This window comes from Mobula birostris, chromosome 5 (genome assembly GCF_030028105.1).
Source record: "Mobula birostris isolate sMobBir1 chromosome 5, sMobBir1.hap1, whole genome shotgun sequence".
Classification (NCBI taxonomy): Eukaryota; Metazoa; Chordata; class Chondrichthyes; order Myliobatiformes; family Myliobatidae; genus Mobula; species Mobula birostris.
The window spans coordinates 6,809,494-6,953,672 of NC_092374.1; the positions used below are offsets into that span (position 1 = coordinate 6,809,494).

Here is a 144,179-nt window from a genome sequence, read left to right on the forward strand (position 1 = left end):
GGTTGAGATTCAGACAGTATTCATACCTCAATAATAAATGTAACATCAGGGTCTGATGGAGCTGCAACATTCGCTCACAGCTCTTGAATTCAGAGTAGTGCAGGGGGCTAAACACACCTCAGGCTTGACGATGGGGTAGGGTATACTGTACTTTATACTTTATACTTTATTGTCACCAAACAATTGTTACTAGAACGTAAAATCATCACAGCGATATTTGATTCTGCGCTTCACACTCCCTAGATTACAAATATTAAATATTAAAAATATTAAAAAATAGTTAAAATTAGCAAATATTAAGAATTTAAATTATAAATCATAAATAGAAAATAGAAAAATGGGAAGTAAGGTAGTGCAAAAAAACCAAGAGGCAGGTCCGGATATTTGGAGGGTACGGTCCAGATCCGGGTCAGGATCCGTTCAGCAGTCTTACCACAGTTGGAAAGAAGCTGTTCCCAAATCTGGCCGTATGAGTCTTCAAGCTCCTGAATCTTCTCCCGGAGGGAAGAGGGTCAAAAAGGGTGTTGGCTGGGTGGGTCGTGTCCTTGATTATCCTGGCAGCACTGCTCCGACAGCATGCGGTGTAAAGTGAGTCCACAGATGGAAGATTGGTTTGCGTGATGTGCTGCGCAGTGTTCACGATCTTCTGCAGCTTCTTTTGGTCTTGGACAGGACAACTTCCATACCAGGTTGTAATGCACCCTAGAAAAATGCTTTCTACTGTGCATCTATAAAAATTAGTGAGAGTTTTAAGGGACAGGCCAAATTTCTTTAGTTTCCTCAGGAAGTAAAGGCGCTGGTGGGCCTTCTTGGCAGTAACTCTGCTTGGTTGGACCAAAGCAGGTCATTTGTGATATTGACCCTGAGGAACTTAAAGCTTTAAACACACCTCAGGGTTGACGATGGGGTAGGGTATACTGTATTTAAAGTGGAAGTTGATAGGTTCTTAAACACTGGAGATTCTGCAGATGCTGGAAATCCAGAGCAACACACTCAAAATGCTGGAGGAACTCAGCAGCTCAGGCAGCGTCTATGGAGAGGAATAAACAGTTGACGTTTTGGGCTGAGACCCTTCATCAGGACTGGAAAGGAAGGGGGGAGGAGTCAAAGTAAGAAGGTGGGAGGAAGGGAAGAAGTCCAAGCTGGAAGGTGATAGGTGAAGCCAGGTGAGTGGGAGAGGGACGATGAAGTAAGAAGCTGAGAAGTGATTGGTGGAAATGGCAAAGGCTGGAGGAGAACGAATCTGATAGGAGGGGAGAGTGGACCATGATAAGTTCTTGATTGGTAGGGGCATCAAAGATTCAGGGGAGACAGCAGGAGATCGGGATTGAGAGAGAAAATAAATCACCCACGATCAAATGGCAGAGAGACTCGATGGGCCGATTGGCCTAACTCTGCTCCAATGTTTTATGGTCTTGTGTCTCTCAGCTTGGTTTTCGTTCTCAGCTTGGTTTTCGTTCTCACCTCTTACGGAACATCTATGAGCCAACTCAGCATCGCCCCCTGCCGGCTTTGCGGGGGAGTCGCAGCCCGTCCGATCTCCGCTGAATGGACTTGACTCTCCGCTGTACGAATGGGATCTTCCCCGGGAGGCGTCGCGATCCTGTATTCAGTGCGGGATTGGCGGGGGCCGAGATGCAGCCAATGAATTATTCTGTGGTGCGCTGCTGAGGGAGGGGATAAGCTCTCCGGCACTTGGTGCAGAGAGCGAGAGAGAGCGAAGCGTAACCCCAGTTCGCAGTTGGAGAGAGAGGTGTCAGCCGAAACATCTCGCAGTCCGCTCAAATCCACTGACAGCGGCGGGAGAGGGAGTTTACACTGGGGCAGAATCTGGCCTCTGCTTGCGCTATCTCTCCATCGGCTGTGCGAGTTATTGAGTCATATTGGAACAGCAGCCTCATCCTATCCGGAGGAGGGAGAGAGAGACCCACCGCTGAATGATCCTGACACGCTGCAACGAGATCACAGTGAGTCCAGTTTTAATTTAATATCAACTAAATAAGTCCCAAGAAATCCCGGGTCTCCGAGGTGGTCGCGGGAGGACGAGGCTCTCCCTGTGGTGGGGGCTAATAGACAAGGTTACTACCAACTTGCGGAAGGTCGAGGGAGAGGGTCTCCGGCCGCGATCTCAGCGTACAGGGCTGGGTTAGAGAGTTGGAAAGTGGAGAGGTGGATGTGTGGACAATTGTAACACACGTAAACACAGAGACGCACACACATTCACACATTGCTGGAGGAACTCAGCAGGTCAGGCAGCATCTATGGAGATGATAAACAGTCGACGTTTCGAGTCGCGACCCTCAATTTCGCCTGAGGCCATCAAATCACTGGTTCCGCGCTGACCGAAACCGCTTGCAAATTGCCCGAAGACTTTCTCGGGCGGGGGTTTTCTCCTGAGGAAGGTCAAGTTTTGGTGTAATGGAGGTGAGGGTTAATCCCAGTGAGGCGGGTCCGGGGATTGGGGATTTGACAGTGAGGTGTAATTCTGACCACGAGATGTGGAGGGGGTAGAATGTGAGTGAGGAGGGAAGAGGAGATGGGGCGGTGAGGATGGTGGGAGAGAAAATGAGGGAGAGAATCAAGGGAGCACATAACATGCTGGACGAACTTGGTAGGTCAGGCAACATCTATGGAAATGAATAAAGAGTCGATGTTTCAGGCTGAGACCCTACATCAGAACAGTATGACAGTTAATCCAGTCCAGACAATGGGTCTCGACCAACCCTCTCTCACCTCCACAGATACGGCTCAACCTGCCGAGTTTCTTCTCCATCTGGTTTATTTATTTAGAGATACAGTAACCCACTGATTTAACTCTAGCCTAATCACAGGACAATTTGCAATGACCAATTAATTTATAACCAGTACGCCTTTGGACTGTGAGAGGAAACCAGAGCACCCGGAGGAAACCCACATGGTCACGGGGAGAACATACAAACTCCTTGCAGTTGGTGCCAGGGGTGAACTGTAATCTTCTGAACCACCCAAAGCTGTTTGAGTGTCAGGCTGAGCATTACACTGTCTTCCGTGCTGCTCTGGACCCCAGCATCTGGTGCCTCTGAACGGGACAGACTGATGGAGTTGGGTGCAGATATGTCAGTCCTCATTGACGAGAGTTTTTGCTTCTGGGCTGTGAAGTGATGCCGAGACAGAGGGAGTTGTCATGAAGGCACTGGTGAATGGTGGGACTCCAATTTGTCTCATGTACTCTGAAATGTGAAATGTGTCGTTTGCATCAAATCAAATCAGTGAGCATAAGCTGGGGGCAGCCCACAAGTGTTGCCACTCTTCTGATGCCAACGTAACATGCTCACGGCTTACTAACCCTCATAGTTCCCCCCCATACATCACAGTGGGGATTCTCAGATCCACCCCTCACCAGTCCCTCCATTCAGTGAGTTCCCATCTCATCCTCTACCCCGAATTCAACTATCCATCTGATCCCTGTAGCTTCCAGCTTCCCAAATGTACTGGTTGCATTCTTGAATATGATAAAGGATAGAACGGAGAACAGAGAACAGTAACAGCTCAGGAACAGGACCTTCGGCCCACAATGTTGTACTGAACCAATTAAGCTAGCAATCAAATGGCTGACTAGTCCCCTCTGCCTACACAATGCCCATTTCCCTCACATCCCTGTGCCTATCTAAATGTGTCTTAAAAGGCTCTAATGTGTCTGCCTCTACTGCCACCCTGGCGGTGCATTCCAGGCACCCACTACTCTCTTTGTTCAAAAAAATCTCCTTTCAAGTTACCCCCTCTCATCTTAAACCAATACCTCCTGGTGTTAGACATCTTAGCCTTTGGTAGAGATATTGTCTGTCTGCTCTCTCTGTCTCTCATAGTGTTATAAACCTCTATCAAATCTCCCCTCAGTCTTTGCCACCCTAGAGAAAACAACCTCTCATTATAACACACGCCCTCTAATCCAGGCAGCACCCTGGTGAACCCCTTCTGCACCCTCTCCAAAGCCTCAACATCCTTCCTGTAATGGGGTGACCAGAACTGTACGCAATACTCCCTGACCTGCTGGGTGTTTCCAGAATTTTCTGTTTCAGATTCAAGTTCAAGGTTATTGTCATTCAACTGTATAAATGTATACGGCCAAACGAGAGAATGTTCCTCCTGACCAATGGGCACAACACAGAACATATAACTCACACCAAAACACAAAGTCATATTACCACAAATAAATTAACAAATAATAAGGTGCATTTAAAAAGTAAACAGTCTAACACTAATGGCGCTTCATACGTGATGAGACCAGGGTTGTGACAGGGGGTTTCAGTAGTCTCTCAGCCTGGGGAAGAAGCTGTTTCCCATCCTAACAGTCCTTGTCCTAATGCTGCAGTACCTCCTGACTCATGATAGGGGGCCAAAGAGACTGTTGGATGGATGGGAGGGGTCATTGACAATGCTAAGGTCTCTGTGTACACAGTGCTTCTGATAAATATCTCGGAGGAGTGGAAGAGAAACCCTGATGATCCTCTCAGCTGTCTTCATGATCCTTTGTTGGGATTTGCAGCCAGGTGCCTTGCAACTCCCGTACCAGATGGAGATGCAGCTGGTCAGGACACTCTCCATGGCGCTCCTGCAAAAGTTGGTCAGAATTCGGGAGGGGAGTGGTGGAGCTTCACTCACCTCGATCTCCTCAGGACGTGAAGACACTGCTGTGCTTTCTTGACTAAAGAAGTGGTGTTGAGGGAGCAGGTGAGATCGTCTGTGATGTGCACTCTGAGAATCTGCGGCATTTTGATCTTTAGGCCAGAACATTCTTGGCTGGAATTCTTGGTAGGGATAGAGAATTCCAAACTCTGAATAAAGATGTTTCACCTCAGATTTAATTTTATTGTTGTGGGCATACGTAGCCAGTGTGTAAAAGCCTTGAAAACTGGCTCTTTGCAGGAGCAGCACTGTACATTACAGACTCCACTGCATTGGTGGGACCTGACGTAGACTGGTGGGGAAGGGTGCTTTGTCAAGCACCTTCACTCCATTGGCCACAAAGGTGAGTTTTCTCAGTGGCCACCCATTTTAATTCCAATCCCCATTCCCATTCCAATATGTTGGTCCATGGCCTCCTCTACTACCACAAGGAGACCACACTCTGGTTGGAGGAGCAACACCTCATATCCTGAACACAAGAGATTCTGCAGGTGCTGGGAATCCAGAGCAACACACACAAAATGCTGGTGGATCTCAGCAGGTCAGGCAGCATCTATGGAGGGGAATAAACAGTTGACATTGGGGCTGTGACCCTCCATCAGGACTGGAGAGGAAGGGCAAAGAGGCCAGAATAAGAAGAGGGTGTTGGGGGGGAAGGAGGACAAGCTAGAAAGTGATAAGTGATGCTACATGAGTGAGGAGGGTGATAAAGTGAGAAGTTGGAAAAGGTAAAGGACTGTAGAAGAACCTCATATCTTGACTGGGTAGCTTCCAACCTGATGGCATGAACCTCACTTTTTCTAACTTCCAGTAATTTCTGCCCTCCTCCCTCTTTCTTTCTTTCTCCATTCCCCATTCTGTTTCTTCCCTTACCCATCGTCTTCTCCTCTGTGCCTATCGTCCTTCCCTTTCTCCCATGGTCCACTGTCCCCTCCCAACAGATTCCTTCTTCTGCCCTTCACCTCTTCTACCTATCCCCTGCCAGCTTCTCGCTTCATCCTCTCATCTCTCACCCATCTTTCCCCCTCACCTACCAGCTTATACTCCTCCCCCTCCACCACCACCTTATTCTGGTTTCTAACCCCCTCCTTTCCATGGAAGCTCTTGACCCAAAATATCAACAGTTCATTCCTCTCCGTAGATGCTGTCTGATCTGCTGAGTTCCTCCAGCATTTTGTAGGTGTTGCTCTGGATTTCCAACAGCTACGGACTTTATTCCATTGACCTCAACATGAACTTTAACACCTTTTGTTGTATCTCCCCTTAATGTTACCTCAGATAAAGAAAAGCAGCCTCATCTTTTCCCGTCATTACATTTTACTATGGTTCCATTTGAATAATTCTGTGAAGGTTGGTGGAGTTGTGGATAGGGTGGAGGGTTGTTATAGGTTGCAACGGGTTGATGATAGGATGCAGAGCTGAACTGAAAGTGGCAGATGGAATTTAACTCAAAAAAGTGTGAACTGATTCACTTTGGAACGTCAAATTTGATGGCAAAAAACGGGGTTAATGGCAGGATTCTTAGCAGTGTGGAGGAACAGAGGTGATCCACGTCCATAGATCCTTCAGAGTTGTTTTTGCATGTTGATAGGGTGGTTAAGGAGGTGTATGGTGTGTTGGCCATTAATGGAGGGATTGAGTTCAAGGGTGCCAGGTAATGTTGCATTTCTATAAAACCATATTTAGATGACACCTGGATTATTGAGTTCAACTCTGGTGACCTCATTATAGGAAAGATGTAGAAGAGGGTGCAGAAGAGATTTACCAGGATTAGAGAGCACGTCTTTTGAGGAGAGGTTGAGCAACTTAGTTAGGGCTTTTCCCTTTGGAGTGAATGAGATGAGAGATGACTTGACAGAGGTGTTCGAGATGATAAGAGGCATAGATCGAGTGGACAATCAGAGACTTTTTCCCAGGGTGAAAATAGCTGATATGAAATGATATTTTTTAAGGTGATTGGAGTAAAGTATAGGTGAGGATGTTAGAGATGTTAGATATGGCAGTAGAGGGAGATATATTAGGGACCTACAGTGAGGTCAATCTTACCCTTCCCTCTTACGTAGCTCGCCATTTTTCTATCATCCATGTGCCTATCTAAGAGCTTTTTAAATGTCCCTAATGTCTCTCTACCTCCATCTCTGGCAGCATGTTCCACACACCCACCATTCTCTGTGTGAAGGAAAAAACTACCTCTGACATCCTCCTTACACTTTTCTGCAATCACCTTAAAATTATGTCCCCTACAGTCTGGGGTTGTGATAGGATTGTTCAGGTGAGCTTGGAAGAATATTTTGCTGAACCATGAGGTCTTCAGGTTTCTGCACATCTTGGCTAATGGCAGTATCAAGAAGAGGGCACGTCATGGATGGTGAGGGTCTTTGATAATGGATGTCGTGTTGTGGATGGTGGGGGTCTTTGATAATGGATGTCGTGTTGTGGATGGTGGGGGTCTTTGATAATGGATGTTGTGTTGTGGATGGTGGGGGTCTTTGATAATTGATGTGGTGTTGTGGGTGGTGGGGGTCTTTGATAATTGATGTTGTGTTGTGGATGGTGGGGGTCTTTGATAATTGATGTGGTGTTGTGGATGGTGGGGGTCTTTGATAATTGATGTTGTGTTGTGGATAGTGGGGGTCTTTGATAATTGATGTGGTGTTGTGGATGGTGGGGGTCTTTGATAATGGATGTGGTGTTGTGGATGGTGGGGGTCTTTGATCATGGATGTCGTGTTGTGGATGGTGGGGGTCTTTGATCATGAATGTCACCTTCCTGAGACATTGCCCCTTGAAGATAACTTCATAGGGGAGACAGAGTCATAACAAGTGGATCATTTTCAGGCTGGGAGGATGTAACTAGTGGACATCCCCAAGGATCTGTCCTTGGCCTTCAATTAATGGCCTACAGGAAGGGACAGTAGGTAAGGTCTCCAAGTTCATCATCAAAGGTCCCCACATCTGGGCCATTGCCATCTTCTCCCAGCTCCCATCGTCCAGGAGGTTACAGAAGCCTGAAGTCCCACACCCCCAGGTTCAGGAACAGTAACTTCCCTTCAGCTATTCAGTTGTTGACCAACCAGCACGACCTTAACCCCTGCAGTTTAGCAACACAGATTAGCTTTATTAATCACTGCCTCACAACAGCTGCACTTTGATCACTTCGCACTAAAATGGATTATTCTTTTGTCATAATTTTGTTCTTCATTGTAAAATTTGTGCATAATTTACATTTAATTGACACTCAGTGGCCGCTTTATTAGGTACACTTGTACACCTGCTCGTTAATGCAAATATCTAATCAGCCAATCATGTGGCAGCATCTCAATGCAAAAAAACATGCAGACATGGTTAAGAGATTCAGTCATTGTTCAGATCAAACAACAGAATGGGGAAGAAGTGTGATCTAACATGGACTGACTGAAGGTACCAGGCTAGGTGGTTTGAGTATCTCAGAAACTGCTGATCTCCTGGGATTTTACAGAGTTTATGAGGAGTCTCGAGAGTTTACAGAGAGTGGTTCGAGAAACAAAAAAGAAACCAGGCAATGAGCAGCAGCTCTGTGGGGAAAATCCCTTTGTAAATGAGAGAGGTCAGAGGAGAATGGTCAGACGGATTCACGCTGACAGGAAGGTGACAGTAACTCAATAACCACATGTCACAACAGTGGGGTGCAGAAGGACGTCTCTGAGCGCACAACATGTCGAACCTTGACGTGGACGGGCTCCAGCAGCCAAAGACCATGAACACACACCGAGTGGCCACTTGATTAGGTGGCGGTGGGGGCCGGGGGGTAAAGTGACCACTGTATGTTTTTCCTCAGAATGCTGCTTACCTGATGGGATGAACTGGGGTTGCGTGTGACTCGTGAGGTTGCCCTGGTGGGAGCCAGTGTGGACTTGAGGAGGGAATAGCCTCCTGTGTAAGTTAAGGTTCTCCAGGCTTCAGGGGTCAGTCGAATGTAGCAGTGGTTCTGCTGCAGTGCTGCAGCAAGTTAACCTTGTGTGCATTAACATCGAATGGCAAAAGGAAGGCCGTTTGGTGATTCTCACTTTGTCAACAAGAGCTGAGTGCTGACTGCAGGGAAATGGTTGCAGCGGATCTGCAGTGTAGCTGAGCTCAGGGTCTGTCACTGCCTGCCACACTCTTGCTGTCTTGACCCTCCCAGCCACCACACTCTTCCACACAGAGCTGGTAACGTGCCGCTCACCCCACTGAGCGCACTGCCATGGCGCGCTGCCACAAGAAAGCAGCCCCTGTCACCGAGGACCCTCACCATCGGGGGTTCCCAACCTCTCTCATACCATTAACTGAGAGGCCCGTGGACCCCAGCTTGGGAACCGTTGCCCACCATCCAGCCCATGCTCTCTTCTCACTGCTGCCTCAGGACCCACACCACCAGGCTCAGGGACAGTTATTACCCTGCAGTCATCAGGCTCCTGAAGCAGAGGGGAAGACTTCACTCACCTCAACGTTGAACTGATTCCACAACCTACTGATGCACTTTCAACCTCTGCAGTTCATGTTGTCAGTGGTTTTTGTGATCTGCACAATTTGTCTTCTTTACTACATCGTTGTTTGCCATGCTTTGTCTATGTTTAGATTTTCATAAATTCTTTTGTATATTTTTATTTCCCTATAAATGCCTGCAAGAATATGAACCTTGGTGTAGTACTGTATGTGGTGACATATACAGTACTGTCTTAGGCACATATATATAGCTAGGGTGCCTAAGGCTTTTGCACAGTTCTGAATTTGTCAACGTGGAGCGGAGAGCGAGTTTGTAAATCTGGTGGGAGCAAAGACTGTTGGGAATGGTGAGGGTGGAGCGCCGCAGGAGGGGTGTGGGACAGGTGGCAGAGAGGAGTGCCAGGGGCAAGGAGTGGCAGAGAAGGAGTGCCAGGGGTGAGGGGTGGCAGAGAAGGAGTGCCAGAGGCAAGGGGTGGCAGAGAAAAGGTGCCAGGGGTGAGGGATGGCATGCACTCAACCCTGAGACACCAGGCAAGATCATTTGATTCCAAACAATTAACTTATTGATCATTACAGAATGTCTCTCTGGTGCTTCCCACTCCCTCCCCTCTCCCTTTTCCCAACCATGATTCCCCTCTCCCTGCCCCCTTCCCAGTCTCAGTCTACAAAAGAGACCCGTATCAGAATCAGGTTTGACATCACTCACATATGCCTTTAAATGTGTTTTTTTTTATGCGGCAGCAGTACAGAGCAACACATAAAATTACTGCAGTACTGTGCAAGTCTCAGGTCCCCTGGCTGTACCCTGTATATGAACCCAAGACCCTGGCACAGTACTGCGTGTACTTTGATAATGAACTTTACTGTGACTTTGATCACATTTATACCCAATTCCCTATCTTCCTTTCATTTTCCTTTCAGAATTGAAGTTGAAAGTAAATTTATTATTGAAGTACATATATGTCACCATATACCACCCTGACATTCATTTTCTCACAGTGGAAAAGAGAAGTACAATAGACTTAATGAAAAACTGCACACAAAGGCCGACAAACAGCCAATGAGCAAAAGAAGACAAACTGAGCAAACACTGAAAAGAATAAGTAGATAGATAGAAAGCTATGACTGAGAATATGTAGTCCTTGAAAGTGGATCAGCAGGCTGTGGAATCAGTTCATTGATGGGTGAGTGAAGTTATCCCCTCTGGTTCAGGAGCCTGATAGTTGAGGGGTAATAACTGCTCCTGAACCTGGTGGTGTGGATCCTGAGGCTCCTGTACCTCCTGACTGATGGTCGAGGGATAATAACTGTTCCTGAACCTGGTGGTGTGGGTCCTGAGGCTCCTGTACCTCCTGCCTGATGGTTGAGGGGTAATAACGGTTCCTGAACCTGATGGTGTGGGTCCTGAGGCTCCTGTACCTCCTGCCTGATGGTTGAGGGTAATAACTGTTCCTGAACCTGGTGGTGTGGGTCCTGAGGCTCCTGTACCTCCTGTCTGATGGTTGAGGGGTAATAACGGTTCCTGAACCTGATGGTGTGGGTCCTGAGGCTCCTGTACCTCCTGCCTGATGGTTGAGGGGTAATAACGGTTCCTGAACCTGATGGTGTGGGTCCTGAGGCTCCTGTACCTCCTGACTGATGGCGGCAGTGAGAAGAGAGTGTGGCCTGGGTGGTGGGGTCCCAGATGATGGATGCTGGTTTCCCACGACAGTACTGTGTGTAGATGTGCCAAGTGGTTGGGAGGGCTTTCCCGTGATGGATGTTTCACGGATCTGACCCCAGCACACCCTCAGTTGTGCTGGTCAGAGACACAAACGATGTATTTCCCTGTAAGTTTCGATGTATGTGTGACACTAACTGAATCTCGCATTGTGATGCAACGTGGATTACACTGCCCCGACAGGTTTTCATTTCATTCATAGGATCTGTGTCACAGCAGCAATGCCAGCACTGACGGCCCGCCCCTAACTGCCCGCGGGGAGGTGGCAGAGCGGGGGTGAGCTGCCCACATCAGTCACCGCGGGACTACCAGGTTCAAAGACAGTCTTCATCCCGTCGTTTGCAGACTCTTGATCAGCTGAGAACGTCTGCCTGTGATGCTGTCGTGCACGGCAGTGTAGCAGTGAGCATAGCCCTTGGCAGTGCCAGCACTAATTCTGTAAGAGTTTGTATGTTCTCCCCGTGACCTGCGGACTTCCTCCGGGTGCTCCTCCTTCGCCCAAAGATGTCCAGGTTAGAGTGAGTGAGTTGTGGGCATTCTGTGTTGGCATCAGAAGTGTGGCCACATTGCGGGCTGCTCCCAGCCCGTCCTCGGACGACGTTGGCCAGTGATGCAAACAACACATTTCACTATATGTTTTGGTGAACATGTGACAAATAAAGGTAATCTTTAAACTTTATCTAACAGCAGAGGGGTAGGTGTCTGGTAGGGAGAGGCCATGGCACAGGATTATAAAAAGCTGCAGCAAGCTGTAAACTCAGCCAGTCCAGCGTGGGCACGGGCCTCCCCAGCAACAAGGATGTCTTCTAAAGGCAATGCCTCAGAAAGGTGGCATCCATCATTGAGGACCCCCAGCACCCAGGACGTGCCCTCTTCTCATTGCTACCCTCAGGGCGGAGGCACAGGAGCCTGAAGACTCACACTCAACGATTCAGGATCAGCTTCTTCCCCTCCACCATCAGATTTGTGAATGGACAATGAACCATGAACACTGCCTCATTTTTCCTCCCTTTGTGCACTACCTATTGAATTTAATTTTCCTTCTTTTTATATGTACTGATTGTATTCTATAATTTTTATTATTATGTACAGCAACACATCGAGGAAATGGAAGTCATCCAAAAATTGAAGGATAGATCTATATGGAAAAGCATGGTCACCAAATCCCGCACCGGACATGGTGCCCAGACAGACTGACGTGTATTGCAAATTACTGCTGCTGCAAAACAACAAATCTCACCGCAGATCCCAGCGATGCTAGACCCAATGTTGAAGCATCTCAGGCCTGTAGGTTAGCTGGTTAGTTTAGCGGCCGTTGAGCACGCACTGGATTGAAGCGTCCGTTTCCATGTTCACAGAGTCACGGCGGTGTAGTGGTTAGCTGGTTAGTTTAGCGGCCGTTGAGCACGCACTGGATTGAAACATCCGTTTCCATGTTCACAGTCACGGCGGTGTAGTGGTTAGCTGGTTAGTTTAGCGGCCGTTGAGCACGCACTGGATTGAAGCGTCCGTTTCCATGTTCACAGAGTCACGGCGGTGTAGTGGTTAGCTGGTTAGTTTAGCGGCCGTTGAGCACGCACTGGATTGAAGCGTCCGTTTCCATGTTCACAGAGTCACGGCGGTGTAGTGGTTAGCTGGTTAGTTTAGCGGCCGTTGAGCACGCACTGGATTGAAGCGTCCGTTTCCATGTTCACAGTCACGGCGGTGTAGTGGTTAGCTGGTTAGTTTAGTGGCCGTTGAGCACGCACTGGATTGAAGCGTCCGTTTCCATGTTCACAGAGTCACGGCGGTGTAGTGGTTAGCGCGACGCTGTTACAGCTCGGGCCGTCAGAGTTCAGAGTTCAATTCTTGCACCGTCTGTAAGGAGTCTGTACGTTCTCCCTGTGACCGCGTGGGTCTCCCCCAATAATCCAAGGAAGTTCTGGTCAGTAGTTAAAAGGTTATTTAAGCTGTCCTGTGATTAGGCTAGAGTTCAATATGTGTGTTGCTAGGCGATGCGGCTCGTTGGGCTCGAAGGTCACGTGAGTAAATAAGATACGGGCCGGTTTGTGTAACGATAATAAACTTACCAATTTACCAATTTGCATTTACCAAGATACAGGAAAAAAAACTTTGTTTTACATGCCGTCCATACAGGTCACTTCACTACAACAGTACAGGGGAAAACACCAAGAGAAGGCAGAATAAAGTGTCCCAGCTACAGAGAGAGTGCTGTGCAGCTACACAGTGAGGTGCCAGGTCACAATGAGGTAGATTGTGCGGTAAAGTGCCCATCCTATCATACCAAAGGACTGTTTAATAGCTGTCCTTGTGGACATACTTCTAGGCTTTGGTATCTTCTCTTGCCGCGAAGGGGAGAAGGCTGGCTGCTTTACTGGGACGGTGAGGAGTGTGGGCAGACACCACAGATTAGCGGCTGGGTTCTGTGATGTGCTGAGCTGTGTTCACAACTCACTGCAGTTCCTTTCGTTCATGAGCAGGGCAGTGGCCACACCAGATGGTGGTGTATTCGGTCAGGATACTTTCCGTGGGGCATCGATGAGAACTGGCGAGGGTCAAAGGTTACATGCCGAATTCCTTTAGCCTCCTGAGGAAGAGGAGCTGCTGCTGGGATTTCTCAGCGACCTGCTGGAGGAACTCCACGGGCCGGGCAGCATCTGTGGGGAGGGAATGAACTGTCGACGTTTCGGAACGGAAACCCTGCATCAGGGCTAGGAGTGGAGAGGGGGAGACGGATGGTTCTGAGAGGAGAGAGGGAGATGTGAGACAGAATCCTGAGCTGATTGGTGGACTGGGGAGAGGTGTAAGTGTGTGAGTTGATGCTTTTCCCCCCCCACTATCCATTTATTAAAGGCCTGTCCAAGAGGTTCACGAGAATGATCCCGGGAATGAAAGGGTTAACGTATGAGGAGCATTTGACGGTTCTGCAGTTGGTGGAGTGCAGGAAAATGAAGGGAGAGTCTCATTGAAACATATCCGGAATTGAAAGCCTCAATAGGGTGGATGTGAAGAGGATGTTTCCGACAGTGCGGAAGTCTTAAGACCAGAGGGCACAGACTCAAAATAGAGGGACGTCCCTTGAGGAGAAATTATCTAGAGAGGGTGGTGAATCTGTGGAATTCGTTGCCACAAAGTGCGGTGAGGCCAAAGCATTGGATAGACAGTATTTAAAGTGGAGGTTGATAGGTTCTTGATTGGTAAGGGTGTCAGAGGTTATGGGGAGAAGGCAGGAGAGGGGTTGAGAGGGATAATAAGTCAGCCATGATGGAATGGTGGAGCAGACTTGATGGGCCGAATGGCCTAATTCTGCTGCCTCATGCGTTTGTGTGGATGGGTGGGAGGAAGGGAAAGGGGCTCGTTTTCCTGTTGTCATTGTGGTTGCTTGAGTTGTTCTCTGAACGTTGTGAACATGCTGTGTCGGCACCAGAATCTGGGCCGTCCCCAACACATCCTTAGGTTGTGTTGGTGACGCAGATGGTGCATTGCACTGTGTGCTTCAATGTACTTGTGACAAATAAAGCTACAGCGGTGCTGGAAACTTTGTGAACCCTGTAGAATTTTCTCTATTACTGCATAAATATCACCTAAAATGTGATCAGATCTTCATGTAAGTCCTAAAACTAGATAAAGAGAACCCAATTAAATAAATAACACAAAAACATTATACTAGTTCATTTACTTATTGAGAAAAGTGATCTAATATTACATGTATTTGTTGGAAAAAGTATGTGAACTTCTGGGGTAATGCCTTCTACAAAAGCTATTTGGAGTCGGGTGTTCCAATCTATGAGATGAGATTGGAGGTGTGGGGTGTAGAGGTGCCCTGCCCTATAAAAAAGGCACACAAAGTCAGGCACACAGCCTGCTCTCCTCAAGAAAGATCTGTTTATGTGCACCATGCCTCGATCAAAACAGTTTTCAGAGGACCTTAGAAGAAGAATTGTAGAGATGCACGAAGCTGAAGAAAGCTACAAAGGCATTCCTAAAGACCTGAGTGTTCATCAGTCCACAGTAAGAGAAATGTTCTACAAATGTGGGAAACCCAGTAATGTTGCCACTCTCCTTAGGAGTAGGCGTCTTGCAAAGATCTCACCAAGAACACCAAAGTGCAGTGCTGAAGGAGGTGAAAAGGAACCCAAGGGTAACAGCAAAAGATTCAGAGCAAGAAGGCTGCGAGTGAACGGCTGATTTTCAGAGCCAAGGCAGTTTTTACCACTCGGGATAAAAGAGAGGCAAGACTGCGCAGGCGCGTGACGTCAGCCAGTAGAGCGTGAAAGGTTTAAAAATAAGACCGCCATATCCAGCGGGCAGCGGAGTGAGAGGCAGCAGAGTGATAGGGCTTTGGCGGTAATGGGATGAGGCGAGGTAGGTTTACCGGTGTTACTTGTGGAAAGGAGGAAGTATGTGTGTGAGGCCAGTTTTCTGTGCTCGGTGTCAGGTGTGGGAGGTCCTGGTGTCTCCCAGCCTCCCGGATGGCCATATCTGCACCAGGTGCGTTGAGCTGCAGCTCTTAAGGGACTGAGCTAGGGAACTGAAGATGCAGTTCGATGACCTTCGTCTGGTCAGGGAGAGCGAGGAGGTGACAGAGAGGAGTCATAGGCACAGGGGCCACGGGAGACAGACAAGTGGGTCACAGTCAGGAGGGGGAAGGGGAATAGTCAGGTACTAGAGAGTACCCCAGTGGCTGTGCCCTTTGATAATAAGTACTCCTGTTTGAGTACTGTTGGGGGGGACAGCCTACCTGGGGGAAGCAACAGTGGCCGTGCCTCTAGCACAGAGTCCGGCCCTCTTGCTCAGAAGGGTAGAGAAAGGAAGAGGAAGTCAGCAGTGATAGGGGACTCTATTGTTAGGGGGTCAGGCAGTCGATTCTGTGGATGCAGGAAAGAAAGTCAGATGGTAGTTTGCCTCCCAGGTGCCAGGGTCCGAGATGTTTCAGATCACGTCCAAGATATCCTGCAGTGGGAGGGAGAACAGCCAGAGGTCGTGGTACATAGTGGTACCAATGACATAGGTAGGAAAAGGGAAGAGGTCCTGAAAAAAGACTACAGGGAGTTGGGAAGGAAGTTGAGAAGCAGGATCAAGGGTAGTAATCTCAGGATTACTGCCTGTGCCACGTGACAGTGAGTATAGGAATAGAATGAGGTGGGGGATAAATGCGTGGCTGAGGGATTGGAGCAGGGGGCAGGGATTCAGATTTCTGGATCATTGGGATCTCTTTTGGGGCAGGTGTGACCTGTACAAAAAGGACGGGTTGCACTTGAATCCCAGGGGGACCAATATCCTGGCGGGGAGGTTTGCTAAGGCTACAGGGGAGAGTTTAAACTAGAATTGTTGGGGGGGGTGGGAACCGAACTGAAGAGACTGGGGAAGAGGAGGCTGGCTCACAAATAGAGAAAGCTTGTTAACGATGTGAAAGAGAGGAGAGGCAGGTGATAGAGAAGGGACGTGCCCAGACTGAAGGTTTGAGATGCGTGTATTTTAACGCAAGGAGTGTTGTGAACAAAGCGGATGAGCTTAGAGCGTGGATCAGTACTTGGAGCTTAGATGTGGTGGCCATTACAGAGACTTGGATGGCTCAGGGACAGGAATGGTTACTTCAAGTGCCAGGTTTTAGATTGTTTCAGAAAGGACAGGGAGGGAGGAAAAGAGGTGGGGGCGTGGCACTGTTGATCAGAGATAGTGTCACGGCTGCAGAAATGGTGGATGCCATGGAGGGATTGTCTACGGAGTCTCTGTGGGTGGAGGTTAGGAACAGGAAGGGGTCAGTAACTTTACTGGGTGTTTTTTATAGGCCACCCAATAGTAACAGGAGTAGATAAGGAGACAGATCCTGGAAAGGTGTAATAATAACAGAGTTGTAGTGATGGGAGATTTTAATTTCCCAAATATCGATTGGCATCTCCCTAGAGCAAGGGATTTAGATCGGGTGGAGTTTGTTAGGTGTGTTCAGGAAGGTTTCTTGACACAATATGCAGATAAGCCAACAAGAGGAGAGGCTGTATTTGATCTGGTATTGGGAAATGAACCTGGTCAGGTGTCGGATCTCTCAGTGGGAGAGCATTTTGGAGATAGTGATCATAATTCTATCTCCTTTACAATAGCATTGGAGAGAGATAGGAACAGACAAGTTAGGAAAGCATTTGATTGGAGTCAGGGGAATTATGAGGCTATCGGGCAGGAAATTGGAAGCTTAAATTGGAAACAGATGTTCTCAGGGAAAAGTGGAAGAAATGTAGCAAATGTTCAGGGGATATTTGTGTGGAGTTCTACATAGGTACGTTCAAATGAGACAGGGACGTTATGGTAGGGTACAGGAACCGTGGTGTACAAAGGCTGTAATAAATCTAATCAAGAAGAAAAGAAAAGCTTACAAAAGGTTCAGAGAGCTAGGTAATGATAGAGATCTGGAAGATTATAAGGCTAATAGGAAGGAGCTTAAGAAGGAAATTAGGAGAGCCAGAAGCGGCCACGAGAAGGCCTTGGCAGGCAGGATTAAGGAAAACCCCAAGGCATTTGACAAGTATGTGAAGAGCAAGAGGATAAGACGTGAAAGAATAGGACCTATCAAGTGTGACAGTGGGAAAGTATGTATGGAACTGGAGGAAATAGCAGAGGTGCTTAATGAATACTTTACTTCAGTATTCACTATGGAAAAGGACCTTGGCAATTATAGGGATGACTTGCAGCAGACTGAAAAGTTTGAGCATGTAGATATTAAGAAAGAGGATATGCTGGAGCTTTTGGAAAGCATCAAGTTGGATAAGTCTCCAGGACCAGATGAGATGTACCCCAGGCTACTGTGGGAGGCGAGAGAGGAGAATGCTGAGCCTCTGGCAATGATCTTTGCATCAATGAGGACGGGAGAGGTTCCGGAGGATTGGAGGGTTGCGAATGTTGTTCCCTTATTCAAGAAAGGGAGTAGAGATAGCCCAGGAAATTATAGACCAGTGAGTCTTACCTCAGTGGTTGGTAAGTTTTTGGAGAAGATCCTGAGAGGCAGGATTTATGAACATTTGGAGAGGCATAATATGATTAGGAATAGTCAACATGGCTTTGTCAAGGGCAGGTCGTGCCTTACGAGCCTGATTGAATTTTTTGAGGATGTGACTAAACACATTGATGAAGGTAGAGCTGTAGATGTAGTATATATGGATTTCAGCAAGGCATTTGATAAGGTACCCTATGCAAGGCTTATTGAGAAAGTACGGAGGCATGGGATCCAAGGGGACATTGCTTTGTGGATCCAGAACTGGCTTGCCCACAGAAGGCAAAGAGTGGTTGTAGACAGGTCATATTCTGCATGGAGGTCAGTCACCAGTGGTGTGCCTCAGGGATCTGTTCTGTGACCCTGACTCTTTGTGATTTTTATAAATAACTTGGATGAAGAAGTGGAGGGATGGGTTAGTAAATTTGCTGATGACACAAAGGTTGGGGGTGTTGTGGATAGTGTGGAGGGCTGTCAGAGGTTACGGCGGGACATTGATAGGATGCAAAACTGGACTGAGAAGTGGCAGATGGAGTTCAACCCTGATAAGTGTGAAGTGGTTCATTTTGGTAGGTCAAATACAATGGCAGAATATAGCATTAATGGTAAGACTCTTGGCAGTGTGGAGGACCAGAGGGATTTTGGGGTCTGAGTCCATAGGACGCTCAAAGTAGCTGCACAGGTTGACTCTGTGGTTCAGAAGGAATACAATGCATTGGCCTTCATCAATCGCGGAACTGAATTTAGGAGCCGAGAGATAATGTTGCAGCTATATAGGACCCTGGTCAGACCCTACTTGGAGTACTGTGCTCAGTTCTGGTCACCTCACTATAGGAAGGATGTGGAAGCCATAGAAAGGGTGCAGAGGAGATTTACAAGGATGTTGCCTGGATTGGGGAGCATGCCTTATGAAAACAGGTTGAGTGAACTCGTCCTTTTCTCCTTGGAGTGACGGAGGATGAGAGGTGACCTGATAGGGGTGTATAAGATGATGAGAGGCATTGATCATGTGGATAGTCGGAGGCTTTTTTCCAGGGCTGAAATGGTTGTCACAAGAGGACTCAGGTTTAAGGTGCTGGGGAGTAGGTACAGAGGAGATGTCAGGGGTAAGTTTTTTACTCAGAGAGTGGTGAGTGCGTGGAATAGGCTGCCGGCGATGGTGGTGGAGGCGGATACAATAGGGTCTTTTAAGAGACTTTTGGATAGGCACACGGAGCTTAGTAAAATAGAGGGCTATAGGCAGGTCTAATAATTTCAAAGGTAGAGACATGTTCGGCACAACTTTGTGCTGTAGGTTTTCTATGTTTCTAGACCTGCAGAAATCTCTAGAACCTGCTAAAGTCTCTGTTCATGTGTCGAACACTGAACAAGAATTTTGTTCATGGAAGGACACCATGGAGGAAACCACTGCTCTCTAAAAAAGCATTGCTGCACATCTCAAGTTTGCAGAAGACCACCTGGATGTTCCACAACACTTCTGGGACAATGTTCTGTGGACAGATGAGACAGAAGTTGAACTTTATGGCAGAAATGAACATTGCTATGTTTGAAGAAAAAAACGGCACTGCACACCAACATCAAAACCTCATCCCAACTGTGAAGCATGGTGGAAGGAACATCATAGTTTGGGGCTATTTTGTTGCACCAGGGCCTGGACAGCTTGCAATCATTGAGGGAACAATGAATTCAAAATTGTATCAAGACGTTTTACAGAGAAGGTCAGAGTAGCAGTCCATCAACTGAAGCTCAATAGAAAATGTATAATGCAGCAACAGAATGGTTTAAAAAGAAGAAATTTGGTGTTTTGGATTGGCTGAGTCAAAGTCCTGATCTTAATCCTATAGAAGTGTTGTGGAAGAACCTGAAGCAATCAGCTCATGCAGGGAAGCCCACCAACATCCCAGAGATGAAGCAGTTTTGTGAGGAGAAATGACCTAAAATTGCTCCAAACCGATGTGCAGGTCTGATTAACAGTTACTGGAAATGTCTGGTTGAAGTTATTGCTGTATAGAGGGGTCACACCAGTTACTGAAAGCAAAGGTTCACATACTTTTTTCAGCAAATACGTGGCACTCCAGTAATTGATTAAGATGTTGGTGAGGACGCATTTACGTTATGTTTTGGTGTACATGTGTTAAATAAATCTGAATCTGAATCTAATTGTGTTATATTCCCAGTTGCCGTTGAGTGGACCGTATTATAACTGAACCTACATTGTCCCAAGAACGCTGTCGGACAAAGGGCGAACTCCGTACTGAATTCCAGAGGCCTGGCTTCGAGCAGGACACGATGGGCGTTCTGATGTCCAAGAAGCAGACGGTGGAGCAGGTACAGAAAGCCAGCGTGGTGGTGTCGGCCTTCAAGGACGGGCTGCGGGACAAGCGGGTGAGCCGGAGCAGGGCCGAGCCTCCTCCGGGCAAGGTGCTGGAGGTGGAGGAGACCGGCCAAGGCCAGGACAAGGAGACAGCCGGAGCCAGCCCCAGCCTACCCAGCAGCGAGGAGGCGAAGAGGAACCAAGAGGCTTGGGAGAGGCTGAGGGATGGCAAGGGCATTGAGCCCGAGGAGCTGGAGTGGAGTAACCTCGGCACCCCACCATCATACATCAGGCCCAAGAGGCAACTGGGAGATGACCAATCACTTGATATCAAACTGCAGGAGCGTGAGGAGGTAGGATTTATTACTGATTATCCCCAGATTAGTGTAAAGGAGTCAGATTCCAATCTCCAATGGATCAAACTCTTTCCCCTTAATTCCTTTTGTGACACATCCCAAAGAACCACAGTTCTTAGAGTCATACAGCTGAGAAAATTACTTCAGCCTGACTGGTCCATAACGGCAGTCTAAGGTAGTCCCAAATTTAAAGACAAAGATTAAATATCAACCTTTTGTCATAAGTACATGAAAACATACATCAAAATGCATTGATTGCGTCAAATCAAATCAGCAAGGATAGTGCAGGTCTCTATTGCCAGGCAAGCATCGCCATGCTTCTGGCTCCAAAATAATGTGTCCACTAATCTGCCAACCTGTATGCCCTTGGACTGTGGGAGGAAACCAGAGCACCCGGAGGAAACCCACACAGTCACAGGGAGAACGTACAAACTCCTTACAGACAGTGGGAGAGAATTGAACCCTTACATTCTGATTGCTGGTGCTGTAAAGCGTTATGCTGACTGCTACACTACAGTGTTGCCCCTGATAGGGTAATATAGAACAGGAGACCAGGCTGACCGAATGGACGGCTGGAGAGTCTGTGAGTGGGTGGAGTTTCTGACCGAATGGACGGCTGGAGAGTTTGTGAGTGGGTGGAGTTTCTGACCGAATGGACGGCTGGAGAGTTTGTGAGTGGGTGGAGTTTCTGACCGAATGAACGGCTGGAGAGTTTGTGAGTGGGTGGAGTTTCTGTGGGTGGGTGAAGTGGAAAAGACCAGCAAACCAAGGTTACGTTCCTAAACACAGAAGATTGTGCAGAAGCATGCTGACACTTGTGAGTTTCCCCCAGCACATCCTCGGACTGTGTTGGTCATTGACACAGACATCCCACCTCTCCCGGAAGTTCCGGGAGTCTCCCGGATTTTAATAGTGGCTCCCTGATGCCTGCAAATTATATACAATGTCACGGAAATCAATTTTTTTGAGAGCGAGTGAGAGAGCGCGGGAGAGAAAGCACGAGAGAGAGCGAGAGCAAGCAAGCAAGAGAGAGAGAGAGAGAGAGTGCGAGAGCGAACATGAGAGAGAGCGAGCGAGAGAGAGCGCGCGCGAGAGCAAGCAAGCGAGAGTGCGTGGGTGTGAGAGAAAGCAAGCGAGAGCACGCGAGCGAGAGAGAGGGAGAGAGAAAGCGCGAGAGCAACCACGAGAGTGAGCGAGAGAGAGAGAGAGAGCGAGCGAGCGCGTGCCATGGCAGAGTGTTCCAAAAAAATCAAATATAAAACGTACGTCACCCCAGACTACACTAAAGTCTACCCCTGCCTAATAGGGGTCAAAAATAATGACATTGTTGCTCGCTGCACTGTTTGCAACAGTGACTTTTCTATTGGCCGTGATGGGTTAAGACTGTAAACGACATGTTGAGGTGAGTTTAACAGGTGTCATTCATTCATTAGCATAGCTAACGTTATTTAAACTAGCTGGCTAGCTGCTAAGGAGCTACTCTATTGCAGACATCTCACCTCTCCCGGAAGTCTCCCTCAAATTGATGGTGCTACCTTCTTGAAATGAGTTTTTGCAGGGTGGGATGTCTGTTGACACAAACAACACATTTCACTGCAGGCTTTGATGTTTTGATGTGCAGGTAACAAATAACACTAATTTTTAAATCTTTACCTTTAATTTTTACCAACTTCTTGGTCCTCTTTCATTGAGTTAAAATGGTACCAGGCCTCGGGACTATTGCTATTTCTGGCAACTTATACAAGCCTCTTCCTTAGAATTAATGATATCTTTATTTTCTGTTTTCATCCATGAATGAATCAGTTTTCCTGTTGGTTTTCTTTGTCCCTTAGGAAAATTTGTGCATTATTTTGTTAAAAGCTAACTGTTTCCTGTCCATCCCCAAGCCTTTCCATTTATTTTTACTGATAGCCACAGCCAGTACTCTCTCATATCTGCATACCTTCCTTATCTAGTTTTAAGTCTCATATTAAATTGCATCAGATTCAGATTGTACATTGAAACATAGAGTGAAATGGGTCCAACTTAACCTAGGGATTTGCTGGGGGCAGCCGGTAAGTGTATCGCCACGTGGTCTGGTACTAAAATAAGCGTGCTAACCACGTTCAGTGGAACAATATGAGCTTTCTATAGTGCCACCAGAACGCGCGGCCGGAACAACAAACCAAGACAACAGCAGCAAAACAAACCAATATCCTACTCGCCCCCCCCACCCCGACACGGACAGTCCTCCAACACGAGGACAGGCTGCCCTGCAGAACTCCAACCACCAGATACCAAGGTCCAAAAGGAGAATCCTGCTCTAAGTTTCATCTCGGTTAAACATTCAAGGTTCAGGTTTATTTATCTCATGTAAATTGAAGACAGACTCTCAGCGAGTCAGGAACAGCTTCTGCTATCTGATTTATGAATGGGCATTGAAGCCATGAACACTTCTGTATTTATCATCTACTGCATTGTACTGCTGCTGCTAAGTTAACAAACTCCGTGGTATATGCCGGTGATATTAAATCTGATTCTGATTCTGAACATACAATGTTGTGCTGGGGGGCAGCCCACAAGTGGTGCCACGCACTCGAGCGCCAATGTAACGGGCCCTACAAACTTGGAAGAACAGCACAGAACACAAGCCATTGAAATCCTTAGCCACCCTATCAACCTGCGTGTCAATGGACGTGGATCCCAAGCTCCCCCTGTTCCTCCGCATGGCTAAGCACCACGCCGTTATCTGAAAGACGGCAGAGCCGGTGAGTCTTAATTGAAGAGTCTCAGCCCAAAATGCCGACTGTTGGTTGATTTCCACAGATGCTGCCTGACCTGCTGGGTTTATCCAGCATTGTGTGTGTGTTACTCTGGATTTCCAGCATCTGCAGAATCCCTTGTGTTTAAGGTTAGCTTTGTTTGCCACATGATCATCGAAAATTCAGAACATAAAGTGAAGTGCATCTTTTGTGTTAACAACCAACACACTCAAGGATGTGCCAGGGACAGCACAAGTGTTGTAGCCATTACTTTCTACCACGTTATGGTTACTTTTCCCCAAAGGCCCTTTGACAAAACCTTATCAGTGACACCATCTCATTACGGAGAGCGAGATCTAGGCAGTCCAATAAAAAGCCCAGCCTTGATCCAGTCCTGACAACATCCTCATGAACCTCATCTGCAGTCTTTCCAGCTTAATGGTATCTTTGCTACTGCAGGGTGTCCAAAACTGAACACAATATTCCAAATGCAGCCTCATCAACAGCTAATTCTGTAAATAATGTTACAATTTCAATGCCCTGTCAGGTGAAAGCCACCATACCGAAAGTCTTCTTCACCACCCTGTCTACCAGTGATAGAAAACCTACAGCACCATACAGGCCCTTTGGCCCACAAAGTTGTACTGAACATGTCCTTACCTGAGAAATTACTTAGGGTTACCCACAGCCCTCTATTTTTCTAAGCTCCATGTACATATCCAGGAGTCTCTTAAAAGACCCTATCGTATCCACCTCCACCACTGTCGCCGGCAGCCCATTCCATCCATACACCCACCATTCTCTGCGTAAAAAAACTCACCCCTGATTTCAAGGAACCTTGTATTTGTGCTCCAAGGTGCCTCTATTCTACAACTTTCATGAGGTTCCACCATATTAGGATCACTCTTCCCCAATGGCCCTTTGACAAAAGCTTTTCGGTTAACCCTTTCCCATTGCAGAAAACCAAATCTAAGTGGTCTTTCACATGTGGGTTTCTTGGCATACTGATTCAGAAAGGCACTTCATACATGTTCCACAAATTTTAGCCTCTTTATAGTTCAATTGTCATTCAACCATATATGAATACAGCCAAAAAAAACAGTGTTACTCTGGGGCCAATGAGCAAAACACAGTACCAACAGTCATACACAGCACAAGGCACATAAGACACAGATAGGATATCAGTAAAATACAGTCACACAGAAGATATAGTCTAGACTCTAAGATGCTGAGTTCAAGAGTGTTGCAAAAGGCTCTTGTCAGCCTTAATACAACAACACGCACAACATGCTGGTGGACGCAGCAGGCCAGGCAGCATCTATTGGAAGAAGTACAGTTGACGTTTCAGGTCGAGACCTTTCGTCAGGACTAACGGACAAAAGAGATAGTAAGAGATTTGAAAGTGGGAGTGGGAGGGGGAGATCCAAAATGACAGGAGAAGACAGGAGGGGGAGGGAACCTTAATACAGCTTGTCTTCTGTCAAGCGAACACTGGGGGGCAGCACTGACTCCAGCTTGGAAATTGTACCACACTGTCTCCGGTGGGACACACTGACTCCAATGCCTCTCTCCTGGGAGGCTGTAAGCAGGCAAAACTGAGGTTTGAGGCCTAGTCCTTGCTGAGACCAAAGCCACGCATCTCCCCCGCTATCTGTCCCTGCCATCTGCTGATAAATCAGTAAATAAACTTGGAGTATTCCACATTAATTTATGGTAAATTTAATTTGTTCCTTTTGCAGCCAGTCTAAAATCCCACGTGTTATTATGTCATAGAGTCATAGAATGACAGAGCACTATAGCACAGAAAGAAGGGCTTTCAGCCCATCATTCCATGCTGAACTGTTATTCTGCCTCGTCCCATTGACCCAATCGTGGACCTTGCTCTCCATACCCCTCACATCCAAGTACTCATCCAAACTTCTCTTACATGTCGCAGCTGAACCCATATCCACCACTTCCACTGGCAGCTCATTCCACACTCTCACCACCCTCTGAGTGAAAAAGCTGCCCCTCACATTTCCCTTAAACATTTCACCTTTCACCCTTAGCCCATGGCCTGAGTGGAAAAAGCCTGCTTGCATTTACCCTGTCTCTACCCCTCATAATTTTGTATACCTCTATCAAATCTCCTAAGCTGCAGGAAATAAAGTCCTAACCTATTCAACCTTTCCCTATAACTCAGGTCCTCAAGTCCTGGCAAAATTTTAGTAAATTTGCTCCGTTCTCATTCAATCTTATTGGTATCTTCCCTGCAGGTTGGTGACCAAAACTGCACATTATACTCCAGATGTCCTCACTAATGTCTTGTACAACTTCAACATAACATGCCAAGTTATGTACTCAATACATTGCTTTATGAAGGCCCATGTGCCAAAGCTGTCTTTACAACCCTATCTACCTGTGATGCTACTTTCAAGGAATTATGGACCTGTATTCCCAGATCCCTCTCATCTACCACACACTTCGGTGCCCTAACACACTGCGTAAGTCCTACCCTGGTTTGTCCTCCCAAAGTGTAACACATTACACATCTCTACATCAAATTCCATCTGCCATATTTCAGTCCATTTTTTTTATATATAGGCATCCGTTAGTCTCGGGAGACCATGGATTTGCACCTTGGAAGATTTCCAGGACGTAGGCCTGGGCAAGGTTGTATGGAAGACCAGCAGTTGCCCATGCTGCAAGTTTCCCCTCTCCATGCCACCGATGTTGTCCAAGGGAAGGGCACTAGGGCCGATACGGCTTGGCACTGGTGTTGTCGCAGGGCAATGTGTGATTAAGTGCCTTGCTCAAGGACACAACACGCTGCCTCAGCTGAGACTCGAACTAGCGACCTTCAGATCACTAGACCGATGCCTTAACAACTTGGCCACGCGCCAACACTGGCCACTTTTACATCTCTAATATTTCATGCCATGCCCAGTTTTATAACTAGTATTTGGTGACCTCAGGATGATTTCTCTCAATGCTGGACTTGACGGAAACATCGACATCCCTCTCCACAGCTACTGCTTGACCTGCTAGTTTGTTTGTTGCTCCAGATTCCAGCGTCTGCTATCTCTTGTATTTCCCGAATTTTTTCTAGTTCTTTTACTTAGCCAAAATCATCTCTCCCCGCCGATCTCCTCTGCTTACTAATAGCCCTTAAGAAAAAAGCCTCGCTTGCCTTTTGCCTGTCCTTCTGAAATGTCAAATAACACTCCCAGGTTTGATTAGTCATTCGCATTTTTCTGTAATGGTGATAAGATCATGTCGTTAACTTGCTGTACCATGGTACATAGATTCCAAATGGACCATTACAGTTCTTATATATTTCCGTCAGAAAGACTCCCAGTAGACCACTCCAATTCCATTCAGAAAACAGTACAGCACAGGAACAGGCCCTTCAGCCCACAATGTTGTGCTGACCCAATTCAATTAGTAACCAAATGTCTAAACCCATCCCCTCTGCCTACACAATGTCCATTTCCTTCCATTTTCCTCACATCCATGTGCTGATCTAAACGTCTTTTAAAAGTCTCTAATGTATCTGCCTCTGCCACCTCCCCAGGCACACACCACTCTCTGTGTAAAATAAAACCTGCCCCTCACATCTCTTTTGAAATTAACCCCTCTCACCTCAAATGCATGCCCTCTGTTATTAGACATTTCCTCCCTGGGAAACAGATACTCTCAGTCCACTCTAGCTATGCCTCTCATAAACTTACAAATCTCGATCAGATCTCCCCTCAGCCTCTGAAGCTCCAGCAGAAACACCCTAAGTTTGTCCAATATGCACAAAATGCTGGAGGAACTCAGTCAGTCAGCCAGTATCAATGGGGGGAATAAACAGTCAACACTGCAGGCCAAGACCTTCCATCGGGACTGGAAAGGAAGGAAACGGAAGAAGCTGGCAGGGGATAGTTGAGGGGGAAGGTGGTGGGGGGCTGGGGGGTGGAAATAAGAAGCTGGAAGAGATGGGTTGAAGAGATTAAGTGTTGAAGTAGAATTCCAGTCTCTCTGGTAGAACATCCTCTCTAATCCAGGCAGCATCCCGGTGAACGTCCTTAAAGCCTCCTCATCCTTGCTATAATAGAGCGACCAGAACTGAATGCAAAACCCCAGATGTGGCCTAACCCGAGTTTTATAAAGCTCAACCGATTCCAAGTCAATTCAATGGGAAAGGATGGAATATTATCCCACTCAATGCCTTTGGGTCAAGTCATTTTCATAATTATCTTTGTTGAGCAGTTAATTGGAAGCTTTCTGTTTGAGTGCATGCGTATTTTAATGTAATTACAACTTCTATCGGCTATTTTCCAAACGTTGTTTGAGACATTATGACGAACATAGACAAAGTGATTGTTCTCAGATTGCTTCCCAAGGGCAGGGCATCAAGAAGCAAAGGGCATAGCATTAAGGTCCTCTTGGGGGCAGCCTTTCATTAAATCTATTGTGTTTCTTGTATTTCTGGGATTCACCATCATCATTGTTATGGACCGTGTCGTATGACGTGTGCGATCAGGTCCATCCATGACCATGATGGTTCTTGGCAAATTTTTCTACAGATGTGGTTTGCCATTGCCTTCTTCGGGGCAGAGTCCTTACAAGACGGGTGACCCCAGCCATCATCATTTCTCTACAGAGATTGCCTGGTGCCAGTGGTCGCATAACCAGGATGTGATACGACCATTCACCACAGGATCCCGCAGCTTTGTGTGACCCTGATTGTGGGGGGCTAAGCAGGTGCTACACCTCACCCAAGGGTGAACTACAGGCTAACCGAGGGAAGGAGCACCTTACAGCTCCTTTGGTAGAGACGTATCTGCACCTGCCACTCTCAAGAAAATGAATCTCAGGTTGTAAATGATGATATACTGTATATGTACTGGGATAAATTTACTTTGAACTTTGAAACTGAGAGGGGAGGGATTGAAGAGGAACCTTCGGGACAATTTTTTCACTCTGAGCTGCCAGAGAAAGTGACTGAGGCAGGTAGCATAGTGGTTAGTGCGATGCGATTACAACTTGGGGCATTGGTGTTTGGTGTTCAATTCTGGTGTTCTCTGTAAGAAAGTTAGTTTGTTAGTGTGGGTTTCCTCTCACCGTCCAGAGACCATAAGATATAGTAGTAGAATTAGGCCATTTGGCCCATCGAGTCTGCCGTGCCATTTCATTATGGCTGGTCCAATTTTCCTCTCAGCACCAGTCTCCTGCCTTCTCCCCATATCCCTTCATGCCCTGTCCAACCAAGTATCTATCAACCTCTGCATTAAATGTACAAAATGCTTGGCCTCCACAGCTGCTTGTGGTAAAGAATTCCATAGATTCACCGTATTCTGGCTAAAGAAATTCCTCCTCATTTCCATTCTAAAAGGAAGCCCCTCTATACTGAGGCTGTGTCCTCTGGTCTTAGACTCTCCCAACATAGGAAACATCCTCTCCACATTCACCCTATCAAGCCTTTCACCAACTGATAGGTTTCAATGAGGTCACCCCTCATTCTTCTGAATTATAGTGAGCACAGGCCCAGAGCCATCAAACACTCTTCTTATGGCAAGCCATTCAATCCTGCAATCATTTTTGTGAACCTCCTTTGAACCCTCTCCAGTGTCAGCACATCCTTTCTAAGATAAGGGGCCCAAAACTGCTCACAATACTTCAAGTGAGGCCTCACCAGTGCTTTATAAAGTTTCAACATTGTATCCTTGCTTTTACATTCTAGTCCTCTTGAAATGGATGCTAACATCCCATTTGCCTTCTTCATCACAGACTCAACCCACAAATTTACCTTCAGGGAATCCTGCACAAGGACTCCCAAATCCCTTTGTGCCTCAGTTTTTTGAATTTTCTCTCCATTTAGAAAATAGTCAACCCTTTCATTTCTTCTACCAAAGAGCATGACCATACATTTTCTGACACTGTATTCCATCTGCCATTTCTTTGCCCATTCTCCTAATCTGTCTAAGTCCTTCTGTAGCCTCTCTACTTCCTCAAAACTACCTGCCCCTCCACCTATCTTCATATCATCTGAAAACTTTGCAACAAAGCAGTCAATTACATATAACATAAAAGGAATTGGTGCCAACACAGACTCCTGTGGAACACCACTAGTCACCAGCAGCCAACCAGAAAAGGTTCCCCTTATTCCCACTCTTTGCCTTCTGCCAATCAGCCCCTGCTTTATCCATGCTAGAATCTTTCCAGTAATACCATGTCCTCGTAGCTTGTTAAGCTGTCTCAGTTGTGGCCTTCTGAAAGTTCAAGTACACAACATCAACTGATTCTCCTTTGTCTATCCTGCTTGTTATTTCTTCAAAGAATTCCAACAGATTTGTCAGGCAACACACACAAGAAATGCTGGTGAATGCAGCAGGCCAGGCAGCATCTATAGGAAGAAGCACAGTCGACCCTTCGGGCCAAGAGTTGCCAGGCAAAATTTTCCCTTGAGGAAACCATGCTAACTAGGGCTCTTTTAACATGTGCCTCCAAGTATCCTGAGACCTCATTTTCAATAATTGAATCCAACATTTCCTAACCACTGAGGTCAGACTAACTGGCCTAAAGTTTCCTTTCTTCTGCCTCTCTCTCTTCTTGAAGAGAGGAGTGACATTTACAATTCTCCAGTCTTCCAGAACCATTCCAGAATCTAGTGATTCTTGAAAGATCATTACTAATGCCTCCATTATCTCTTCAGCCACCTCCTTCAGAACCCATCTGGTCCAGGTGACTTACCTACCTTCAAACTTTTCAGTTTCCCAAGAATCTTCTCTCTAGTTATGGTAACTTCACATACTTCATGACCTCTGCCACCTGGAACTTCTACCATACAGCTCGTGTCCTCCACAGTGAAGACTGATGCAAAATACTTATTTATTTTGTCCACCATTTCGTTGTCCCCCTTGACTACCTCTCCAACATCATTTCCCAGCAGTCCGATATCCACTCTCTCCTCTCATTCACACTTTGTATCTGCAGAAACTTTTGATATCTTCTTTAATATTAGTGACTAGCTTACTTTTATCTTCCATCTTTATCCTCTTAATGAATTCTTTAGTTGCCTTCTGATGGTTTTTTAAAAGCTTCCCAATCCTCTTAACTTCCCACTAATTTTTGCTCTATTATATGCCCACATTTTGGCTATTATGTTGGCTTTGACTTTTCTTGTTAGCTATGGTTGTGTCATCTTGCCTTTAGAATACTTCTTCCTCTTTGGGATGCATATACGCTGTGCCTTCCGAATTGCTACCAGAAATTCCACCCATTGCTGCTCTGCCATCATCCCTGCCAGTGTTCTTTTCCAATCAATTCTGGCCAACTCCTGTCTCATACCTCTATAATTTCCTTTACTGCACTGTAAAACATACCGGTTGTTGGGTTAATCGGTCATTGTAAATTGTCCTGTGATTAAGCTAGTGTTAAGTTGGTGAGTTGCTGAGTGGTGTGGTTCATTGGACCAGAAAGGCCTGTTTGGTCTTTGTCTCTAAATAAAAAAAAAGAGACTTGGACAGGTTTATGGACAGGAAATGTTTAGAGCAAGGATTCCCAACCTTTTTTATGCCATGGACCCCCACTATTAATTGAGTGGTGTGCGGAACCGAGGTTGGGAACTCCTGGTTTAGAGGGGTGTGGTCCAAAGTGAGGCTAGTTTAGATGGGAATCTCACTCAACATCGATCAGATGGACCCAAGGGACTGTCTCTGGGGTTGCCTGAATCCATAACTCTAAATATCAGAAATACAGTGACAATTAACTTCAACCCCAGTAAATAATCAAACATCTCCATCTCTCCAAACCATTCAATTCCTGATCCCTGCATCACAGCTGACTGTCCAAAATGTAATTTATTGGGCAGATGAAAACCCTGTGTCAGCATGAAGCTCTGGTCTGTGAAACCCAAAACCCTATGACAATTCTTCTGGTTACTATGTGACAAGCTTTGCCATTTCGATTCTTCAAAGTACATTTATTATCAAAGTGCGTACAGTTTACCTTGAGATTCACCTTCTTGCAGGCAGCCACAAAATAAAGAAACAATAGAATTTATGAAAAAGAACAGATGTTGCCTGACCTGCTGAGTTCCTCCAGCATTTTGTGAATTTTGTCAAGATAGTAATGTTAATGCACTACCTTGATAATAAATTTACTTTGAATTTATGACCTAGTCTCATTTGCCTCCATTTGGGCCACATCTCCCTGAACACTTTTTTTTAGATTAGATTAGATTAAGAGGACACGTAGTCCTCTTTTATTCTCATTTAGTAATGCATGCATTAAGAAATGATACAATGTTTTTCCAGAATGATATCACAGAAACACCTGACAAACCGACTGAAAAACTGACAAAAACCACATAATTATAACATATAGATACAACAGTGCAAAGCAATACCGTAATTTGATAAAGAACAGACCATGGGCACAGTAAAAGTCTCAAAGTCTCTCGAAAGTCCCATCATCTCACGCAGACGGTGAACCTCCAGCACCGCCAACTTGCCGATGCAGCACCCTGGAAGTATCCGACCACAGTCCGACTCCGAGCCCGTCTGAAAACTCCGAGCCTCCAACCAGCTCTCCGACACCGAGCACCGAGCACCATCTCTGCCGAGCGCTTCAACCCTGGCCCCGGAAACAGGCAATAGGCAAAGCCGAGGACTTGGGGCCCTCCCCTCCAGAGATTTTCGATCGCACAGTAGCAGCGGCAGCGAAGCAGGCATTTCAGAAGTTTCTCCAGGTGTTCCTCTGTGCTTCTCACGGCTGTCCCCATCAAATCAGGATTGTGCACGGCCCCCTAGTTAACACATAGGATATCATTCGGAACGGCCGCGCGCGCTGCGTCGCGCTGCCATCTTCTCCTCCCTCCCCTTTTTTTTATCCATATCCATAGCTAAATCTGTTTTAAACACTTTAATTGTTCACACCTCTTCCACTTCTTCTGGCAGCTCGTAACAAATACTCACCACTCTCCATGTGAAAAATTTGCCCTTCAGGTCCCCTGTAAATCTTTACCCTCTCTTCTTAAACCTCTACGTTCTAGATTTAGACTCCACTCTCTAGAAAAATAGACTTTGACCATCGAGCTTATCTGTGCCCCTTACGATTTCTGAATGGAGAATTCTTAGCAGTGTGGAGGAACAGAAGGATCTTGGGGTCCAAGTCTATAGGTCCCTCAAAATTGCCATGCAAGTTGTTAGGGATGTTAAGAAAGCGAATGGTGCATTGGCCTTCATTAGTTGGGGGATTGAGTTCAAGAACCATGAGATAGTGTTACAGCTCTGTAAAGGCCTGGTTAATCCACACTTGGAATATTGTGTTCAGTTCTGGTCACCTCATCAAAGGAATGATGTGGAAGCTGTAGAGGGGATGCAGAGGAGATTTACTAGGTTGCTGCCTGAATTAGAGGACATGCCTTATGAGGGGTTGTGCGAGCTGAGGTTTTTCTCTTTGGAAGGAGAATAAGAAGTGACGATAGGAGTGTGCAAGACGATAGGAGTGTGCAAGACGATAAGAGGCTATGGACAGCCAGAGACTTCTTTCTCTGACGGAAATGGCTAATATGATAGGGCATAATTTTAAGGTGATTGGAGGAAAGTATGGGGGGATATAAGGGGTAAGTTTTTTACGCAGAGTGATGGGTGCTGCCTGGGACGGTGATAGAAGCAGATATATTAGGCACATTTAAGAAACTCTTAGATAGGTAGATGGACGATAGAAAAGTTGAGGGTTGTGTACGAGGGAAGGGTTAGATTGATTGTCGAGTAGGTTAAAAGGTCAGCATAGCATCATGGGCTGAAAGACCTGCAGTGTGATGTAATAATCTGCGTTGGATTATGTCATCTGCCAGGCTCCTAGGTTCCAGGAGGAAAAGACCTATTTTCTCCTTATAGCTGAAGTGCTCCAGTCATGGTACCGTCCTTGTGAATCCTTTCTGAACCCTCTCCAGTTTAACGCTATCCTTCCTGTTGCTGGGCAAGCTGAACTGCACACAATACTCCACGTAGGGTCCCACTAATGACTTGAACAGTTGTAACGTGTCTTCCCAATGCCTGTATTCAATGACCTGACCCATGAAGGCCAGCGTGCCAACACCTTCTTACCCACCCTATCCAGTGTGTCCTCCCTTTCAGGGAGCTGGGTAGACTTATACCTTCCAGCTCCACCGGGCACTCCAGTTTCCTCACACATTCCAAAGATGGACAGGCTAGTAAATCAATTATAAACACAAAAGATTCTGCAGATGCTGGAAAACCAGAGCAATACACGCAATATGCTGGAGGAATTCAGTAGATCAGGCAACGTCTATGGAAATGAGTAAACAGTCAAAATTTTGGGCTGAGACCAGTCATTGGGACTGGAGAGAAAGGAGAAAGGTGCCAGAATAACAGGGTGGGGGGAAGAGAGGAAGAGGAGGATACCTAGTAGGTGATCGGTGAAGTCAGCTGGGCCATAGGAGAAAGGGAAGGAGGAGGGGACCCAGGGGGAGGTGATAAGCAGGTAGGGCCGAGGTAAGAGGCCAGAGTGGGGAATGGAAAAAGAGGGAAAATTGTTTTACCAGAAGAAGAAATCAATGTTCCTGCCATCATGTTGGAGGCTACCCGGATGGAATGCAAAGTGTTTCTCCTTCATTGTGGCGCACGAGGAGGCCATGGACCAAACGTCAGACTGGGAATGGGAATTGGAATTAAAGTGTTTGGCCACTTATGGTGGATGGTGCGGGGGTGCTCAGTGAAGTAGTCCCCCAATTTATGAAGGGTCTCACCAACGTAGAGGAGACCGCTTCGGGAGCACTGGTCACAATATACGACCCCAGCAGATTTGCGGGTGAAGTGTTCCCTCACCTGGAAGAACTGTTAATTGCCCGCTGTAAATTGCCCCTAGGGGTGGAATCTGGGGCAAAGTAATGGGAATGTGAGAATAAAGTGGGATTAGTATCAGCTCAGTGAAAATGGGTTGTTGCTGGTCAGCACGGACGCAATGGGCCGAGGGGCTATGACTGAATTTGCAGTGTTATGAACAGTCTTGGGCCCAAAATCTAAGGAAAGATGTTCTAGAATTGGGTAGAGAGCAGAAGAGGTTATGAGTATTATCCAGGAATGAAAGAGTTATGATTGAGCAACACACACAAAATGTTGGAGGAACTCAGCAGGCCAGGCAGCATCTGTGGAAACATCGACTGTACTTTTTTCCATAGATGCTGCCTGGCCTGCTGAGTTCTTCCAACATTTTGTGTGTGTTGCTTGGATTTCGAGCATCTGCAGATTTTCTCTTGTTTGGGGTTAATGATTGAGGAGCTTTTGACGTCTCTGTGCTTGTACTTGCTGGAGTTTGGAAGGATGGTGGGGGGGAATCTCATTGAAACTTATCGAATATTGGAAAGGCCTAGATAGTGTGGATGTCGAGAGGATGTTTCTAATAGTGGGGGAGTCTAGGGCCAGAGGGCACAGCCTCAGAATAGAGGGATGTCCATTTGGAACAGAAATGAAGAAGTATTTCTTTAGCCATAGGATGTTAAGTCTGTGGAATGCGTTGCCACAGACGGCTGTAGAGACCAAGAGGTTGATAGCTTCTTGATTAGTCAGGGTGTCGAAGGTTATAGGGAGAAGGCAGGAGAATGGGGTTGAGAAGGAGAATAAGTCAGATTCAGAATTAGATTTATTATCACCGGCATGTTACATGAAATTTGATAGCAATTGCAGCAGTTGAATGCAATACGTAATCTAGCAGAGAGAGAAAAAAAATAATAAATAAAATAAAACATAATAATAATAAATAAACAAGTAAATCAATTACACATATTGAATAGATTTAAAAAAGTGCAAAAACGGGAATACCGTATATTAAAATAAAAGTGAGGTAGTGTCCAAAGCTTCAATGTCCATTTAGGAATTGGATGGTAGAGGGGAAGAAGCTGTTCCTGAATCACTGAGTGTGTGCCTTCAGGCTTCTGTATCTCCTACCTGATGGTAACAGTGAGAAAAGGGCATGCCCTGGGTGCTGGAGGTCTTTAATAATGGACGCTGCCTTTCTGACACACCGCTCCCTGAAGATGTCCTGGGTTCTTTGTAGGCTAGTACCCAAGATGGAGCTGACTAGATTTACAACCTTCTGCAGCTTCTTTTGGTCCTGTGCAGTAGCCCCTCCATACCAGACAGTGATGCAGCCTGTCAGAATGCCCTCCACTGTACAACTATAGAAGTTTCTGAATGTGTTTGTTGACATGCCAAATTTCTTCAAACTCCTTAATGAAGTATAGCCTCTGTCTTGCTTTCTTTATAACTACATTGATATGTTGGGACCAGGTTAGATCCTCAGAGATCTTGAAACCCAGGAACTTGAAGCTGCTCACTCTCTCTACTTCTGATCCCTCTATGAGGATTGGTATGTGGTCCTTTGACTTACCCTTCCTGAATTCCACAATCAGCTCTTTTGTCTTACTGACGTTGAGTGCCGGGTTGTTGCTGCGGCACCACTCCACTAGTTGGCATATTTCAGTCCTGCACGCCCTCTCGTCACCACCTGAGATTCTACCAACAATGATTGTATCATCAACAAATTTATAGATGGTATTTGAGCTATGCCTAGCCACACAGTCATGGGTATATAGAGAATAGAGCAGTGGGCTAAGCACACACCCCTGAGGTGCACCAGTGTTGATCGTAAATGCTTGGACTGAACTGCCTGAGGAAGTGGTTGGAGTGGATACGTTAAGTGGTATCTAGATAGGTGCATGAAGGAGAAAGGTTATTGTCCATGCACAACCAACCAGGATTAGCAGAGAGAGTGTGGTGGCTGGCAGCAATCAGATGGCTGGTGGCCTTGACTCTGTGCTGTGTTACTATGGTAATTCAGCCATGACTGAATGGTTGATATCTGTTCCTGTCTTACGGTTTTATGAATATGGACAGATGTCTTGTTCTAAAGCATTTTTCAGAGTGAAAGCTTCATTTAGCACGGACTGTTAATCTCTTCCCTGCAGCGTGTTCAGGATGTGAAAGGGAATCTGGTGTCCTAATTAGCAAACAATTTAAACTATCGTAGCAGTGATGAGTGGTGATGAGTCAAGCAGTTCATATGTTTGCAAGTATTACAGGGTGTTGATGTAATCCTGCCACTTTACAAACGGTTGTCGATGATTTAGCAGTGCTCTGGGCAGGGTATGAAAAGGAAAGGATCTGGGTGACTGGTGGCTCTTTTCAGGAAGTAAAGGTTTCTCTCACTGGCCCAGTGCTTATTGCTCCCTGTCAGCTGTTCCTGAACTTGGTGCTTGCAGGGCTGAGTTGATTTTCCTCAGTCAAACACCATGGAAAAATTATAGGTGCCAGCCAGTCAGCACCTATCCACTGCAAACCCATCTCTCAGCACTGAGCCTCCCGCACCCGGGGAATTCAGAGTCTGACTCTTAAACCTGACAGGTTCACGTCCAGCTTCAGATTGGGGTTTGGATTCAGATTTAGATCGGGGTTTGGATTCAGATTCAGATTTAGATTGGGGTTTAGATTCAGATTTAGATTGGGGTTTAGATTCAGGTTTAGATTTTGATTCAGATTCAGATTCAGATTTATGTATTTATTTGAGATGCCGTGTGGAACAGGCCCCGCCCAGAAACCCCCCCCGCTTAACCCCAGCCTAATTGCTGCAGAGTTTACAATGACCAATTAACCTACTAACTGGTCTGCCTTTGGAATGTGGGAGGAAACCGGAGCGCCCGGAGGAACCTGTGCACCCGCGGGAAGAACATGCAAACTTTCTTACAGAGGACGCCAGAACTGAACTCCAAACTCGGATGTCCCAGGGTGTAATAGCGTCACGCTAACTGCTAAGCTACCTTGGTACCGTTACACTACAGTCACCACATCCACATCAGTGAAATGTGTCACTCGTGTCAATAACCTACACTTCAACGGCATGCCCACAATGTTCAGCGGAATATCACAGATAGCAGCAACAGCGGCAGGAGACTCAGTTACCAGGGTAGTGTTGTGTATTTGAGTAATATTGTTTGGGTAAGCATTCGTTACTTGTTTCAATAAGTTGTTGTGGGTTTTATGTAAAAATACGTGAATTTCATATGTTGTGATGCTGCCATGTGGTACGTACACGCCTCACTAAAAGTAAAAACCGAGTTAGACTGGCATGCCTGACTCCCTCTCTCTTTTCGTCTTAATGAGTTTAATGTTTTTGGGTTATAAAACATACAGGCAGTTTGGTGGAGTTTAAGAGCTTTGAAACAGACATGAATATGAAGGGAATGGAAGGATGTGGGTGATACACAGCAGGACATTTAGTATAAATTGGCATCAAGGTCATCACAACACTGTGGGCTGAATGGCCTGCCCCTAGCTGTACTGTTCTACGTTCTATGCACTTGTATTCTGCTTGCCGAGACCCCAACATTCATGGTGCAAGGTCCAGCCTCATTTGTGGTGAGCTCCTCCTTGACCTGGTGTCTCTCTCTCTAGGAGGAGGGTGACCACCGCACTGGTCACTGGCCGGTAACACTCTGTTGGGCAGTGAGCCAGGCCACCAGACACAGAGTTTACAGCACAGAAACAGGCCCTTCAGCCCATCTAGTCCATGCCAAACTTATTCTACCTCGACTCATTGATTCGCACTTGGACCAGAGATCTCCATATCTCTCCCAAATTTCTTTTAAATGTTGCAATCAAACCCACATCCGCCACTTCCACATTCTCACCACCCTCTGAGTGAAGAAGTTCCCCCTCATGGTCCCCTTAAACATTTCACCTTTCACCCTTAACCCATGACCTCTAGTTCTAGTCTCACCCAACTCAGCGGAAAAGGCTTTGATTTGATAGAGGTGTAATTTCTCATATCTCTATCAAATCTCTCCCCATTCCCCTGCGCCTCAGGGAATAAAGTTCTTGCCTATTCAACCTTTTTCTATAACTCAGTCCCAGCAAAATTCTTGTAATTTTTCTCTGCACTCTTTCAATCTTATTGAGATATTTCCTGTTGGTGAATGACCAGAGCTAAACTCCTGGGAATAAACTCCTAATCTTTTCCTATAACAGGGTTTAACGCCTTTCATTTCATGAAAGCTGTGCTGGGCTTTGATTTATATTTACAGTAGCAAACAGAGGGCCATTATAATTTGAAAAACTTCAATTAGCAGTTGTTGCATGTTGTATTTATGAGTGAAATTCAGAACTGAGAATTAATTTTTGATTATTATGCAACAGTGACTCACCCCAAGCGTGAGAAAAACAGTGAGAGAATTATCCAGCACTCCAACGCACTCGACTAAGTGTTATTACCTTTGCGTGCAAGAGATTTCAGTACATTAGATCAGACTTTCTCTCAGCCCTTGCAGTATCAAACTCACCGAATCAAGTTGAGTTTATTGGCATCTGCACAAGTAGACGTATGCACAAGGTGCATCAGAAACTCACTTGCAGCAGCAGCATAGACACAGATCCACAGATCATCAGACAATCAGCACTCACAAAGCATACATTAGACGTAAATGCTTAGACGAACAACAAATATAATGACAACAAAAATGCCCATTGTCGTGCAAAGTGATCGAAGTGTTGCTGTACTAGGTTAGTGATCAGGGTTGTGCCAGCTGGTTCAAGAGTAAATGGTGGAAGGGAAGGAGCTGTTCCCGAACCTGGTGGTGTGGGACTTCAGGGTTCTGTAATCTCCTGCCCGATGGGGGCTGTGAAAAGATGGCATGGCCCTGGATGGTGGGGGTCTTTGATGGATGTCCCCAGGGTCAGATATAGGGTGAAGTTCCATCTACGCCAGCCCGTCACAGACTCCCAGGGTCAGACACAGAGTGAAGCTCCCTCCACACCATCCCATCACACACTCCTGGGGTCAGACACAGAGTGAAGCTCCCTCTACACTGTTCCATCACACACTCCCAGGGTCAGACACAGAGTGAAGCTCCCTCTACACCGTCCCATCACACACTCCCGGGGTCAGACACAGAGTGAAGCTCCCTCCACACCATCCCATCACACACTCCCAGGGTCAGACACAGAGTGAAGCTCCCTCTACACTGTCCCATCACACACTCCCAGGGTCAGACACAGAGTGAAGCTCCCTCTACACTGTTCCATCACACACTCCCAGGGTCAGACACAGAGTGAAGCTCCCTCTACACCGTCCCATCACACACTCCCGGGGTCAGACACAGAGTGAAGCTCCCTCCACACCATCCCATCACACACTCCCAGGGTCAGACACAGAGTGAAGCTCCCTCTACACTGTCCCATCACACACTCCCAGGGTCAGACACAGAGTGAAGCTCCCTCCACACCATCCCATCACACACTCCCGGGGTCAGACACAGAGTGAAGCTCCCTCTACACTGTCCCATCACACACTCCTGGTGTCAGACATAGAGTGGAGCTCCCTCTACACTGTCCCATCACACACTCCCGGGGTCAGACACAGAGTGAAACTCTCTCTACACTGTCCCATCACACACTCCCGGGGTCAGACACAGAGTGAAGCTCCCTCTACACCGTCCCATCACACACTCCCGGGGTCAGACACAGAGTGAAGCTCCCTCCACACCATCCCATCACACACTCCCAGGGTCAGACACAGAGTGAAGCTCCCTCTACACTGTCCCATCACACACTCCTGGTGTCAGACATAGAGTGGAGCTCCCTCTACACTGTCCCATCACACACTCCCAGGGTCAGACACAGAGTGAAACTCTCTCTACACTGTCCCATCACACACTCCCAGGGTCAGACACAGAGTGAAGCTCCCTCTACACTGTCCCATCACACAGTCCCGGGGTCAGACACAGAGTGAAACTCCCTCTACACCATCTCTAATATGTTTGTCTATATTACCAGGTATACCATAATTTAATTTGCTTGCAGGTATTTACAGGAAAAAATGAAATACTGTAGAATTTATTGAGAAAGTGCATAAACAGGCAAAGACCGACAAACAGCCAAGGTACAAAAGGAGTCAAACTGCAATTAGAAGTAATAATGAGAGCATGAGTTGTGAAGAGTCCTTCTGAGTGAGTGTGTAGGTGAAGGAATGGGCTTAGAGTTGTGAGTGAAGTTACCGATGCTGGTTCAGGAGACTGATGGTTGGAGGGCAAGAACTGTCCCTAAACCTGGTGGTGTGGGATTGCTGGCACTATATCCCAGCTACCCACCACTCTCTATAAATCTGGTGGTGTGGGATCCCTGGCACTGTATCCCAGCTACCCACCACTCTCTATATAAAAAAAATGCCCCACTCATCTTTTAACTCACACTGTCTCGCCCCCTCTTCTCTTGAATGCATGCCCTCTAGACATTCAAGCTGGGGAGGAGGATAGCTGCTGTTCTCTCTGTGGATGGACTGTCGATATTTTGGGTAGAGATCTTTCATCTGTCCTGTTACAGATGAAGGATCTCCACCACAAATATTGATCATAAGCATAAGAAGTTCTTCAGTTGCTGGAAATCCAGAGTAACACACACATTGGGTGGCACAATGGCGTAGTGGTTAGCACATTGCGTTGCAGCGCCACTGACCTGGCTTCAATTCCCGCGACTGCCTGTAAGGAGTTTGTGCGTTCTCCCTGTGACCGCGTGGGTTTCCTCTGGGTGCTCTGGTTTCCTCCCACGCTCCAAAGGTGTGCAGGTTAGTAGGTTAATTGGGTGGTTTGGGCTCGTTAGTTACCGTGCCATAACTTTAAAGTAAGATTTTTAAACACCCAATATGTTGACCATAAACATGGGAGATTCTGCAGATGCTGGAAATCCAGAGCATCACGCACAAAATGCTGCAGGAAGTCAGCGGGTCAGGAATAAGCAGTTGACATTTCGGGTGCTGATGAAGGGTCTTGGCCTGAAACATCGACTGTTTATTCCCCTCCACAGATACTGCTTGACCTACTGAGTTCCTCCAGCACTTTATGTTTTTTTTTGTTTTCTTTTTGTTAACAAACTCATTGGCCTGTGTTTAAAATAGCTGACAGTTAGAAGACACAGACAATATCTGTGATACAACCATGAGATATAGGACCAGAGTGAGGACATTTGGCCTGTCGCATCTGCTCTGCTATCCCATCATGGTTGATTTGTTTATCCATCTCAACTCCATTCTCCTGCCTTCTTCCTGTAACATTGGACACCTGACCTGCCAAGAACCTACCAACCTCAGCTTTGTGAACAGCAATGTGAAATCATTGTACCAGCATACTGATTCAAACCACATTTTCTTCAATATTAATAATTAAATAACAAGAGTGATATCATTCAGCAGACGGTTCAGAACCAGAATCAAGTTTAATATCACTGGCCTATGTTGTGAAATTAATTATTATGTGGCTGCAGCTCACAGCAATACATAATAATAACAGCTGTAAATTGCAGAGTGTATACATATAAACCTCCCCCCACCCCATACCAGATGGTGGTGCAGCCAGTTACAATGCTTTCCATGGTATACCTGTAGAAATTTTCACGTCTTTCATCCTCTCAGACTCAACGGTTCAAAGTACATTTGTTAGCAAAGTATGAATGCAGTATACAACCCTGAGATTTGTCTTCCCATGGACAGCCACGAAACAAAGAAACAGTATGAAACCTGCTCCTAGTGAAGTCTAGCCGCTGTTGTGCTTTCTTTGTAACTGCATCGATATGCTGGGTGCAGGATAGACCCTCAGAGATCTTCACACCCAAGAACTAAGTCCCTTGAACAGAAGGGCAGGTTCTTGAGTGGGAGAGGTTTAGAATGCTATGGGCCAAACACAGGCAAATGGGATGTCTTGGACAGCATGGTCCGATTGGGCCGATTGGCCTGTTTCTGTGCTGTATAACTCTGTGATTCTGTCTGCAGTCCCTTGTCTCTGCAGTGTGATAACAGCCCAGACACTCACCCCGGCACCTGACACACTGAGCATTATTTAATATTATTTATTTAGAGAGACAGTGTAGAACAGGCCCTTCCGGCCCAACAAGCTGCACCACCCAGCAGCCCACTGATTTAACCCCAGCCTAATTTACAATGATGTGTTACTAAACTTCTCAGTCAGTCCCAGGGCTGACACTCCCTCTCTGTGTGAACTGCAGGGTGAAGCAGAGGTGGTTCTCTGTAGGCAGCAGCGACCTGCTGTGCTGGTGTCTGTCAAATGATGTCTCAGCGTTCTAATTAACCAGGGCCTCACGCAGTTCCATGTTTACAGATGCACGATCAGCAAGTCTCTAATTACCCGAGGAAGTGGGAAACATCGATCTATCTCTCTCTCTCTCTGGGGTTCTTTCGCTGCATCCCACCCCACACAAACCTCAGGCTCACTCACTCACCAACGCAGGCTGTCCCATCCAAAGAGACTTTTGTCCCTCAGGTACACAGAAAGGTGCTGTTAGAGGGCCAGTAACATCATGAAGGATCCCACCCACCCTGCTCATGGGCTGTTTGTCCCACTCCCGTCAGGGAGGAGGCTACGTAGCATCCACTCCAGAAACACCAGACTCGAAAATAGTCACTTTCCCCAAGCAGTAAGGCTGATCAACACCTCCACCCACTAACCCACCCCTCCACACCCCCAACCACCACTACTTTATCATTTCCTGTCAGTCACCTTATGTACAGACACTCCTGTGCCTAGCGTCACTTTATGGATATACAAACAATCTGTGTATATTAATGATTTTATGTATTTATATTTATTGTGTTTTATTATTATTGTGTTCTTTATCTTATTGTGTTTTTTTTTGCTGCATCGGATCTGGGGAAAGAATTATTTCATTCTCCTTTACGCGTATGTACTGGAAATGACATTAAACAATGTTGAACCTTGACATTTAATAAGAGGCTGTTAGGCACAAGAATGGTGAGGAAATGTGGGATATGGATCGTGGGAGCCAGATGGGATCAGTTTGGATTGAGATCATGTGGATTACGTGCAATTTGGATGTGTTTCATTTGACATTGTGATCGGCATGGACGTTGTGGGTAATTGGGGAGTTTGGGTAGTCACCAAAGACACTCGCAAATTTCTACAGATGTACTGTGGAGAGTATTCTAACTGGCTGCATCACCGTCTGGTATGGAGGGTGGAGGGGAGTGTTACTGCACAGGACCGAAAGAAGCTGCAGAGAGCTGTAAACAGTCCGTTCCTTCTCATGGGCACTAGCCTCCGTAGTATGCAGGACATCTTCAAGGAGCAATGCCTCAAAAGGGCAGCTTCCATCATTAAGGACCCCCTTCACCCAGGTCATCCCCTCTTCTCATTATTACCATCAGGTAGGAGGTACAGAAGCCTGAAGACACACACCCAGTGATTCAGGAACAGCTTCTTCCCCTCTGCCATCCGATTTATGAATGGACATTGAACCCATGAATACTACCTCACTACTTTTTTCATTTCTATTTTGCACTACTTACTTAATTTAACATTTTTATACATGTATGTACACTTACTGTGATTCACAGTTTTTCCCTATTATTATGTATTGCATTGTACTGCTGCTGCAAAGACAACAAATTTCCTGACATACGCCGGTGATACTAAACGTGATTCTGTGCTGTGCAATTTTTTTCTCAGTGACAACAACATGTGCGCACTGATAGTTTAAGTTGAAGCAAACATGAAGCTATTCTAAGGAGAATAAGCCATTCCACTTCAAATTAACAAGCAGTTTTTTTGCACTCCATGCCCTTTGCTTCTTTGGAATTCGACAAAGTGAATCAATAATTTCTTCAATAACAACAGTATATAGGCATCTGCTGGTCTCGTGAGACCATGGATTTGCGCCTTGGAAGGTTTCCAGGGCGCAGGTCTGGGCAAGGTTGCATGGAAGACCGGCAGTTGCCCATGCTGCAAGTCTCCCCTCTCCACGACACCGATGTTGACCAAGGGAAGGGCACGAGGGCCGATGCTGGCACCAGTGTTGTCGCAGAGCAACGTGTGGTTAAGTGCCTTGCTCAAGGTCACAACACGCTGCCTCAGCTGAGGCTCAAACTAGCGACCTTCAGATCACTAGATGAACACCTTAACCACCTGGCCACGCGCCAACACAACAGTATAAATAAGCCAGTTCTAAAATCCGCAGACAAATCATTGCAAACTGCACATTGTCAACTCTGTCTGCATCAGAAACCAGAAAAGGAAATGTGTTTCTGTACAATCGTGAAATATACTTAACTTGCCAGCGAGGTAAAGGGTGACAACCTCTTGTGAGCAGCTTAAATTCCCTTGTGAGCTGGTAGCAAAAGACGTGTGCGCGTCCACACAGCTTAGAGGGAACATTGTGTTTGGAGGGATGTTGGAGGTATGTTTTCTACAGAGAGTAGTGGGTGTGTGGAACGTGCTGCCAGGGGTGGTGGTAGAGGCAGATACACTAGGGACATTTAAGAGACTTGTGGATAGACACAAGGATGAAAGAAGAATGGAAGGCTAGTCAAAGTCAAAGTAAATTTATTATCAAGCTATGTCTATGTCACCATATACCACCAGGAGATTCATTTCCTTGCAGGCCTTTACAGGAAAATAAAGAAATGTAATAGAATTTATGGAAATCTACATAAGTTGAGACCAACAAACTGACAAACAACTAATGTGCAAAAAAATGCATTAAAAATAATAATGCTTGCCACCCACTACCCTTCCCCCCATCTCCCAACCTCACCACCACCACTTCTCACTCCCCCCTGCCCATTTGCCCTTCCCCCACCCTTCACCCCCCTCGCCGACTCACCCCCTTCCCCCTCCTCTCACTCCCATCCCCATCCCCCCTCCCTTCTCCCTCCCCACCTCCCCACCTCCCCCCACCTCCCTGTCGCAACGCAGGTGACCAGCGACGAGATGTGTGAGATCTGCGAGGTGTGGACGGCCGATGAGCTGTACCCCTGCCGGACCTGCACCCGGGTCTTCCATGACGGCTGCCTGAAGCGGGTGGCCCAGCTCTGCCCCGGCGGCATCGAGGAGCTGAAGGAGACGGCGCACACGGCCGTGGGCTGGAGTTGCCAGTACTGTGTGAGTAGTAATGTGATCTCTCGCGTAGAATACGATGCTCCCCTGAGGGGTTCTCTACTGCTGGGTCCTCAGGAATATACCCGGTGACTTGGCCCCCACAGCCATCTGTGGCAATGAATTCACTACACTCTGGCTAAAAACAATTTCTCCTCACCTCTATACTAACTGGATGTCCCTCTGTTCTGAGGCTCTGGTCCCAGACTCCCCCAATACAGAAAACATCCTCTCCACATCCACTCTATCTATTCCTTTCAATACTCAATTGGTTTCAATGAGAACCCATCGCATTCTTCTCACTCCAGTGAGTCAGGCCCAGAGCCATCAAATGATCCTCATTCATTAACCCTTTCATTCCTGGAATCACACTCGTGAACCTTCTCTGTGCTGCCCAGTTAGAGGTGACCTTCAAGGACCCCAGCACAACTTTGGACGGGGCAGGTAAGATCTCTCCTCTTGTCCAGCCAAGGTCAATGGGTCCCTCCAGCAGTGGTGCCAAGGTACCCAGCTGGTCCTGAGGTTGGTACCCACTGGCTACCGGCTGGTGGAAGTTGGGGTACCAGACTGATTTTAGGGATGAATCAGCATAGGTGACGTTACAGAAGTGTGCTCGAGAGGCCAAATGTCTCCTATCAATGTGCCTGTGGAGGCCAAGTCTCCTTGTTATGTCTGCACACTGGGCTCTTTGTGGGGTCTGTCTTCCTGGCACTGTGCCTAGCAAGGGGAGGCAACACTGGCATCCTCAATGCCAGCCATATCTTAACTCTCTCTCTCTTTCTCCATCTCTCCCCCTTTCTGACCCCTCTCTCCATCCCCCTTCCCCCTTCTCTCTCCTTCCTCTCTTTAACCCTCCCTCCTTCCACCTCTCTTCCCCACAACCTCTCCCCTCGTACTCTCTCCTCCTGCACCCTCCCTACTCAATCCCTCTTGCCCTCTTCCTCCCACACTTGCTCACTTCTCCCCCTCTCTCCCAATCTCCCTCCTCCCCCCACTCCCTCCGTCCCTCTCTCTCTCCCGCCCTATCCCTGCCAGGATAACGTGAACCTGCTGTTGACCGAGGAGGAAATGTTCAGCCTGAAGGAAGTCTTCCGTCAGTGCAGGGTAATCCCAGGTCCGTCCATGTCCTGAGCCCTGACCCCTTCTCCCACCCCACCCCTGCCGGGCTTAACGTGTTCCCCATCGGGGGGCAGAACGGAGAGAAATTCAGAACCCTCAAACCCCACGTCAAAGTGGAGTTTGAAATAGGGTCCAGTGCTTCCCCAGCTTATCTGATGAATCAACTCTTCTCGGGCTTCCAGCTGGGTGCAGGTATTGATTTTAACCGACGTTTCCATGTTAAACTCTGCCATTTTCATCAGGGATCCTGAGAAGAGTTTGTTTGTCAAAGTCGATCACTGTCACCTGCATGAGTCCGCGTGTGCACAGGTGCAATGTCAAACTTCCTACGGCAGCGCCACAGGCTCAGAGCGTCAGGGAAACAGCATTCACAGGAAAACATCAACTCGGCACAATATTTACAAGAAAGAACACAATTAGAACAAAAGAAATATGCGAAGTGATCAGAATGGTGATAGTGCTGCTGTACTGAGGTTGTGATTAGGGTTTTTGCTGTCAGTTCAACAACTGAATGGTTGGAGGGAAGTTGCTGTTCCTGAACCTGGTGGTGTGGGACTACAGGATTCAGTACCTCCTGCCCGATGGGAGCTGTGAGAGATGGCGTGGCCGGGTGGTGGTGTGGGACTACAGGATTCAGTACCTCCTGCCCGATGGGAGCTGTGAGAGATGGTGTGGCCGGGTGGTGGTGTGGGACTACAGGGTTCAGTACCTCCTGCCCGATGGGAGTGTGAGAGATGGCGTGGCCGGGCGGTGGTGTGGGACTACAGGATTCAGTACCTCCTGCCCGATGGGAGTGTGAGAGATGGCGTGGCCGGGTGGTGGTGTGGGACTACAGGATTCAGTACCTCCCGCCCGATGGGAGTGTGAGAGATGGCGTGGCCGGGCGGTGGTGTGGGACTACAGGATTCAGTACCTCCCGCCCGATGGGAGTGTGAGAGATGGCGTGGCCGGGTGGTGGTGTGGGACTACAGGATTCAGTACCTCCTGCCCGATGGGAGTGTGAGAGATGGCGTGGCCGGGCGGTGGTGTGGGACTACAGGATTCAGTACCTCCCGCCCGATGGGAATGTGAAAAATGGCGTGGCCGGGTGGTGGTGTGGGACTACAGGATTCAGTACCTCCTGCCCGATGGGAGTGTGAGAGATGGCGTGGCCGGGTGGTGGTGGTGTGGGACTACAGGATTCAGTACCTCCTGCCCGATGGGAGTGTGAGAGATGACGTGGCCGGGTGGTGGTGGTGTGGGACTACAGGATTCAGTACCTCCTGCCCGATGGGAGTGTGAGAGATGGCGTGGTCGGGTGGTGGTGGTGTGGGACTACAGGATTCAGTACCTCCTGCCCGATGGGAGTGTGAGAGATGGCGTGGCCGGGTGGTGGTGTGGGACTACAGGATTCAGTACCTCCTGCCCGATGGGAGTGTGAGAGATGGCGTGGCCGGGCGGTGGTGTGGGACTACAGGATTCAGTACCTCCTGCCCGATGGGAGTGTGAGAGAATGCGTGGTCGGGTGGTGGTGGTGTGGGACTACAGGATTCAGTACCTCCTGCCCGATGGGAGTGTGAGAGATGGCGTGGCCGGGCGGTGGTGTGGGACTACAGGATTCAGTACCTCCTGCCCGATGGGAGTGTGAGAGATGGCGTGGCCGGGCGGTGGTGTGGGACTACAGGATTCAGTACCTCCTGCCCGATGGGAGTGTGAGAGATGACGTGGCCGGGTGGTGGTGTGGGACTACAGGATTCAGTACCTCCTGCCCGATGGGAGTGTGAGAGATGGCGTGGCCGGGTGGTGGTGTGGGACTACAGGATTCAGTACCTCCTGCCCGATGGGAATGTGAAAGATGGCATGGCCAGGTGGTGGTGTGGGACTACAGGATTCAGTACCTCCTGCCCGATGGGAGTGTGAGAGATGGCGTGGCCGGGCGGTGGTGTGGGACTACAGGATTCAGTACCTCCTGCCCAATGGGAGTGTGAGAGATGGCGTGGCCGGGCGGTGGTGTGGGACTACAGGATTCAGTACCTCCTGCCCGATGGGAGTGTGAGAGATGGCATGGCCGGGTGGTGGGGATCTTTGATGATGGACGTGGCCTTCTTGGTGCAGCGTCTCCTGCAGATACGACCGATGGTGGGGAGGGACATGACCGATGCGGGGGAGGGATGTGACCGATGGTGGGGAGGGATGGGACCGTGAAGTATTGGGTGGAGTCCACTGCTCTCTGCACCTTCTTACACTCCTGCACATTTGCATTTCTGTACCAGACCATGATTAGCCGCCCGGTGGTGTGGTGACATCAGCACCGGATTTTGACCTGAGTTCGAATCTGGCCGGCCCTTTGTGCGCTTTCTGTCCGCGCTGGGTCGAGTGTTGAGCTAGCAACTCGGCCTCGTAAAAAACCGTCAGATGCTACAGAAATGGCAAAAAAAAAGCTGCCAGAAGGCGTGAAAAGGAACAGCAACCAGTCAGGATACTTTACATCTTGGTCACCCAATCAACCTTAACCATGGCAGCGTAGCGGTTGTCAGAGTTCAGAGTTCAATTCCAAATCCATATGCAAGGAGTTTGTGTGTTTTCCCTGTGTCCATGAGGATTTCCTCCAGGTGCTCCGGTTTCCTCCCACAAAGACGTTCCGGTTAGTAGGTTAATTGGTCATTGTCAATTGTCCAGTGATTAGACTAGGGTTAAACAGGTGGGTTGCTGGCAGCATAGCTCGAGGGCCTGTTCTGCACTGTCAAAATAACTAAATTACAGCACTGGGAGGCACCTTCGCCAGAAGGACTGTGGTGGTTCAAGGGGGCATATTATTCCCCCACCCCCACCCCCCCTCCCCCTTCCCCAGGGTCAGCTGGGGATGTGTGATAGCTGCCGGCCTTGCCATCTACCCTCAGATGGTGAAACTGAAAAGGGACGGAGACTGGTCCGTCCACACAAGGACTGATGTTGCTGGCTGTGTGTCCCTGCCACATTCCCCCCCCCCCACTGCGTTTATTTATCCTCTCCCCCCTTACCTGCTCAGACTCACCGGGGCCGGCAGGGTAACAGAGCCGTTAGCATGATGCTGATACAGCGTCGGCTATGAGATCGGGCTCAATCACCCTACAATCTCCCCGAGACCGTGTGGGTTTCCTCCTTGTCCCAAAGATGTGTGGGTGGGTTGTTGAGCTGTGGGCGTGGTGCTGTGTTGGAGCCAGAAGTGTGACACAGTACAATCCTCACTGATCTGATTTGGCATAAACGATGCATTTCACTGTATGTTGTGATGTTTTGACGTACGTGTGACAAATAAAGCTCACCTTTGTCTCTTTACCAGCACTTCCCACTCTCCGGGGCTGATCCCGAATTCCCAATCGGATTTTCGGGAGGAGAGTGTGATTATCTGTGACCACACCCAGCAGTGTCTCCTTCCATACAGTCTGTCCCTGTGGAATCAAGTGTCCGATGATCGGACTCCTGGGTGGGGTCAGATACCTGCCTCTCTGTAGGAGATCAGATACCCTCCTCATGAGGACCTGCATCTTGTGAGGCGAGGAGCCTCCCATTTTAGCTCCCAGTGGCCTCATCCATGTCCGAGAAGATCTCTCTCCCTCCCTCATCCGAGGATATCTCCCGTCCTCCATCTCTCATTCCCTGCCTTGCCAGGGTCTCCCTCCCACCATCCCTAATGTCCAAGGGTATCTCCCAATCTCTCTTCCCTCTCTTCCCTCCCTCCATCCCCCGCAGGCGTCTGCGGAGATCTCCCTACCGCATTCATGCCGGAACGCCTCCTGCTTTTTCAGAGTCCTGCCTCACCTCGGACGATTTCCTCCATTTCAAGCACTTTGTCCACAAGCAGCTCTTTGACGAGCAGATGAACGAGGAGGCAGAGGAACTGGTTGTGGCCCAGTTCACCGCCCTGGACGGCGACAAGAAGGGCCAGATGGAGTGGACGGACTTCCTGTACCATGAGTCCCTGCTGCTGCTCCAGAGAACCCGCTCACAGGTAGGTGGGCCAGGCCCAAGGCTTGGGATATACGACAAGAAGATCCCCTCAGATCAACTTGATCATTCGTCTCTCGCCACTAATCTCCCTCCCATCCCTTAACCCTGTGAGTGGAACAAGTGCTACACCAGCCCACCCACCTCCTCCCTCACCTCCACTCAGGGCCTCAAACATTTCTGTCTGGTGAGGCAACGCTTCACCTGTGAATCTGTTCGGGTCGTCGACTGTATCTGCCGTTCCCGATGTGGCTTCCTCTACTTTGGTGAGACCCAACATAGATTGGGGGACAGCTTTGTCAAGCATCTCTGCTCCATCAACCAAAAGAAGGTTTTTCCGTTGGCTGAGCATTTTAATTCCTGTCGCCATTGTCATTCCGACATGTCGGTCCACAGCCTCTTCTTCTGCCACGTTGAGGGCAATCACAGGGTGGAGGAGCAACACATCACATTCCGTCTGGCTAGCTCCAACTTGATAGCAATTGAAGAAGAGGGAAGGGGAGGGGCAAACGCTCCAGACAATTTTTCCCCTACCCTTCCCTCTTCTTCAATTCTCCACTCTGGCTCCTTTCTTACCTCTTCTCATCTCCTCCTTCTGGTGTCCCTCCTCCTTCCCTTTCTCCCATGGTCCACTCTGCTTTCCAATCAGATTCTTTCTTCATCAGCCCTTTACATTTTCCACCTATCAGCTCCCAGCTTCTTGTTTCATTGCCCTTCCCCCACCCACCCACCTTCCCCCTCACCAGGTTTGTTCTTCCTCTCCCCCTACCTTGTTATTCTGGCTTATTCCCCTTCCTTTCCAATTCTGAAGAAGGGTCTCAGCCCAAAATATTGCCTGTTTATCCCTCTCCATACTTGCTGCCTGGCCTGCTGAGTTCCTCCAGTATTTTGTGTGTGTTGCTCTGCATTTCCAGCATCTGCAGGATCTCTTGTGTTTATGGTTTGCTAATCCAGGCAGGATCCCGGTAAATCTCTGCTGCACCATGCTAATGCTTCCATGTCCTATAACGTGACCAGAACTGAACACTATATTCCAAGTGACAAAGTGGGCTGAGAAGTGGCAGATGGAGTTCAACCCGGAGAAGTGTGAGGTGGTACACTGTGGAAGGACAAACTCCAAGGCAGAGTACAAATTAAATGGCAGGATACTTGGTAGTGTGGCGGAGCAGAGGGATCTCGGGGCACATGTCCACAGATCCCTGAAAGTTGCCTCACAGGTGGATAGGGTAGTTAAGAAAGCTTATGGGGTGTTAGCTTTCATAAGTTGAGGGATAGAGTTTAAGAGTCGCGATGTAATGATGCAGCTCTATAAAACTCTGGTTAGGCCACACTTGGAGTACTGTGTCCAGTTCTGGTCACCTCACTATAGGAAGGATGTGGAAGCATTGGAAAGGGTACAGAGGAGATTTACCAGGATGCTGCCTGGTTTAGAGAGTATGCATTATGATCAGAGATTAAGGGAGCTAGGGCTTTACTCTTTGGAGAGAAGGAGGATGAGAGGAGACATGATAAAGGTGTACAAGATATTAAGAGGAATAGATAGAGTGGATAGCCAGCGCCTCTTCCCCTGGGCACCACTGCTCAATACAAGAGGACATGGCTTTAAGGTAAGGGGTGGGAAGTTCAAGGGGGATATTAGAGGAAGGTTTTTTACTCAGAGAGTGGTTGGTGCGTAAAATGCACTGCCTGAGTCAGTGGTGGAGGCAGATACACTAGTGAAGTTTAAGAGGCTACTAGACAGGTATATGGAGGAATTTAAGGTGGGGGGTTATATGGGAGGCAGGGTTTGAGGGTTGGCACAACATTGTGAGCTGAAGGGCCTGTACTGTGCTGTACTATTCTATGTTCTATGTTCTATGAACGTGTGTTGAGGTGATCCACGCTGGTTCAGGAACCTGGTGGTTGATGGAGTAACTGTCCCTGAGCCCGGTGATGTGGGGCCTGAGGCTCCTGTAGCTCCTGCCTGATGTCAGCAGTGAGAAGAGACCATGGCCTGGATGATGGGGTTCCTTGATGAAGGTTGAAGCTTTCGTGTGGCAGCACTCAGTGGTGGGGTGGGCTTTACCCATGCTGGCTGGGCCGTATCCACCACTTCTTGTACACATTTCTGTTCTGAAGCATTGGTATACCAGGCCTTGATGCAACCAGTAAGGATATTCTCCACTGTACATCTTTAGAAGTTTGTCAAAGTTTTTGGTGACATGCTGAACCTGTGCAAACTTGTAAGAAAGTAGAGGTACTGTTCTGCTTTCTTTGTGAGGGAGCTTAGGGGCTGGTCCAGGTTAAGATTAAGATGGGAGGTGTGGGAGGAGATATGAGGAGGGATGAAGGGGATCATCATTTGCGAAACCATTTCCACACCCGCCCTAACTCATCGTGGTCTGGACACCTGCCTTACGAACTCGAACCCTGTAGACTCCAGGGTTTCAAACCCAGCACGTCACTGCCATTTGTTTTTCTAGAACTCTCTCCTGCGCCTCCTGACTGCCAAGGAACGCGAGAGGGCTCGCAGCATCTTCCGGAGCCTGGATCAGAACCGGGATGGCCTGATCACAGCTGGCGAGTGTAAGAGGGCCCAACAGTCCTGGTTCTGCAAGAATACCAAGGCGTCGCAGTCCTGCAGTGTCAGGTGAGAGCTGCTGTGTCGGGGGTTTACGCGTACGTGGTGGGCGGCGGTAGGAAGCTCCGAACCAGGTTGTTTTTAATATAACGGCGTAGCGGTCAGCACGACGTTGATCAGATCAGGTTGTTTTTAATATAACGGCATAGCGGTCAGCATTACACTGTTACAATGCCAGTAACCCGCTACTGTCTGTAAGGAGTTCGTACATTCCCTCATGACCGCACGGGTTTCCTCCGGGTTACCTAGTTTTCTCCCATACTAGAACTTAGAATTCTACGTCCATGTGCCTATCTCAGTCTCTTAAATGTGTTTGACCTATCTGCCTCTAACGCTACCCCTGGCAGGATGTTACACTCACCACTCTCTGTGTGTAAAAAAAATGACATCTGACATCTCCCCTATACTTTCCTCCCATCACCTTAAAATTATGGCCCGTCATGTTAGCCATTTCCACCCTGGGAAAAAGACTCTGACTGTCCACTTGATTAGGCGTCACGGTAGCATAGCGGTTGGCTCAGGGCCTCGGAGTTCAGAGCTCAATTCTAGCGACCTGTGTAAGAAAGTTTGTACGTCCTTCCTGTGAATGGGTTTCCTCCGGGTGCTCCGGTTTCCTCCCACAGTCCAAAGACATCCTGGTGAGAAGGTTAATCGGCCATTGTAAATTGTCCTGTGATTAGGCTGGGGTTAAATCGGTGGGTTGGTGGATGATGCGGCTCATTGGGCTGGAAGGGTCTGTTCCACACTGTATCTCTAAATAAATAAATCAATAAGTCTCTGCCTCTTCATCTTGTACACCTCTATCAAGTCACCTCTCTTCCTCCTTCGATTCAAAAAGAAAAGCCCGAACTCACTCAACCCATCCTCATAAGACATGCTGTCTTATCCAGGCATCATCCTGCCAGATCTATGCAGCCTCTCTAAAGCTTCCGCATCCTTCCTATAATGAGGCGACCAGAACCGAACACGATACTCTAAATGTGGTCTAACCAGGGTTTTATCGAGCTGCATAGTACCTCAGAGCTCTTGAACTCGAATGTTGGCTGAGTACTTCCAGTAATTAAAAAAGCTAATACAAGAAGGCTCAGTGGGACACACAGAGTTTGCTGCTGAGACTGTTTACCTGACCCCCTAATGCATCAATTTGCATAATTACAGAGTGTGTACAGTCTCACATAATTGAACATGAGGCTCCCCCTGGCTTCAGTAATGACACCGAGCAGCCTGCCAGCACTCTCACACTCTGCTCATGGGCCACCACTGCTCCGGCAAAAGATAAAAACAGCCATGTCATTGGAGGGAAGGAAGACCGTAAGACACAGGAGCAGAAATAGGCCAGTTGGCCTGTTGAGTCTCCACCACCATTTGATTACTAATTTAATTGGGTCAGTACAACACTGTGGGCTGAAGGATCTGTTCCATGTTCTATGAAAGTCAGTGGGTGTTCTACGATGCTCTGAGACAGCTGGAGCTGAAGTGGTCTCTTCCATGTTGAAACAAACTGTGGTGGTTCTAACAGTCCTGTGCCAAGCCAATGAGAGCAGTGAGACTGTGCTGCCAAGTTTCAGGAATGATTCCATTTCCCTTCAAGTTCCCATGAGCGAGAGCGTTTCGCCGGCAGGATGCTTGCAGACATTTCCAAGGCTCCTTTTCGCTATGCAGACGAAGACTGCTATACCGTCAAGGCCTGATAACCCGACATAGGAGCAGATTTAGGCCATTTGGACTGACTAATCAGGAACCTATTAACCTCCACTTTAAATAGACTCAATGACTCGGCATCCACAGCCAGCTGCAGCAACGACCACAGATTTTCCGCTCTCTGGTGAAAGAGACAGTAATTGGCCACAGTACAATTCCCAGCAGTATGTGGGTGTGTGGGAGACTCTGGGATGTGGGAAGAGCGGTTTGTTGGCATCCGTCTGTCTCAAAGGTGATGATGATCATCATCACGAGTCTGGGTGGAAGGTATGGAGCTCCTGAGATACCCAGTCATCAAGATCCCCCTCTTGGCCTCACCAGTGTAGTCCAAAGGAAAGCTTATGAAGCAATACGTTTGGTACCAGCTTGGCTACAGGAGCTGCTGGAAGGATGATCAAAGACATCCAGCCATCTTAAAGGCTCCACTCCGGATTTGCTGTCTGGGTTTACTCCCGTAGCCTACGTCTCTCCCGAGGCTGCCCACAAGGCAGTGGGGCTATTTACCCATAGCTGGGGATCTGGTACACGAGCACCAGGGTGTGTCCACACACCAGTAGGCCTGCATGCTACGTGTACAGGGGCCAGACATGCTCCCCGTCCTTTGTAATTTAACCTGAGTCTGAAAGGAGTTCAGTTTCCGTGTGTCGCCAATGAGGAGGCACTACATGAGACTTGTTGTGGGAGAGGCTATGTACTGGCAGGGGGAGACTTACACATTCAGCTCTCCTTTTCGCAAGACTGCTAGCGACAAACGCTACCCACTACTACCACACGAGACACTTCACAACCACCATTTTGTGGGAAGAGTAGCTCACAGTGAAACTGATTGGAGAATAGGCTAGCATAGACTTGATGGGCAGAAATGGCCACCTCTGACAGAGACAGAGAAACTGATGAAAAAAAATCAATCCAAGTTTATCCAACATTTCCTTGTAGCCAGCAGTGTCTAATACGGACAGCACACTAGCTACTCTGGTCCCACTTGGCTGAGATATAGTAGCTTAGTGATGAAAAGGCAGAGGGAGCAGAATTCAGAATCAGAGACAGCTACGCTATCACTGACACCTGAGGTGACATTTGTTGTTTTGTCGCAGCAGTACAGTAAAAGTCAAAATATTACTATAAATTACAAAAATAAATAGAAACATAGAATAGTGAGATAGTGTTGATTATTTCACGGACTGTTCAGAAATCTGATGGCAGAGGGGAAGAAGCCGTTCGTAAACCATTGAGTGTGTGTCTTCAGACTCCTGTATCTCCTCCCTTATGGTAGCAATGAGAAGACAGCATGTCCTGTTGGGGGTTCTGTACTGAAGGATTCTCGTGGTGTGGTTAGAGATGAGATTTGTTGTGGGGAAGTAGTGAGAGGGAGATTTCTTATAGAGAGAGAATGAATCAGAATCGGATTTATTATCACTGAATTACAGAATGCAGCAACGCTGGAGGAACTGATGTACGGTGGAGAGCATTCTGACTGGTTGGGTTACTGCACTGGATCAAAAAAAGCTGCAGAAGGTTGCAAACTCAGCCAGTTCCATCGCGGGCACTAGTCTCCCTGGCATCGGGGCCACCGTCAAAAGGTGATGTCTGAAAAAGCCAGCATCCATCATTCTGGACCCCCATCAGCCAGGACGTGCCCTCTGAGAGAGGATGTACAGGAGCCTGTAGACACACACTTAATGTTTCAGCAACAGCTTCTTCTCCTCTGCCAGCAGGTTTATGACTCGACAATGAACTCATGAACACCATCTCACACGATTTTGCTCTCTCTTCAATGTACTTATTAATTTAATTTTTATGCAATATATATTTCTTATTGTAATTTATAGTTTTTTATTATTGTGCATTGCAATGTACCACTGCCACAAAACAACACATTTCATGAGATATGTCAGTGATATTGAACCTGATTCTGATAAAAGATCACAGGCTGAAACATCTACTGTTTATTCGTCTCCATAGATGCTGCCTGACCTGCTGAGTTTATCCGGCATTTTGTGCTTGTTGCTTTGGACTTCCAGCATCTTCAGAATCTCTTGTGTTAATATAATGTGAGATTTGTTATCTTGTGGTAGCGGTACGGTGCAAAGACATCAAACTGCTTTAATTGGAAAGAAAATGGTTAGTTGGTTAGTGAGGTGGTGTTCACGGGCTCGTTGCCCATTCACAAATCTGATGGTGGAGGGGAAGAAGCTGTTCCTGAATTGCTGAGTGTGCCTTCAAGCTCCTGTACCTCCTCCCTGATGACAGCAATGAGAGGAGAGCGTGTTCTGGGTGATGGGGCCCCGAACGATGAACACCACCTCCTGAGACACCGCCTTTCGAAGGTGTCCTCCACGGCGGGGAAAGCTGTGCCCGTGTTCGAGTTGGCTGCATTGACAACCCTCTGCAGCCTCTGACGACAGAACACAAACAGGTCCGGCATCCCAAATGGTCCGTGCTGACTAACCCGGCCATCTTAGCTAATCGCGTTTGTCCTGTGTTTGGCCCACATCTGTCTAGCCCGCTTCTTTATACCTGTGTAGAAATGATGTGGGTGTGAATGCACAAAGATTTATCAGCAAGTTTTTAGATAACACAAAATTTGGTGGTGTTGGTAGTGAAGAAGGTTATCGAAGGCTAGATTCAAGGGAATCTGGATCATTTAGAGATGACAAGTGGATTTCAATGCAGATAACTGTGAGGAGCTGTGTGACATGTCCAGGGAGGGGTAGTACCTCAGGTGTAGGGGCTTGTCATGGCCAGTCTGGGGCAGCTCACTCACCTTTGGACCCATCCGGATACTCAGTGGCTCCAAGTAGCTGTTTGCATGTGACAGTGGCCACACCCTGGGACACCGCTTCGACAGGCGGGCTAAACCAGGTGAGGGTTTACCCCAGTGAGGTAGGGACATGCCTGGCCTAGCAGGCAAAGTCAGCTCTGGCAGACTGGGCGGATGAGATCTACAGTCAGATCCAACGGCAGTACTGCAACGCTCTGGGGAGTACAACGGGCAGGACACGGCACAGAAGATGTCATGGTCATCCACTGCAACCAAAGAAGTCCCCAGTTTGTGGTGATTTCTCCTGCCACTGGATCTGGGCTTCTGAGGTCGAGACAGTGGAACTGTCCTGGTGCAGTGGTTTTCCACGGCAGAAACTCTCCCACACAGGCGTCCTGTCTCTGTAAATATGACAGACCAACTGTCGGATGTGACTCACCACTTTGGAAAATTAGGACATGATTGAACGGTGGGACGGGTTTGATGGACCTGAAATCCTTTTGCTGGGACAAGGCCCTCAGTTATAGGGAAAGATTGAATAGGTTAGGATTTTATTCCCTGGAGTGTAGGAGAATGAGGGGAGATTTGGTAGAGGTATACAAAGCTATGAGGGGTTTAGATTGGGTAAATGCAGGCAAGCTTTTTCCATTGAGGTTGGGTGAGAGGTCAGGGGTTAAGGGTGAAAGGTGAAATGCTTAAGGGGAACATGAGGGGAAACTATTATACTCAGAGGCTGGTGAAGGTGCAAGAGGTGGATGCAGGGTCAATTTCAACATTTAAGAGGAATTTGGATGGGACGGGTATGGAGAGCCATGGTCCTGGTGTAGATAAATTAGAATAGACAATTAAATGGATTGGTACAGACTAGTTGTGCAGTAGTGTTCTATGACCTCTCATCAGCTGAGCTGCCGCAGGAGGGGTGTGACAATGTGTCTGTTTCTCCCAGTATCAGCCATGTCGAACCCATGTCAGAGGGAAGCCCGGCAAATAAAGGACGCGGGAGAGTCCAGGACAAGTCCCTGCTCTGCAAGGACCCAGAGGAGAGCAGGTGAGTGGAGAACAGGGAGAGGGGCAGTCACAGCCTGTCCAACAGCAGCAACCTGCTGAAGCCCTTTCCAAGACAGGACAATCTCCAGAGAGACCCGCCCTCGCTTCTGGCTGCTGGTGTTTCCAATCCAAAGTTCTTTCAGAAGTCAGGAAAGAGGCACAAAACTTGCTGCTGCACAATTGTTTTATGAAGTGTTGATAGAACAAAGGAAAGTCTGAGCAAACGGTGGCAGAGAAAGCTACGTGTAGGGAAAACTAAGGTTAAGGTGGTGCTGCCCTGAAGACTGCTATTTTCATACCCCTAGATAAGGATTCCATTCAAATTCCATTCAAATTTATAGATAAGAGTTAACCAATGAGAAAGCACTTATTCAATTACTCAGTACTGAAAGAAGTTTCCAGAATTTTACTAATGTAACCACTGGATCAAGGGTTCCCAACCTGGAGTCCTCGTCCCCTTCGGTTAGTGGTCGGAGTCCATGGCATAGGACGGGTTGGGAAGCCCTGCTCTAGCGGCAGATTAAACTGTTATCTGCATATAAGAATCGCTTATGTTACGTACCCCGTAACTGGGTTGCCAAACCAGCAGAAATGGACCACTTAGTTGGAGTCTGGATTACTGGAACTAAGAAAGTTTTATTAAAGAAATAAGTAACACAGTACTCTAATCATAAGGATATGAATGCAACAGATTGGCAATGATAAAACACACATGTACACAGAACTAGGGTAATAGGAATCAAACAAGCTCTATCGCAGTCTAGGGGTAAAATGATCAGTCTCAAGTGACGCAGAGTTCAGTTCAGCTTAGGACAGTTCGCAGTAATCACTGTTGTGCCGTTGGAGAGAGATAACATGCAAATCTAATTCAGACAGACCTTTGTTCTTCGCAGTTAGCTTTCGGGCGAACCCTTTTAATGTCTTCTGTGGTCACCGACTGTGACCCCTCCGTTCCGGATATGACCGTTCTTCCGCGGTGAACCCGGCACCCAGGCAAGGGCAGACACACACACCAGGTTCCCGCCGATTGTACCTTTTCACCCTGTGCATCTATGGTTGGTCCCGTGACCAGACCTCCAAACCCCCACCAACTTGTGGGGGCACACTGCTCTTCCAGGGTCTTGTTATCTCGTGATCTCGTGGTGTGTGTCATGCCTTAGCGAACCTGTTCTTTTTATCCCCCTGCTGGGGTAGCGCCTGTCCATCAAACTTCAAACAATTCAGGTTCAAAGTAACCGGTCTGTCAATACTCTTAATTGTGTTTCTTTTCCGTTATCTCTCTCCTCTCTCATTAACATTTTGAACGCTTCTCCATTGTCTCCCTTATCTCTCTCATCAGTATCAATCTTCTGATAACTTGGTTTTTCGTCACACCCTTATCCTTCAAAGGATTTTTACTGGGGTAAAAATTATAGGCATGAATACGTTATTAGATACACACTACTATACAGGGTCATCAGCTATTCAGCTAATACAGAGAACTTTAAGTTGTCAACACCTTGACAGACAGTCAGCAATCACCTTTCCATTCCTTTTATATGTGTTACTTTAATAATCCTCTAAGACCAGGCACAACTTAACAAACTTCATAGTGGCCAAAAACACTAATGGGTTGTGATCAGTGTAAATTCTCAGTGGTTTCCATCCCGGACAAAAATAACAAGAGTCGTCCCACACAAACTTAGCATTCTTTGGCAAGAGCTTAATAAGAGGGAGGGTAATATCCGCAAAGTTTTTGCAAAACTTCCGATAGTACCCCAAGAACCTTCTCAGGGCTCTCTTGTCTGTCGAGATGGGGACTTCAGAGATAGCCTGCACCTTAGCCTGCAGCGGCGCCAGCTGCCCCTGTCTAACCACAAATCCCAGATAAGTGATCTTTCCATGGCCGAATTCACTTTTTGCGAGGTTCACTGTCAGGCTGGCTTCAAACAGCTTTTTAAACAGCTCCTCCCACGTGTCACTCCAGACCACTACATCGTCAATATACGCTTCTGCGTTCTTTAGCCCTTTTGTCACTGAATTAATCATTCTATAGGGGTGTTGCTCACTAGGCTGACCTGATGTGACAACAACACCATGTCCCGGCTCTTTGCATCGCCTCGGGACAACCGGACATACGTGTGCGTGCCGGTTAATTAGCTTTATCGTCAGCTCGCTTTGTTCGGGGGTTAAGTGAGAGAACCCATCAGCAAAGTTGGTCAACACAATAGAGTTCTCCCATCTGGTCAGCACCACACTTATCCTTTCAAAATGGGTTTTCCCCTTATCAGGTGGCACCCTAGCCTCATTAATTTTTGTGATAACACCGACTGGGTCTGTTCGCCTATCATGGCAAGCTGTTAGCATATCAATAGCCTGTAACTGTGTTAGCTCACGTCTACAATAGTCAATAGCATCCTTCCTCCTGTGCAGCCGGTAAGACTCCTTCATGATTCTACCGACTGTCTTCCTCCCCTCAAAATGTCCCCTGAGGGGTATCTTGTGGGCCAGGTTAAGAATCTCATCCCCATAAATTTTCGGCACCACCCCCCATTCCTCATCTGCGGGCACGGTACGTGGTCTCCATTTCCTCATTAGTACTCCCTTCTTCACATAATAGCCCACTGGCTCCCTTTTTAATTCTGCTTCGGAGAGAGCTGTCTCCGTCAAAACCATCAGCTCCTCGTCTCGCTCCTGTGCCTATATAAATTCCTTCCTTGCTAATGATAAGTCTACCTTAACTTCCGTTTCACTACGCTGCTTCTCACTTTCTAACTCCTCCTGGTACAAGGCTGGTAAAAACGTCTCCGCTAAATCTACATTCGCTTCGGCAGCCTTTCTGGGCATGCGGCGAGTCACTGCGCAAACGGGATAAACCTGTGAGTCCATGGGCAGGGCCTCAATGCTGGCAGGCTGGCTTGTCAGTTTTACTGCTGAGAACACATTTCCGCCGGCGAGGTCATTACCGAGTAAGACCTCCACGTCTTCCATCAGTAGTTCGGGCCTCACCCTGATCGTGACCGGTCCGGAGACCAAGTCGCTTTTTAGGTGTATCTGGTGCAAAGGTGCTGCTTCAGTCCCTTTCCCAATGCCTTTTATCACCCTGACCTCCCCAGTCTGGGTCTCTGAACTAAAGTCTAACACACTCTTTAATATCAATGACTGACAAGCTCCATTGTCTCTCCAGATCCGTACTGGAACTGGGTTTAACCCCTCCTTCACCGACATCAATCCAGCCAAGATAAACCTCTCATGCCCTTCCTGAACTTTATCAGACCTCTTCTCCCCTAGCGGTTTGTTTGCCAGCTCAATACAACCAGTCGGAACCGTCGTTTTTCCTTTCCCCGTCTCCTTCTTTGGGGCAAAGCACCTGGACGCAAAGTGTCCGACTTTCCCACAATTATAGCATACGACCCCAGGAGACTTCCTACCAGACTGCTTCCAGTCTACCTTATCCCTCTCACTAGTTCCCGGCTTACTTTCTGACTTTTCTGGCGGACTCTCCCCGCCCTCTTGACTACCCTTCTGGTATCCTTTACTCGGTGTAAACTTTGCTTTGTGCGTTAACGCGTATTCATCCGCTAACTTAGCAGTTGCGGCTAACGTGTCTGCCTCTTTCTCATCTAGGTAGGGTCTCATACCTTCAGGGACACAACCTTTAAACTGCTCAATCAGTATTAGCTGTAGCAGTCTGTCATAATCGCCATTGACCCCTTTTGAGGCGCACCAACGCTCACAATATGTCTGCATCTCACGGACAAACTCTAAATACGTGCGGCCCCACTGCTTCCTCGCATTCCAGAACCTCTGCCGGTATGCCTCCGGGACCAACTCATAAACCCTGAGTATGGCCTCTTTCACCACATCATACCTCTGGGCATCTTCTGCGGACAAAGCAGAGTAAGCTTGCTGGGCTTTTCCTTTAAGTACGCTCTGAAGCAAAACAGCCCACTTATCCCTCGGCCAGTCCTGACTTGCAGCAACTTTTTCAAAATGGAGAAAGTACCGATCAACATCGGCCTCCTCAAATGGGGGAACCAGCCTAACCTCCTGAGTCGCCCTGAACCCTCCACCTTGGTTCGGCATGGGCCCCTGCGCTAGCCACATCCTTAACTTCTCCAGCTCAAATTCCCTTTTCCTCTGTTTCTCTCTCTCTCGTTGTTCTAACTGCTTGTCCCTCTCTTCTCGCTCCAGCTGTTTTAACCGGAACTCGTGCTTGAGTCTCAATTTTTCAATCTGCAGCTGTACTGCTTCTCCACCAGGTTTTCCCATAGATACCACCTCCAGCTCCCCTTGGAGAAACACACCTTTAGATACATAATGCTCTATGATAGCTCTGTGCATCTCCGCTCTCCTCATTGTCGACTTCCCCTTAAAAAGATTCACCCATTTGGCCACAGTTGCCAATTCTGATTTCCTGGCATCTTCTAATGCCTCCAAGGTTGGCACCTTTAGAAATTCCTCAATTTCCATTTCTGCTATTTGCCCTTTCTTTCTTTCGGGAATTTTAACCCAATCAATTTACCCAGTCCCAAATTTGGCGTTCAAAATCGCGGACGAGATCCCCACTTGTTACGTACCCTGTAACTGGGTTGCCAAACCAGCAGAAATGGACCACTTAGTTGGAGTCTGGATTACTGGAACTGAGAAAGTTTTATTAAAGAAATAAGTAACACAGTACTCTAATCGTAAGGATATGAATGCAACAGATTAGCAATGATAAAACACACATGTACACAGAACTAGGGTAATAGGAATCAAACAAGCTATCGCAGTCTAGGGGTAAAATGATCAGTCTCAAGTGACGCAGAGTTCAGTTCAGCTTAGGACAGTTTGCAGTAATCGCTGTTGTGCTGTTGGAGAGAGAGAGATAACATGCAAATCGGATTCAGACAGACCTTTGTTCTTTGCAGTTAGCTTTCGGGTGAACCCTTTTAATGTCTTCTGTGGTCACCGACTGTGACCCCTCCGTTCTGGATACGACCGTTCTTCCACGGTGAACCCGGCACCCAGGCAAGGGCGGACAAACACACCAGGCTCCCGCTGATCGTACCTTTTCACCCTGTGCGTCTATGGTCGGTCCCGTGATCAGACCTCCAAACTCCCACCAACTTGTGGGGGCACACCGCTCTTCCAGGGTCTTGTTATCTCGTGATCTCGTGGTGTGTGTCATGCCTTAGCGAACCTATTCTTTTTATCCCCCCTGCTGGGGTATCGCCTGTCCATCAAACTTCAAACACTTCAGGTTCAAAGCAACCGGTCTGTCAATACTCTTAATTGTGTTTCTTTTCCGTTATCTCTCTCCTCTCTCATTAACATTTTGAACGCTTCTTCATTGTCTCCCTTATCTCTCTCATCAGTATCAATCTTCTGATAACTTGGTTTTTTGTCACACTTAAAATACAAGCAGATAATTAATTGTTAAACTGCAAAGAAAATAACAATCTAAGAATTAAACAGTTGGATCCAATATCAGTGGAAGTGGAAAGTGCTGGAATTTCAGCTGGTCAGGCAGCCTTTGTGGACACTGAAGCAGAGTTTCACATCAAAGACTCCTCACTTCCCAATTTCCCAGATACAAATTACCCTCTTGATCCCAGTCTCAGGAACTCATCTCCATTTATAAATAGCCCCCCCTCAGAACAAATCCTTGGTCCTGTTCTCTCCCCCCACTCCCTTGTCCCTCCCTTCTCTGTCCTTCTCTTTTTCCTCTCTCTCTCCCCCGACCTTCCCCACTCTAACTCTCTCACACCCCAACCCTCAACACCTCTATTCTCTCTCTCCCTTTCTCCCTCCCCTTCTCCCTCCCTTTCTCTCCCTCCCTCTCCCCATCCCCCTCTCCCCTCTCTCCCATCTCTTCCCTCCCTCTCTCCTTCCCCCTCTGTTCTTCCTCCTCGATCCCTCCCCTTCTCTACATCTCCCTCTCTACACAACCTCTCTATAAACTCTCTCCCTTTCTCACTCCTCCCACCCTCTCTCTTTCTCTCTCTCTCTCTCTCTCTCCCCCACCCTCTCTCTTTCTCGCTCACCCTCTCTTACCCCACACCCTATCTCACACACACACTCCTCCCTCTCCCCCTCCCTGTTTCCTTCCCCCTCCCGATTTAATTCTGTTGATGCTTCCTGTTGAAAGATCCGAGCCTCACCATCACCATGGTAACTTCTGGGCAGTGGAAATTTCCCCAGACTGACCCAAACACACAAATAATTCCCCATGGCCCAGAGACCGATCAGAATTAAAATCAGAATCAGGTTTATTATTAATGAATAAAATTTTGTGACATTAGTCGATTTGAGGCAGCAGTACAGGGCAAAGACATAAAAACCTGTAAGTTTCAAAACTCAATAAATCGTGTGAACGACGGATAGTGGGGTGGTGTTCATGGGTTCATGGACTTCCAGAAATCGGATAGTGGAGAGGAAGAAGCTGTTCCTGAATCATTGAGTGTGTGTCCTCTACCACCTCACTCCCTGTCTCCCCCTCACTCCCCTCTCCCCCTCACTCCCCTCTCTCCCTCACTCCCTGTCTCTCCCATTGCTCAGTCTGTCTCTCCCTCCTCTCTCCACAGGCCTGTCAACTGGAAATCCTTCCTCAAGGAAAGTGCCATCTATGTCCTGGCTGCCCGGCCCAACAGTGCAGCGATTCACCTGCAACCCCTGGCCTAAACCAGGGGAGCTCGCTCGGAAGGCTGAACCATCACTCCTCATCCCTCTGTTACCTTAACCACTCCCTGAGCCCCCAGCCCAACACCACCCTCTCTCACCTCTTCAAACCTTCTCTCAGCTCCTCACCTCCCGACCTAACCCCTCTTCCACCTCATTCCGTCACCCCCAGCTTCGGCCCTCCATCACCGATTCCCTCACCCACTCTCCCTTCTGCTTCTTCAACGCCTCACCCTTTCCCTTCCTCCCCATTCCCATTCCTCCCAGTGCTCCCCTTTCCCTTCCCCACTCCCCACCCTAATTACATTTCCTCTCATGATAATCCCTACCCCTCCCTCTCCCACGACTCCCCTTCCTCTGCCCCACGATCTCTCTAACCCCATCCCTTCCCCATTACTCTCCCACACTCACCTTCCCTATCTCCTCCTCATTGGCAGCCCCTCCCAGTTTGTTCCCCCCTTGCCGCTCCTCTCCTGCCCTGCGTTCCCCACACACTGGCAGTGCGGTTGGGGGTGGGGGGACACAAGCGACGGTGGAAAGAGAACCGGTGGTGACCTCTGCTCCTCAACCCTCCGGGTATGGGCTGGTGGGGGGTTGGGGGGAGTGGACAGTATGAGGTTATTGGCCAGTCACCCTCCCTTTCCTCGGCCTCACTGCACATTGCTGCCTCAGTTACTCTGCTGTGAGCCACTCACATACTCAATACCTGACATTGCAGGGCCTTTTGGGATGGCTGGCATTCCCACCTGACAGCACACAGCTTCTCCCTCGGTGAGAAACCTCAGCATTTATTAACCTGAAACCCATCCACACCCTCCGCCCACCCACTGAATCCCCTCCACATCCCTAAGGACACTCTCCCACCCACTGAGTCCCCTCCCACATCCCACTGACTCTCCCCCACCCACTGAATCCCCCCCACACCCCAGGGACACTCCCCCACCCACTGAATCCCCTCCCACAACCCACTGACTCTCCCCCATCACTGAATCTCAGTCCCTCCACCTGTAACTCCCCAGAAGTGTTATCCTCTGTAGTTTTCACAGGTAATTTTGACCCCCCCCCCCCCCCCCCCCCCGCCCCGGTATACCTAGCCAGTGAAATAAATCAGGGACATAACTGATAGAATTGTTGTGTAGGCTAGTAAAGATTCATTGGACCGAATAGCCTCAGTCTCTGTGATTCAAATGCCTGGAGACCCTGACACCCTGACAAACTGTTCATCTTGCCTGTCTTGCGTTGTGCCACATGTTATTGTGTTGGGCTTGTAATGACAGCAGTGGGCAGGACTCAGCTGGGAGGTGGCGGGAGCAGTGCCCATGAGACAGTGTACTGGGTACAGAAAAACACATAAAGTACTGGAGGAACTCAGCAGGTCGGTCAGCTGGCATTTGCAGAAAGGAACAAACTGTCAACATTTTGAGCCAAGACCCTTCATCAGGACTGGAGAGGAAGGGGGAAGATGCCAGAATAAGAAGATGGGGGGACGGGAAGGACTACAAGATGGCAGGTGATGGGTGAGACCAGGTGAGGAGGTGGGTGGGTGAGAGGGGGAGGGGGAGGGGGATGAAGTAAGAAGCAACAAGTTAAATTTGAGGTTTTTGCCTCAGGAGGTTCCTGTGAAGAAATGCTTCTCTGTGATCCATTGTGTCACTGGGAAGGACATTGATGCCTAGGATCGAAGGCCTGGTTCTTTGGAATGTGGACGGTTTCTGGGATCATCCCAGTTCATGTTGGAGAGACTTTAATTAAAGACACATTGATGCCTTTGAGGAGAGAACAATTCCATTCGGGTGATGCACCATATTTAATATTGCAGAATTTGGTTCAGTTTTAATCTGTTCAGTATGGGAGAGCTGCACTGTGTGGACAGTGGGAGTTCACTGGGTTATACAGAGGTAGGGAGAGGGTCACTAGGTTATACAGTGAGAGAGAGGGGCTCACTGGATTATACAATGTGGGATGGAGGGGGTCACTGGATTATACAGTGAGAAAGTGTCACTGGGTTATACAATGAGAGAGGGGTTACTGGATTATACAGTGAGGGAGAGGGGTCACTGGGTCATACTGCGGGGGCACTGGGTTACAGTGAGAGAGGCTCACTGGGTTATAAAGTGAGAGAGAGTGCACTGTATTGTACAGTGAGAGTGAGGGTCACTGGCTTATACAGTGAATGAGGGGGGCACTAAATTACAGTGATGGGGAACTGGATTATACAGTGAGAGGAGGTCACTGGATTGTGCAGTGAGGGAGAGGTGGTCACAGGATTAGACAGTGGGGGGCACTGGATCATACAGTGAGAGAGGGGTGCACTGGGTTATACAGTAAGAGAGAGGGTGTCACTTGGCTATACAGCAAGAGATAGAGGGTCACTGGATTATACAGTGATAGAGAGGGTCACTGGATTGTCCAGTTGGGGTGCACTGGTTATACAGTGAGAGAAGGGGGGGACTGGGTTATACAGTGAGAGGGTCTTTGGGTTATACAGTGAGATAAAGGGTCAAACTGGGTTAAACAGTGAGAGAGAGGGTCATTGGATTATTCAGTGACGGAGAAGGTAACTGGGTTATACAGTGAGAGAGGGACACTGGGTTATACAGTGTCAGAGATGGGCACTGGGTTATACAGTGAGACAGAGAGGGTCACTGGGTTATACAGTGAGAGAGAGGGGGGTCACTGGGTTATACGGTGAGAGGGGGTCACTGGGTTATACAGTGTGAGACAGTGTCACTGGGTTATACAGTGAGAGAGGGGGGGATCACTGGATTATAGTGAGAGATGGTCTCTGGGTTATACAGTGTGAGAGAGGGATACTGGGTTCTCCAGTGTCAGAGATGGTCTCTGGGTTATACAGTGAGAGAGAAGGTCACTGGGTTATACAGTGAGAGAGCGGGGGTCACTGGGTTATACAGCGAGAGAGGTGCACTGGGTTATACAGTGAGAGAGGGGGGTCACTGGGTTATACAGCGAGAGAGGGGGGATCACTGGATTATACAGTGAGAGAAGGTCACTGGGTTATACAGAGAGAGAGAGGTGCACTGGGTTATACAGTGAGAGAGAGGGGGGTCACTGGGTTATACAGTGAGAAAGAGGTGGACTGGGTTATACAGTGAGAGGTCACTGGGTTATACAGTGAGAGAGAGGGGGGGTCACTGGGTTATACAGTGAGAGAGAGGGGGTCACTGGGTTATACAGTGAGAGAGAGGTGCACTGGGTTATACAGTGAGAGAAGGTCAGTGGGTTATACAATGAGAGAAGTTCACTGGGTTATACTGTGAGAGAGAGGTGCACTGGGTTATATGGTGTGGAGATTCACTGGGTCATGTGTGAGGGTGGAGAGCTAGATTAAATCAACAGCATGGTTTCCCTGGTTCCCTTTACTAATCATTAGTACAGATATCGAACCCCTGTTGCTATGTGACTATACATTACTGATATGTGAACTGTTTAAGCCATATGCTCCCATCAAGGGACCAAAACTCTAATAAATATATTGAATAGACCAAACACTTGGACTACGCTGATGTCTCTCACAATGTCGCAAACACCCTTGAGAAAGCAGGAAAAAACTGAAGCTCTCTGATTTGTTGACAAAGGTAGTGTGGAGAAAACAGGAGCGCTGCAGAAGGACTGGGATAGATTAGGAGAATGGGCAAAGTGGCAGATGCATTTTGGCAGAAGGAATAAAGCATAAACTATTTTCTAAACAGGGAGAAAATTCAAAAATCCAAGGTGCAGAGGGACTTTTCGTGCAGGAATCCCTACAGGTTAGCTTGCAGGTAGAGTCCGTAGTGAGAAAGGCAAATGCAATGTTAACATTCATTTCGAGAGGACTAGAATATATAAGGCATTGGTCAGACCATACTTCGAATATTGTGAGCAGTTTTGGGCCCCTTATCCATGGAAAGATGTGCTGGCATTGGAGAGAGTCCAGAGAAGATTCACAGGAATGAGTCCAGGATTGAAAGGGTTAACATGTGAGGAGCGTTTGATGGCTCTGGTCTGATACTCGCTGGAGCTTAGAAGGATGAATAGGATCTCATTCTAACCTATTGAACATTGGAAGACCTAGATAGAGTGGATGTGGAGAAGATGTTTTGTATAGTGAGGGAGCCTTAGACCAGAGGGCACAGCATCAGTATAGAGGAACGTCCAGTAAGAACAGAGAGGAGGGGGAATTTCTTTAGCCAAAGGGTGGTGAAACTGGCTTATAGAAACATAGAAACATAGAAAATAGGTGCAGGAGTAGGCCATTCGGCCCTTCGAGCCTGCACCGCCATTTATTATGATCATGGCTGATCATCCAACTCAGAACCCTGCACCAACCTTCCCTCCATACCCTCTGATCCCCGTAGCCACAAGGGCCATATCTAACTTCCTCTTAAATATAGCCAATGAACTGGCCTCAACTATTTTCTGTGGCAGAGAATTCCACAGATTCACCACTCTCTGTGTGAGAAGTTTTTCCTAATCTCGGTCCTAAAAGGCTTCCCCTTTATCCTCAAACTGTGATCCCTCATTCTGGACTTCCCCAACATCGGGAACAATCTTCCTGCATCTAGCCTGTCCAATCCCTTTAGGATTTTATACGTTTCAATCAGATTCCCCCTCAATCTTCTAAATTCCAACAAGTACAAGCCCAGTTCATCCAGTCTTTCTTCATATGAAAGTCCTGCCATTCCAGGAATTAATCTGGTGAACCTTCTTTGTACTCCCTCTATGGCAAGGATGTCTTTCCTCAGATTAGGGGACCAAAACTGCACACAATACTCCAGATGTGGTCTCACCAAGGCCTTGTACAACTGCAGTAGTACCTCCCTGCTCCTGTACTCGAATCCTCTCGTTATAAATGCCAGCATACCATTCGCCTTTTTCACTGCCTGCTGTACCTGCATGCCCACTTTCAATGACTGGTGTATAATGACACCCAGGTCTCGTTGCACCTCCCCTTTTCCTAATCGGCCACCATTCAGATAATAATCTGTTTTCCTGTTTTTGCCACCAAAGTGGATAACTTCACATTTATCCACATTAAATTATGCTCTGTGGTCTCCCACCATAAGGGATTCATTGGGGCGGGACCTTACTGAGAGAGATTTCCTCTGAGTCTTGCTCACTTAGAACAGAGAAAATGCTGTCTAAAGATTAAAGATTAGTGTAATGGCACCTGCACCGGACTGGAAGGCAAGTGATCCCAGGTTCGAATCTAGCTGGCTCCTTGCATGCTTCCCATCTGTGCAGGGTTGAGCTTTGTGCTGGCGACCTGTCCCGATATAACACAGACCAATGGTAAAGAACCGGCAAGGTTGCCTCCCGAAATGCCGCAAGTCGCGGAGAGGAATGACAACGACAAAGATAAAGGCTAGCTTCATTTGTCACATTCCATTGAAACAGTGAAATCCGTTGTTAGCATCAATGTCCAGCACAGTTTGGGAGAAGCCCACAAGCGTTGCCCTGCTTCCAGCACCAACGTAGCATGCCGACAGCTCACTGACTGACCCTAACTTGTATGTCTTTGGACTATGGGAGGAGTCCGGAGCATTGGGAGGAAACCCACACGGTCATGGGGAGAATGTACAGACAGCGGCAGGAGCTGAGCCTGTGTTGCTGACGCTGTAGAGAATTCTGCAAACCGTTACACTTTTCTATCTTCTGTCCTGTGGGGGGGGGGGATGGAGGAGTGAGAATGTTGCGATGAGTGGGGGTCTTTGATTACACTGGCTGCTTCACTGAGGCAGTGAAGGTGTAGGCTGAGTCCTTGGAAGAGAGGCTAGCTTCTGTGATGTGCCGATCTGCTCCCATCACTTCCCGCAGTTTCTTGCCACGTAGGGTGGTTGGACAGGCTGGGTCGATTCTATTGAGGGTTGAAAATGAAGCTCAGGAGAGGATGCAGAAGAATTTTACGAGGATGTTGCCTGGATTAGAGAGCTTGTGCGATAACTGAAGGTGGAGAAACTTGGGTTGTTTTCTCAGGAGCAGTGCAGGCTGAGGGGAGATCAGATAGCGGTTTATAAGCCTATGAGAGGCAAAGGCAGAGTGGACAGACAGGATCTTCCTCCCAGGATTGAAATGTCTATTACCAGAGAGCATGCATTTAAAGTGGGAGGGGGTAATTTCAAAGGAGATGTGAGGGGCAAGTTTCTTACACACAGAGAGTGGAGGGTGTCTGGGAGGTGCTGCCTGGGGCAGTGATAGAGGCAAATACCTTACAGACATTTAGATCGGCACAAGGATGTGAGGAAAATGGAGGGATATAGTCATAGTCATAGTCTTACTTTATTGATCCCGGGGGAAATTGCTTTTTGTTACAGTTGCACCATAAATAAAAAATAGCAATAGAACCATAAATGGTTAAATACTAATATGAAAATTATGCCAGTAAATTATGAAATAAGTCCAGGACCAGCCTATTGGCTCAGGGTGTCTGACTCTCCAAGGGAGGAGATGTAAAGTCTGATGGCCACAGGCAGGAATGACTTCCTATGACGCTCAGTGTTGCATCTCGGTGGAATGAGTCTCTGGCTGAATGTACTCCTGTGCCCACCCAGTACATTATGTAGTGGATGGGAAACATTGACCAAGATGGCACGCAACTTGGACAGCATCCTCTTTTCAGACACCACCGTCAGAGAGTCCAGTTCCAACCCCACAACATCACTGGCCTTACGAATATGGACATTGTGTCGGCAGAAGGGATTAGTTTAATTAGTCATTTGATAACTAATTCAATTGGATTGATACAACACTTTGGGCTGAAGGACCTGTTCCTGTGGTGCACTGTTCCATGTTCTAAAAGGTGCATAAAATCATGAGCGAGAAGGATAGGGTGACAGGGTGTATCCACACGGTCTTTTCCGCAGAGTTGGAGAATCGAGAACATGAAGACACAGGTTTAAGGTGAAAGTGAAGAGACTGAGAAGCAACATTTTCACCTCCCATATACTGAGGGCGGTCAGTACGTGGAATGAGGAAGTGGTTGAGGTAGGTACATTAATGACACCTAAAGGACAGGTACACAGATAGGAAAGCTTTAGAGAGATACAGGTCAAATGTGGGCTGCCCTCAGCACACCCTTGTGTGTTTAAAAACACAAACACGAGGAAATCTGCAGATGCTGGAAATTCAAGCAACACACATCAAAGTTGCTGGTGAATGCAGCAGGCCAGGCAGCATCTGTAGGAAGAGGTGCAGTTGATGTTTCAGGCTGAGACTCTTCGTCAGGACTAACTGAAGGAAGAGTTAGTAAGAGACTTGAAAGTGAGAGCGGAAGGGGGAGATCCAAAATGATAGGAGAAGACAGGAGGGGGAGGGATGGAGCCAAGAGATATATTCTATATATTGGAGAGACCCGACGCAGACTGGGAGATTGTTTCGCTGAACACCTACGCTCTGTCCACCAGAGAAAGCAGGATCTCCCAGTGGCCACACATTTTAATTCCACATCCCATTCCCATTCTGACATGTCTATCCACGGCCTCCTCGACTGTAAAGATGAAACCACATTCAGGTTGGAGGAACAACACCTTATATTCCGTCTGGGTAGTCTCCAACCTGATGGTATGAACATCGACTTCTCTAACTTCCGCTAATGCCCCACATCCCCCTCGTACCCCATCCGTTATTTATTTATATACACACATTCTTTCTCTCTCTCTCCTTTTTCTCCCTCTGTCCCTCTGACTATACCCCTTGCCCATCCTCTGGGTTCACCCCCCCTCTCCCTTTTCTTTCTCCCTGGGCCTCCTGTCCCATGATCCTCTCATATCCCTTTTGCCTATCACCTGTCCAGCTCTTAGCTCCATCCCTCCCCCTCCTGTCTTCTCCTATCAATTTGGATCTCCCCCTCCCCTCCCACTTTCAAATCTCTTACTAGCTCTTCCTTCAGTTAGTCCTGACGAAGGGTCTCGGCCTGAAACGTCGACTGTACCTCTTCCTAGAGATGCTGCCTGGCCTGCTGCGTTCACCACCAACTTTGATGTGTGACCCTTGTGTGTGCTAGTTGTCAACACATTTTCACAGTGTGCGATGTATGTGTGATAAACACACTTCAATCTTGAAATGGGACTATCTTAGATGTGCATCTTGGTCAGCATGCACGAATTGGGCCGAATGGCCTGCATCCCTCCTGTATGACTCTATGACCAGGGGCAGCAGGAGTTTCAGTAGGCAAGGGTTAAAGACAACATCCAGCAAGGACAGTCTGGGGCAGTGTGTGCTCAATCCAACCAAGTGGGGCCTCTGAAGTGAGACCTTTTCTGGAAAGATCTTTGAAGAACATAGCTCCTCTTAGCACAGTAGGGGGCGCCGAAAACAGGCGAGATAGGAGTATAACAGAAGGATGCGAAACACACACAGGGACAATTGCTGTACTAACGTCAAGCTATCGTCACTTGTCAGTTTGTAGTTTCTATTGACTTCAACACCAGTATTGTGACTGGTGATTGATCTTGCAAATAATAAATTCAAACGTACACAATTTACCAAATAGTCAATATCATAACTGATAAACTAATTCTATATGAAATAACAGTTTCTGTCCTGGCTTTGGAACAGTGTAGTGACTGGGCCATGCTGTTGAAAATTCAAAGTTCAAAGTAAATTTATTATCAAAGTACATATGTATAAGTCACCACAAGCAACTCTGAAGTTCATTTTCTTGCAGGCACTTGCAGCAAATAAAAGAAACACAATAGAATCAATGAAAGACTGTACCCAACAGAACAGACACCCAATGTGCACAAGACAACAAACTGTCCAAGCAGAAAAAGAAAAAAAAATAATAAATTAATAGATAAACAATAAATATCTGAGAGCATGAGATGATGAGTCCTTGAAAGTGAATCCCCAGGTTGTGGGAACAGTTCAGTGTTGAGGTGAGTGGAGTTATCCCCTCTGGTTCAAGAGCCTGATGTTTGAGAGGTAATAGCTGATCCTGAACCTGGTGGTGTGGGTCCTGAGGCTCCTGTACCACCTGCCTGATGGCTGAGGGGTAATATCTGTTCCTGAACCTGGTGGTGTGGGTCCTGAGACTCCTGTACCTCCTGCCTGATGGTTGAGGGGTAATAACAGTTCCTGAACCTGGTGGTGTGGGTCCTGAGGCTCCTGTACCTCCTGCCTGATAGTTCAGGGGTAATAACAGTTCCTGAACCTGGTGGTGTGGGTCCTGAGGCTCCTGTACCACCTGCCTGATGGTTGAGGGGTAATAACTGTTCCTGAACCTGGTGGTGTGGGTCCTGAGGCTCCTGTACCACCTGCCTGATGGTTGAGGGGTAATAACTGTTCCTGAACCTGGTGGTGTGGGTCCTGAAGTGTCTGTGCGCCCTGAGCTCAGTTAATCAGTGACAACAGGGCTATTTTGTGGCTGTGTTAACCATGATCTAGCATAAGGTCTCTGGTTTGAACGCGCAGCCAAAATGCAGGACGTAGCAGTGTTATGCTACAGAAATCCATCACATTTTCTTGCTGTTTGTCACTCTAGTGCATTGAACAGCAGTAATATGTTAAAGAGACCAGCAATATTTAGTTTGGTGATGTGCAAACACGGCACTGTACAGGGCTGTCAGAGTCATAGAACACGACCGTACAGAAACAGGCCCTTCAGCCCATCTAGTCTGTGCCAAACTGTTATTCTGCCTGGTCCGATCATGCTTCATTTGAACCATTGCCCTCCCATCCATGGTTCTATCCAAACTTCTCTTACATGTTGAAATTGGACCTGCATCTACCACTTCCACTGGCAGCTCAGTCCACACTCTCACCACCCTCTGGGTGAAGAAGTTCGGCGTGACACAGTGGCGTAGCGGTTAGCATAACAGTATACATCGTCAGCGACCCAGGCTCAATTCCCACTGCAGCCTGTAAGGACAAGTTCCGTTCTCCCCATGACTGTGTGGGTTCCCCCAAATTCCTCTCATTCCACGACGAGTGGCCTAGCAGGTTAATTGGACACATGGGTGGTGTGAGTTTTTGGGCCTGAAAATTTCTAAATTAAAAAAAAAATCATCTTCAGGTTCCCCTTGAACTAGAGGTCATGGGTTAAGGGTGAAGGGTGAAATATTTATGGGGAACCTGAGGATGATTTTTTAAAATTTAGAGATACAGTGGAACCTGCCTGTATTTACAGTGGGAAACTCCTGCTTGCATTTACCCTATCCATATCTGTTATAGTTGTATACATCTCCATCAAATCTCTCCTCATTCTCCTAACCTTTAAAACTCAGATCCTCAAGTCCAACAACCTGGGAGAATGCGGGTGTACTGAACATTGCGAGCGGGTCGAACGTGTCTGCGACTTTGATCCATTCTGACTGGATGAGGGAGGAAAACAGGAAATAACAACGGAAAAGGTTGGGGGGAAAGAAAGGAGAAGAGAAGTCTTGCATTACCATAGCACCAGTCACATCTGCAGAGTTCTGTAAACACCTCACAGCAAATATGCAGTTTATTGCTGTCATGTGTACAGTGAAAAACTTTGCTGTGCATCCCCTTCGTACAGGTAATTTCATTCCATCAAGGGAAAACAATAACAATGCAGAATAGAGTGCCCCAGTGACAGGGAAAGTGCAGCACAGCCAGACGATACGGTGCAAGATCACAACGAGGCAGATGCCAGGTCGAGAGTGCATCCATCTTATCATGTTAGGGGACTGCTCAGTCGCCTGATAACACTCTATCCTTGAGCCTGGTGGGACGTGCTTTCAGGCTAGTACTTTGTCGGAGCTGTTCAGGAGAGTTTAAAATGATTTGGCAGGGGGTGGGAACCACAGCCAAGGGACTCAGGTTAGGACGGATGGTAAAAAAAGCAAAGATAGTCTGCAGTCAGACTGTCAGGAAGGGCGGGCAGGTGATGGGACATAGTCGCAGCCAGCAGAGTGAGTATCAGTGCATTAAGGATGCAGAATCAAAAAGGGTAGCAAATACGGTACTCAAAGTGTTATGTCTCAATGCACACAGTATAAGAAATAAGTTGGATGATCTTGTTGCACAATTACAGATTGTCAGGTGTGGTGTTGTGGCCATCACTGGATCCTGGCTGAAGGATGGTTGTAGTTGGGAGCTGAATGTCCTAGGTTACACATTGTATCAGAGGGATACAAAGGTAGGCAGAGGGGGTGGTGTGGCTCTGCTGGTAAAGAATAGTATCAAATCAGTAGTAAGATGTGACATAGGATCGGAAGATGTTGAATCATTGTGGGTTGATGTAAGAAACTGAAAGAGTGAAAGGACCCAGATGGCAGTTATACACAGGCCTCCAAACTGTAGCTGGGATGTGGACTACAGATTACAATGGGCAATAGAAAAGGTATGTCAAAAGGGCAATGTTATGATAGTTATGGGAGATTTAAATATGCAGGCCAATTGTGAAAATCAGGTTGGTAATGGATTGCAAGAGAATGAATTTGTTAATGCCTATGAGATGGCTTTTTAGAGCAGTTTGTCATTAAGCCTACTAGGGGATCAGCTATACTGGACTGGGTGTTATGTAATGAACTGGAGGCAATTAGGGAGCTTAAGGTAAAAGATCCCTTAAGAGGCAATGATCACTTTCAGTCTTTTTTTATTGATTTAAAAGAATAAGGATAAATACAAACCAGAGGAGAGGTTATCTCAAATACATATTTCAGTAATAATATAAACAGAGAAAGGAATATACGCTGTTAAAATCATATATAGTATTAAGCTAATATAAAGAGAGAAAAGAACCACTTCTCCTCTTAACAGTTCATGGAAAAAAAAATTCAAAATTTTCTATTATTGAGAAAAAAAACCACTAAACTAACCTGAAACAAAAAAAAAGGGACTGGGCAGTCCATTTTGAGGATACAGTTAAAAAAAAGGGTAAATCCTTCTGATCAAATCCAAATATTCTCGGAGAAAAGAGAATAATTAACTGAAAAAGTAATAAGAATTAGAGCATATGAAAATATTGAATAAAAAGTCACCAAGTTTGCTCAAATTTAAAAGATGTATCAAACGTCCGACTTCTTATTTTCTCTAAACTTAAACAAGACATAATGGAGGAAAAGCCAAAAAAATACAGCAGGTGGATTGGGATCCTTCCAGAACAATAGAATAGCTCTTCTAGCCAATAAAGTTGAGAAAGCTATCATGCATTGAGCAGAAGCAGGAACATTTCCTGCTTCCATTGGAATAATTCCAAAGATTGCCGTAAGTGAATTAGGTTGTAGGTCCAGACCTATTACTTTTGATAACGTTCTAAAAACATCTCCCCAAAAGTTATTTAACTTTATGCAGGACCAAAACACATGAGTTAAAATGGCCATCTCAGTGTTACATCTATCACAAGTAGGATTTATATTAGAAAAAAATATGCGCTAGTTTATCCTTTGACCTATGCGCCCTGTGCACTACCTTGAACTGCATCAAGGAGTGACGGGCACAAATAGATGAATTGTTAACTAAATGACAAATTTTATGCCATTGATTATCTGAAATGATCACAATATGATTGAGTTCAACTTGCAATTTGATAGGAAGAAAGAAAAACTCTGATGTAGCAGTATTTCCATAAGACCATAAGACATAGGAGCAGAATTAGGCCGTTTGGCCCATTGAGTCTGCGCTGCTATTCAATTGTGACTGATCCTCTTTTTTTCTCCTCCTCAACCCCATTTCCTGCAATGAAAGATCATTGCTAATGCACCACAATCTCTATCTAACGGTACCTCTCTTGGAACCCTTGGGTACAGTTCATCTGGTCCGGGTGACTTATGTACCTTTAGGTCTTTCAACTTTTTGAGCCCTTTCTCCCCTGTAATAGTAACTGCACCCACTTCTCTTCCTTCACACACTACAACATCTGGCACACTTCCACAGTGAAGACTGATGCAAAATACTCATTTAGTTCTTCAGCCATCTCCTTGTCCCCTGTTTTTATTTCTCTGGCCTCATTTTCTAGCGGTCCTATATCCACTCTCATCCCTTTTTAAATTTTTTACTTACTTGAAAAAGCTTTTACTATCCACTTTGATATTACTTGCCAGCTTGCTTTCATATTTCATCTTTTCTCTTCTAATGATTCTTTTAGTTGCTCTCTGTAGGTGTTTAAAAACTTCCCAATCCTCTATCTTCCCACTAATTTTTGCTTTGTTGTATGGTCTCTCTTGTGTTTTTACATTAACTTTGACTTCCCTTGTCAGCCACGGTTGTACTATTTTGCCATTTGAGTATTTCTTCATTTTTGGAATACACATGTCCTGCACCTTCCTCATTTTTCCCAGAAACTCACACCATTGCTGCTCTGCTGACATCCCTGCCAACAGCTCCTTCCAATTTACTTTGCCCCACTCCTCTCTCATACCACTGTAACTTCCCTTACTCTACTGAAATACTGCAGACTTTACTTTTTCCTCATCAAATTTAAAGTTGCACTGCAAGTTTATTTCAGTGGAGTAAAGGAAATTACAGTTATAGTCCGGCTGGGTAGCCTCCAACATTATGGCATGATTATCAATTTACTTTCCCATCAAAATTAAATTCCCTCCCCTTCCCCTCTTCCCACTTGCCTATTACCTCCCCTTGGGTCCTCTCCTCCTTCCCTCCTCCACTCTCCTCTCCTATCAGATCCTTCTTCTGCAGCCTTCTACCTTTCCCACCCACCTGGCTCACCTATCACCTTTAGCTTTCCTTCTTCCCCCGTCCCTCACTTTTTTATTCTGGCGTCCTTCCCTCTCCTTTCTGGTCCTGATTCAAAGATTCAAGATTCAAAGAACTTTATTGTCATTCTAACTGTACATCTTTAATGATGTACCGTGTCTTCTGGAGGCATCGACTCTGAAAGAGGTCTTGGACAGAAGGTAGGGAGACCCCAATAACCTTCTCTGCTCCCCTAACCACCCTCTGCAAGGCTTTTTTGTCGACAGCACTGCAGCTGGAGTACCAGGTTGTGATGTAAAAGGTCAGCACGCTCTCAACCACGCCTCTGTAGAATGTAGTTAAGATGTCAGTGGAGAGTGATGCTTGTTTAAGCTTCCTCAGAAAGTGCAATCTCTGCTGGAGGGTCTCAGCCTGAAACATTGAGTCTTTATTCATTTCCTGACCAGCTGAATTCTTCTGGCATTTCGTGTGGGTTACCTCAATGTATTTGTATGGATGGTACTGTATGTAAAACTATTTTTTCAATGGGAGAGTAAAAAACCCATTTACCAATGTACCAAAGACAGGTTCACGGCTGAAGCACTCTACACAAACACTAGGGGGCAGAGTGGTGCCACTGCACACAGTGAAAGCTCCTTCCAGAGTCACCATCATCATTACGTGCCTTGTCGGATGACATCGGTGATTAGGGTCTTTCCATGAGCATGTTTGCTCTTAGCAAATTTTTCTGCAGAAATGATTTGTCATTACCTCCTTCTGGGCAACGCTGGAGGAACTCAGCAGGTCAGGCAGCATCTCTGGAGGGGAATAAACAGTCAGTGTTTGGGTCTAAGACCCTCCATCAGGACTGGACAGGGAGGGAGCAGGAACCAGAATAAGAGGGTTGGGGTGTCGGCTGAGGAGAAGTGAAGGGTGAGAGCAGGTGGGGAGAGGGCTTTTGGGTAGGGGAAGAGGGGATGAAGCAAGAAAATGGGAGGTAATAAATAGAAAAGATGGAATAGGAGGTGTTTCTCCTCCAAACTGAATATGGTCTTGTTGAGGCAATGGAGGAGACCAGGGACCGACGTGTTTGAACGGGAGTGGGTAATGGAACTAAAAGGATTGGCCACAGGGAAATCCCGCCTATTGTACTTGACAAAATTCCTTCCTGATGTGCCCACTGGAACAGCCACAAGGTCGTACAGAGATGCAGCGGGAAACAGGCCCTTTGGCTCACTGGATCTTTGTGCAGCAACCCACCTGCACCCATCCTACACTGATCCCATTTCATTCTCCCCATTTTCCCATCGACTCCCCCCCCCAACCACACACACAAGGGACAATTTACAACAAGCAATTAGCCTACCAACCCACTTGTGCTTGGATTTGACCATGAGAAAATAAGGCCATAAGACACAGGAGCAGAATTAGGCCATTTGGCCCATCGAATCCGCTCCACCATTTCACCTTGAAGGAATGGTGGAGTCTACTCAATGGGCTGAGTGGCCTGATTCTGCTCCTATGTCTTATGTCCTATCATGGCTGATCCAATTTTCCTCTCAGCTCCCATCTCCTGCCTTCATGCCCTGACTAATCAAGAATCTATCAACCTCTGCCTTAAATATGATAAGGACTTGGCATCCACAGCTGCCTCCGGCAAAGAATTCCATAGATTCACCACTCTCTGGCTATCTCCGTTCTAACCTGAGGCTGTGTCCTCTGGTCTTAGACTCTCCCATCACAGGAAACGGGGAGGTGCAACGAGACCTGGGTGTCATTATACACCAGTCATTGAAAGTGGGCATGCAGGTACAGCAGGCGGTGAAAAAGGCGAATGGTATGCTGGCATTTATAGCGAGAGGATTCGAGTACAGGAACAGGGAGGTACTACTGCAGTTGTACAAGGCCTTGGTGAGACCACACCTGGAGTATTGTGTGCAGTTTTGGTCCCCTAATCTGAGGGAAGACATCCTTGCCATAGAGGGAGTACAAAGAAGGTTCACCAGATTGATCCCTGGGATTGCAGGACTTTCATATGAAGAAAGACTGGATGAACTGGGCTTGTACTCGTTGGAATTTAGAAGATTGAGGGGGGATCTGATTGAAACGTATAAGATCCTAAAGGGATTGGACAGGCTAGATGCAGGAAGATTGTTCCCGATGTTGGGGAAGTCCAGAACGAGGGGTCACAGTTTGAGGATAGAGGGGAAGCCTTTTAGGACCGAGATTAGGAAAAACTTCTTCACACAGAGAGTGGTGAATCTGTGGAATTCTCTGCCACAGGAAACAGTTGAGGCCAGTTCGTTGGCTATATTTAAGAGGGAGTTAGATATGGCCCTTGTAGCTACGGGGGTCAGGGGGTATGGAGGGAAGGCTGGGGCGGGGTTCTGAGTTGGATGATCAGCCATGATCATAATAAATGGCGGTGCAGGCTCGAACGGCTGAATGGCCTGCTCCTGCACCTATTTTCTATGTTTCTATGAAACAACCTCTCCAAATCCACTATAAAGGCCTTTCAGTCCTGACGAAGGGTCTTGGCCTGAAACGTGGACTGTACCTCTTCCTAGAGATGCTGCCTGGCCTGCTGCGTTTACCAGCAACTTTGATGTGTGTTGCTTGAATTTCCAGCATCTGCAGAATTCCTCGTGTTTGCCTTTCACCCTTGGATAGGTTTCAATGAGTCACCCCCCATTCTTCTGAATTCTAGTGAATACAGGCACAGAGCCATCAAATGCTTTTCACATGACAAGCTTGGAATCATTTTTGTAAACCACTGTTCAAATCCTGGAATCATTTTCGTAAATCTCCTTTGAATCCTCTCCAATTTCAGTACGTCCGTTCTCAGACAAAGAGCCCAAAACTTTTCATAATACTCCAAGCAAGGCCTTACCAGTGTTTTAGAACATCTCAACATTACATCAGCAGAATTATTTGTGTTAATGTCTTACAAGGATAGGTTCAATGAGCTCTAGCTTTTCTCTTTGAAGTGAAGGAGGATGAGAGGTGACTTGATAGAGGTGTACGAGATGATAAGAGGCGTAAATTGAGTGGACAACCAGAGACTTTTTCCCAGGGCTGAAATGGCTAATACAAGCAGATGTAATTTTAAGATGATTGGAGGAAAGTATAGGGGGGGATGTCAGAGGTCCTTTTTTTACATAGAGAGTGGTGGGTGTTTGGAACACCTTGCCAGGGGTGGTGGTAGAGGCAGATGCAATAGAGAAGAAGAAGAAGAAGAAGAAGAAGAAGAAAGCCCTTAACTCCGACTGGAGTCACCAGGACACCATCTTGAGGGCGTTTTTTTTAAGCAGGCTTTCTTACTTTTACGAGGCCGAGTTGCTAGCTCGATGTTCAACCCGGCACGGAATGGAAGCGTGCGAGGGAGCCGGCTGGATTCGAACTCAGGAGCCTTCGCTCCAAAGTCCAGCGCTGATGCCACTACACCACCTGCTGGCTGATACAATAGAGATGTTTAATAAACCCTTAGTTAGGCATATGGATGATAGCGAAATGGCAGGTGATGGAGGAGGGAAGGGTTAACTTGATCTTGGAGTAGGTTAAAGGGTTAGCACAACATTGTGGGCTGAAGGGCCTGTGCCTTGCTGTACTGTTCTGTGCACCAAAGGGAATCCAGCAGAAGTCATAGGGAAAGCATGCAAACTCCACATAGACAACGCTGGAGGTAGGGATCATACCTGGGTCCCGGGACTTGTGAGGCAGCCTCTCTCCTGTCTGTGCCTCTGCGCCACCCAAGCATTAACAAGCATTGCCAAAGTGTGTTTGCCACGAATGGACCTCACCCCACAGGGTGGCTCTCTCCGGAGCTGTGTAAACCAATTACAAAATCAATTGCTCATTAAAAGGAATGCTGGGCATTAGACTCTGGAGATCATAGTGCTGAAGTTAGTGCCAGAGGGCAGGCAGTATATTGATCAGTTGTGAAATTTTCTGATACACATCAGAACTAGGAGCAGAAACCACGGAGGGTTGTTAATTTATTTTTCAGAATCTAAGTGGCAATGGCAAGGACAGCATTTATTGAAGTGTTTCCTGAAAGTCGCATCACAGAACAGATTCAAATTCTCTTTCTTTCTTTCTTTTTAAATCTTTTTATTAATTTTCAAAATCATAAACAAAAGAATAATGTTGATACAAAGAGATTGGAACAATCTTGTTATTAATAAACATGTACAAAAAAAAATTCAAATAACATAGGTATAATAGACTTCCAAACTCAGGATGAAATTGATCATAAAAAAGAGAAAAAGAAATAAAAAGAAAAAAAATATATATATACAAAGAAACCCCCCCCCAAAAAAGAAAAAAAAGAACTAAATACTAAACCCAAAAAAAAGCAAATGGAACAAAACAGGGCTAGACCAATATCTTAAATCGAACACGTTCAGTAATGTCGTCAACTCCGCTCCTCTATTCATATATTTTGAGTTAATAAAGAAGATTCGCAAAGGTCAAAGTACATCATGTAAAAATGTTGCATAAAAGGTTTCCAAGTTTCTTCAAATTTAACTGAAGGGTCAAAAGTATCATTTCCAATTTTTTTCTAATTTTAAACTTAATATAGTTTGGGAAAACCATTGGAATGTAGTAGGAGGATTGGTTTCCCTCCAGTTCAACAAAATAGATCTTCTGGCTGTTAAAGTAACAACTGCAGTCATCCGACAGGCTGAAGAAGACAAAGATCTATGTTCTACCATTGGCAATCCAAAAATTGCCGTAATAGGATGGGGTTGTGAATCAAAGCAAAGAACTGTTGAGATAATATCAAAAATATCTTTCCTATATTTTTCCAAAAGAGGGCAGGACCAAAACATATGAGTTAAAGAAGCCACCTCAGAGTGACATCTGTCACAAATAGGGTTTATATGAGAATAAAAACAGGCTAATTTATCTTTAGACATATGGGCTCTATGTACTACTTTAAATTGTATTAATGTATGTCTAGCACATATAGAGGAAGTACTGACTAATTGAAAAATTTTATCCCATTTCTCTATAGGTAGACAGAGTTGAAGTTCCCTTTCCCATTCATTTTTAATTTTATCAGATATACCTGGCTGTAATTTCATAATTATATCATAGATAAATGCTATTAATCCCTTCTGGAGAGGATTTAAACCTAAAACTTCATCAGTAATATCAGTAGGGTAGGAAGTCAGAAAGGTAATATTTAAAAAATGTCTTATTTGTAAATATCTAAAAAAGTGGGATCTAAGCAAATCAAATTTCTTAGATAACTGTTCAAAAGACATGAAACAGTTATCCAGAAATAAATCACGAAAACATGTTATACCTTTCGTATTCCATATCAAAAAGGCTTGGTCCATAATCAAGGGTTGAAAAAAGAAATTGGATATAATAGGACTTGATAACATAAATTTGTTCAAACCAAAAAATTTATGAAATTGAAACCATATTCGCAATGTATGTTTAACTATTGGATTGACCATTTGTTTATTCAATTTAGATAGTACAAAAGGAAGTGAAGTTCCTAAAATGGAAGCTAACGAGAACCCTTGTACAGAGTAGCCTTCATGGTTTACCCAATATGGGCTTGGAGTTATATTCCAATCTTGTGTCCAAAATATTAAATATTGAATATTAATTGCCCAATAATAAAATCTTAGATTAGGCAGTGCTAAACCACCATCTTTCTTAGACTTCTGTAAATATTTTTACTTAATCTAGGATTTTTGTTTTGCCATATATAAGAGGAAATTTTAGAATCAATAGTATCAAAAAAGGATTTAGGAATAAAAATTGGTATCGTTTGAAATAAATATAAAAATTTAGGTAAAATAATCATTTTAATAGCATTAATTTAGCCAATCAGTGATAGAGACAATGGGGACCACTTAGTAATCAGTTGTTTAATCTGATTAGTTAATGGTAAAAGGTTGAAATTGAATAGATGACTCCACTATAATGCATGAATTTTTAAAGGAATTGAATATCCCAAAATTATCATCTAATGAACGCTTAAAACTAAACGTACCTATTACAGTAGAGGAAATAAAAAATGCTATTCTTTCAATGAACTCAGGCAAAGCACCTGGCCAAGACGGATATACAGTAGAATTTTTAAAATTTTTCTCTATTACACTGACTCCTTGGCTATGTAGAGTTTTTAAAGATGTGATAACAGCACATTTGGAAAGCGGTGAAATCATCGGACAAAGTCAGCATGGATTTGTGAAAGGAAAATCATGTCTGACGAATCTCATAGAATTTTTTGAGGATGTAACTAGTAGAGTGGATAGGGGAGAACCAGTGGATGTGGTATATTTGGATTTTCGAAAGGCTTTTGACAAGGTCCCACACAGGAGATTAGTGTGCAAGCTTAAAGCACACGGTATTGGGGGTAAGGTATTGATGTGGATAGAGAATTGGTTGGCAGACAGGAAGCAAAGAGTGGGAATAAACGGGACCTTTTCAGAATGGCAGGCAGTGACTAGTGGGGTACCGCAAGGCTAGGTCTGGGACCCCAGTTGATTGCAATATATATTAATGACTTAGATGAAGGAATTAAATGCAGCATCTCCAAGTTTGCGGATGACACGAAGCTGGGCAGCAGTGTTAGCTGTGAGGAGGATGCTAAGAGGATGCAGGGTGACTTGGATAGGTTAGGTGAGTGGGCAAGTTCATGGCAGATGCAATTTAATGTGGATAAATGTGAGGTTATCCACTTTGGTGGCAAAAACAGGAAAACGGATTATTATCTGACTGGTGGCCAATTAGGAAAAGGGGAGGTGCAACGAGACCTGGGTGTCATTATACACCAGTCATTGAAAGTGGGCATGCAGGTACAGCAGGCGGTGAAAAAGGCGAATGGTATGCTGACATTCATAGCAAGAGGATTCGAGTACAGGAGCAGGGAGGTACTTCTGCAGTTGTACAAAGCCTTGGTGAGACCACACCTGGAGTATTGTGTGCAGTTTTGGTCCCCTAATCTGAGGAAAGACATCCTTGCCATAGAGGGAGTACAAAGAAGGTTCACCAGATTGATTCCTGGGATGGCAGGACTTTCATATGAAGAAAGACTGGATCGACTAGGCTAATACTTGTTGGAATTTAGAAGATTGAGGGGGGATCTTATTGAAACGTATAAAATCCTAAAGGGATTGGACAGGCTAGATGCAGGAAGATTGTTCCCGATGTTGGGGAAGTCCAGAACGAGGGATCACAGTTTGAGGATAAAGGGGAAGCCTTTTAGGACTGAGATTAGGAAAACCTTCTTCACACAGAGAGTGGTGAATCTGTGGAATTCTCTGCCACAGGAAACAGTTGAGGCCAGTTCATTGGCTATATTTAAGAGGCAGTTAGATATGGCCCTTGTGGCTAAAGGTTTCAGGGGGTATGGAGGGAAGGCTGGTACAGGGTTCTGAGTTGGATGATCAGCCATGATCATACTGAATGGCAGTGCAGGCTCGAAGGGCCGGATGGCCTACTCTTGCACCTATTTTTTATGTTTCTATGTTTAGGGATGCAGTATCTATTGGTAAATTACCACAATCTTTTTATCGAGCTTCTATTTCCCTAATTCTTAAAAAAGATAAGGATCCTACTGAATGTGCATCTTACAGGCCTATATCTCTGCTGAATGTGGATTCTAAGATTTTTTCTAAAATATTGGCAATGAGATTGGAGAATGTATTACCTCAAATTATTTCTGCTGATCAGACTGGATTTATTAAAAATCGTTACTCTCCTTTTAATATTAGGAGATAAACGAATATTGTTTATACTCCTTCACCCAGAATTCCAGAATGTGTTATTTCATTGGACGCTGAGAAAGCTTTTGACAGAGTTGAATGGACATATTTATTTAACACCCTTGAGAAATTTAATTATAGTCCGATATTTATATCTTGGATTAAACTGATATATCTCACCCCTTTGGCTCCGGTATTTACTAACCATCAAAGATCTCCTCTTCTTCATCTATTCTGTGGTACTAGACAGGGTTGTCCTCTTAGTCCACTACTATTCGATATTGCTTTGGAACCGTTAGCTATTGCTATTCGGGACTCCCCTAATATATTTGGCATCACCCGTGGAAATGAGATTCATAAATTATCACTATATGCAGATGAGTTACTACTATATATTTCTAACCCAGGAAAATCTATTCTGGTAGTATTAACTTTGCTTGCTCAGTTTAGTAGTTTTTCTAGTTACAAACTGAACCTAGGTAAAAGTGAACTTTTCGCATTAAATATGCAGGTTCCCATTTATAGATGTTCTCCATTTAGAGTTACTACTGACTATTTTACTTATTTGGAAGTTAAAATTACTAAGAGACATAAGGATCTATTCAATTTCAACCTTTTACCATTAATTAATCAGGTTAAACAACTGATTACTAAGTGGTCCCCATTGTCTCTACAAATTCTGACTCTATCAAGTCTCTATCAAGTTGCTGCCACATGATTGGCTGATTAGATATTTGCATTAACAAGCAGGAGTACAGGTGAACCTAATAAAGTGGCCACTCAGTTGTAGGTAACATGAAATCTGTTGTTCTGTAGTCCAAACACTTGAAATTACTGTAAATTGCAAAATAAAATCAGAGTGACATGACAGCGTTAGCAGTTAGCGTTACGCTTAAGAGTTCCAGTGATCTGGGTTCAATTCCTGCCGCTGTCTGTACACTCCCCCATGACTGCATGGGTTTCCTCCGGGTGCTCTGGTTTCCTCCCACATTCTAAAGACATACGGTTAGGGTTGGTAACCCGTGGGCATGCTACATAGGTGCCAGAAGCTTGGCGACACGTTCGGGCTACCCCCAGCGTATCCTTGGAGTGAGCTGTTGCTAGCTTATTTCACCGTATGTTTCGGTGCACGTGTAACAATTAAATCAAATTAACCTGAATCTGAATGTCAAACTCCAGACCGTCGTGACTGACTCAAACTGAGCCGCATGGAGGCTGTAAGTGGGAAATATCAAAGTATTTATTGACACAGGAGAGAGCGACACACACAAAATGCTGGAGGAACTCAGCAGGTCAGGCAGCACCTATGGAAATGAATAAACAGTTGACATTTCGGGCCGAGATCCTTCATCAGGATGAAGGAAAGTTCAGCTGTTTACTCTTTTCCATAGATGCTGCCCGGCCTGCTGAGGTCCTCCAGCATTTTGTGTGTGGTCTCACACCCAGTGATTAGTTTCAACAGCCACAAAGTATCAGTTGTGAACTGGTTTTATTTTCTGAAAACTGGTTCTAACAATCTCCAATTATCTCTCACTTCTCGTTTCTACCTCCTACCCAAGATCCACACACCTGCCTATCCTGGCCGACCTATTGTCTCAGCTTGCTCCTGCCCCACCGAACTCGTTTCTGCATACCTCGACACGGTTTTATCCCCCCTTGTTCAATCTCTTCCTACCTATGTTCATGACACTTCTCACGCTCTTAAACTTTTCGATGATTTTAAGTTCCCTGGGCCCCACTGCTTTATTTTCACCATGGATGTCCGGTCCCTATATACTTCCATCCCCCATCAGGAAGGTCTTAAAGCTCTACGCTTCTTTTTGGATTCCAGACCTAATCAGTTCCCCTCTACCACCACTCTGCTCCATCTAGCGGAATTAGTCCTTACTCTTAATAATTTCTCCTTTGGCTCCTCCCACTTCTTCCAAACTAAAGGTGTACTCGACTCCCTTGTCCATTCGTCCCCCCCCCCATCCCTCCCCACGGATCTCCCTCCTGGCACTTATCCTTGTAAGCGGAACAAGTGCTACACATGCCCTTACACTTCCTCCCTCACCACCATTCAGGGCCGCAGACAGTCCTTCCAGGTGAGGCGACACTTCACCTGTGAGTCGGCTGGGGGTGATATACTGCATCCGGTGCTCCCGATGTGGCCTTCTATATATTGGCGAGACCCGACGCAGACTGGAAGACCGCTTTGCTGAACACCTACGCTCTGTCTGCCAGAGAAAGCAGGATCTCCCAGTGGCCACACATTTTAATTCCACATCCCATTCCCATTCTGACATGTCTATCCACGGCCTCCTCTACTGTAAAGATGAAGCCACACTCAGGTTGGAGGAACAACACCTTATATTCCGTCTGGGTAGTCTCCAACCTGATGGCATGAACATCGACTTCTCTAACTTCCGCTAATGCCCCACCTCCCCCTCATACCCCATCCGTTATTTATTTTTATACACATTCTTTCTCTCACTCTCCTTTTTCTCCCTCTGTCCCTCTGACTATACCCCTTGCCCATCCTCTGGGTTCCCCCGCCCTTTGTCTTTCTCCCCGGACCTCCTGTCCCATGATCCTCTCATATCCCCTTTGCCAATCACCTGTCCAGCTCTTGGCTCCATCCCTCCCCCTCCTGTCTTCTCCTATCATTTTGGATCTCCCCCTCCCCCTCTCAAATCTCTTACTCACTCTTCCTTCAGTTAGTCCTGACGAAGGGTCTCGGCCTGAAACGTCCACTGTACCTCTTCCTAGAGATGCTGTCTGGCCTGCTGCGTTCACCAGCAACTTTGATGTGTGTTGCTCCAATTATCTCTAACAAGACCAGGAAGTCCCTGCTATTTCTGAAATCTGAGGTGAAACAGAGAATTTCCCTCCAGCTACACTGGAATTCTTTTTAGGAGACCAAAACCACAGAAGCTCAAATTACGACTGTGTGCTGATAACACTCTTGGCACCAAGTCTCTCGGAAATCTTCCTAGTTCCTTAGAACCTCCTGGCAGATTTTCATGATAATTCCCAGCTTTTGCAAAGAAAACAAAATAAAAGCAAATAAAACAAAATAAATAAGTGACAACAAGCCATCACTCCCAGGTCAGCTCAATAGATGGACACAGAGACTTTTCCTAGGGTGGAAATGGCTAATATGAGGGGACATAATTTTAAGGTGGTTGGGGAAAGTGTAGAGTAGATGTCAGAGAGTGGTGGGTGCATGGAACATGTGGAGAGAATCTAACCATTGCTCTTCCAGGAGGTAGAGGTTTGGCACAATGTTGTGGGCTGAAGAGATGCAGTGTTCTATGTTCTGCTGACATTGTACTGCGGAGAAGATACCGAGAGGTTGCTGTCATATCCTAGGATCGAAGTCGGCAAGGACAGTGACTGACGCATGATTTCACAACTTGTCCAGAGACTCTCTAGAGTGACTCCGTACATTCTCCCCCTGTGCCGTGTGGGTTAACCCCTTGTGCTTCAGTTTCCTGCCACATCCCAAAGACACTGTGGGTTAACTGGCCACTCTAAATTGCCCCTAGAGAGCGCCACAGCAGCGTAACGGTCAACACGGCTCTTTTGCGACTGAGGGCACCAGGGTTCAGAGTTCAAACCCGTGTCCGCTGTAAGGAGTTTGTACGTTCTCCACGTGACCACGTAGGTTTCCTCCTAGCGCTCCAGTTTCCTGCCATAGTCCAAAAATGTACTGGTTAGTAGTTTAATTGAACATTGTAAATTGTCCTGTGATTAGGCTCGGGTTCATTGGGCTGTATCTCTAAATAAATAAATAAGGTAGAATAACTTGTGGGGGTGGGGCTGATGAGAATGTGGGAAGAAGGAGCGGTTGGTGTAACACTATCACACCAGTGACCCAGGTTCAAAGTTCAAAGTATATTTATGATCAAAGTATGCATAAATTATACAACCTTAACAGGCAGCCACAGAACAAGAAATCCGAAAGAACCCATTTAAAAAAAGACACCACCCAATGTGCAGAGAAAGAAAAATAAAAACACAAATCATGCAAACAATAAAAGCAAGGAACAGCATTTGAATGCAAGTGAGTCCATGGACATGAAGCACGGGGCAGCCAGCGCAGGCCACATCCACCGCCTCAGTTCATCACACAGTGGAGTAAACGGTCGCAGTGCTCACAGGCACGAGGCCCGGGGCAGCCAGCGCAGGCCACATCCACCGCCTCAGTTCATCACACAGCGGAGTAAACGGTCGCAGTGCTCACAGGCACGAGGCCCAGGGCAGCCAGCGCAGGCCACATCCACCGCCTCAGTTCATCACACAGCGGAGTAATCGGTCGCAGTGCTCACAGGCACGAGGCCCAGGGCAGCCAGCGCAGGCCATAGCCACCGCCTTAGCACTGAGGGGAGCAGAATAAACATTGTGGAGCAGTGCGCAGACTGGCTCGACTCTCACTTCTGGTCCCGACAACCTCTCTTTCTAATCCCTGTAGCCCGGTGTTTAAATCACCGCCGCTGCCTGTAAGGAATGTGCTCCCCGTGGACATGTGGGTTCTCTCTGGAAGCTCCCACACTCCAAAGGCTTACAGGTTAGGCGAGGAAGTGAATTGGTCACGTGGGTGTAATTGGGTGGTGTGGGCTCACTGGGCTGGAAGGGTCTGTTACTGTCCTGTGTCTCTAAAGAAATAAACAATAAATAAGTAAATGAACAAACAAACAAACAGATAAAATGGGATCAGTGTAGATGGATTGTTGATGGTCTGAATGACTCTATATGGCTGTACAGTGGTCAGTCCTTATGCAGTAAGTTCCGTCAATACTATCAGACTCTGGACGCTGTCTGACACCACCTGCGACTCATTTTGTGAAGATATGACTTTCCACTGACAACCTCCAGCCTTGCATCTGCTACACCCACCAAGACTTGTGTGATCTGGTTTCAACAGTACGTCTCGATTTCCAGTTTTAAGATCTTGTCAGAACCTGTCTGGCCTGGAGGTGATTGTGCAATGCACAGAGACTGAACTTAGATCAGAACGCAGAACATAGAACAGTACAGCACACAAACAAGCCTTCAGCCCACAACGTTTCTGGCAACCATGACACCAATCCAGCCTAATCCCATCTGTCTGCAGTTAGCGTAAGTAACGCTCTACAGCGTTGGAGACTGGAGTTCGATTCTTTCTGCTGTCTGTAAGGAGTCTGTACATTCTGTCCGTGACTGCGTGGGTTTCCTCCGAGTGCTCTGGTTTCCTCCCACAGTCCAAAGATGTTCCGTTTAGTGTTAGTATGTTGGCACGTGCTATGTTGGTACTGGAAGCATGGTGACACTTGCAGGCTGCCCCCAGCACAATCCTCGGACTGTGTTGGTCACGGACTCATTTCCCTGGAGGTTTCGATGTACATGTGACAAATGAAACTAATCTTCCCTTCATTTTCACGTGTTTGCACCAGTGACTCATCGTCATCTGTCGTATCTGCTTCCAGCCCCTCTCCTGGCACCCACTACTCCCTGTGTAAAGTCGTCCTCAGCATAGCTCATAGGACATAGGCCATACAACACTACAGCACAGTACAGGCCCTTCGGCCCACAGTATTGTGCCATCCTTATAACCTACCCTAACTCTTCCTTTCCATATAACTCCATTTTTCTATCAGCGATATACCTATGTCTTCTGGGGCAGAGTACAGTAGAGGACAATTCTCCTATCACCATGAGAAAGGCACCCCACATACACCTAGTAATGTTTTGACTGAATGTAAGATCAATCTAATCCTTTCCTCCTCAAAAGCCCTCCAATTTTCTGTCTAACTCTTCAGTATTACCTAACAAGGCCTTTTTGTTCATCACTGGTTATTCCAGTTAATCTGACATAACCAGAGATATTGTTTAATTTTAAGACCATATGACCATAAGACTGGAGCAGAATTAGGCCATTTGGCCCATCGAGCCTGCTCCGCCATTCAATCATGGCTGATCCTTTTTCTATCTCCTTCTCAACCCTATTTCCCAGCCTTCTCCCCGTAACCTTTGATGCCGTGTCCAATCAAGAACCTATCGATCTCTGCCTTAAATACACTCAACAACCTGGCCCCCACAGCTGCATGTGGCAACAAATTCCACAAATTCACCACCCTTTGGCTAGAGAAATTTCTCTGCATCTCTGTTTTGAAAGGGCGCCCCTCTATCCTAAGGCTAGGCCCTCTTGTCCTAAACTCTCCCACCATGGGAAACATCCTTTCCACAACTACTCTGTCTAGGCCTTTCAACATTCGAAAGGTTTCAATGAAATCCCCTCTCATTCCCCCAACTTCCAGACCCAGAGCCATCAAATATTCCTTGTATGATAATCCTTTCATTCCTGGAATCATCTTTGTGAACCTCCTCTGGACCCTCTCCAATGCCAACACATCTCTTCTGAGATGAGGAACCCAAAACTGTCCACGATACTCAAGGTGAGGTCTCACCAGTGCCTTATAAAGCCTCAGCATCACATCCTTGTTCTTGTATTCTAAACTTCTTGAAATGAATACTAACATGGCATTTGCATTCCACCGAGTCAATCTGCAAGTTAACCTTCAGGGTGTTCTGCACAAGGACTCCCAAGTCCCTTTGCATCTCAAATTTTTTGATTTTCTCCCCATTTAGAAAATAGGCAGCACATTTATTTCTACTACCAAAGTGCATGGCCATGCATTTTCCAACATTGCATTTCATTTGCCATTTTCTTGCCTATTCTCCTAATCTGTCTAAGTCCTTCTGCAGCCTACCTGTTTCCTCAACACCACCTGTCCCTCCACAAATCTTCGTATCATCTGCAAACTTGGCAACAAAGCCATATATTTCATCATCTAAATCATTTATATAAAGCATAAAAAGAAGTTGTCCCAACACCAACCCCTGTGGAACACCACTAGTCACTGGCAGCCAAGCAGGAAAAGATCCTTTTATTCCCACTCGCTGCCTCCTACCAATCAGCCAATGCTCTAACCATGTTAGTAACTTCTGTGTAATACCATGGGCTCTTAATTTGGTAAGCAGCCTCATGTGTGGCAACTTGTCAAAGGCTTTCTGAAACTCCAAATATACAACATCCACCGCATCCCCTTTATCTATCATACCTGTAATCGTCTCAAAGAATTCTGATGGGTTCGTCAGGCAGGATTTTCCCTAAAGGAAACCATGCTGACTTTGTCCTACCTTGTCCTGTGTCACCAAGTACTCCATCACCTCATCCTTAATAATTGATTCTAACATCTTCCCAACCACTGAGGTCAGACTAACTGGTCTATAATATCCTTTCTGCTGCTTTCCTCCTTTCTTAAAGAGTGATATGACATTTGTAATTTTCCAGTCCACTGGCCCCATGCCAGAGTCCAATGATTTTTGAAAGATCATTTCTAATGCCACCACAATCTCTAACGCTACCTCGTTCAGAACCCTAGGGTGCCGTTCATCTGGTCTGAGTGACTTATGTACCTTTAGGTCTTTCAGCTTTTTGAGCACCTTCTCCCTTGTAATAGTAACTGCACCCACTTCTCTTCCCTCACACACCACAACATCTGGCACACTGCTAGTGTCTTCCACAGTGAAGACTGACGCAAAATACTCATTTAGTTCATCTGCCATCTCCTTGTCCCCCATTATTATTTCTCCTGCCTCATTTTCTAGCAGTCCTATATCGACTCTCATTTCTCTTTTATTTTTAATGTACTTGAAAAAGCTTTTACTATACAATTTGATATTATTTGCTAGCTTGCTTTCATATTTCATCTTTTCCCTTCTAATGATTCTTTTAGTTGCTCTCTGTAGGTTTTTAAAAACTTCCCACTCCTCTATTTTCCCACTAATTTTTGCTTTGTTGTATGCCCTTTCTTTAGTTTTTACATTAACTTTGACTTCCCTTGTCAGCCACGGTTGTACTATTTTACTGTTTCAGTATTTCTTCACTTTTGGAATACACATGTCCTGCACCTTCCTCATTTTTCCCAGAAATGCACACCATTGTTGCTCTGCTGTCATCCCTGCCAGCAGCTCCTTCCAATTTTTAATATTTAATATTTGTAATCCAGGGAGTGGGAAGCGCAGAATCAAATATCGCTGTGATGATTGTACGTTCTAGTACCAATTGTTTGGCGACAATGAAGTATAAAGTATTTACTTTGGTCAATTCCTCTCTCGTACCACTGTAATTTCCCTCACTCCACTGAAATACTGCTACATCAGACTTTACTTTCTTCCTGTCAAATTGCAAGTTGAACTCAATCATATTGTGATCACTGCCTCCTAAGGGTTCCTTGACCTTAATCTCCCAAATCGCCCCCAGTTCATTACATAGCACCCAATCCTGTATAGCTGATCCCCAAGCAGGCTCAATGACAAACTGCTCTAAAAGGCTATCTCTCAGGTATTCAACAATCTCACTCTGTTGAGATCCATTACCAACCTGATTTTCCCAATCGACCTGCATGTTAAAATCTCCCATGAGTATCATAACATTGCCTTTTTTTTTAGATTATGAAGACATGCAGTCCCCTTTTATTGTCATTTAGTAATGCATGCATTAAGAAATGATACAATATTCCTCTGGTGTGATATCACAAAACACAGGACAGACCAAGACTGAAAAAACTAACAAAACCTCGTACTTATAACGTATAGTTACAGCAGTGCAACAATACCATAACTTGATGAAGAACAGTCCATGAGCACAGTAAAAGTTCAAAGTCTCTCAAATGTCCCACATCTCACGCAGACGGGAGAAGGAGGAAAAACTCTCCCTGCCATGCCCGACCACAGTCTGACTCTGAGTCGTCCGAAAACTTCGAGCCTCCGATCAGCTCTCTGACACCGATTACGAAGCACCATCTCTATGTGAACAATTTGATCTCAATCTCAGTTGCCAACAGCAGGCAAAACCAGGGATTTTGAGGCCTTCCCTCCAGAAGATTCTTGATTGTGCAGTAACAACAGCAGTGAACTGGCGTTTCAGAAATTTCTCTAGATATTGCTCTGTGGTTTCACGTCTGTCTCCATCAAATCAGAATTGTCCACGGCCCCTATTTAACACGCCTTTTCTATTTCCTGTTGTAATCTGTGGTCCACCTCCCAGCCACAGTTGAAAGGCCTGTATATAACTGCCATCGGGGTCCTTTTACCCTTTCAGTTTCTCAATTCAACGCACAAAGATTAAACATCTTCCAATCCTATGTCACATCTTTCTACCGATTTGATGCCATTCTTTACCAGTAGAGCCACAGCATCCCCTCTGCCTACCTTTGTATCCCTCCGATACAATGTGTAACCTTGGACATTCAGCTCCCAACTACAACCATCCTTCAGCCATGATTCAGTGATGGCCACAACATCATACCTGACAATCTGTAATATTGCAACAAGATCATCCACCTTATTTCTTATACTACGCGCATTTAGATACAACACCTTGAGTACTGCATTTGCTATCCTTTCTGATTCTGCATCCCTAATGATTTGATACTCAGCCTGTTGGCTGCAATGAAGTCCCATCACTTGCCTGCCTTTCCTGACAGTCTGACTGCATGCTATCTTTACTTTTTTACCATCCATCCTTTCCTGAGTCCCTTCATTCCGGTTCCCATGACCCTGCCAAATTAGTTTAAACCTTCCCCAACAGCTCTAACAAACCTGTCTGTAAGAATACTGGTCCCCCTCAGGTTCAGCTGCAACCAGTCACTTTTGAACTCCCCCAGAAGAGATCCCAATGATCCAAGAACCTGAAGCCCTGCCCCCTGCAGCAGCTTCTCAGCCATGCATTTATCTGCCAGATCATCCTGTTTCTACCCTCACTGGCACGTGGCAGAGGCAGCAATCCAAAAATTACTACCCAGGATGTCCTGCTTCTCAGCTCTCGACCTAGCTCTCTAAATTCTCTTTTCAGGACCTCATTGCTTTTCCTTCCGATGTCATGTACCAAGACGTCTAGTTGCTCCCCCTCCTCGCCAAAGCATTGTGGACGGGATCTGAGATGTCCCTGACCCAGGCACCTGGGAGGCAACATACCATCTGGTCCCTTCACCTCCGCAGAATCTACTGTCTGTTTCCCTCACTATTGAGGCCCCTTTCACTACCAGAAACTCACACCATTGTTGCACAGCTGTCATCCCTGCCAGCATCTGCTTCCAATTTACTTTGGCCAACTCCTCTCTCATACCACTGTAATTTCCTTTACTCCACTGAAATAAACTTGCAATGCAACTTTAAATTTGATAGGGAAAAAATAAAGTCTGATGTAGCAGTATTTCAGTGGAAGAAGGGAAATTATGGCAAATGGCAAAATAGTACAACTGTGGCTGACGGGGAAGTTAAAGTTACTGTAAAAACAAAAGAGAGAGCATGCAACAGAGCAAAAATTAGAGGGAAGATAGAGGACTGGGAAATTTTTAAAAACCTACAGAGAGCAACTAAAGGAATCATTAAAAGGGAAAAAATTAAATATAAAAGCAGCTGGCAAATACTATCAAAGTGGATAGTAAAAGCTTTTTCAAGTATGTAAAAAATAAAAGAAGAGATGAGAGTGGATATAGGACCACTAGAAAATGAGGCCAGAGAAATAAAAACAGGGGACAAGGAGATGGCTGAAGAACTAAATGAGTATTTTGCATCAGTCTTCACTGTGGAAGATATTAGCAGTGTGCCAGATGTTGTAGTGTGTGAAGGAAGAGAAGTGGGTGCAGTTACTATTACAAGGCAGAAGGTGCTCAAAAAGCTGAGAGACCTAAAGGTCCATAAGTCACCCAGACCAGATGAACTGCACCACAGGGTTCTGAAAGAGGTACCGTTAGAGATTGTGGTGCATTAGCAATGATCTTTTATTGCAGGAAATGGGGTTGAGGAGGACAAAAAAAAAGGATCAGCCATGATTAAATAGCAGAGCAGACTCAATGGGCCAAATGGCCTAATTCTGCTCATATATCTTATGGTCTTATGGAAATACTGCTACATCAGATTTTACTTTCTTCCTGTCAAATTGCAAGTTGAACTCAATCATATTGTGATCATTGCCTCTCAAGGGTTCCTTTACCTTAAGTTCCCCAATTGCCTCTGGTTCATTACATAACACCCAATCCAGTATAGCTGATCCCCTAGTAGGCTTAATGACAAACTGCTCTAAAAAGCCATCTCATAGGCATTAACAAATTCACTCTGTTGTGATCCATTACCAACCTGATTTTCACAATCAACCTGCATATTTAAATCTCCCATAACTATCATAACATTGCCCTTTTGACATACCTTTTCTATTGCCCATTGTAATCTGTAGTCCACATCCTAGCTACTGTTTGGAGGCCTGTGTATAACTGCCATCTGGGTCCTTTTACTCTTTAAGTTTCTTAACTCAACTCACAAGGATTCAACATCTTCTAATCCTATGTCACAACTTTCTACTGATTTGATGCTATTCTTTACCAGTAGAACCACACCACCCCCTCTGCCGACCTTCCTATCCTTCCGATACAATGTGTAACCTTGGACTTTCAGCTCCCAACTACAACCATCCTTCAGCCACGACTCCGACTCTTAACAATGGTTATAGATTCTGTTCTTGGAGTTTTGTGTGCGGATCTGGTCGCCCCATTACAGGAACGGTGTAAAGATTTATGAGAATTCTTTGAGTATTCTTGTAAATGTAAAGGGTGTGGAGGATTTTTTAAAGAAGGTTAAACACTGTTTGAGTGATTTTTGGGGTTTAGCACATTGACATTTAGTAACTGACTATGGCTACCAGCCTTCACATCTGAATATGGATTGTGGATTTAATTTGGAGTGCAGCTCTGAATAATGGGTTCCTATACAATAAGTTTGGCATGGGCCCCCAAATCGTCAAGACCTTCTACAGGAGCACCATTGAGAGCATCCTGACTGGCTGTATCACTGCCTGGTACAGGAACTGCACCAGCCTTGATCACTGGTCACTGCACAGAGTGGTACGGACAGCCCAGCACATCTGTGGATGTGAACTTCCCTCTACTGAGCATATTTACAGCAGCAGGTTCAGAAAGAAGGCCTGGAAGATCATTGGGGACACTAGTCTCCCCAATCATAAACTGTTTCGGCAAACGGTACCGCAGCATTAAAACCAGGACCAACAGGCTACGGGACAGCTTATTTCTACAGGCTATTAGATCTTTAAATTCACATGTCTCTACATTGCAACAGAGTCATAATGCAAAGATTTTTACTCTCTTTGTGGGATGGATGTAAGATTTAAATATATCCTAAATTCTAAAAGCCCTGAATCCCAGACCAGACAATGCTGATTAAATGTAAACACAAGGAATTCTGCAGATGCTGGAAATTCAAGCAACACACATCAAAGTGGCTGGTGAACCAGCAACTTTGATCAATGCTGATTAAAATTTATTTGGATGTCGGTGGTGTGGATGAGAATCAGGAGGTGTTTAAGGTTGTATGTAGTTTCAGAGAAAGCATTGTCCATTCATTAAATATGAAATTGTCCTTTGATGTTAGGCATATAAACTGTAGAGCCCCATTTTGGGCCAGTGAGACCGTTCCACCGAGAGTGTCTCCGTATCACGCCTGCTGTACCTTGTTCTGTCGAATAAAGAAACTGCTTTGTATCTACCAGTACTTTTCTCCGGTGACTTCATTCAAGCAGCAACTTTTAGAGTCAGGAGTGGGACACGTTTGTGACCCATCGTGCAGCCAGCGATTTTAGAGGTCTAAGTGGCTGAGTATTTTTATAAATTACCGCTCACACTTGGATCTGTTCGGGTCTGCGGTGCACGGAAACACGAGGTATCACGAACGCGGAGAGCCGAGCTGGTAGGTGTAAGTGTGGTGTGTTCTCATGCATGTGTGCTTATGTAAGCGACGAAACCTTGCGTGTTAATTTGGTGAGACGAAGCCACCAGTTGTGAAGGGTGGTTACCGGCGGTTCGGGGCGCTGGAGCGGGGGCGATTTGCGAGTGTGATGCAAAGGAATACTGCGGGCATCATGAGCTCAGGTGCTCGAAAGTGGCAGATTGCCGAGTACATACTCTGCGGCTTCAAGCATGTGCTGTCTAACTGGGGGTACGCGTCATTTTTTTTATTTTGCGTGGTGTGGGATTTAGTGTGGAGATATTTCAGGGAGAGATTTTACACAGATATATCTGTTAGGGTGGCACCTATTGAGGTCAGGCAACGTCAGGTTGAGAACGCAGATAACCCGAGCCAGTCCGTGACTCTGATTACGACTAATCATAAGCCCTCTTACCCCTGGAAGGAACAGAGCATTTTGTCAGAGTTGCCCTCACTTAAAGTCGCCTGTGGGAATTCAGAATTCTGGCGTAAACGTGAGGAAATGGTTGATATCCACCAGATGCACCCTAAAGATATGCACGCGTTGGTAAAAGCCAAGTGCCCGAGGAGTATGTGGGACGGGGTGCGGGGTGGTACCTGGGTAACTACCGGGAATGCCTGCAATGAAGAAAGATATCTCTTTTTGAAAGGGGAAGTGAGGCCGCGACTGGGGGGAGGTGAGAGTAACTGGGGAGTGATAATGGCAGTAATTCAAAAAGTTGATGAGACGGCCATGGATTATGCAGAACGTAAATATCGAGAGCACGAGGAGTATTCCGGGCTGGGGGTGGGGCAAACTGCAAGAGAAATCGTAAAGTGGCTATAGCGGATGCAGCTGCTGTGATGTTCCAGAGAGCTTGTTTTGTTTGCCAGCGACCAGGGCACGAAACAAGGAATTGCTGGAATAGATGTGGGAGGATAAATATGCTACAGGCGTGGCCTATTCGGACATGGTTGGAGGCAGTGTCCAAAACAGAGGAAAGGAAAACAGGTGAATGTCACAGCAGACACGCAATCTCTCACCCCATCGGTGCCCAGTCTGACCAATCTGACTGTCGATCAGATCAAAGAGCCAGTAAAGACGGCTCCTAGGTCAGAAAAAGATGTGGCGGCAGCCCCCCCGCTGCCAGCGCTGGTGACCCGCGGGTGTACACAACGGCACTGTTAGGGGGACGGTAATGCAATATGTTAGTGGACACAGGGGCATCGGACAGATCTACCCTTGCCAACAACAGGACAGGCCAGTTATATGAGGGGTGTAGGAGGGAAAACAGTGAAAACAGAAAGCAGCGAGTTACTAGGGGGAGTGCAGCTTCCAGTGTATTTCTGGGTCTGTCCAAATAATGAGGGCACTGTCCTTGGAATAGACATCCTAAGGGAAGCAGGGGCCGTTATAGATTCAGGAAAGGGAGAAATAATATGGACAAGCCAGGGGCAGTGAACACGTGCAATCAACAGGGATTGATAGATAGATAATTTATTGATCTCAAAGGAAATTACAGTGCCACTGTAGCATTACAAGTGCACAGATATACAAATGCCAGAAGAGAAATAAGAAAGAATAAAAAATAAGTTACCTCAAACAGTCTAACAGGAGGGAGTCATCAGTTCCGGGCTATAGGAATTGTAGAGCCTAATGGCCGAAGGTAAAAATGACTTCTTTGGAGCAGCACAGTTGTCTTATTCTGTTACTAAACGTGCTTCTCTATCCAGCCAAGGTGACATGCAGAGGGTGAGAGACATTGTCCAGAATTCCCAGGATTTTCCGCAGGGTCCTTTGTTCCACCACAGCCTCCAGTGTGTCCAGTTTGACTCCTATAACAGAGCCAGCCTTTCTAATCAGTTTACTGAGCCTCTTAGCATCACCCATTGCCCCAGCACACCACCACATAGACAATTGTACTGGTGACAACAGACTGGAAGGAGAGGCCTGAATACTCCAAAGGAACTCAGTCTCCTCGGGAAGTAGAGGTGACTCTGGCCCTTCTTGTACACAGCCTCTGAGTTGGTGCTCCACTCAAATCTGTCATCCAGGTGCACCCCCAGGTACTTGTAGGTCCTCACCACATCCACGTCCTCACCATCAACAGTAACAGGGAGCAGTGCAGGCTCAGTCTTCCTGAAGTCCATCAGCATCTCCTTTGTCTTACTGACGCTGAGCTGCAGATGATTCAACTTGTACCATTTGACAAAGTCCTTCACCAGGGCCCTGTGTTCATCGTCCCGTTCTCCTTTTATATACAACTATTGCTGAGTCATCAGATAAATTCTGCAGATGACGTGACTCAGTGTTGTATCAGGAGAGGAACCGATACTATCCTGTGGGGCCCCAGTGCGGGTTAGAGCCATGTCTGACACACATCTCTGAAGCTACTCAAACTGTGGTCTGCCAGTCAGGTAGTCCATTACACAGGATACAATGGATGTGACAATCTGCATTGAAAGGAGCTTTCCCCCCAGCAATGAGGGCTGTATGGTATTGAAGGCACTTGAGAAATCAAAAAACCTGATTGTCACAGTGCTGCCCTACTTATCCACATGAGAGTAGGCTCTGTTCAGCAGGTAGTGTCACGGTCCAGTCCACTGACTCCTCAGTTCAGTTAATTTCCTTTTCCCCGTGTTCTGCTGGGCTCCTTGATGATGGGACCTGATCCTCAGTCGAAATGGCAGCATAAAAACTCTGGCTTACATCTACTCAGTGCTAGACTGTCACCTCAGCCAGCGTGGCAATGCACGTTCCGGGCCGCCGAGAATAGTGGACGTTAAGTTGCTTCTGTGCCTGGGGTTGCTTTGGGAATTCTGTGGTCTTTGTGTCCAGCTGAGTATTGCCGGCCGTTTGCTGCTGTTCCAAGTCAAGATGTGAATCCTGTCATTTTCGGATCCAGCTAAGGATCGCTGACCATTTGCCGCTACTGAGTCGGGAACTCTGTCCCTTCATGAACAGTTAAGTGATTGACAGCCGTTTGCCGCTTCAGGTGCTACTCTGTGTAAAGATATGTCGTCATTTGGTTTTGTCGCCTCATGTCCAGCTGAGTATTGCAGGCCGTTTGCCGCTACTCCGAGCCAAGACACAAATTGTCTGTCTTTGTTTGGTTTTGTCGTCTCATGTCCAAGTTCGAGTCCCGGGCTCCATGTCCAAGTCCAAGTCCAGGTTCCATGTCTGAGTCCAAGTCCAAGTCCAGATTCCGTGTCCGAGTCCAAGTCCAAGTCCAGGTTCCATGTCTGAGTCCAAATCCAGGTTCCGTGTCTGAGTCCAAGTCCAGGTTCTGTGTCCAAGTCCAAGTCCAGGTTCCTCCAGCTTGTTGTCCAACATTTACGTCCATGTAAGCATCTAATCCTCATTCTCTGGCCTTCCTGGCATCTATTAATAAACACACTTCTGTTAATGTTACCTCCGTGTCTGTGTCCTGCACATGGGTCTGCTTCCATTGCCCCATTGTAACAGGTAGATGACAGCATCATTGACAGCAGTGTGTTCCTGGTCAGCAAAATGCAGGGAATCAAGGGCTGATCTGACCAGGGATTTGGACTTGAACCAAGATCAGCTTCTCTAGGGTCTTCATGTGTGTGAGGTCAGGCCCACTGGACGGTAGTCGTTGAAGATTTTCATTTGGCCCTTCTTGGGTAATAGGACCACACATGATGATTTCCACACAGTCGAGACCTGTTCCAGGCTGAGACTCAGATTGAAAATATGATGGAGGACTCCACACAGCTGCTCCGCACATTCATTCAGGACCTTGGAGTTCATGCCATCTGGTCCCAGTGCTTTGCCATGCCCGAGTTTCCCCAGAGCCCGTCTCACCTGCTCAGCAGTGAAGGTGAGTCCATGGTGACCGGGGAGGGGAGTTGGTGGAAGATGGGGACTGGGGGAAGGTGAAGATCGGGACGATAGTAGTTGGTATGTGGAGGTGTGGATGGTAGGTGCAGGGCAAGGAGGGGATGTAGACAGTGGTAGCCTGTGTTGTTCATCCACATGTTGAACTGGAGGGGGGAGGAGGAGGGAGGAGAGGTGTTGGTGTTGAGGGAGCATTGGGTGCCTTTGCACCTGGACTGTTGTGCTGAGTGGTGTGTGAACAGGAGGGCAATTGTCAAACCTATTGAAGAATTAGTTTAACTCATTAACCTATTCATGGCTGCATTCCGAGGCTCTACAGCTCGGCTGATTGAAGCCAGTGATGTTTGTCATGCCTCTCCACGCCTCCCGTGTGCTACCCTGACCGAGCTCGTTCTCCAGCTCCCTCGCAGTACAGTTGCAGCTGCCTTGATCATCAGAGACTGAAGAGAGGATGATTACTTTGTCAGCAGTTGCCAGCAGTGTGGGGTAGTCACAAGCAAGATTGTGACTGCGTAAAGATAAACCTGGTTAAGATAGAGGGGGGCTGTATAAACCCCATAAACAGTACCCTACCAAAACTGACACACTGACCGCTATTCAGGGTAAAGTGAAGGAACTAAAACACCAGGGGATACTCAGAGAGACTGTGTCAACTACTAACTCGCTTATATGGCCAGTGAAGAAGCCTAATGAATCATATCGATTAACAATAGACTGTACTATGCTTAATAAGACCATGCCAAGATTACAGCCCATTGTGGCAAGCCCCGCAACAATCCTGTCTCCAGAACATAATGTTTTTTCAGTCCTGGATATCTCTAACGGATTTTGGGGGTCTCCCCTTAGCACCTGAATCCCAAGAGCAATTTCCCTTCACCCTGGGTGGGCAGCAGTATATGTGGACCAGACTCCCCCAGGGAATCCACAACAGCCCAGCCATTTTTCATAAGGTCATGGCGCAGACTCTGAAAAAGCTTAATCTAACACTCTACTGGTCGACCAGCTTACAATATGTAGGTGGTCTACTAATCGCTTCAGAGGATGAAGCAGATCGTTTAGGGGTGATAGCCAGCGCTTTAGAGATACTGTGAGATAAGGTTTAAAATCAGTCTACACAAGGCTCACACATCAAAGTTGCTGGTGAACGCAGCAGGCCAGGCAGCATCTCTAGGAAGAGGTACAGTCGACGTTTCAGGCCAAGACCCTTCATCAGGACTAACTGAAAGAAGAGCTAGTAAGAGATTTGAAAGTGGGAGGGGGAGATCCAAAATGATCGGAGAAGACAGGAGGGGGAGGGATGGAGCCAAGAGCTGGACAGGTGATTGGCAAAAGGGATATGAGAGGATCATGGGACAGGAGGCCCAGGGAGAAGGAAAAGGGGGAGGGGGGGAAACCCAGAGGATGGGCAAGGGGTATAGTGAGAGGGACAGAGGGAGAAAACGGAGAGAGAGAGAGAGAGAGAGAGAGAGAGAGAGAGAGAAAGAATGTGTATATATAAATAAATAACAGATGGGGTACGAGGGGGAGGTGGGGCATTAGCGGAAGTTTGAGAAGTCAATGTTCATGCCATCAGGTTGGAGGCTACCCAGACGGAATATAAGGTGTTGTTCCTCCAACCTGAGTGTGGCTTCATCTTTACAGTAGAGGAGGCCGTGGATAGACATACCAGAATGGGAATGGGACGTGGAATTAAAATGTGTGGCCAAGGCTCTGATAGGAAAGGAAACCATGCAGAGCCTTGGCTACACCATTCCCCGGGGAGGAGGAGGACATGTCAGATCTCCGCCTAGTAAACGTAAGGGGAGTGAGGAAGGTAATGGGTCTATTCAATTACGGCCGTAATTTCATATCAGTGCTCTCAGCACTAGATACAGGCCTTGATTAAAGGAGAGAAGCCCCCTCTGGAGGAAGCGAGATGAGAAAAAGACTTTTACGGATATCAAGCCCTGGTCTATGCACCCGTGGTAGCATTACCGGGTATGGTTCGCCCCTTTCACCAACACTGTAGCAACGAGGGAGGGCGCTACAGCGTGTTAGTGGAGCAGACCATGGGGGACACAAGAAGGTCAGTCGCATATTATTTAGGGAAACAGACACCCGTTGCAGTCGGACTTCCCTGCTGCGTTGCAGCTTTGGACTGCGCCGTGTGGGCAGTGTGAGTAAGTGAACCAGTTTTAATGAATGGACAACTCACACCCCATACCATTGTAGAGCTCCTGAATACTGGGAGGCTGAGACCAGTCTCTGACAGCAAAAAGCCAGGTGTCCGGCACGGGCTGGAAGCAGTGAGTCTGCCTGCAGAGGTGGCAATCATTAAACTAAAAGCTCACCAGAAAGGGGAGGGTAAGGAGCAGAAAGGAAATGAGCGGGCGGACATCACTGTGAGGAAGACAGCAGAGGAATGAGAGGCAACTGGAATTGCAAGTCAGCAGCAAGTGGTGCATAGTTCCCTGAAGGTGGAATCTCATGTGGATAGGGTGGTGAAGAAAGCTTTTGGTATGCTTGCTTTTATAACTCAAAGCATTGAGTATAGGAGTTGGGATGTAATGTTGAAATTGTACAAGGCATTGGTAAGGCCAAATTTGGAGTATTGTGTACAGTTCCGGTCACCGAATTATAGGAAGGATGTCTACAAAATAGAGTACAGAGAAGATTTACTAGAATGTTACCTAGGTTTCATCACCTAAGTTACAGAAAAAGGTTGAACACGTTGGGTCTTTATTCTTTGGAATGTAGAAGGTTAAGGGTGGACTTAATAGAGGTATTTGAAATTATGAGAGGATAGATAGAGTTGACGTGGATAGGCTTTTTCCATTGAGAGTGGGGAAGATTCAAACAAGAGAACATGAGTTGAGAGCTAGGGGGCAAAAGTTTACGGGTAACATGAGGGGGAACTTCTTTACTCAGAGAGTGGTAGCTGTGTGGAACGAGCTTCCAGCAGAAGTGGTTGAGGCAGGTTCGATGTTGTTGTTTAAAGTTAAATTGGATAGATATATGGACAAGAAAGGAATGGAGGGTTATGGGCTGAGTGCATGTCGGTGGGACTAGGTGAGAGTAAGCGTTCGGCACGGACTAGAAGAGCCGAGATGGCCTGTTTCCGTGCTGTAATTGTTATATGGTTATAAGAGATAATGGAAGCCAGTTGTGTAAAATTGTATAGAGATGGAGGCAAAAGAGAAGGAGAAATGGAGGAGAGAGGGAGCAAAGCGGTTGGCCAGATGGGAGCAGAACACATGGGGAGGGAGGAACCGTGGAGCCACTACCATATATTAGGAAGATACTACTGAAGTTATATCATGGGAAAGGCAGAGCATGATCACAACCCTCCGGCCGGACTGGTGGTGGCCAGGGATGGGCAGAGATGTGAAATTCTGCCGCCATTGTATCACTTGTGCCCAGCATAACCCTGGTCAGGACAGAAAGCTGTGGCAGGCAGATCAACCACAGCCAAGGGTACCTTAGGAAAACATTCAGATGGACTTCCTGGGACCCCCGTAAAAAGCAGGGGGAAAGCTACTTGTAATTACGGATCATTTCACTGGGTGGCTGGAGGCTTTCCCAGCAAGGGACTGCACCGCCCGCACCGCTGCACGGATTCTAGTTCAGGAAATCGTCCCAAGGCGGGGAAGCCCAGCTCAGGTGGGCTCAGATCAGGGAGCACATTTCACAGGGACAGTGATGAAGGAAATGTGCCGACTGTTAGGGATTGAACAATGGTTCCATGTACCCTACCACCCCCAGAGTTCAGGAATGGTGGAAAGGGTGAACCGAACAATCAAGGACACCTTAGCCAAAGCTGTAGCTGAGATGGGTTGATGTACTACTGGGAATCCTGATGAGACTGGGGGCAACCTCAAATCGCACGCCAGGTCTCAGCCCCTACGACTTAACAAAGAGGCAAGCAATGTGAGTCCCTTATGGGGTAATTATGGGTTGCTGTGAGCCTGGGCTTACAGGAATAGAAAGACGCAGTATGTGAATGACCTTTGCAACCAGCTTGCACTGTTGAAGGACTGAGCAAAGCAACAGGGGATCAGAGAGAGCTGGAGGGAAAGGAGGTAGTCCTCTCACAGCCCAGTGACCAAGTCATGGTGAGGGTGCTGTACAAAAGGGCAGGGGTTGCTCCCAGATGGATAGGGTCTCAGATGGTATGTTTTACAACCGGCACTCGTGTCCGTGCGCAGACTCAGGAAGGCAGCCAGTGGAAGCACTGGATTCAGGTTAAACCATGTGGCTCCGTAAGACATAGGAGCAGAATTAAGCCACTCAGCCCATCGAGTCTGTTCCACCAAATCATCAAGGCTGATCCCAGATCCCACTCAACTCCATACACCTGCCTTCTTGCCATATCCTTTGATGTCCTGACTGATCAGGAAACGATCAACTTCCGCCTTAAATATACCCACGGACTTGGCTTCCACCGCAGTCTGTGGCAGAGCATTCCACAGATTCACTATTCTCTGGCTAAAAAAAATTCCTCCTTACCTCAGTTCTAAAAGGTCACCCCTCAGTTTTGAGGCAGTGCCCTCTAGTTCTGGATACCTCCACCACAGGAAACATCCTCTCCACATCCACCCTATCTAGTCTTTTCAATATTCAGTAGGTTTTAATGAGACCCCTAAGCATTCTTATAAATTCCAGTGAGTACAGGCCATATTAACGATAGCAAAGAAATGCACAAGAAAATTAAGGTAATTACTGGAAGTAAGAAAACCTCCACTATAGGATGCATAAGGTCAGCAGACGGATCCATACTAACAGATCCAGATAAAGTATGTGAGAGGTGGATTCAGTATATAGAGCTGAATAGAGCAGCTGTGTGAGGATAATAGAGGGGAATCCCCAGATATTAAACACCCTAATTCTGGCCCACCCATTACCAAAGAAGAAATAACTAAAGCAATGAAAAGCATGAGACATGGTAAAATCACTGGATCTGATGAAATTTCAGTGGAAATGACACAAGCCCTAGAAAACCTGGGCATAGATATTCTTTTTGAACTGTTTAATGTCATATATGAGTCTGGTGTATTGCCTGACGATCTCTTGAAATTAGTGTTTATAACTCTGCCAAAGATTCCTGGAACTATTGACTGTGAAAATTATAAACAATCAGTCTTATGAGTCACATAATAAAGATTTTGTTGAGAATTGTTCTGAGTCGAATTAAAAACAAGTTAAATCCAGAAACTTCTAAACTGCAATGTGGGTTTATTGAGGATAGAGGAATTATGAACGCAATTTTCATACTATGAATGCTTTCAGAAAGGGCAATTGAATATCAAAATGATGTCTTTTTATGTTTTATTGACTTCACTAAAGCATTTGACAAAGTGCAACATGAAAAATTGTTTCAAATTCTCGTTAAACTAAACATCGACGGAAGGGACCAACAACTGCTTCAAAATTTATATTGGAATCAAACAGCGGTGGTAAAAATTAATGATAATATAAGCAGTTGGACTAAAATTCAAAGAGGAGTTAGACAGGGATGCGTTGCCTCACCGGAATTATTTAATATCCATAGTGAAATGATTCTCAGAGAAATAGAAGACCTAGATGGGATAAAAATTGGAGGTGTTAACATCAACAATATAAGATCCGCAGACGGTACCACCCTAATAGCAAGTGCTGCAGAAGACCTACAAATCCTCCTAGACAAAGTAGTACAAACAAGTGCAAATTTTGGTCTAACCATCAACTGTAAAAAAAAACAAATATATGGTAATATCAAAACAGCAGGATACTCCCAACTGCCAATTGTACATCAGTAACCAAGAGATTGCACAAAAGACCAACTTTAATTACCTTGGTAGCTTTATATCACAAGATGCTAGAAGTAAAGTAGAAATAAAAAGAAGAATTGTCATTGCCAAAACCAACTTCCAAAAAATGAAACCTATTTTTACCAACAGACACATTTCTATGACAACAAGGCTTAGGCTACTAAAATGTTACATCTGGTCAATCTTGCTGTACGCTTCTGAAACATGGACTATAACACCAGAACTCTAAAGAAACTTAGAAGCAACAGAAATGTGATTTCCTAGAAGAATGCTGAAAATATCATATTGAGATAGGGTAACTAATGAGACAGTACTCCAACGTGCTCAAACAAAAAGATCTTTAATGAGAAAATTAAATGAGAGGAAACTTAAATTCCTGGACCATGTCATCAGAAAGGGAGAAATAGAATGCCCTACACTACAAGGCCGTATGCCTGGGAAACGCGGAAGAGGAAGGCAAAGAAGAAAATATATGGACACTGTGGAAGAACTAACAGATCTAAGTGTGCAAGGTATCATTGACGCTGCGTGAGATCGTTTGATGTGGAAAGCCATGATCGCCCAAGCGTGTAACGTGCAAGGCACACGAAGAAGAAGACAGGCCCAAAGCTGCCAAATGCTCCTCATATATTAACCCCTTCATTCCCGGAATTATCCTTGTGAACCTCCCTGGACACTTTCCAATGACAACACATCCTTTCTGAGATACGGGGCCCAAAACTGTTGACAATATTCCAAGTGTGGCCTGACTAGTGTCTTATAAAGACTCAGCATTATTTCCTTGTGTTGCCTCACCTGGAAGGAATGCTTGGGCACGGAATGGAGGTGAGGGAGGAGGTGAATGGGCAGGTGCAGCACTTTGGCTGCTTGTAGGGATAAGCACCAGGAGGGAGATTAGTGGGGAGGGATGAGTGGACAAGGGAATCATGGATTGGGCGATCCTTGGAAAGTGGAGGGGGGGCAGGTAAAGATGTGCTTGGTGGTGGGATCCCTTTGGCAATGATGGAAGTTGCAGTTGGATGCAGAGGCTCATGGGTTGGTAGGCAGATACAAGAGGCACTCTATCACTAATAAGGCAGCAGGAAGGTGGGTTAAATGTGGATGTTTGGGAAATGAGGGAGATGCAGGTGAGGGCAGCATCAATGGTAGAGGAAAGGAAAGCTAGTTTTTGAAGGCAGCAGATATCTCTGATGTCCAGGAAAAGAAAACCACATCCTGGGAACAGATGTGGTAGAGGCAAAGGAACTGAGAAAAGGGAATGGCATTTTTACAGGAGACAAGGTGGGAAGAGGTGTAGACAAGATAGTTGAGGAAATCAGTAGGTATATAAAAGGTGTCATTCAACAGTTTGTCTCCAGAGATGGAGACAGAGGGGTCATGAAAGGGGAGGGAGGTGTCAGAGCTGGACCTAGTGAATTTAAGAGCAGGGTGAAGTTAGAGGCAAAGTTGATAAAATTGACAACTTCAGTATGGGTGCATGAAGCAGCACCAATGCAGTTGTCAATGAAGCAGCGAAAGAATCAGGGAGCATAACTGAGGAAGTGGAACATGGACTGCTCTACATAGCCAACAAAGAGGCAGGTATAGCTGGGACCCATGAAGGTGCTCATCTTTACCCCTCAAGTCTGGAGGAAGTTGGAGGAGCTGAACATGAGGCTTTTCATTCCAGAACTAATGAGATGTCCTCCTTCTTCAAAGAAAGGGGCCTCTCCTCCTCCATGTCAACACTGCCCTCAACTACAACTCATCCGTTTCACACACATCTGCCTTTACCCCGTCCTCCCGCAATCCCACCAGGGATAGGGTTCCTCTTGTCCTCACCTACCGCTGTCATAATGGGGGGGCATTGGAAACAGACCCAAATGCAAGACACAGACACTGAAGTACTAGGAACAGGAACAGACAAAACTAAATGACGGGACAGGACACAGACAAGGAGTTGGGACAGGAACACAGATTAGGCTAGGGAGGCAGAACCAGGATGAGGGACTGGGCGTGGACTCCAAGTCAGAGACTGGACAAGGACCCAGAACATGGGTCTTGACTCAGGCTCGGACCCCAAAACTAGGCAAAGACATGACGAGGCTTGGGTTCCTGGAGACCAGGCAAAGATGTGACGAGGCTTGGGTTCCTGGAAACCAGACTAAGACGTGACAAGATGACCCAGCAACCACACCCAATTCCAGGGCCACTTATATTCCCAGCCCCAAGGTGAGCATCAGGTGCTTATGGTTAAGTCCAACCAAAACAAGAGACAGCCAGAAGATCCGGAGTCCGGAGTCTGCGGACCAGACTGTGAACCGGAATGCGGACTTCGGACTGGACCATGACAACCACTCCACCAGCCTCCACGGCCAGCACATAATTCTTCAGAACTTCCGCCATCTCCAGCGGAGCCCAGTGGCCATACATTTTAATTCTATTTCCTATTCTCATTCAGACATGTCAGTCCATGGCCTCCTCTACCGTTGCAATGAGGCCACACTCGGGTTGGAGGAGCAATACCTTATATTCAGTGAGCACGTGGCCAAGTGGTTAAGGCATTGGACTAGCGACCTGAAGGTCGTGAGCCCCAGCCGAGGCAAAGTGTTGTGTTCTTGAGCAAGGCACTTAATCACACATTGCTCTGCGACTACACTGATGCCAAGCTGTATGGGTCCTAATGCCCTTCCCTCGGACAACATCGGTGTCATGGAGAGGGGAGACTTGCAGCATGGGCAACTGCTGGTCTTCCATACAACCGTGCCCAGGCCTGCACCCTGGAGAGTAAAGACTTTCCAGGCGCAGATCCCTCGCAAGACTAACGGATGCCTAAAAAAAAACCTTATATTCTGTCTGGGTATCCTCAAACCTAATGGCATGGACATCGATTTCTTGAACTCCCCCTCTCCTTCACCATTCTCTGTTCCCATTTCCCTCTCTCACATTATCCCCTTACCTACCCATCACCTCCCTCTGGTGCTCCTCCCCTTTTTCTTTCTTCCATGGCCTTCTGTCCTCTTCTACCAGACTCCCCTTTCTCCAGCCCTTTATCTCTTTCACTAATCGAATTCCCAGCTCTTTACTTCACCCCTTCCCTCCTTCCGGTTTCACCTATCACCTTGTTCTTCCTCCCCTCCCCCCACTTTCTTAATCTGAATCCTCATCTTTTTTTCTCCAGTCCTGATGAAAGGTCTCGGCCTGAAACGTCGACTGTTTACTCTTTTCCATAGGTGCTGCCTGGCCTGCTGAGTTCCTCCTGCATGTTGTGTGTGTTGCTGAGAAATTGTTGAGGGTCAGGATCAGTTTTACCGGAGGGAGGAGGGTGGGGGTGGATGGATTCTTTCAGTGAGAAAGAAGCAGAGAGCTTTGAGGCCTTCTTGATGGAGGATGGACGTGTGTAAAGTGATAATAAGGCAGTCAGGACCAGGAAAATTAATGAGGGAATTGAGAGCCTGAGAAGTGTTGCGGATGTAGGTGGGAAAAGACTGGACCAAGGGGGGTAGAATGGAGTCGGGGTATGTGGGCAGAAGTTCAGTGGCTCAGGGGCAGGGAGGGGCAAATTAAGCAGGTAGTGTAAAAAGAGAGTATAGTCTTGTGAGGTAAGTTATTAGATTCTGTCCTGTAACTATACTTAATTCCTCTAGAGCATCTGCTGTTCCACGCTGGCACCTGGAACATCCAGATTGAAGTCCTGATGAAGGGTCTCAGCCCAAATCTCCGACGATTTATTCCCTACCATTGACGCTGCCTGACTTGCTGAGTTCCTCCAACACTTCTGTGTGTGTTACACTGGATTTCCAGCATCTGCAGAATTTCTTGTGTGCAAGATAAAGAACAAGCTGACTGGGGACCTGTTGAGAATGTGAAGGTGAGGCACTTGAGGTACGGAGGCCGATGCATAGAAAGGTTGTTATTCACCACAAAGAGTAGATATTCTTCCAGGTACAGTCAGTGGAAGTTCCCTGAAACGCCTGCAGGTTTTCAACTTAAAAACCAAGGTAACAGCAGGTCATTCAAATACAAAGGTCCCATTGTGTACCTGCAGAGAGAACTCAGTTCCAGCAGCTTAGCTGGGCTGAAATAATTCACACAGATTTTCAGAGCACAGAAAACCGGGCACCCAAAATTAGAGATGCACACAGTGCTGGAGGAACTGGGCAAGTCAGCCTGCATGTACGGAGAGGAATAAATGGTCAGTGTTTCGGGCCGAGACCCTTCATCAGGAATGTAATGTCATGGTGAATTGCACCTTCCCTTTTCTGTACAGTCTCCTCAGTGTGGGTGGTGTGTTCCAATACGTCACGGCACAGTCATGCTTATGGAATAAAATGACACAATCTCTTTAATTCCATAAACAGATAATCATTCAAACTTACAAACACAGCTGCTGCCAAATTATGCACAGACATGTTGTCTGTTCACAGTAAGGAGGTTACTGCACAAATTGACAGATCATTCTGATATCAGCTCCAGCGAATCCTGTCCTTTAGTCACCTCTTCCGTTGACTGCTTCTGCATCCTAGGACCATAAGGTCACAGACACAGGAGCAGAATTAGGCTACTCAGCCCTTCACGTCTCCTCCACTGCTCCATCGTGGCTGATTTATTATCCCTCTCAACCCCATTCTCCTGCCTTCTCCGACCTTTGACACCCGTAACAATCAAGAACCGATCATCTTTAAATAGACTTAGTGACTTGGTCTCCACAGATATCAACGACAATGAATACCGCCCCATCTGTGTTCGAAAAGGATGTCCTTCTATTCGATTGCAAGTGTTTTGATCTGTTAAATAAATTTTCCATTCCCTCTGATCCCTGTAACGACATTGGGGTAATTACTTAGCTCAAGAGCCCTGGCAGTGTAGGTCCACCATATAAAAATTCTGATCATATTTTGACATTAAGACCATAAGATATAGGAGCAGAATTAGGCCATTTGGCCCATCGAGTCTGTTCTGCCATTTCATCATTGCTGATCCATTCCCCTATCAGCCTCTGCTTTACATATACCCAATGACTTACATATACACAGAACCTACTGCCTGTTCATCTACAAACAAATCTCCTATCACCAACTATTCGCCTCTTTTCTCCCCCCGACTTCCTTTCTGAGTCACAGAGCCAGAGACCTGACCGCTGTGACTTTCCTCTGCTAGGTTATCCTCTCTAACAGTATCCAAAGTGTTGTTGAGGGAGATGCACTGTGCTTAACCCCTTTCCCCTTTCTGACTGTCACTCAGTTTCCTGGTTGTAACTACCTTTATATATGTCCTATCTATCACCCCCTCAGCCTAGGCTAGGTTTGAGATCAGTGTTTTCCTTTACAGAGATGAGCTGTCAACCATGGCCGGTGAACGCCATCTGTCGAAGGCAGAGAAGCGCTGTTAGATGAAATGAGTGTCAACCTTAGCTTGAGTGTCCATGTGACCGAGATGGGCTGAAGACTCTGTTTCCAACTCTGTGACTCTAAGGCACAGTTTTGTGCTTTGTGATGTAAGTACAGTCCTTTGGAGTGTTTTTCTCTGAAAATATACAATAAATTTCTGAGAAACTGTTTGTTTATCTGGCTGGAAATGAGAAAATCTGCAAATGTTTGAAGTCGAAGCAAAACACACAAAACGCTGGAGGGTCTTGGCCCAAAACGTTGACTGTTTACTCTTTTCCATAGATGACGTTGGGCCTGCAGGGTTCCTCCAGCATTCTGTGTGTGTGTTGCTTGTTTACCTGACTGAATTAGTTCTATGAATTAGTTGGCTGAATACGGTAAAGTCCCACAGACTTGTAAATATCTTTGTGAGTCTTGGGTCAGCATGATGTTATTACACTAAGAAGAAGTTTTCTGTTCATCCATTATCTCTTCAGCAACCTCTCTCAGGACTCTGAGATGTAGTCCATCTGGTCCAGGTGACTTATCCACCTTAAAACCTTTCAGTCTGCCTGGCACTTTTCCCTTTGTAATAGCAATGGCACTCACGGACCTCTGGCATACTGTTGGTGTCTTCCACAGTGAAGACGGATGCAAAGTATTTAGTAAGTTCATCTGCCATTTCTTTGTCCCCCATTACTACCTCACCAGCATCATTTTCCAGTGGTCCAATATCAATTCTCACTTCCCTTTTATTCTTTATATAACTGTAAAAACTGTTAGTATACTGCTTTATATTATCAGCCAGTTTGCCCTCATATTTTGTCTTCTCCCTTCTCGTAGCTTTTTTAGTTGTCTTTTGTTGGATTTTAAAAGCTTCCTGATCATCCTTATGCTACCTTATGTGCCCTTTCTTGTTTTTTATGCAGTCCTTAACTTCCCTTGTCAGCCATGGTTGCCCACCCCTGCCATTTGAGAACTTCTTCTTCTGTAGGGCATATCTATCCTGCACCTTGAGAACTACTCCCAGAAACTCAACCATCTCTGCTGTGCCATTATTCCTCTGCAATCCACCTGAGCAAGCTCCTCTTTCATACCTCTGTAATTTTCTTTATTCCATTTCGATACTGGTCCATGTGATTTATGCTTCTCCCTCTCAAATTGCAATATGAATTCAATCATATTGTGATCACTACCTCCTCAGATTTCCTTTATGTTAAGCACCCTAATAAGATCTGGGTTACTTCACAACACCCAATCTAAGATAGCCTTTCCCTGAGTAGGCTCGAGCACCAGCTGCTCTAAAAAGCCATCTTTTTCAGGTATTCAACAAATTCCCTCCAAAGGTGCACTGTATAGGTTAGGGTTAGTGAGTTATGTGCATGATATATTGGTGCAGGAACACCAAGAAGAATGAACCAAGAGGTGGAGGTTGATAGATTCTTGATTAGTCAGGGTGTCAAAGGTTACTGGGAGAAGGCAGAAGAACTAGAATTAGAATTAGAATTTTATTTCTTAAATCCATCTCACAACCTGAGAAGGTAGAAATCTTTATGTTGCGTCCCCGTCACTGTGTTCAAGCAATAAGGAAGGGAAATGTGGGAAGGGTATTGCCCAGACACTAAGATTGTATACAGAATTGTTTTGTACACATGAATGTACAGTCAGGTATGCAATCATGTCAGTGTGTATTGATCAATCTGATGGCCCGGTGAAAGAAGCGGTCCCGGAGCCTGTTGGTCCTGACCTTAATGCTGTGGTTCCCTTTGCCGGCTGGAAGCAGCTGAACCAGTTTGTGGTTGGGGTGGCTGGAGTCCCGGATGATCCTCCGGGTCCTTTTTTACGCAGCTGCAGAGCAGTCTGATTATATACTAAATGCACCTTGATAATAAATTTACTTTGAGCGTTGAACTTTTTTTTTGAACCAGGAGCGGTAAGGGGAAGAGACAGTCAGAGGTTTCAAAGGTACATTTATTGTCAAAGAAATGTATACACTCTACTGTACATCCTGGAATTCTTTTTCTTCGAAACCATCCACGAAAACAGAGGGTGCCCCAAAGAATGAATGACAGTTAAATGTTAGAACCCAAAGTCCCCTTCCCAGCTCCAGGCATAAGCAGCAGCAAAGATCCCCTCTCCCCCACCAGCAAAAAAAAAAAACATCAGCACCCTCCACCGAGCACTCAGGCGTGCAGCAAAGCATCAATAAAGACACGGACTTGCAGTACCCCAAAGACTACTCATTCACCCGGTAACTCAACATACCACAGACTCTCCTCTGTCCAGTGGTAGTGGTGAGAAGGAAGCACAGACTGAATGTTGGGAACCTTTATGTCATCAAACTATCTGCATCTGTAGAGGGAAATGACAGTCGACGTCTGGGGTCGAGAGCAAATGGCGAGAATAAAGAGGGTTCCCTACCATGGAGGCCATCTTCAAGAAGGCAACAACTGCCATCCAGATTGTGCCCTCTTCTCACTACTACCATCAGGGAGGAGGTACAGGAGCCTGAACACCCACAATGATTTGGAAACAGCCTCTTCCCCTCCACCATCAGATTTCTTAACGGTTCATAACCCATAAACACTACCTCAATATTTTGCTGTCTTTTTGCACTATCTATCCCAATTATCTATAGTGTGGAAGGAGCTGCCAGCGGAAGTACTGGATGCGGGTTTGATCTCAACACTTAGAATAAGTACATGGATGGTGGGGGGCAGCCCAATGGGGCTAGGCAGAATAATGGTTCTGCTAGACTAATGGCCCAAAGGGTCTACTTCTATGCTGTAGAACTCTACAACCCACTAGAGTAAATTTATTTCTGCACTATACTCCATCCGGACCGGAAACATCAGTGATTATAATTCTGACTCCAATTTCATGCTTTTGCGTAATTTCTTGGCAAGAGTCCACTTGGCTCTTCATTCATTCAATCTGTCAAGTTTGGAGCTGGGGGTGAGATGACTTCGGTGGAAGTTGGCGGGAAATCTCACTACTTGTCTGTGGGCAGGAGTCAGCAGCCAATATAAGGAGGATTTCAGGAAGTGAGAGACAGCAGGGAGACAGCTCCAGACACACTCACACACACAGAAGGACGCAGTGTCTACACACACATCGCAAGGGAAAGGATGGACCACAAGATGATTGCCCTCCTCATCGGCATCGCTCTTCTCTGCGCTGCCACAGGTAGGTACCGCCTGGCATTACGCTCCTCCAGATTTAACCGTTGCAGCCATTCGGCCCATCCACTGTCTTGCTAGCCCAGTCTTGAATAGGTACTTCCCTGGGCATCAGCTGTTTTGCCCTGGCACTCCTGGACAAGGCTCTCAGCAGCCACCTTGTGCCTCCGGTTAGGATACCAGTGCTAAAGATCCTGGAGAGGCCCCTGTACCCCACTTTGTGGGTACGCTATGTTGGTGCTGGAATGCGTGGTGACACTTGTGGGCTGCCCCCAGCACATCCTTAGAGGATGCATTTGACTGTATGTTTTAATGGACATGTGATAAATAAATGAACCTGTTAAATTTGGTGAATCCCATTGTCCTGCAGTTTAGAATCAGAATTAGGTTTATGTAACCACATGAGATTCTGCAAATGCTGCAAAGCTCTTCCCCTCACCTGCCATCAACCCCCCCCCCCCCACCCCGGTCCCATCCTCCTTCCCTTTCCCCTGTGGTCCACTCTCCTCTCCTATCAGGTTCCTCCTTCTTCAGCCCTTCCCCTTTTCCACCTATCATCTCTCAGCTTCTTACTTGAACCACCCACTTTCCCCACTCACCTGGCTCCACCCGTCACCTTTTTCCCTGGTCTCCTTCCCCTCCCCCACCTTCTAATTCTGACGTCTCCCCCTTCCTTTCCAGTCCTGATGAAGGGTCTCGGCTCCGAAATGTCGACAGTTTATTCCTCTCCATAGATGCTGCCTGACCTGCCGAGTTCCTCCAGCATTTTGTGGTTCATTATCACTGCTGAGAATCAGTACATTGCAAAGACATATAGCTACAAAATAGAGCAGGAAGGGGAATAGTGAGATAGTGTTCATGGGCCGTTCAGAAATCTGATGGCGGAGGGGAAGAAGCTGTTCCTAAAATGTTCAGTGTGTGTCTTCAGGCTCCTGTCCCTCCTCCCTGATGAGAAAAGTTCACGTCTTGGGTGGTGTGGGACCTTTTTGAGGAGTCACTCCTTGAGGATGTCCTGGATGCTGGGGAGGCGAGTGCCGATGATGGAGCTGACTGGGTTTGCAGTTTTCTGCAGCTCTTCCCAATCCTGTGCAGTGGCCCCTGTGGACCAGGTGGTGATGCAGCCAGTTAGAGTGCCCGCCATGGTACATCTGCAGAAATTTGCAAGTCCTGGTTAAGAATCACATAATACTCTCCTCCGCCTCCCCCTTCTCATCCTGCCCAAAGACACGGTGGGCGCAGCAGGTAGAGCCACTGCCTCGCCGTTCCAGAGGAGCGTGTTCGACCACGACCTCCAGCCCGGCCCGTGTGCGGAGTCTGCACGCTCTCACATCGCAGACGGGTCGGGTTACTTCCGCTGTGAATTTTGTGTAGGTGATGGGGAGAATCTCGTGGAAATTGATGGTCTCATGGGAGATACAATCGACTTCAGATGCCGCAGACTGAAAGTTAAAACCTGCTGCAGGAGCTCAGTGGACCAGGGAGTGTTGGTGAGGGGAAGTGGACTGTTGACTCAAAGAATGTGATCAGCGTAGGATTTGTGTAAATGAATGGCTGATGTTCTTAGAACGTAGGACAGCATAGTACTGACCCATCGGCCCACAATGTTGTGCCGACCCTTTAACCTCTGTAAGATCAATCTGACCGTCCCACCCAGCCCTCCATTGATTTATCATTCATGTGTCTGTTCAAGAGTCTCTTAAATGTATCACCCCTGGCAGCAGGTTCCACGCACTCACCAGTCCGTGTAAAAACCCTATCCCCTATACTTTCCTCCAAACACTTTAAAGTTATGCCCCTTACATTAGCCTTTGCCTCCCCGTGGAAAAACCTCTGGCTGTGCATGTAATCTGTGCCTCTTATCCTCTTGTACACCTCTATCAAGTCACCTCTCATTCTCCTCCTCTCCAAAGAGAAAAGCCCGAGTGGGATTATCCTGTCCTCCTCTAATCCAGGTAAATTTCCTCTGCACCCTCTTGAAAGCTTCCACATTCTTCCCATAATGAGGTGACCAGAACTGAACATAGTATTCCAAGTGTGGTCTAACCAGGGTTTTATAGAGCCGCCAACGTCGCCTGGCCACTCTTGAACTCAGTTCCCCGACTAATGAAGGCCAACACAACATATACCTTCTCAACTATGCCATCAACTTCCATGGAAACTTTGCGGGATCCGTGGATGTGAACCCCAAGATCCCTCTGTTGCTGCAAAGTGCTAGGAATCCGGCCATTAACCCTTCAAGTTCAGCCTTCCCAAGTGAATCTCAGGGGTCTGCTTCAGCATGGTCTGTCTTCAGACGTGGATCTTAGAATTAGACACAGTGCTCTACCCTGGTAATGATTTCCGCACTAATTCTTATCCTTCTGTTTCCAGCGATGCCAGCCAGTCAAGTGGTGAGCTGCTGCACAAGTGTGTCCAGCCGTGTCAGTAAAACTCTGCTGAGGCACGTGAAATGCTTCAACACCCAAGACGAGCGTAACTGTGACATCAAGGCAGTGATGTGAGTATCACCGAGGGATGGGGCGGGGAGTTCTCTCACAGACAAGAGAGGGGGGAGAAAGAGGGTATGGAGGCGACTGAGATCCCTCGGCATTGGGAGGAAGCTGTGGGAGACTTGTTCGACTGGCGAGACAGAGCAACACCCTGTCTGGGTGAGGTGGGCTGTGTGCTGAGCCCATTACTGTACACTCTGCTGGCACATGACTACATGGCCAAAGACTCGAGCAACCACATTGTTAATGTACAAAGTGAATTTTATTATCAGAGTGCATACAGCATATGGCACTACATGGAACCCTGAGATACTTTTTCCTGCAGGCATGTTCACCAAAACCTATAGAATCGTAACTGTAAACAGGATCAGTGAGATCACTTAGAGCATGACAGACAACAAACTGAGCATGGTAAACAATCTTGCAGAATCTAAGGGAAGTTGGGATCCGTGCCTGGCTGGGGAGGAGTGCATGGTTCAGGTGCGGGTCGATGGCCTTGGGCAGAATTACAGTTCGTTACGGAGTGGATGAGAGAGGAGAGGAATTGTCGACATTGTGGGTGATGCCTTGCATCATTCTGGTTGACCCGAAATGTCAGCTCTCCTCTTCCCACTCACTGGCCCCGACAGGTGCTGCTCGACCCACAGATCTTCCCCCAGCTGCTCCAGGGTCCGGTGACTGGCGTCTCTGATCTTGGAGAGCTGGACAGTGGAGAGGGTGGCTCAGAGGTCTTAGATGAGAGGTTAGAACATGAAACACCACAGCACAGTATAGTATAGGCCCTTCAGCCCACAAATACTTTAACCTTCTCCAAGATCAATCTAACCCATCCCTCCTACACGCCATCCATGTGGTTTATTTTGTAAAATGCAGGTGTTGATGTATTTGCGCATGTTTTATTCCATACCCACTGAACAGAGAACATTACAGCACAGCACAGGTCCTTTGGCATAGAGTGTTTTAATCTACTATCTAACCCTTCCCTCCTGCATAACCCTCCATTTTTCTATCGTTCATGTGCCTAAGAGTCTCTGAAAACTCCATAAAGTATCTGCCTCTTCCACTACCCCTGGCAGAGCGTTCCACGCACCCACCACTCTGTGTGTAAAGAACCTACCTCTGATATGCCCCCTATACTCCCCTCCAAAAATCCTACAAACTATGCCCCCTTAAGTTAGCCATTTCCACCCTGGAGAAATGTTGCTGGCTGCCCACTCGATCTACGCCTATTATCACCTTGATTACCTCCATCAAGTCAACTCTCATCCTCCATCACCAAACACAGCTGTGGTCATAGTTTCTCAATTAATCAAAGGTTACAGGGAGAAGGCAGGAGACTGGGGCTGATGGGGATAATAAATCGGCCACAATGGAGTGGCAGAACAGGCTAGAAGGGCCAAATGGCCGAATTCTGCTCCTCTGTCTTATGGTAATGAGGTTCACCAGGATGCTGCCTGGATTAGAGGGCGTGTGCTATAACGAGAGGTTGGAGAAACACGGGTTGTTTTCTCTGGAGCATCGGAGGCTGAGGAGATATCTGATAGAGGCTGATAAGATTGTGAGAGGCATAGAGAGAGTGGACAGGGAGTATCTGTTTGTCTGGGTTGAAATAACTAATACTGGAGGGCATGCATTGAAGGTGAGAGAGGGTAGGTTCAACGGGGATGTGAGGGGCAAGTTCTTTTACACAGAGGGCGGTGGATGCTCTGCCTGGGGTGGGTGTAGAGGCAGATACATTAGGGATATTTAAGAGAGGTTTAGATCGGCACATGGATGTGAGGAAGTGGACATTGTGTAGGCAGAGGGGATCAGTTTAGCCATTTGATTACTAATTCAATTGGGTCAGCACAACATTGTGGGCTGAAGGGACTATTCCTGCGCTGTACTGGTCGATGTTCATGCACAGCTACAGACTTGAGGGACTGAATGGCAACCTTCTGACATGTCTGATTTTCCCCTGCAGCCTCCACGTAGGGTCGCGGAAACTTTGCACAGATCCGGCCAACCACCTGCTGAAGAAGTGGATGCGGATAAGCAAAAGCAGGAAGCAATGCCACGCCAGAAGCTGAGAAGACGGACCAGCGAGGGGACTCCGAGGCCGGGGTGGCCAACTGCTTCATTCAGCTGACTGTGGGACCATTTGCAATTGGCTCCTTTCCCCAATCCCAGGCACATTATCACCGTCGGAATGTTTATAAGCTACTTTTTGATACTGGAGTCAAGGATTACAGCCTATGACAACATTTTATAGAGTGGTTGAACACTACAATCTCCCATCAGGTCTTTTGGCCTATCTAGTCTGAGCCAAATGTAGTCCCATCAACCCATACCCTGACCCTAAACCTCTACACACCTTCACTCCGTGTACAGCACTGTGTAAAAGTCTTGGGCTGGTACTGTACTAATTTTATTTATTGCACTGTTCTGCTACTGCAAGCAAGAGCACATTTCATAACATTTGTGAGTGATGATAAACCTGATTCTGATACGGGTCTCGATTGTGGACTGAGAGTGGGAAAGGGGGCAGGGAGAGGGCAATCATGGTTGGGAAAAGAGGGAAGGGAGAGGGGAGGGAGCGGGGAGGGAGCGGGAAGCACCAGAGATATATTCTGTAATTATCAATAAACTAATTGTTTGGAATCAAATGACTTTGCTTGGTGTCTCAGGGGTGTTTGCGTTCACCCTCCTACTCCTGGCACTCGTTCTCTGCCACCTGTCCCTCAACCCTCCTTCCTGCCCTCACCATTCTCAACAGCCTTTGCTCTCGTCAGATTTACAAGCTCGCTCTCCACGCCACGTTGACAAATACCGTACTGTGCAAAAATCTTAGGCACCCTAGCTATATATGAGTACAGTACCTATCTAAACTTCCCATTTTGAATTTTTCATTTTTTCATCGGAGTTAAGAGAGGCGGGACTGCGCAGGCATGTGATGTCGGGCAGTGAAGTGCGGAAGATTTAAAAGGAACACAGCCTTATACAGCGGGCAGTGTCGTTTTGCGAGCCGGGAGCAGAGTGAAGGCCTAAGGGCTTTGGCTTAACAGGCTTTGGCGGAAACGGGCAAGGCGAAGAAGGATTGGTTTTCAATTTTTCCTGTTATTTGAGGAAAGAGGGAAGTATGAGTGTGAGGGCAGCTTGTTGTTCTCGGTGTCGGATGTGGGAGGCCCTGGAGTCTCCCAGCCTCCTGGACGTCCACATTTGCGCCAGGTGCGCCGAGATGCAGCTCCTAAAGGACCGTGTTAGAGAACTGGAACTGCAGCTCGATGACCTTCGTCTGGTCAGGGAGAGTGAGGAGTTGATAAAGAGGAGTTACAGGCAGGTGGTCACACCAGGGCCACGGGAGGCAGACAAGTGGGTCACAGTTAGGAAGGGGTAGAGGAAGGATCAGGTACTAGAGAGTACCCCAGTGGCTGTGCCCCTTGACAATAGGTACTCCCGTTTGAGTACTGTTGGGGGGGACAGCTTACCTGGGGGAAGCAACAGTGGCCGTGCCTCCGGCACAGAGTCCAGCCCTGTAGCTCAGAAGGGTAGGGAAAGGAAGAGGAGGGCAGTTGTGATAGGGGACTCAATAGTTAGGGGGTCAGATAGGCAATTCGGTGGACACAGCCAGGAGACCCGGATGGCTCCCTGGTGACAGGGTCCGGGATGTTTCTGATCGCGTCCAAGATATCCTGAAGTGGGAGGGTGAGGAGCTAGAGGTTGTGGTACATATAGGTGCCAATGACATAGGTAGGAAAAGGGAAGAGGTCCTGAAAGGAGAATATAGGGAGTTAGGAAGGGAGTTGAGAAGAAGGACTGCAAAGGTAGTAATTTCAGGATTACTGCCTGTGCCACGTGACAGTGAGAGTAGGAATGGAATGAGGTGGAGGATACAGTGAGAGTAGGAATGGAATGAGGTGGAGGATAAATGCGAGGCTGAGGGATTGGAGCAGGGGACAGGGATTCAAGTTTTTGGATCATTGGGACCTCTTTTGGCGCAGGTGTGACCTGTACAAAAAGGACAGGTTGCACTTGAATCCTAGGGGGACCAATATCCTGGTGGGGAGATTTGCGAAGGCTACTAAAGAGACTTTAAAGTAGAATGGTTGGGGGGTGGGAATCAAATTGAAGAGACTAGGACAGAGGAGGTTAGTTCATAAATAGAGAAAGCTAGTAGACAGTGTGTGAGGGAGGATAGGCAGGGGACAGAGATCAGGAGCACACAGACCGAAGATATAGGAGAGAAGGAAGAAAAAGATAACAAAGTTGTTTGCTTCATTAGGAATAAACAGAGAGTAAGAGGTGGAGAGTTTCTTAAATGCATCTATTTTAATGCTAGGAACATTTTAAGAAAGGTGGATGGGCTTAGAGCATGGATTGATACCTGGCAATATGATGTTGTAGCTATTAGTGAAACATGGTTGCAGGAGGGATGTGATTGGCAACTAAATATTCCTGGATTTCGTTGCTTCAGGTGTGATAGAATCGGAAGGGCAAGAGGGAGAGGTGTTGCATTGCTTGTCAGAGAAAATATAACAGCGGTGCTTTGGCAGGATAGATTAGAGGGTTCGTCTAGGGAGGCTATTTGGAAGGAATTGAGGAATGGGGAAGGTGTAGTGACACTTATAGGGGTGTATTATAGACCACCTAATGGGGAGCGAGAATTGGAGGAGCAAATTTGTAAGGAGATAGCAGATATTTGTAGTAAGCACAAGGTTATGACTGTGGGAGATTTTAATTTTCCACACATTGACTGGGAAGCTCATTCTGTAAAAGGGCTGGATAGTTTGGAGTTTGTAAAATGTGTGCAAGATAGTTTTTCGCAGCAATACATAGAGCTACCAACTAGGGAAGGGGCAGTGTTGGATCTCCTGTTAGGCAATGAGGTAGGGCAGGTAACGGAGGTATGTGTTGGGGAGCACTTCGGGTCCAGTGATCATGATACCATTAGTTTCAATATAATTATGGAGAAGGATAGGACTGGACCCAGGGTTGAGATCTTTGATTGGAGAAAGGCTGACTTTGAGGAGGTGCGAAAGGATTTTGAAGGAGCGGATTGGGACAATTTGTTTTATGGGAAGGATATAATAGAGAAATGGAGGTCACTTAAAGGTGAAATTTTGAGGGTACAGGATCTTTATGCCTCTGTTAGGTTGAAAGGAAAGGTTAAAAGTTTGAGAGAGCCATGGTTTCAATGGGTATTGGAAACTTGGTTTTGAAAAAGAGAGAGATCTACAATAAATATAGGCAGCATGGAGTAAGTGAGGTGCTCGAGGAAAATAATTTGCAGCAGCACCAGAATACCACAGTAATGCACAAAGTGCCATTAGTGCAAGTATTTGAGTCCTTGTGTGTGCTCACAGTTTCAGTCATTGTTCTGTGGGAGTGGTGTGATGGAGGCCACAGCTCTGGGATAGAAGCTGTTCCTCAGTCTATTTGCTCTGGCTTTTAGTATCCTGAACCTTTTGATGGAGGGCAGTGGGTCAAACAGGGAGCGGCCGGGGTGTGTGGTGTCTCTGGTTATGCTGATTGCTTTCCTCCTGGATCTGCTGGAATAGATGGTGTCCAGTCCTGGGAGCTCCATCCTGACAACTTGCTGGGCCGCCTTCACCACGTGATGCAGGTCTTGTCGCTCAGCGGCTGTGCGTTGTTGGTCAGGATGGTTTCAGTTGTGCTTCAGTAGAAGATAAGCAACAGCTTTTGTGGGAGTTTGGCCTGTTTCAGATTTCTGAGGAAGAAGAGTCTTTGTTTTGCCTCTTTTACAAGCAGCAAGGTGTTGGTGGTCCATGTCAGCTGTTTTGACAACATAACTCCAAGCAACTTCAGGTCTTCCACACTTTCCACCACCTCTACATGTATATGGAGGGAGGTGTGTACTCTGTCCTTTGATCTCCTGGAGTCAATGATCATCTCTTTTGTTTTAGAAGTGTTAAGGACCAGGTCGTTGTCCTTAAACCACTCTGTCAGATGATCCACTTCATGCCTGTAGGCTGCTTCATCCTCATCCGAGATCAGGCCAACCACTGTGGTATCGTTCGCAAATTTAATTGTGGAGTTGGAGGTGTAGATGGGGGTGCAGTCATGTGTGAAGAGTGTGTAGAGCATAGGGCTCAGCACACAACCCTGTGGGGTGCCTATTTTTAAGATGAGGGTGGTAGAGGTGTGCTGACCAATTCTGACTTGCTATGGTCAGTCTCTGAGAAAGTTCATGACCCATGAGCTCAGAGAGGAATCAAGGCCAGGAGTGTTCAGTTTGCTGACCAGTTTATGTACCCCAGGCTACTGTGGGAGGTGAGGGAGGAGTTTGCTGAGCCTCTAGTGATGATTTTTGCATCATCAATGGGGATGGGAGAGGTTCCGGAGGATTGGAGGGTTGTGGATGTTGTTCCCTTATTCAAGAAAGGGAGTAGAGATAGCCCAGGAAATTATAGACCAGTGAGTCTTACTTCAGTAGTTGGTAAATTGATGGAGTAGATGCTGAGAGGCAGGATTTATGAACATTTGGAGAGGTATAATATGATTAGGAATAGTCAGCATGGCTTTGTCAAAGGCAGGTCGTGCCTTACGAGCCTAATTGAATTTTTTGAGGATGTCACTAAACACATTGAAGCAGGAAGATCAGTAGATGTAGTGTATATGGATTTCAGGAAGGCATTTGATAAGGTACCCCATGCAAGGCTTATTGAGAAAGTAAGGAGGCATGCGATCCAAGGGGACATTGCTTTGTGGATGCAGAACTGGCTTGCCCACAGAAGGCAAAGAGTGGTTGTAGATGGGTCATATTCTGCATGGAGGTCGGTGACCAGTGGTGTGCCTCAGGGATCTGTTATGGGATGCTTACTCTTCGTGATTTTTTATAAATAACCTGGATGAGGAAGTGAAGGGATGGGTTAGTAAGTTTGATGACAGAAAGGTTGGGGGTGTTGTGGATAGTGTGGAGGGCTGTCAGAGGTTACAGCAGGACATTGATAGGATGCAAAACTTGGGCTGAGCAGTGGCAGATGGAGTTCAACCCAGATAAGTGTGAAGCGTTTCATTTTGGTAGGTCAAATATGATGGCAGGATATAGTATTAATGGTAAGACTCTTGGCAGTGTCGGGGATCAGAGGGATCTTGGGGTCTGAGTCCATAGGACACTCAAAGCAGCTGCGCAGGTTGACTCTGTGTTTAAGAAGGTATGCGGTGTATTGGCCTTCATCAACCATGGGATTGAGTTTAGGAGCCAAGAGATAATATTGCAGCTATATAGGACCCTGGTCAGACCCCACTTGGACTACTGTGCTCAGTTCTGGTCGCCTCACTACAGGAAGGATGTGGAAACCATAGAAATGGTGCAGAGGAGATTTACAAGGATGTTGCCTGGATTGGGGAGCATGCGTTATGAAAACAGGTTGAGTGAACTTGGCCTTTTCTCCTTGGAGCAATGGAGGATGAGAGGTGACCTGATAGAGGTGTATAAGATGATGAGAGGCATTGATCATGTGGATAGTCAGAGGCTTTTTCTCAGGGCTGAAATGGTTGCCAGAAGAGGACACAGGTTTAAGGTGCTGGGGAGTAGGTACAGGGGAGACGTCAGGAGTAAGTTTCTTTTACGCAGAGAGTGGTGAGTGCGTGGAATGGACTGCTGACAATGGTGGTGGAGGCGGATAAGATAGGGTCTTTTAAGAGATTCCTGGATAGGTACATGGAGTTTAGAAAAATAGAGGGCTATGGGTAACCCTAGTAATTTCTAAGGTCGGGACATGTTCGGCACAACTTTGTGGGCCAAAGGGTCTGTATTGTGCTGTTGGTTTTCTATGTTTCTATGCGTAATGCTCGTTGTTGCTGAATAACACACTTCTCTATCCATTAGTGTCTTCCTGGTGACTTTGATCCCATTACAATATAAGTTCCTGAAAGGTTGCTTGCAAGTTTCATTTATGTTTCTTCAATGTAAGAAACTGTGCCCGTGGTCCCTCCAACTACTGGGCATGGCATGGCAGCGTAGCAGTTGGTGCAATCGTTTTACAGTGTCAGTTATCACCAACTGGGGTTTGGTTCCCACTGCAGTCTGTAAGGAATTTGTACCCTTCTTCCCATGACCATGTGATGGGATTCTTCCAGGTTTGCCAGTTTCCTCCCACGTGCCAGAGATCTACCAGGTAGAATTAGTAAGTTGTGGGCATGCTATGTTTGCATTGGAAGCATGGCAACTCTTGCGGCTGCCCCAGCTCATCCTCGGACTGGAAACAACACATTTCACTGTACGTTTCAAAGCACGTGCCAAATAAAGCTAATCTTTAAGTATCTTCACCGCAACACAGGAAACTTTCAGTGTGTAGCAATACGAAGTATCTTTCAGAAGTAAACGACGTCTCCTGCCTATCCATCCTCTTCTGAGCATCTCAGTTAAAGTGCTAGAGAAAGCATAGGCCTCCGTGTTTTAAGTAAGAAGTCTGGGAAAGGTTGCTTGCCCTTGCGAACATCTGTTCATTTGCAAAGATATTTACATCCATAAATCAATTCAGCATAGTTGAATGAGCCTGGATGTCAAAACAGAGCCCAACACGCTTCCACAGGAAGTCCTGCTTGCAATTGAACTCTTCTCGTTGCCAAAGGCCACTCATAATTATCATCTCAGTATAAACAGAGCCAGGACAACCCATTATGGCACCAGCTGGAAACAGACGTTATTTTCCACACTCTGCCACTCTCTCCAGACCCTATTCAGATTTGCTTTAGTTATCACTGTCGTCTTCTTCTTCTTCTTGGTCTCTGCTATTCGAGGTTGACCATCGCTGTCACATCCTAGCTGCGTAAGTCGATACCTGAGCCAGTATGCAAGCCAGGGCAGTACAATCTGGAGAACAAGATGTTGCCTGTGCAACGGGCTCACCCTCTCCACACAGCTGATGAATTCAATGGAACAGCAGAGATTGATACAGTTAGGCGCCGGCAATCTCGCAGGAGTTGCCAGTCAGCGTTAAACTCAATGTAACACTGTCTCCAGATTTTTCCTCGGAATTTACTCCTGAAGCCTTCCCCATGTCTGGGCAGAGCTGCAAGGCAGCGGAGGTTTGAGATCAGAACTTTTCTTCTCCTAGATGAGCTGCTAACCACGGCCGACGAGCCAGTAACCTGCCTTTGCCTCCTCTCCTGTCAGTAGAAACGGTGCCACCAGGCTCAGTAGTTAAGCCTGATGTGAAGGGCGGGAGGTGCACTTGATTGTCAGAGGTTACTTGGGATGCATGCTATTGGAAGCATTTAGTGGGAACTAATCCCCACGACTGCCCCGGCTAAGACAACCTTAAGGAAACTTAGCATGACACAGGCAGTGATACGCATACAGAAACTCACAGCTGAGCTGATGCCTCATTACGGAGCATCAGAGAATTTGAGCCGGAGAGCTTTGGATCATTTTACAACACTTACACCGTCATTGGCACTAGCCTCCCCACCTCGAGAAGGCAGCATCCATCATTAAGGACCCTTTCACCCAGGACATGCCCTCTTCTCATTGCTACCATCAAGGAGGAGGTACAGGAGCCTGAAGACAAACACTCAGCGATTCAGGAACAGCTTCTTCACCTCGGCCATCAGTTTTCTGAATGGACAATAAACCCATGTTCACTATTTTGCATCTCTTTGCTCTAGTTATTTGTTTCCATATATTTCTTATTGTAACATACTATATATAGTAATTGCTATGTATTGCTCTGTACTGCTGCCACAAAACAACACATTTCATGGCCTGTGTCAATGATAATGAATAAATCTTCATACACCCACCAGTTCCCCTTCATCTACTGCACATATTCAAATATCTCACTGTCAATCAAAAATTAGTTCCCTTTCGTCACCTTGTCTAATTTCCCTGTGTCTTCACACAACTCCTTTAATAATAGCCTGCAAATGTCAGGCACAGAGATTCTGCAGACGCTGGAAATCCAAAGTGACACATACAAAACACTGGAGGGATTCAACAGGTCAGGCAGCGTCTATGGAAGGGAATAAACAGTCGATGTTTTGGGCCAAGACCCTTCATCGGGGCTAACACACACAAAAATACCGGAAGAACTCAGCAAACCAAGCAGCATCTAAGGCGAGACATACAGTCGACATTTTGGGCCGAGACCGTTCATCAGGACTTTATCTATTGATCTGGAGATTCCAACTTTCCCTTCCCCTCCTTGAATGAAGCTTCTACATTTGCTGTTCTCCAACCTAAAAAAAGCTTCTAGTACCAAAGGAATTCTAGAAAATTAAAGCCAATGCATCAACTATCTCACCAATCACTTCCTTTAAGACTTTCAAAGGAATCTGGAGATTTGTCTGTCACTATTTCTTGTCACAATTAGTACAAAAACACACTCCAGCAGACTCAAACTCACAGACAACAGACTTCTAACTTCCCAAGTGGACTTTCAGATGCAGAGACCAAGGGTTTCTGACTTGAATAGTCTTGACTGATCTTAGCTGGTCAAAGTCTGATAGAACACTTCCTTGCCGCATCCCTTTCCCAGACTCTCTACTCACAGTGACAATCTGCTGTTGGGGGCTTCTCCAGCTTGGCATATCCACAAACACTGAATATGGGGAACAAACATTCCAGCAAAGATTAATTGGTAAATTCTTTGATTCTTGTCTGATGCACTGTGGTACAGGGAGAAACGTGTCTCACACGTTGTTCAATTCATCACATCAGTGCATTGAGGCAGAAGGAGAGGAACAATAGCAGAATGCAGAGTAAACTGTTGCAGTGACAGAGAGAGTGCACAATGGTAGACAATGGGACCAGAAGGTATCGGAGCAGAATTAGGCCATTTGGGCTATTAAGTCTGCTCCACAATTTCATCATGGTTTATCCAATTTTCCTTTCAGCACCAGTCTCCTTCTTTCTCCCCATAGTTCTTCATGCCCTGCCCAATCAAGAATCCATCAACCTCTGCTTTAAATTCACATAAAAACTTGGCCTGTGGCAATGAGCTCCACAGATAAGGCTCAAGACGATAACGATGTAGATTTTGAGGTCCAGAATCCATCTTACTATACTGGGGGACCATTCAGATATCTGAGAACAACGGGATAGAATCTGTCCTTGAAGCTGGTGGTACCTGCTTTTGGGCTTTGGTATCTTCTGCCCGATGGGAGAGGGGAGAAGATAGATCGCCTGGCTTGGGTGAGGTCCTTGTTTATGGTGTCTGCTTTAGTGAGGCAGCGAGAAATGTAGATAGTGTCCACAGAGGAGAGGCTGGTGCCTGTGGTGTGCTGAGCTGCGTTCACAGTCTCTGCAGTTTCTTGTGGTCAGGCGCAGAGCAGTTGCCGTACCAAGCCGTGATGTATCCAGACAAGATGGTTTCTATGGTGCGTCGATAAAAATTGGTGGAAGTCAAAGGAGACATGCCAGGTTTCTTTAGCTTCCTGAGCAGGTAGAGGGGCTGGTGAGTTACTCTGAGGCACGGCAGCATAATGGCCAGTGTAACTCTTTGCAGTAACAGTGATTAGGGTTCAATTCCTGCTGCGGTCTGTAAGCAGTTTGTACGCTCTCCCTGTGACCACGTGGGTTTCCTCCGGGTGTTCTGGTTTCCTCCCACAGTCCAAAGATGTACAAGTTAGGGTCAGTGAGTTGTGGGCATGCTATGTTGGTGGTAGAAGCATGGCAACACTTGTGGGTTGCCCCCAGCACAATCCTCAGACTGCATTGATCGTTGACATAAATGATGCATTTTACATGTGACAAATAAAGCTAATCTTGAAAATAACTACTACTACTACTACGTCGACTCAGGCCTAGGGGGCCGGCGTCGGGCACGATGACAGACTCTCCACTTCTCCCTCTCCCTCATCAGTGTGTTCAGTTCATCTACATTAGCCACGCCACTGTCTTCTAGGAGCGTGTTGACCATAGTCTTGGGAGGGCGCCCAGGGTTCATTCTCCTGTGCTTGGACTCCCATATGATGACTAGGCTGGCAGGTAGCTTGGGGTGGCATAGACAGTGCCCCGCTAGTTGCAGTCTTCTCGCCTCGATTTTAGTAGTGAGCATAGGTAGGTCATCATAGGGCTCAATGTTCGTCATGTGCTGTTGCCAGCTCACATCAAGAGCCATAAAATCTTCTCATACCTTGACACTATCTGTATCCTCTTGTACAGTCCTTTCCTACCTACATTCAGGACACTTTACAACGTCTTGTAAGAAGTTCTCCATCATTTTGCCAACTTCTGAACCCACCACCAACAACAGATTCCAGCATCCACAGTCTCTTGTAAAGGGCAGAGGTCAGTGTTTCCATCTGCCTCAGGATTTAAATTTAACAGCTTTTGTCCACAACGCATATCCCAGGGGGTGTAAAACGGTTATGCAGTGGAGGACGCTCTCTACACTGGAGTAGAAAATCCAACCTCACCTGAAATGCAAGAACAATAAAAAATGCATCATAAAAATAGAAACTCCTTCAAAGAAACAAAGCCCACTCCAGCATTGAACACATTTACAAGGAGTGCAGCCACGAGCAAGCAGCATCTATCGTCAGGGACCCCCACCATCCAGGACATGTCCTCTTCTCATTGCTGCCAACAGGGTCCCACACCACCAGTTTCAGGAACAGTTACTACACCGCAACCACCAGGTCCCTGAACCAATATGGAGAACTTCACTCACCTCAACTCAGAGCTGAGTTCACAACCTGCAGGCTCACTTTCAAGGTCTGTTCACAACTCATGCTCTCAGCAGTATTTTTATTGGCACACTCTGCCTTCTTTTGCACATTTGCTGTTTGTTATTCTTTGTTTTGTAAGTTTTTTTATAAATTCTATTGTATTTCTGTATTTTCCAGTAAGAAGATGAATCACAAGATAGTAGTATATGTAACATACAGAGTGTATTGGAGAGGGGCACTCCCATTGTTTGGGTTCAACCATGGCCACTACGTCCTAGCTGTCTACGTTGTTGGCGCAGCCCCGTCAGTCGATACGCAAGCCAGGACAGCAGGCCATGAAAGTAAACTGTTGCCCGTACAGCAGGCTCCCCCTCGTCAAAGTTCAAACTTCAAAGTTCAAAGTAAATGTATTATCCGAGTACATTTATGTCACCATTTACAACTCTGAGATTCATTTTCTTACAGGCATTCACAGTACATCGAAGAAACACAATAGAATCAATGAAAGACCGCACACAAAGTGGATAAACAACCAATATGCAAAAGATGACAAACTATGCAAATAGAAAAGAAACAAAATCACACAGCTGAAGAATCCAAATGAACGGCTGAGACCGATACAGCTTGGCGCCAGCAGCATCTCAGGTGCTGCCATTCGGCGCTGAACTCAGTGTAGGACGGCCTTAGGGACTCCAGCTCTAAGTTTTTCCTCGGGGTTTACTCCCGAATCCTTCCCCATGAGCGGATACGGCCACAAGGCAGCGGAGGTTTGAGATCAGAGTTTTCCCTCTCCTAGATGAGCTGCTTGCCATGGTTGATGACCCCTCTTCTGCACAAAGGGACTGTTTTCAAGGTGCCAGTAACCCACCTTTGCCCCTTCTCCTGTCAGTAGAAATGATTCTGCTGGGTTTAGTAGCTGAGACACACGTGAAGGCCGGGAGCTGGACTTGGTTGTCAGAGGCTACCTGATGTGCACACCATTGGGAGCATTTAATAGTTGGAGGAACTCATCCCCACCAAGCAACACGCCCCTGCTAGCTAGGTTAATTTTCAGGTAACACCACATATGTACAGTACTTGGTAATAAATTTTACTTTGAACTTTGAAATTTGAACTTTTCTCCCCTGACAAGCACACACAAAATGCTGGGGGATCTGAGCAGGTGAGGCAGCCCACATGGTCACGGGGAGAACATACAAACTCCTTACAGACAGCGGCAGAACTGAACCCTGACCGCTGGCACTGAAAAACGCTATGCTAATCCGGGCTGAGTGATGAAGGGTGAGTGCAAATCGACGGGGGAGTGAGAGAGAGTGAAGGTGTGGCTGGCCCTGCTTTCATGTTGACACCTTGACACCATGCAGATATAAATATGAGCCTGAAGTCAAAACAGGATGAGGGGCTCACAGTCCCTGAGAGCAGAACAAAGAGTGAAGGTGTCTGGGAACTAGCTTTTATGCAGGTGTAGACAGACACAGTCATGCAAGATCACTCAACTGATTGTTAAAGCTCAGGGGAATTAGAAAGTCATTAAAGAAACAAGTACATCGAAATTGAAACTGTCCTGACCGGTTGAATCGTGGTCTGCTACAGCAATTCCAATCCACACAAACATAAGAAGGCTGCAGAGTGTAGCGACTCTACCCAATACCGCGATGCTACGGTAGTGTAGTGGTCAGCGTGATGCTATTACAGCTCGGGGCGTCAGAGTTTGGAGGTGAATTCTGGTATCCCAGTACCTCTGTAAGGAGACACTCTAGGTCCTTCCTGTGGAATGCACAGGCTTTCCCCGGGTCCTCCAGTTTCACCCCACAGACCAAAGACCTACCAGACAGGTCAATTGGTCATTGTAAGTTATCGTGTGATTAGGGAGGGTCATATCGGGGTTGTTGGGGGTTGCTGGACAGTGTGGCCCAAAGGGCCAGAAATGCCAATTCTTCATTGTATCTGGTGATAAATAAATAAATCGTGGCTGGATTCATGCCCAGCATCAGTGGCATCTCAGATCAGAATCAGAATGCCACCAACATATATCTATCTATCGCCAAATTGTTGTTTTGCGGCAAAGTAAAATGCAGTACATAAAAAAACTACAAATTAATATAAGAAATATACATATATATTAATTAAACAAACAGCATGAAAAGAGAGAAAATTGGTGAGAATATGTTCATGGTTTCAGAAATGTGATGGCGGAGGGAAGAAGGTTTCCTAAGACATTGAGGGAGTGTGGTCAGCCTCCCAGATCTGCTGTAGAGCACGGTCGAGGTGAACTTCCAGGAGACGCTGCCACAAGAAGGCAACACTCATCATCAAAGATCCCATCATCGATGCCATTCCATCTTCTCACAGCTCCAAACGTGCAGGAGGTACAGAATACTGAAGTCCCACACCATCAGCTTCCCTGCAACCATTCTGTTCTCGAACCAACAGCAAAACCCTAATCACAACCTCAGTACAGCAGCACTGTGACTACTCTGATACCTGGCACTAAAAGGGGGTCCACTTTTCTCTGTTCTAATTGTGTTTTCCAGTAAAATTTATGCATCATTAGTTTAATTGATGTTTTTCTAGTGAATGATGTTTATCCAATGCTCTGTGCCTGTGATGATGATGATTATCTGATGCTCTGTGCCTCTGATGCTGATTATCTGATGCTCTGTGCCTGTGATGATGATTATCTGATGCTCTGTGCCTGTGACGATGATTATCTGATGCTCTGTGCCTGTGATGATGATTATCTGATGCTCTGTGCCTGTGATGCTGATTATCTGATGCTCTGTGCCTGTGATGGTGATTATCTAATGCTCTGTGCCTGTGATGCTGATTATCTGATGCTCTGTGCCTGAGATGATGATTATCTGATGCTCTGTGCCTGTGACGATGATTATCTGATGCTCTGTGCCTGTGACGATGATTATCTGATGCTCTGTGCCTGTGGTGATGATTATCTGATGCTCTGTGCCTGTGGTGATGATTATCTGATGCTCTGTGCCTGAGATGATGATTATCTGATGCTCTGTGCCTGTGACGATGATTATCTGATGCTCTGTGCCTGTGACGATGATTATCTGATGCTCTGTGCCTGTGATGATGATTATCTAATGCTCTGTGCCTGTGACGATGATAACCTGATGCTCTGTGCCTGTGACACTGATTATCTGATGCTCTGTGCCTGTGATGATGATTATCTAATGCTCTGTGCCTGTGATGCTGATTATCTAATGCTCTGTGCCTGTGACGATGATAACCTGATGCTCTGTGCCTGTGACACTGATTATCTGATGCTCTGTGCCTGTGATGATGATTATCTAATGCTCTGTGCCTGTGATGCTGATTATCTGATGCTCTGTGCCTGAGATGATGATTATCTGATGCTCTGTGCCTGTGACGATGATTATCTGATGCTCTGTGCCTGTGACGATGATTATCTGATGCTCTGTGCCTGTGATGATGATTATCTGATGCTCTGTGCCTGTGGTGATGATTATCTGATGCTCTGTGCCTGAGATGATGATTATCTGATGCTCTGTGCCTGTGACGATGATTATCTGATGCTCTGTGCCTGTGACGATGATTATCTGATGCTCTGTGGCTGTGGTGATGATTATCTGATGCTCTGTGGCTGTGGTGATGATTATCTGATGCTCTGTGCCTGTGACGATGATTACCTGATGCTCTGTGCCTGTGACACTGATTATCTGATGCTCTGTGCCTGTGATGATGATTATCTAATGCTCCGTGCCTGTGATGATGATTATCTAATGCTCTGTGCCTGTGACGATGATTATCTGATGCTCTGTGCCTGTGATGATGATTATCTGATGCTCTGTGCTTGTGACGCTGATTACCTGATGCTCTGTACCTGTGATGCTGATTATCTGATGCTCTGTGCTTGTAATGCTGTAGGTAAGTTCTTCATTGCACCTGTGCACACATGGACGTGTGCAGGTGACAATATTTTGCGCTGTTGTAGCATGCAGTTAGCATGACACTTTTGCATCTCAGGGCATTCTTTTGTTTAACGATCAGTCCCAGCAATGTTCCGCACAGCCTCCCTGTGGAATGAGTGGATTTCCCCCGAGTGCTCCAGTTTCCCCCTCACTCTCCATAGACATACCCTGTTGCTTAATTAGTCATTGTAAATTGTCCTTTTCGGGTTAGTGCTGATTGGGGTTGTGGGAATGCTGGGACAGCCTGGCTCGAAGGTCTGGAAGTTCCTACTCTGTGCTGTATCGCCAAAGCAAAATGAACTCAACTTGAACAAGAAAGGTTATAGAGTTATCAGTCATTCAATTGGCTGAATTATCAAACATAAAGAAATGGATACAATTTTGCCTTATTGGATGATTGTGAGAGATAGGAATCAGTTCTCAGGTTTAATGTCACTGATGTAAATCATGAAATGATTTTTTTTTGTGGCAGTAGTAATGTGCAGGAATAACAAATTACTAAAAGTTGCAATAAAATACACAAACACGAGAAAATCTGCAGATGCTGGAAATTCAAGCAACACACACAAAATGCTGGTGAACGCAGCAGGCCAGGCAGCACCTATAGGAAGAGGTACAGTCGACGTTTCGGGTTGAGATACTTCGTCAGGACTAATGGAAAAAAGACATAACAAGAGCCTGAGGAAATCAAAGTTCTCCCTTCCACTAGGCTTCACTGCTTTTTCTAGGAGCACCATTGAGAGCATCCTGACTAGTTGCATCTCCACCTGGTGTGGGAGCAGTCGAGCATCGGACCAGAAGCCCCTACAAAGGACTGTGAGTACAGCTGGGAGGATCATAAGCCTCTCTCTACCACCCATCAGGGACACTTATCAAGAAAGCTGTGTACGCAGGCCCCTTTCTATTATTAAGGATCGCACCCATCTATCCAGCATCCTTCTTGACTTTCTACCATCAGGCAGGGGACTACAATGCATGAAGACAAGAACGGTCAAGATGGGAAAAAGTTTCTTCCCCCAGGCTGTTAGGCTTCTGAACTCCCTGCCACATCGTTTTGAAGTGTCACTGGTTAATCTGTTCGGTATCGTACAATATTTAATATTAATGCACTTTAGTTTGTTATTTATGTGTGATTCATCTGCAGATTTTACCCTTCACTTCATAGATTATCATGTCATGTGTAGTATTGTGCTTTACACCCTGGTTCAGAGAAAAGTTTTCACATTTCTATATACATTATATGATTATATACGTTATATATATGTATATAGTTAAATGACTTAACTTGATGTGCTGAGCTGTCCATACCACTCTGTGCAGTGCCCAGTGATCAAGGCTGGTGCAGTTCCTGTACCAGGCAGTGATACGGCCAGTCAGGATGCTCTCAATGGTGCTCCTGTAGTACTCCAGGAACCAGGCTCTGTATTTTCCCTCTGTGATTAGACAGGGCGACCCTGAACAGAGGGAGCTAAGGGGAGAGGCTTATTTCTTCAGCGGTTTGAATGGAGCACAACTGCGCAAGCGCATGGAGGTTGGCCAGTGAGAACTGTGGGAAGAGTTTAAAAAGAAGACAGCTTTACAGAGCGGGCGTCGGAGGAGCGGGCAACAGAGTAGTGGGAGACAGAGTAGGAAGGCTTTGGCTCAATGGGGCTTAGGCGATAAGGGGTCAAGGCCAGGTAGGCTATCTGTTTAAAATAAAGACAGAAAGTATGTGTGCGAGGCCGGTTTTCTGTGCTTGGTGTTAGATGTGGGACGTCCTGGAGACTCCCAGCCTCCCTGACGGCCACATCTGCAGCAGGTGCGTTGAGCTGCAGCTCCTTAGAGACCGTGTTAGGGAACTGGAGCTGCAGCTCGATGACCTTGATCTGGTCAGTGAGAGTGAGGAGGTGATTGAGAGGAGCAGGTAGTCACCCCGGGACCACAGGAAACAGAGAAGTGGGTAACAGTCAGGAGAGGGAAGGGCAAGAAGCAGGTGCTAGAGAGTACCCCAGTGGCTGTCCCCTTACAATAAGTATTCCTGCTTGAGTACTGTTGGGGGGGACAGCCTACCTGGGGGAAGCAACAGTGGCCGTGCCTCTGGCACAGAGTCTGGCCCTGTGGCTCAGAAGGGTAGGGAAAGGAAGAGAATGGCAGCAGTGCTAGGGGCCTCTATATTTAGGGGTTCAGATGTGCGATTCTGTGGACGCAGGAAAGAAATGCAGATGGTAACTTGCCTCCCAGGTGTCAGGGTCCAGGATGTTTCTGATTGCATCCACAATAACCTGAAGTGGGAAGGAGAACAGCCAGAGGCCGTGGTACGTATTGGTACCAACGACATAGGTAGGAAAAGGGAGGAGGTCCTGAAAACAGACTACAGGGAGTTAGGAAGGAAGTTGAGAAGCAGGACCACAAAGGTAGTAATCTCAGGATTACTGCCTGTGCCACGCAACAGTGAGTATAGTAATATAGGGAGTGGAGGATAAATGCGTGGCTGAGGGCTTGGAGCAGTGGGTAGGAATTCAGATTTCTGGATCATTGGGACCTCTTCTGGGGCAGGTGTGACCTGTAAAAAAAGGATGGGTTGCACTTGAATCTAAGGGGACCAATATCCTGGCAGGGAAGGTTTGCTAAGGCTATTGGGGAGAGTTTAAACTAGAATTGTTGGGGGGTGGGAACCAAACTGAAGAGATGGAGGAAGAGGTGGTTGGCTCACAAATAGAGAAAGCTTGGAGACAGTGCGAGAGGGAGGATAGGCAGGTGATAGAGAAGGAACGCGTTCAGACCAATGGTTTTAGATGTGTCTACTTTAATGCAAGGAGTACTATGAACAAAACGGATGAGCTTAGAGAATGGATTAGTACTTGGATCTGTGATGTTGTGGCCATTACAGAGACTTGGATGGCTCAGGGGCAGGAATGGTTACTTCGAGTACCAGGCTTCGGATGTTTCAGAAAGGACAGGGAGGGAGGCAAAAGAGGTGGGGGCATGGCACTGTTGATCAGAGATAGTGTCACGGCTGCAGAAAAGGAGGAAGTCATGAAGGGATTGTCTATGGAGTCTCTGTGGGTGGAAGTTAGGAACAGAAAGGGGTCAATAACTCTACTGGGTGTTTTTATAGACCACCTAATAGTAACAAGGACATCAAGGAGCAGATGAGGAGACAGATTCTGGAAAGGTTTAATAATAACGGAATTGTCATGGTGGGAAATTTTAATTTCCCAAATATTGATTGGCATGTCCCTGGAGCGAGGGGGTTAGATGGGGTGGAGTTTGTTAGGTGTGTTCAAGAAAGTTTCTTGACACAATATGTAGATAAGCCTACAAGAGGAGAGGCTGTACTTGATTTGGTATTGGGAAATGAACCTGGTCAGGCGTCAGATCTCTCAGTGAGAGAGCATTTTGGAGATAGTGATCACAATTCTATTTCCTTTACCATAGCATTGGAGAGCGATGGGAACAGACAAGTTAGGAAAGCATTTAAATGGAGTAAGGGGAAATATGAGGCTATCAGGCAGGAACTTGGGAGCATAAATTGGGAACAGATGTTCTTAGGGAAATGTCCGGAAGAAATATGCAAATGTTCAGGGGATATTTGCATGGAGTTCTGCATAGGTATTTTCCAATGAGACAGGGAAAGGATGGTAGGGTACAGGAACCATGGTATACAAAGGCCATTGTAAATCTAGTCAAGAAAAAAAAGAAGAGCTTATGAAAGGTTCAAAAAACTAGGTATTGATAGAGATCTAGAAGATTATAAGCTGAGCAGAAAGGAGCTTAAGAAAGAAATTAGGAGAGCCAGAAGGGGCCATGAGAAGGCCTTGGCGGACAGGATGAAGGAAAACCCCAAAGCATTCTACAGGTATGTGAAGAGTAAGAGGATAAGACATGAGAGAATAGGACCAATCAAGTGTGATAGTAGAGAAGTGTGTATGGAACTAGAGGAGATAGCAGAAGTATTTAATGAGTACTTTGCTTCAGTATTCACTACGGAAAAGGATCTTGGTGATTGTAGGGATGACTTACAGTGGACTGAAAAGCTTGAGCATGTAGATATTAGGAAAGAGGATGTGATGGAGCTTTTGGAAAGCATCAATGGATTAGTCACCGGGACCGAACAAGATGTACACCAGGCTACTGTGGGAGGTGAGGGAGGAGATTGCTGAGCCTCTGGCAATTACCTTTGCATCATCAATGGGGATGGGAGAGGTTCTGGAGGATTGAAGGGTTGTGGATGTTTTTCCATTATTCAAGATAGGGAGTAGAGATAGCCCAGGAAATTATAGACCAGTGAGTCTTACTTCAGTGGTTGGTAACTTGATGGAAAAGATCCTGAGAGGCAGGATTTATGAACATTTGGAGAGGTATAATATGATTAGGAATAGTCAGCATGGCTTTGTCAAGGGCGGGTTGTGCCTTACGAGCCTGATTGGATTTCTTGAGGATGTGACTAAACACATTGATGAAAGCAGAGCAGTAGATGTAATGTATATGGATTTCAGAAAGACACTTGACAAAGTACAACCATGAAAGGCTTATTGAGAAAGTAAGGAGGAATGGGATCCAAGGGAGCATTGCTTTGTGGATGCAGAACTGGCTTGCCCACAGAAGACAAAGGGTGGTTGTAGACGGGTCATATTCTGCTTGGAGGTCAGTGACCAATAGTGTGCCTCAGGGATCTGTTCTGGGACCCCTAGTCTTCATGATTTTTATAAATGACCTGGATGAGGAAGTGGAGGGATGGGTTAGTAAATTTGCTGATGACACAAAGGTTGGGGGTGTTGTGGATAGTGTGGAGGGCTGTCAGAGGTTACAGTGGGACATTGATAGGATGCAAAACTAGGCTGAGAAGTGGCAGATGGAGTTCAACCCAGATAAGTGTGAGGTGGTTCATTTTGGTAGGTCAAATATGATGGCAGAATATAGTGTTAATGGTAAGACTCCTGGCAGTGTGGAGGATCAGAGGGATCTTGGGGTCTGAGTCCATAGGACACTCAAAGCAGCTGTGCAGGTTGACTCTGTGGTTAAGAAGGCGTACGGTGCATTGGCCTTCATCATTCGTGAGATTGAGTTTAGGAGCTGAGAGGTAATGTTGCAGCTATATAGGACCCTGGTCAGACCCCACTTGGAGTACTGTGCTCAGTTCTGGTCACCTCATCACAGGAAGGATGCGGAAACCATAGAAAGGGTGCAGAGGAGATTTACAAGGATGTTGCCTGGATTGGGGAGCATGCCTTATGAGGATAGGTTGAGTGAACTTGGCCTTTTATCCTTGGAGCGACGGAGGATGAAAGGTGACTTACTAAAGGTGTATAAGATGATGAGAGGCATTGATCGTGTGGATAGTCAGAGGCTTTTTCCCAGGGCTGAAATGGCTAGCACAAGAGGGCCCAGTTTTAAGGTGCTTGGAAGTAGGTACAGAGGAGATGTCAGGGGTAAGTTTTTTATTCAGAGAGTGGTGACTGCATGGAATGGGCTGCCGGTGACGGTGGTGGAGGTGAATATGATAGTGTTTTTTAGAGACTGCTGGACAGGTGCATGGAGCTTAGAAAAGTAGAGGGCTATGGGTAACCCTAGGTAATTTCTAAAGTAAGGACGTGATTGGCACAGCTTTGAGGGCCAAAGGGCCTGTACTGTGCTGTAGGCTTTCTATGTTTCTATGTTTAGGTCAAGCAGTTTCTGAGTTGCTCAAACCACCTGTCTGGCACCAAAGTTCAAAGTAAATTTATTATCAAAGTACGAAGGGTGATTGATAAGTTTGTGGCCTAAGGTAGAAGGAGTCAATTTTAGAAAACCTAGCACATTTATTTTTCCTACATTTACACACTTAGTCCAGCGGTCGTGGAGCATACGGATCCCTACTTTGTAGAAGTCAGCGTCTTGGACCTCCAGAAATGGTCCACAGCATGGGTGATTGATAAGTTCGTGGCCTAAGGTGGTACGAGATGAGTTATCAATTTCAAACTTACTGCATTTTCACTCAGAGTTGAACTTCACGTGCATGTAACAAGAACTTTATAACTCATCTCCTTCTACCTAAGGACACAAACTTATCAATCACCCCTGCTGAGGACCACTTGGAGGTCCAAGACACTCTCGTTACATGCAAGTGCAGTTCAACTCATTGAATGATAATGCAGAAAGTCTGAAGTTAATAACTCATCTCCTTCAATCAACCCTGCTATGGACCACTTCTACAAAGAAGGGATCCGTATGCTCCACGACCGCTGGACTGAGTGTGTACATGTAGGAGAGGTCTATGTTGAAAAATAAATGTGCTAGGTTTTCTAAAATTGACTCCTTCTATCTTAGGCCACGAGCTTATCAATCACCCCTTGTATATATATGTCACTATGTACAAGCCCGAGATTTGTTTTCTTACTGGAAAACGCAGTAAATCCAAGAACCATAATAGGATCAATGAAAGACCACACCCAACAGGACGAACAAACAAACAATGTGCAAAAGACAACAAACTGCAAATCCAAAAGAGAAAAAAAGATGAACAAATAAATAAATAAATAAATAAGCAATGAATATCAAGAACATGAAATGAAGAGTCTTGAAAGTGAGTCTATAGGTTGTGGAAACAGTTCAGTGATGGGGCAAGTGAAGTTGCGTGAAGTTATCCCCTTTGGTTCAAGAGCCTGATGGTTGAGGGATAATAACTGTTCCTGAACCTAGTGGTGTAGTTCCAGAGGCTCCTGTACCTTCCAATGATGGAAGCAAGAAGAGAGCATGACCTGGGTGGTGGGTCCCTGATGGCAGAGGGATGAGTGCATGTTCTGGGAGGTGGAAGTCTCTGATGATAGATTCTGAATCATGCTGATTTAGATGTCATGCTGAATCTTTGCAAACTTCTAAGGAAGTAGAGGCACTGTCTTGGTTTCTCCATCACTGTGCTTACGAGTTGGGCCCAGGACAGATCCTCTGAAATAAAAACACTGGGGAACTTAAAGTTGCTGACCCTCTCCACCTCTGCTCCCCTGATGAGGCCTGGCTCTTGGCCCTCCAGTTTCTTCCTCCTGAAGTCAATAATCAGCTCCTTGGTCTTGCTGGCATTGAGTGAGAAACAATCATTCCATGGTCAAAGTCACTTAGATCACATTTCTTCCCCATTCTGAAGTTTGGTCTGAACAACTGAACCTCTTGACCATGTCTGCATGCTCTTATGCATTGAGTTGCTGTCACATGATTGGCTGAATAGATATTTGTATTAATGAACAGGTGCACATGTGTATTTAATAAAGTGGCCACATAGTGTGTGGGTAAAACCCTGTGCCAGGGTGGGGGGGCAGAGGGTTTCGGTTAGTGTTTGATTCAAGATACTGACCTTTATTTCAAGCAAAGAAAACAATGACCTGGATGTTTCACCATATGAGGACACATTGTCAGAGCACTGTCAATTGTGGTGTGTCCTTCGAATACTTGGCCTTTATATACTTATCAGCTGATTAGGTGTCATTTTGGAAACTCAGTTGTGATGTGGGGTGGAAATCTCATCACTGGTTGGTTGTTTGGCGATCTTCGTGTGTTGTGGTCTGGAACTTTGCCCGCACTGGTTCGTAAATAGGATTGAGGTTTTCATGTATGTTTACAGAATTGTCTGTGGAAAACCATGCTTCTAGGAACTCTCTTGCTTGCCGTGTGTTTGCTTGTGCCATGACTTTAACTGATGCTCAGATGAACTTGTGCCCCTCTCAGACTTCATGGGTAGAGATGAAGGGGAGTTGGTCACGCCGCTAAACAGCTCGTTGATGTTCAGGTATATTTGCGGGTAGTTTCCTCCCAGTTTGGCTGACATAATATTTGTTGCAGTCAC

General features: G+C 46.6%; 2 protein-coding genes across 2 annotated transcripts; both read left to right on the forward strand.

Moving 5' to 3' along the window:
- Positions 1-1,714: 1,714 nt before the first annotated feature.
- phf24 (PHD finger protein 24) lies at positions 1,715-65,563 on the forward strand. The gene is made up of 8 exons (XM_072257090.1): positions 1,715-1,967; positions 20,011-20,500; positions 45,005-45,190; positions 46,220-46,298; positions 50,071-50,273; positions 52,732-52,898; positions 58,298-58,399; positions 64,947-65,563. The coding sequence occupies exons 2-8, from the start codon at positions 20,123-20,125 to the stop codon at positions 65,041-65,043; spliced, it is 1,212 nt and encodes a 403-aa protein (XP_072113191.1). The 5' UTR covers positions 1,715-1,967; positions 20,011-20,122; the 3' UTR covers positions 65,044-65,563.
- Positions 65,564-117,214: 51,651 nt separating this feature from the next.
- ccl27a (chemokine (C-C motif) ligand 27a) lies at positions 117,215-122,342 on the forward strand. Its single transcript, XM_072257091.1, has 3 exons — positions 117,215-117,331; positions 119,695-119,821; positions 121,777-122,342. Exons 1-3 carry the CDS (start codon positions 117,274-117,276, stop codon positions 121,880-121,882), a joined length of 291 nt encoding a protein of 96 aa, XP_072113192.1. The 5' UTR covers positions 117,215-117,273; the 3' UTR covers positions 121,883-122,342.
- Positions 122,343-144,179: the final 21,837 nt, after the last annotated feature.

Coding starts and splice junctions, on each gene's coding strand:
- phf24 (XM_072257090.1), top strand. CDS start 20,123: ATGGGCGTTCTGATGTCCAAGAAGCAGACGGTGGAGCAGGTACAGAAA. Junction 50,274..52,731: donor TCCAGAGAACCCGCTCACAG/GTAGGTGGGCCA, acceptor TTGTTTTTCTAG/AACTCTCTCCTGCGCCTCCT. Junction 52,899..58,297: donor TCGCAGTCCTGCAGTGTCAG/GTGAGAGCTGCT, acceptor TGTTTCTCCCAG/TATCAGCCATGTCGAACCCA.
- ccl27a (XM_072257091.1), top strand. CDS start 117,274: ATGGACCACAAGATGATTGCCCTCCTCATCGGCATCGCTCTTCTCTGC. Junction 117,332..119,694: donor TCTTCTCTGCGCTGCCACAG/GTAGGTACCGCC, acceptor TTCTGTTTCCAG/CGATGCCAGCCAGTCAAGTG. Junction 119,822..121,776: donor TGTGACATCAAGGCAGTGAT/GTGAGTATCACC, acceptor TTTCCCCTGCAG/CCTCCACGTAGGGTCGCGGA.